This window comes from Melanotaenia boesemani, chromosome 15 (genome assembly GCF_017639745.1).
Source record: "Melanotaenia boesemani isolate fMelBoe1 chromosome 15, fMelBoe1.pri, whole genome shotgun sequence".
In the NCBI taxonomy this organism is placed as follows: domain Eukaryota; kingdom Metazoa; phylum Chordata; class Actinopteri; order Atheriniformes; family Melanotaeniidae; genus Melanotaenia; species Melanotaenia boesemani.
Genome location: NC_055696.1, coordinates 32,390,714 through 32,524,983, shown reverse-complemented (window position 1 = coordinate 32,524,983; position 134,270 = coordinate 32,390,714). Strand labels below are relative to the sequence as shown.

Genomic DNA, 134,270 nt, shown 5'->3' with positions numbered 1-134,270 from the left:
TAAAATTTTTTGGTTAGATTCGATCTGTTTGGTGTGTGATGTGCATGTGGAGGTTGGTAGTTTAAATCCTGCGTTCACTGCCAGGATTTTCACTCTTAAACTGAAGGATAAAGACCCTTTGGTTTAAAATAAGAACCGCGGTTGAAATAAAACAAAGCACTGTGGTTCCACCAACCCGCCACATGACAGCGCTGCTTCAAAAACTACAGTTAGCCCTGAGGAAAGAAAAAAATCTGATGTTGCTGCACCACCCGGCTGGCCGCCTCAACAATGGAAACATGGGACACAGCCCACTCGGACTCGATGTCCCCGCCTCACCCGGTACATGGTTGAAGCTCTGCCAGAGATGGGAGTAGAAACTCTTTTTGATGGGACGTTCCCAGCAGACCCTCACAACACATCTGGGTCTGCCAGGCCTGACCGGCATCCTCCCCCATCATCCGAGGATGAGCGGTTTGGTGATCCGGGATCGGCTCAGAGTCGCTGCTCCTCCACACCAAGAGGAGCCGGATGAGGTGGCTCGAGCATCTGGTCAAGATGTCTCCTGGACGCCTCCCTGGTGAGGTGTTCTGGGCACCCCGGGGAAGACCCAGGACATGCTGGAGGGACTAAATTAGTCGGCTGGCCTGTGAACGTCTCGGGATCCCCCCGGATGAGCTGGTGAATGTGTCCGGGGAGGGAGGTCTGGGTTTCCCTGCCCCCGCGACCTGACCCGGGATAATCAGTAGAAAATAGATGGAAATAAAAATTAAAATGAGGAATGCTTCATCCTTGCACCACCTCAAACTCATTCATTTATTATACGTCCCGCCCTCTCCATTCAGCAAACTTGGGTCTTACTTCGGAGAGCAGACAGCCAATCAGAAAGCTGGATTTGTTCCTATTTCTCTTGGAGACCCAACCACCCTGCTAGCGGCTCTTTACTCAGTGCTGCATCTGGACGGTGTGTAAGTACCTTTTCATTCATTCCTTCATGTTTTTAATAATTAATCAGGTGAAAGTCTGGCTGATACACCAGCTGCTGCTTTAATAGTGATGCTTTATTAACGTTATGGTGTAAAACCACTGGTTACATTCGTATATCAATGAATACAAACGTCATAAATTGCGTTTATTGGGGTTTTATAACGCGTCAGTCTTTTACTGCATTGTCACGTCAGTTTAACTTTAACACCGTGAAATGAATGAAAACAGTCTGTCACCGCTTTGTCAGAAACAACCAAATCTAATTTCTTTGTTGTTTTTTGGGCTCCTGGTTTTGATCCAACCTCACCGTGTCATTGTACAACAGTTTTCAGCTCCACCACCTTCTGATCTGGCTGCTTCTTCCACCGACTCCTTTCTCTGTTCAGACGGAGCATCCAACGTTTAAAAGGGTCCCTAACACCGGAGGAGGTGGAGGCAGAGGCCTGAGCCCACGCTGCCAGAGAGGGTGGTGATGTCACCAACGCCACCCTTGTCCTGAGCCGGAGGAGGGTCCAGCTTAGCCGGTACCAGGGCCAGACCTTCGGCTGGCTTCTGGAAAACGAGGTGTGATGCTTTAGCTGTAGCGGCAGCAGAACCATCGGCTCAGCCGCCTATTGACACAGCATCTGTCTCCGTCTCCAGCCAGGCTCGCAGGGCCTCTCAGTAAGTCTCCAGCTCTGATGTTGATGTCCTCACATGTCCCCTCATTATACTGCTTCACTGATCACAATGTCATATTTCAGATTTGCAGCTTTGGTCTCTGGGCGGCGTTCTCGCTCTGTGGTGAAAATACAGGCTAAAGTCTGGCATCTGGCATTTCCAGGTGAGGTGGAACTCATGATAAACGAAGAGTGCATCATTATCCTTGATGATCAGCAACAGTGTGAATGGGCTGTACAACACCCTGCAGGAGCAGCACTCAGACTCCTGGAGTCAGAGTCGGCGTCTACGAGCAGTTCCTTGACCTTTCACCATCTCCTCAGATGCCCCCCGAGCCGTCCCCCATCTGGCTGCTGGCCGTCTACAGCTACGACGTCCTGATGCGGCTGGACGAGAACCAGGATCATGTCCACTTTTTATCTTAAAGATGGACTCCACCAAGAAGGTTTGCACACTCCATCGCTGTGACGTTTTCTTACCGCTTGTGAACGTACTCACACTGAAATCTCTGTCCAGGTGACGTAGAAGCTCGCAGGCGCCACCTCTGATACGGCCGCCTGGATTACCAACGTTGGAAACGAGTGCGGGCAGGTCCTCACCAGCATCCTCCTTGTCAGGGCTTTGGGGGTCTGTCCGGGATGGTGGTTGGACTGATGAGGCATATTAGAAATTTTCTTCTCATTTCTTCTCATGAGAAGGTCCAGGGTCCCAACAGCCAGCCAGGATACCGGCACATCCTGACGCTGGCCAAGGCCCTGGTGGAAGTCTGGAGCCTTCAGGGTCTACCTGACAGCAGGGTAGACAAGCTTATCACGCTCTGGCTACGCCTGCCAGAGGGCGATAAACAGCGAGTCGTCTACCCTGCCAGACACCAGGAGAGGCAGACCAAGGGGCGGTCCAAGGCAGACAAGAGGAAGAACACCTCCTGGGAAGGAGAGTCTCCAATGGTAAGACTTGTTTCATAAATTCTTCCTGCTGGTCCTATCTGAACCAGAGGACTCTGTTGCAGTGGTGGGTGCTGACATGAAGGTGTTACCATGGTGATATCTTTAATCTGATGCATGTTCTGAAAGCTCAGAAGCCTAAAGTTGGCTTGTGTTCTTTTCAGCAGGTTCACAGGGCGACAGAGGAGGTGGGGAGGGCCGTTCTGGAGCATCGTCCCTGCTCCAGCCATCGCCAGCGAGCCCATACCTGCTGCAACAGGGCTGTCCTCGGTTCAGGTGGGACAAGGACAAGGGACAGCCCCTCATAACATCCCTGAAGAGGGGCCAGGTCCTTCCTCCCTCCCTCCTCTCCTGGCTCAACCCTATCAGGCTGTGCCGCCTCCTCCTCCCATACCGAGGACCACAGCCTACAGGAAGAGGAAGGTGGCTGCAGGAGAGGAGCCTGCACCCGGGGCCAGACCCCAGCGGTAGACCTGCAAAAAGGCTAGCCAGCTGAGGATGCTCGACTCCGGCCCGCAGTACGACACACTCGCACCAAAGGTGTTGTTCGCACGGCGGTCGGCAGAAGGACTGGACGAGTGGAGGGAAGACATGGAAAAAAGACTTAGTGTTTAATTATATACATATTTACATATTTTAAATATATTGTTTTATATATTTTCTGTGTTTGTTTATATAAATAATGTAAACACTTGTTTTTGTTTTATTTCATTAATGTTCACATTAATAAATAAATCTTGTCAAGTTCTTCGTCAGATGTTTATGATGTAGTTTTAGAATAAAGACTCATCATGAGTCATAAATGCAGCGTTTCCATCACACATCCAGATAAGATCTGCAGCCGTAAATTATTTGTAAATGATTTCAGAACTAATAAATAATTTCAGCATGGACGTTTTCCTGCTACAATACTGGACACAGAAAGGTCTCCTGAGGTCAAAACCAAGATAAAAAAAGAAATTTAGCAAACAGCTTTTATTTAATCGAAGATGTAAAAATAAAAAACTGAACAGAAACAATATAAATGGTAAGAAGAAATACTGGATATGACTGTAAACAGCACTTATTGACATTTAGAACGTGTTATTTAATCGTTGTACATGGGAATTAATGATGCTTTTACTTTCAGGCTGTCAGTCCTGCTTCTGCTGCTCCTGACGTCCCATCAGAAAGCAGCCGGTGGCCAGAGACACCAGCCGGGGATGGAGCATGTCAGGAAGCTCTGGATGGTGGAGCAGCGCCTCCTCCAGTCTGTTCCAGTCGGAGTTGAGCTTCCGTGCAATGTAGGGAAACAGTATCAGCTGTTATGCATCATTCAACACCAATAACCTGCTTCTGACCCGCTGACATGATGCACATGCCGGGCTTTAGGAGTTCAGGTACTCTTCACGTGCCCACGGCACTGTAACGGCATTTCAGGCCACCTGAAAGATTTTTGCCTCTGGTCATCTCTGGGATTCGAACCAGCGTCTCCGAGGCCTCTTTCCCTCCTCGAGTAAACACTCCGGTCTTCAGTGTTCCATGTTTAGTACGTGTGCACATATACTAAACATGGAATATGATAGGAATGTAAACTCGGGTCAGGCTGCACATTTAATCGTATTAGAACATGGCAGAAGGAGACGTATACGTCACGATGTAAACATTAAGAATCTGGCGTGGGAAGAATTAGAATTAATTAGAGGCTTTTTAATGAATTAATCTTGATTAGTTGTATTTAATCTCATATTTGCCCAGAAATGGTTCTCCTCGCTACCTGAGGATGCATTCGTCCTTGGGTTGATGACTTCATGCGCGCCAGTAGTTCAACCTGCGCAGGACTATGTTTGTATTGCTCTTCCTGGTTTTGACATAAATATAATGCAGTGGTTTACACACTGACGTTAACTCCGTACCACAGTTATGCTGATGACACACACATCTACATAACCATCTCACCAGGAGGCTACAGTCCGATCCAGACTCTGATCACCAGCATGGATCAGATTAAAGATCAGATGTTCCAGAACTTCCTTCAGTTACATGAAGACTAAACTGAAATAATACCTTTTGGAGCCAAAAAAGAAAAATTAAAAGTCAGTTTTCAGCTTCAAACAGCAAAGTTCAAAACCACCAACCAAGCCAAAGACCTGGAAGTAGTCCTAGACTCAGAACCTAGGAGCAGTCCTGGACACAGACCTAGGAGCAGTCCTGGACTCAGACCTGGGAGCAGTCCTGGATTCAGACCTGGGAGCAGTCCTGGACTCAGAACCTGGAGCAGTCCTGGACTCAGACCTGGGAGCAGTCCTGGACTCAGAACCTGGAGCAGTCCTGGACTCAGACCTGGGAGCAGTCCTGGACTCAGACCTGGGAGCAGTCCTGGACTCAGACCTGGGAGTAGTCCTGGACTCAGACCTGGGAGTAGTCCTAGACTCAGACCTGGAAGTTGTCCTAGACTCAGACCTGGGAGCAGTCCTGGACTCAGAACCTGGAGCAGTCCTGGACTCAGACCTGGGAGCAGTCCTGAACTCAGACCTGGGAGTAGTCCTGGACTCAGACCTGGGAGTAGTCCTAGACTCAGACCTGGAAGTTGTCCTAGACTCAGACCTGGGAGTAGTCCTAGACTCAGAACCTGGGAGCAGTCCTGGACTCAGACCTGGGAGTAGTCCTGGACTCAGACCTGGGAGCAGTCCTGGACTCAGAACCTAGGAGCAGTCCTGGACTCAGACCTGGGAGTAGTCCTAGACTCAGACCTGGGAATAGTCCTAGACTCAGACCTGGGAATAGTCCTAGACTCAGACCTGGAAGTTGTCCTAGACTCAGACCTGGGAGCAGTCCTAGACTCAGAACCTGGGAGCAGTCCTGGACTCAGACCTGAGAGCAGTCCTGGACTCATACCTGGGAGAAGTCCTGGACTCATACCTGGGAGAAGTCCTGGACTCATACCTGGGAGAAGTCCTGGACTCAGACCTGGGAGCAGTCCTGGACTCAGACCTGGGAGCAGTCTTGGACTCAGACCAGGGAGTAGTCCTGGACTCAGACCTAGGAGTAGTCCTGGACTCAGACCTGGGAGCAGTCCTGGACTCAGACCTAGGAGCAGTCCTGGACTCAGACCTGGGAGCAGTCCTGGACTCAGACCTGGGAGCAGTCCTGGATTCAGACCTCGGAGCAGTCCTGGACTTAGACCTGGGAGCAGTCCTGGACTCAGACCTGGGAGCAGTCCTGGATTCAGACCTGGGAGCAGTCCTGGACTTAGACCTGGGAGCAGTCCTGGACTCAGACCTCGGAGTAGTCCTAGACTCAGACCTGGGAGCAGTCCTGGACTTAGACCTGGGCGCAGTCCTGGATTCAGACTTAGGAGTAGTCCTGGACTCAGATCTGGGAGTAGTCCTGGACTTAGACCTGGGAGTAGTCCTAGACTCAGACCTGGGCGCAGTCCTGGACTTAGACCTGGGCGCAGTCCTGGACTCAGACCTGGGAGCAGTCCTGGATTCAGACCTCGGAGCAGTCCTGGACTTAGACCTCGGAGCAGTCCTGGACTCAGACCTGGGAGTAGTCCTAGACTCAGACCTGGAAGTTGTCCTAGACTCAGACCTGGGAGCAGTCCTGGACTCAGAACCTGGAGCAGTCCTGGACTCAGACCTGGGAGCAGTCCTGAACTCAGACCTGGGAGTAGTCCTGGACTCAGACCTGGGAGTAGTCCTAGACTCAGACCTGGAAGTTGTCCTAGACTCAGACCTGGGAGTAGTCCTAGACTCAGAACCTGGGAGCAGTCCTGGACTCAGACCTGGGAGTAGTCCTGGACTCAGACCTAGGAGCAGTCCTGGACTCAGACCTGGGAGTAGTCCTAGACTCAGACCTGGGAATAGTCCTGGACTCAGACCTGGGAATAGTCCTAGACTCAGACCTGGAAGTTGTCCTAGACTCAGACCTGGGAGCAGTCCTAGACTCAGAACCTGGGAGCAGTCCTGGACTCAGACCTGAGAGCAGTCCTGGACTCATACCTGGGAGAAGTCCTGGACTCAGACCTGGGAGCAGTCCTGGACTCAGACCTGGGAGCAGTCTTGGACTTAGACCTGGGAGCAGTCATGGACTCAGACCAGGGAGTAGTCCTGGACTCAGACCTGGGAGTAGTCCTGGATTCAGACCTGGGAGCAGTCCTGGACTTAGACCTGGGAGCAGTCCTGGACTTAGACCTGGGAGCAGTCCTGGATTCAGACCTGGGAGCAGTCCTGGACTTAGACCTGGGAGCAGTCCTGGACTCAGACCTGGGAGTAGTCCTAGACTCAGACCTGGGAGCAGTCCTGGACTTAGACCTGGGCGCAGTCCTGGATTCAGACTTAGGAGTAGTCCTGGACTCAGATCTGGGAGTAGTCCTGGACTTAGACCTGGGAGTAGTCCTAGACTCAGACCTGGGAGCAGTCCTGGACTTAGACCTGGGCGCAGTCCTGGACTCAGACCTGGGAGCAGTCCTGGATTCAGACCTCGGAGCAGTCCTGGACTCAGACCTAGGAGCAGTCCTGGACTCAGACCTAGGAGCAGTCCTGGATTCAGACCTGGGAGCAGTCCTGGACTTAGACCTGGGAGCAGTCCTGGACTCAGACCTGGGCGCAGTCCTGGACTCAGACCTGGGAGTAGTCCTGGATTCAGACCTCGGAGCAGTCCTGGACTTAGACCTGGGAGCAGTCCTGGACTCAGACCTGGGAGCAGTCCTGGACTCAGAACCTAGGAGCAGTCCTGGACTCAGACCTGGGAGTAGTCCTAGACTCAGACCTGGGAATAGTCCTAGACTCAGACCTGGGAATAGTCCTAGACTCAGACCTGGAAGTTGTCCTAGACTCAGACCTGGGAGCAGACCTAGACTCAGAACCTGGGAGCAGTCCTGGACTCAGACCTGAGAGCAGTCCTGGACTCATACCTGGGAGAAGTCCTGGACTCAGACCTGGGAGCAGTCCTGGACGCAGACCTGGGAGCAGTCTTGGACTTATACCTGGGAGTAGTCCTGGACTCAGACCTAGGAGTAGTCCTGGACTCAGATCTGGGAGTAGTCCTGGACTCAGACCTGGGAGCAGTCCTGGATTCAGACCTGGGAGCAGTCCTGGACTCAGACCTGGGAGTAGTCCTAGACTCAGACCTGGGAGCAGTCCTGGACTTAGACCTGGGCGCAGTCCTGGATTCAGACTTAGGAGTAGTCCTGGACTCAGATCTGGGAGTAGTCCTGGACTTAGACCTGGGAGTAGTCCTAGACTCAGACCTGGGAGCAGTCCTGGACTTAGACCTGGGCGCAGTCCTGGATTCAGACCTAGGAGTAGTCCTGGACTCAGATCTGGGAGTAGTCCTGGACTTAGACCTGGGAGTAGTCCTAGACTCAGACCTGGGAGCAGTCCTGGACTTAGACCTGGGCGCAGTCCTGGATTCAGACCTAGGAGTAGTCCTGGATTCAGACCTAGGAGTAGTCCTGGACTCAGATCTGGGAGTAGTCCTGGACTTAGACCTGGGAGTAGTCCTAGACACAGACCTGGAAGCAGTCCTGGATTCAGACCTGGATTTTAGCAGGCTTACTCTCTCATGTGATCTGGGCTGTGATTGGCTGGAACTTGCTGATGCCTGGCCAATGAGCTGCTCTGATGAGCCTCGCTGTGCCTTCTGATGGAGAACACCACTATGCTGCACGTTTACGTTGTTTTTACAGACAAAAGATGCAGTTTCACCATGTTCAAGTATCCAGAGTTACAGCCACGTTCATAACTTCAGTATGAAACCAAACCGTTTGTAAATACGACAAGATTTCAGCCAAATAAGAGTATTGATGTTGGTGCAGATCACTCACCTTCACTCAGATACCACACACCCTGCGAGAGCAAACCTGAGGCAAGATGGCTGCCATAAAGCATCTGGTCTATTGTAGATATCTGTGGTTTGCACATGTAGGTTATTGGAGAGGCGGGGCTATGACATCATTAATTCAGCACAGCTGTAAACACAGAATAAAAACTGTTTTTCAGATTAATTCACTTTTGGACCCGCATTGAAAAAGAAGTGTTTGCAGGCAGTCAGAAAGCTGGTTGTATGAGGACAAAATGTCCAAACGCTGAAACCCGTCCCCATGTGGACACGGCCCAACTTGTTTGTGGTGCTGTCTCTCAGTGCTTTTAATGTCAGTCCTTGACATTGTAAATAAAGTTTCAGTAATTAGGCAGCCAGTTGCAGGAGAGGAGGCTCTCACTGCAGAGGGACCAGCAGGTAACGGGGTCCTACTCTGCTGTCTGAGCTTTCTGAGCTTTCCACAGCATTATAGTGCTGAATCCTCATCAGAGAAGTGACTTTTTTTTTCTGATCACATAACATAATAAAAGCTAAATCTGGTCAGTTTAACTGACTTAACCGTCCAGGTTTTGCTGTGAGACTGTAGAGACAAGCCAGTTTCACCCTCAAACCTCTAAAACCAACACATTCCCCTACATTTAGTTTAGATTAGATTAGATTAGATTAGACTTTATTAATCTCACAGTGGAGAAATTTACTTGTTACAGAATAAAGTGCAGAAAGCAGACAGAATAACATGCATCACAACAAGAAGGTGCAATATAAATTATTTACAAGAAAAGTCTAAGAAAAGCAAAGAATATGTAGTATTATAAATATAAAAAAAAAATATATATATACTATATATATATATATAAAATATATACATATATATATAATTGACAGTGCAAAAGAAAACAGCCTTACAGACTTTATACATATTTACATGGTGATGGTGGGATATGAAGAATATGATGATATTGATAATGGGGAGTATTACACAGTAAAATATAAATAAATATTGCACAGTATTATGACTATACAGATAAGTTGTACAGTCTGACAGCAGTGGGAATGAAGGAGCTGCGGTAGCTCCTTCCTACACTGAGGGTGTCTCAGTCTGCTGCTGAAGGAGCTGCTCAGCCTCTCCACAGTCTGGTGCAGCGGGTGCTGCAGACTACCACCTCAGACACACAGTTCTGTAGACGCACGTACTGTGGCCGGTTGGTGAGGTAGTCGATGGTCCACGCAGCTAACTTTCCATCCACTCCAGTTCCTTCCAGCTTCCCCCGCAGCAGCACCGGCTGGATGGTGTTGAACTCACTGGTGAAGTAAAAAAACATGACTCTCACGACGCTCCCAGCGGCCTCCAGGTGAGCCAGCGCCCTGTGCAGTAGGTAGATGACAGCATCATCCACCCCGACGTTTGGCCTGTAGGGAAACTGCAGCGGGTCCATCGCGGTGCACACCACAGAGCGGAGGTGGCCAAGGATGAGCCTCTCCATGGTCTTCATCAGGTGGGAGGTCAAGGCGACGGGTCTGTAATGGTTCGGCGCCTTCGCTTGTGATATCTTAGGAACCGGAACCAAACAGGAGGTCTTCCACAGGACAGGGACCTTCTCCAGGCTGAGGCTCAGGTTAAAGATGTACCTGAGCACCTCACAGAGCTGGTCTGCACAGGTCCTGAGCAGCCTGGGGCTGATGCCGTCTGGTCCTGCAGCTTTCCTGTTCTTCAGCCGCCTCAGTTCTCTCCTCACCTGGGCCGATGTAAAGGAGAGGGGGGAGGTGGGGGGCAGTGGGGGGCTGGAGGTGGAGTCCATTGGTGTGGAGTGGAGATGGGGGGTAGGTGAAAGTGGAGGTGAAGATGAAGGTGGTCGGGGGAAGGGGATGGTAGACGCTGGACTGAGAATGTGTGAAGAGGAGGGAGGGGGGGCAGAGACAGTGGGGTTAGAATCAAATCTGTTAAATAACAGATTTAAATCATTGGCCCAGCGCTGGTCTCCATCAGCTGTCCCTCTGGCACCACTCTGTCCAAATCCAGAGATCTCCTTCAGCCCTCTCCACACGTCCCGTGTGTTATTCTGCTCCAGCCGCTCCTCCAGCTTCTTCCTGTAGCTGTCCTCGGCCCGCCTGATCTTGTCCTGGAGTTCATGGTGAACTCTCCTCTGCTCCTCTCTGTCCCCTGAAATGAAAGCCCTCTTCTTCTGGTTCAGAAGGACTTTAAGCTCAGGGGTCACCCAGGGTTTGTTGTTGGAGAAACACCGCACCCTCTGGGTTGGCACAGTGTTCTCCACACAGAAGTTGATGTAGTCCGTGATGCAGTGAGTCAGACCATCAATGTCCTCTCCATGAGGGCTGCAGAGTGTCTCCCAGTCTGTGGTTTGGAAACAGTCTCTCAGTCTCTCATTGGCCTCATCGGTCCACACTTTCACAGACTTCTTCTGTACCAGCTGTCTTCTTGACCGCCGTAAACACCGTGATGAGGTTAAAGTGGGACCAGACGCGCCGTAAACACCGTGATGAGGTTAAAGTGGGACCAGACCCGCCGTAAACACCGTGATGAGGTTAATCTGGGACCAGACCCGCCGTAAACACCGTGATGAGGTTAAAGTGGGACCAGACCCGCCATAAACACCGTGATGAGGTTAAAGTGGGACCAGACCCGCCGTAAACACCGTGATGAGGTTAAGCTGGGACCAGACCCGCCATAAACACCGTGATGAGGTTAAAGTGGGACCAGACCCGCTGTAAAGACCCCAAAGATTACTTCTGTCAGAATCTGTGTTTAGCCCAAGTCCCCAAAGTTTTGCTAAATGAGATTTGTCCCCAAAGGTCAGGTTAAAAGTCAGTTGGGGAAAAAACTTGCTTTAATCCAAAATATCAAGTGATTTTGGTAATGAGGGCATCCTTGCACATCTGAAAATGGTGGCAGCTTCTCTCTAACCCACTCAGAAAGTGGTGTCCCCAAAAGTAGGGAGTTCTGTCATATGACCACAAAAGTGGCCTAAGTAGGTATGTGTGTGTGTGTGTGTGTGTGTATATATATATATATATATCAGAGAGGGAGCTGACTGGGGAGCAAGGAAGGATATAAAGTCCGCGTTCATGTTGTCTCCTGTCTTATTTTTTTCAGTTCTGGATTTTTCTGTTACCAGTAGTCCCAGAACCACCATCTTTCCCTCATCCTATATATCCTCTACTGGGTGTTGTGTTTCCAGTTGTTGCTATGTTTCTTCTTCTTTGTTTTTGTTAGATCACGTTTGATCTTGCGAGATTTCTTGCTCGGAAGACTAGATTCTTGATCTGTTGCGGGACAGCATCTTTATGTGTGTTGTTCTGTGCTGAAATTATTGGAGCACACCACACACAGTATAATCAAACAGTTAAATACCTGATTTTTTTATGTGTGTGGGGCCTCTAACAGATAAAAAATATTTTCCAATTTAGAAAATCCTTCTGGTTGTACCAGCCTTATAAAAACAACAACAACAAAATCCTGATAAAGTACGGGTGTGAAACCATCTCATCGGGAAAAGAGGGTGTTAAAACACCTTCATTCCCCACGGGGCTGATGTCCATGGGTTTACTTTACCCATTCGGTTTTAATAATAAACACACACACACACAACACACATATGTGTGTGTGTGTTTGTTTTAAAACAAAATGACAAACTATATTAATTTATATTTATATTAATCTATTAATTGTTATACACTGTATTTATTATAGGTTAATCTATTTGTACACGAAGATCTATGACATAGGTTACATCAACGACGTATGGGGCTTATCATAAAAATATTAAGGCATTTAATTACATAAATTACCACCGTTAACTTGTTATTTTTGACAGCCCATATTTATAGATTAGCGCTGTCAAAAATAACGCATTAATGGCGGTTTATATATGCTATATGATATATCATATTATGATCTCCAAATGTTTTTCAACGCGGTGAAGTTGGTTTTAGGTTGGATATTCGACAGACATTCATCGTTTCCGTGTTCAATAGCTTCCGTTTCACGTGACCAAAACACACAAAACCTGACCTGTATTATAGCACAAGATGAGACAAACAAGACACACCCCTTTCAATTCATTTTGAAAGCTCCTTCTGTTTTTTACAATTTTTTTACAGTAAAAATATCAATATTTCTTCAATAGCTTCCACATCATGTGACCGAAGGGCCCCAAACCTCAACTAAAATATTCTACGATGACACACAAATAAGACACAGCCCTTTTGATTCATTTTGAAAGCTCCTTTTGTTTCCTAAAATTCTTTTACAGTAATAAAATCAAAACTTCTGCATTATGTGACTGAGGTGCCTAAAGCCTAATATATTCTTCTAAGAAAGACCAAAGGTAGATACACTTGGTTTATTTGGTATTTTGAATATAGAACTTTATTACATGAATAATATTGCAGCAAAACAACTATACGTATTAGTATTTAGCACAATGCCTATCACTCTATCAAAACAAACCTTTAAACACACATGGGACACTTCCAAGCTTCTGTCTTGGCCTTCTCATATGCTGCTTAGTCCATTGACACACACTGAACCTGTTGATAAAAAATAATTTAATCTATCATTTTTAAATAGTATAGTAAAGTTTGTGTCATCAGCCTCATGTATTCATATTCATGACTTTAGTGTAATATTTTTTGTGTACTACTGTCTTTACATTTAATGCTATAACACAAGTTTCTGTCAGGCTAATAAAGTCTTGTCTTACACTACGAATGATTCTTTTGTATTTCATACTTTAACACAACTCACCCAGTGTGTAATTGAAGGTCCAGATCCTGGAGGCTTTGAGGGTTACATTGCACAGTATGTCTGCTCATCAAAGACTGAAATAAAATGCGGTATAGTATTAGTACTTGATCACATTATACAGTGTATATTTACTATACTTACGATTGACGGCATATTCACCTGAAGCATCTAAGATTTGGAGAGCCATTTTTTTCCTCTGCTTTGTCATCTCTTTTTTGGAAGTGTCAAATGTTTGGTAACTGGGGGAAGGCCTCCATCACTACTGTTGCCATCTAAAAAAACATTCCTGTTACATAGGTAGTTTCTCGTTCTTTAGATATAATACAGACACTGAAAAGAAAATGTGTTACACAAAGAGGACAAGCTCTGCGAATTTCATTACCAAAACCCTCAGCATATTTGGAGTTTCTCTTCTTGTTGTAATTTATTTTACCTAAGTCTAAATTGGTTGAAATCACATAATGACAGCACTATCTTATCAGCTAACCTTGACAACAACAACAACACCGCAACTGCTTCCATCCTGCTGAAATGGGTGGCACATAACTCCTCCTTTCCACTTCACATCCACCCACTGAGTCTTGCCATGGTGTGTTCTCCTCATGCTGAAGTACTCCCTAAATTAAGTTTATGTAATACATTTATGTTTACTGTATGTAGATGTTGTCAAAGTGATGTTAAATAACTGATCATGTGGATTAGATTTTGTAACTTGAATGTGGATTTACGGTATTCTGCGAGCAGCCTGTTTAGAGTTTTCCATCTCTGATGATGTTGGTGCTGGATCCATCAGATATACCACGCTTGTTGCTGCATGAATATACTTTTAAAAAACAAATACCAATGCAAAAAATGTGTTATATTTCACAATTCAAGTTGGGGTATGATTAGAAGTCATTAAAAATAATGAAATATAAAACGAACCAGCAATTTCCAGTGATTGCCATTGACAAGTACAAATGACAGAACAGCTTCATAGTTGTCAAAGTTTACCTACAAAAGCATAAAGTAAAATTGATGTTAAAAAATGCAATCTAAAAAAATACAAAGGAGGATAAACACCATGTACTAGTATTTATTTTTTACAGTGAAGACTCTATGGGGCTATGCTCCTGTGCAGACATTTTATGTATGTAGACATGATACTCCATCATCATGCACCACAATGTACACACACACATTACCTTTGGTAGACTATGACGAGGTAGCTCAGTTCTACCAAACAAGATTACACCTGCTGTGTAATGATTCATCAAGTAGATGGTGTCCACCACATTGAATGTATGGGCAGCAACATGAAACAGACCCTCAATAATCTGTTGAAAATATGTAATTACTGACTGCACATTTTGAAATTTACAGTACGTTCCAGCAAGTTATACATATAACAAACATTTATTTATATAATATCTGAAATGATAGATAAATATCACAGTGCCAAATTAAACTTAATGAAAATATTTGATTTATGTAGTCACTTACCTCCCCTGTCAGCCACGGGTGTGGTTGAAGTGAGCGTAGCTCTGAGTGGTGGAGGATGATGCTGCGACCCTTAACCTGTGATGGGAGCACTGCAACAACCTCCTCTGTGTCTGCTTTATTCCACATTAGTGTTAACTGCAAATTGGAATGACAAAAAAAATACATGATGTTATTGAATATTTATGCTTGGAATTCCACACTGCCAAACCTTATATATTTCTTTAACACATCCATCAAGTATATTCAACTTCCCTCTCATTTCATATGTGCACAGTTACCCTCCCTGATTCCATTACACCCACCACCAAATCCTTTGTGGCCTGACGCTTAGTGCTCTTTTCTAATACACCTTTATCTTCACTAATCAGGATGTCCTTTACTACATCATAGTACCATAGGACAGTATACACATATTGTGATAAAAATCACACTTACCTGAGCGTCTTTATGCAGCTCATCCTTATCCACTTGTGTGACCTTTGGCTTGGGTATTTTTTTTGGTGGACTGAAGTATTTTGGCTTCAGTTTGGAGCTGCCAACAGAGCTGTCCCGCTTGTTCCATTTTTCCTGATGATCATCATCTGGCCTGGTAGAGGTTGTAAATGGTTCTTGAAGAATCTCCATTGGCAGATTATGCTGCATAATATGCTCCACATATCTCCCTTGGATTGAGGAGAACATTTTTGAAATGAACTCTGCTGGTCTCAGGTACTTTTTTTTACACAGGATCAAGTGTTTCACGAAACCAAACCAGAGCTCAACATGGCAGCTGGTATCTCTGGTTTTCTGTCTCCCGTCTGTTTCACATGTTTGAGCACTTTTCTGATGGAGTGACAGATCCCCCAACAGCACTCCACTCCACAACGGAAAGATCCCCATATAGTTTTTAAACATCACATCAGTGATACCAGGGCAGAAATACTGATTTCTTATGCCAACTGCATCTTCCGATAGACTGTCACACTGTGCCTGGTCTCGTCTGATTTGGAAGAAATGTGCAAATGGAGATTTTCTGAGTATGCTGTTTGTTTTTTGCTCACTGTGGTTTTGCTCATCCCCCACGATAAGTTGACTTTCCTCTGGCTTCATACTCTTGCTTTGACACACACACTTGTCAAGGTACAGGTTGCTCTGTTTTACTAATGTGCTACACTCCTCTGCATCAAAAAGCACACACATGTGATAGAAGACCTCAAGGGCTACCTGCATACTTGTGCAGTTGAGGAGGTAGGCAAAACAGAAAGTTGCATATTCCTGTATGCCCTTGTCTTTAGTTTTCTTGCCAAATGCTTGAGACACAGCTTTCAGGACATGGGCAGAGCAAAGGTGCAACACAGTGAACTTTGGGATAAGTTGGGTTTTACCAGACAGAATTTCAAATGCTCTGTCAAGGTACACTGACATATTCTCCTTGTTGAATGCTATGAGAACACTATGCACCAGTGCTCAACTGTAATCTGTCTCCACTTGTGCTACTTGTTTTTTGGTTGCGTATGTCAACCTTCTTTTGAATTCCATCAGCCAACTGGAAATTGATGAAATGGAATGACTGTTTGAAATCATTTCCGTAACAGGCAAGGGAGGCTTATCCTTGCCCATACCTGGCAAAACTAAAGCATAATATAGGACCTTTTTGTTTTGCTCTGGTATTTTTTGGACCACACCACCTGTAGCATCCAGATAGAGGGTGATGGGGGATGACCTTCTCATTTGTTCTGCTAGAATTTTAATTCCAGCCTCTGTATGTAAATGTGCAGCGAAAGCATCAATTTGGAGGTGCTGCAAATATGATGCATGACTGCTACTCTCCCTAATTACCTTTTGCGTCAACATCAGTTCTAGTACAATGTCGTTGTGGAGCCTTGTGCTCCTCTTTAATTCTGAAGATATTTTTTTAAAACATCTTTTGTGAGGCTCCTTGTTATGTTGCCAGCCATTATTTCTTCAGCTGGTGTCGTTTTCAGCATACTATAGAAGTAATTGCTGATACCACTGCTTATGGCTTTGGCAATCTTCCCCCTTCGTAAGTATTTGGCTGGCCTGAATTTCTTTAGATGTTTTTTTGTGTATAATGTCACCAGAGCGCATTACAATAATAGATATTTTTTCATCTCCTCGTTTTGGTCTATTTTTTTTGTAGAAGCTGTAAACCGCCTTGCAACTGTCAAATTTACACTTTGCTTTGGCACAGAAAAATTGGGAATTTTTTCCTGCTGTCATTCAGCTTTACATGCTGGTATTTGAAAGCGAGAGTACAGCAAGGATTATTTTTCAAGAATTATTTATATAATGTGTCAGTCCATGAGGGACTGAGTTTTTTCTCATCGCGTTTAGGTTTAATTCTTTTCCATTGTTTTTTTGTTAAGAAAAGTTTGAACATTTTTGGGCCTTCTTTAACTTGTCTGTTGTTATTTAGTTGTTGACCACATGTTTTTCATTTTTGGGACTGTTGCCCTTTTCCTTTCTTCTTCTTAGGGACCTCCCTCTGTCTTTGTCGCCCAGGCCTCTTATCTTTGTCCTCCTCTTCCATATCTGACTGTGGCTGAGAGCAAAATTCCTCTCCATCATGTGTGCTTTCCATATCCTCCTCACCTAATATTGTCTGTGTTGTTCCTTCACAGAAAACCTGTTCTACATCCTCTCTGCCTTCATATCCATTACTTTCCATACCATCTAGATGGCTCGCTCTCTCACTGACTTCTGATCCTACACAGAAACATGGAAATCCCAAACATGAGAGATAGATAGAGAGATAGATAGATAGATAGATAGATAGATAGATAGATAGATAGATAGATAGATAGATAGATACTTTATTAATCCCTAAATATAAAATAAAATGTACTTATATACCATATTTGTAAGAATATTCTGTTCTAATCTAATCTAATCTAATATATTCTAATCTAATATATTCTGTTCTGTTCTATTCTATTCTATTCTATTCTGTCCTAATACATTCTATTCCCTTCTATTCCGTCCTAATCTATTCTGTTTCGTTCCGTTCTATTTAATTACGTTCTATTCTAATCTAATGTAATCAAATCAATGATAATAATCAATAATCTAATCTGTTCGGTTTCTGTTCTATTCTATTGTAATCTGGTCTAAATTAATCGAATCTAATCTGTTCGATAGATAGATTAATAGATACACAGACAGACAGACAAAAATACCCAAATTATGAATGAATATTTTACATTACCTCCATGAAGTAGGCGTACTTCTGTCTGGACTCCATGCCTGTTTTCCAACCAAATGACTTTTTACCACTTTAAATACTTTTGGTTGGAGCTTTGGAACAAAGCTAATGAAGGAGCAGACCACTGGTCAGGTGTAACTTCTGAAACGGGTGTAGCCCCAAAGCCATGCAAAATGAAAGACTTGACGATAAAATCACGTCCTCCAGCTGTTTCCCAGACGTCCCTCGTCTTTTCACGATGGCCTTTCTTGTAGCGCCCATTTTCAGACAATAGGCTGCTAAAATGTCTTCTATTGTCGCCTTTGTTTTACAATGAACGATAGTAACGTTCTCGAGTCAGACACCTACTAATGAAGAATAATGCGCATGTACAAAAACTCGCCCGTTATGCACATGTTAGAATTTGGAATAAATTTTACTAATTAATTATTTTGTCTTTTGTCTTAAGACTAAAACATTTACATAACTATAAAATGTGTAAATAAAATATATTACTGTAAAACCTAAAAAGGGATATGTAAAAAAAAAAAGGACTCTATCAGTTATTCTCCAACTATGGTGAAATTTAGTCTGGAGAAGTTTTTTAAAATCAGATACATATTTTTAGAAATATTTTTGATGTTTTATTTGTCCTAATGTGTGTTGTAATTACATTATTTATTATATAATTTCTTTTCATTTTAGTCCAACATTCAGAGGAAAAAATATTTTTTATCAAACCACAAAAACATGATTTTCATACAAAAATGACGTACATAGCCTACGTTTTGAAACATTTAATTAAATTTCACACGTAGATATAACTGAGTGTATAGTATTTACACTCAGTTTTGATACGATCATGAGTTTTTCTATTCAGGAAATGGATTGTAACCATAACAACATTTGTTACTGTGACGGTTATTATTATGAATTTTATGTGATGGAGATGACATGGCAGAAAAGACAGCATGTGTTGGAATGAAATGTGACAAATATCATTGCTGAACAATGTTCACTTTTATTGTAATTAACTCAAAGTAACATCATTATTGAAACATAATATTGTTTACAAATAAAAAATAAATTCACATTTAATCTTATGGTACAAAATTCCTCATCTGCTCTCTATGTGCTGAAACCTACAAGCAAGTTGCAACAGGTTTGACTGGTAAGCAAACTCAAATATTGATTTTTTTTTTTACTGTAAAAAATTGTTAAAAAACAAAAGGAGCTTTCAAAATGAATCAAAAGGGGTGTGTCTTGTTTGTGTGTCTTAGTAGAATAATTTAGTTGAGGTTTGGGGCCCCTCGGTCTCATAATAAGGAAGCTACTGGAGAAATATTGATATTTCTACTGTAAAATAAATTGTAAAAAGCAGAAGGAGCTTTCAAAATGAATCAAAAGGGGTGTGTCTTGTTTGTGTGTCTTAGTAGAATATTTTAGTTGAGGTTTGGGGCCCCTCGGTCTCATGATGTGGAAGCTATTGAAGAAATATTGATATTTTTACTGTAAAAAAAATTGTAAAAAACAGGAGCTTTCAAAATGATGTTGATGTAATTACGGATTTAACAACACCACTTGAATGCAGCACCAGAAAAAAAGAAGAAAGAGGAGGAGACTATTGCCACGCATGCGCAGTGCACTATTAGTGAGAGCTTTCTTTAGCAGTGAAAACTACGTGGCAAAAGCTTTCGACATGGAGGTAGTTGCTCTCATTATCTTGACTTTATTATTAGGTGCACTGGTTGTTCTTGTTGCATTAGCGGTGGGTAGGCGGAAAGAAGAAATAAAAGAAGAAACACAACAGGCAGCGGAGTGTACAGGTAAGAGATGTGCCAGCTCGTAACTAGCTAACGAAGCGGTGACTGAAGGAAAGGCTGCGAGTCACTAACGCTGTCACAAAGTCCGCGGGACACGACACGAGCGTAGTCATTCATTTTGTTATTCATTCAGCGTGTAAATACATGAATTGTGACTACTATATTCACCGCTAACCTGCATAAACACTAACCCGATAAGCCATAAACTAAAGCAACTTTGGAGACTGTCACATGTCTTTGGCCAATCAGCAATTGTTATGTTGAAGGACCAATGGGATCACTGCTCTCTGCTGAGGAACTAGATATTTTCATTGATGACAAAGTGCAAGTAAGTATATGTGGAGCACGTGATAAGGTCGTTACAACACTGAGAACATACAAGTTAAAATAAAACATCTTTTTCAGTCATAATTTTAGCTTTTTCTGTTGTGTAAGCTCAGTTTTCTACACAGATCTGACTTAAACTGGTCATCATTTATTCAGCAGGTGTCATTGTGAACTGAAAACGCAGCTTTACAGCCATTACGAGCCAATGTGGGTCTGTAGGTATAGGACAAATTATAGTAGACAAGTGGAGATAGTCAGAAATTTAACGAATAAGATATGAATATATGTGGCTTTATAGATGACTTCTAAAAATACAGTTATTATTGTACTATACTGTACCTGTTCTATTAAAATTAATTGTTTCTGTGAATGAGTGAAAAATCCTAATTACTTTAAAAATGTTATTTATTTACTACGTTTCTGAACTACTGAGGTCGTCATTGTTTTTCTTGGGCAATGCATTCTGGGAGATTACGTGTAAGGGTTGCGCTCTAGACTAGAATACATGGAGGCAAATGCGACTTGTTTGTAGCAAGTTTTTCTTCCTAAACCGTGGATCCACGTAAACAATGCTACACTGAGTTATTCTTGGTTTCAGTTACCAGTCAAAAGAAAAAATAAACAACAGCAAGAAGAGGAGAGCTGAATGGGATAAAGTCTGTAGAGAGAGCACAAAGACCCACGTTTACATTCTCCACACTTATCTCCTCCTTTGAGACACTTTATTGCCCACAGACGCTTATGGAGATGATGAGGCTGGTGGGTAAAAATGACTGAAACCAACAACAGAACAGTAACATGATGCCGGACTGCAGTTCGGGCTCTCAGTGGAAAAACACGGAGAGAAATGTCAAGAGACGCTGAATGTCCTGCTGTCAGCCTCTGAACCTTCAAACTTGACCCTAAACCATCCATCCAGCCCTGAGCCATCAGACTGACCCTGGACACAGAGGAACCTGACAAACCACCGCTTCATTTAGTCCTGCAATCCGGAAGTTTCCAGTTTTTCTTCAGCTTCGACCGATGCTGCAACTCAAGGAGACATCAGTCTGCCTCGAAGTTTTCATGTGCCGTTATGTACACGAATATACACTGTTAACTGTTAACGTAGTTAAACATAATCAGCCTGTGTGCTTTACCATGTTCATTTTTCATTATAATGTGTAAGGCTCTACTGAGAAGGTTTGATCCTGAAGCTTGCTGTGAAAGCAGAGGGCTTGCATGGCAGCTTCTGCCATCAGTGCGTGAATGTGTGTGTGAATGAGTAAATGTGATCTATGATGTAAAGCCCTTTGGGTATAATCCCAGGTACAGTAAAGCTCTATATAAATACAGACCATTTACCATCTTTACCATCTTTATAGTGCCAAGACCGTTACAGCCCTTATACGTCATTACCCAGAAGATATGGAATGTAAACAATGGTGGCGTACGAGTGAAATTAGTTGTTCAAAATTATTAAAAACTAAAGAGAGTAGAGTTTTTCTAATATTGTGTTTTTACAGCTGAAGCCAGTGTTTATCAAACGAGGTTTATTGTCACTAGAAGTCAGAGTTCCTTTTAACTAGAAATACAAAGACTGATTACAGATTCATCCCAAAAATAACTTGTGCTCTGTGCATGGCACTGGCGGAGTGTGTTAACCTGTGTGTATGTGTGTGTGGTAGCATCAGAGTGAAGCTCTGGGCTCGACACATGGGGGGGTCAGCATTAAGCCCCAAGGCCGATCCTTATAAATCCTGAATCTAAGTGCAGACAGATTCACCCTGGCGCCACGCGGCTGCCTTTTATTTACATCTCTATAGTGTTTGCGTGAAGTATCGTAAAGTATGAGAAAGTCGGACACAGCTAAACTGACCTGATCCTCCATGTTGAGTGTTTGTAGACGGCGTTGTATAGCCTGCTCTCATTGGTCAGTCCATGAAGCCTCTAGCTGGTTGGTTGTAGTGCCATGCGACAGCATCAAAAATTTAACATATTTCTATTTTCTTGTAAATGGTAAACCGTCTGTACTTACATAACGCTTTTATCCAAAGCGCTTTACATGTCCGTCACATTCTCTCTCACACACACACACACACACACACACTGATGGCAGAAGCTGCCATGCAAGGTGCTCAACCACGACCCATCAGGAGCAAGTAGGGGTTCGGTGTCTTGCTCAGGGACACCTTGACATGAGCTCTCTGGGCCGGGATTGAACCGGCAACCCTTGGGCTGCAGGACGACCGCTCTACCCACTGAGACATGTCGCCCCACAAGCCATGTGCAAGTCTACGAGCACAACATTTCACATGCACGTATGTCACCTGACGCTTGGCTGGAGGAAAACTCTGTAGGAAATGATGGAGAAGGAGCGACGCCGCCTCCCGTGTGTCGAGCCCATAAATCAGATAACAAACATCAGACTGTTTTATTTTTAATAAAAGGACAAAGTATAAACCCATTCTAGAGGAAATGGAACCTGAAATGATTCTGCTGAGACTTGGCGCAGTTTAGAAAAGCAGGTCAAACAAGCTTGATCTTGTATGCGGGGCGGTGTGGTGCTGGTAGGGAGGGCGGTGTGGTGCTGGTAGGGGGGGCGGGGCGGTGGTTCTGGTAGGGAGGGTGGGGCTGTTCTCGTAGGGAGGGCGGTGTGGTGCTGGTAGGGAGGGGGGGGCGGTGGTTCTGGTAGGGAGGGCAGGGCTGTTCTCGTAGGGAGGGCGGTGTGGTGCTGGTAGGGAGGGGGGGCGGTGGTTCTGGTAGGGAGGGCAGGGCTGTTCTCGTAGGGAGGGCGGTGTGGTGCTGGTAGGGAGGGGGGGCGGTGGTTCTGGTAGGGAGGGCAGGGCTGTTCTCGTAGGGAGGGCGGTGTGGTGCTGGTAGGGAGGGGCAGTGGTGCTGGTAGGGGGGCGGTGGTGCTAGTAGGGAGGGGGGCGGTTCTGGTAGGGAGGGCGGGGCGGTTCTGGTAGGGAGGGCGGTGGTGCTGGTAGGGAGGGCGGTGGTGCTGCTAGGGAGGGCGGGGCGGTTCTGGTAGGGACGGCGGTGGTGCTGGTAGGGAGGGCGGGGCGGTTCTGGTAGGGAGGGCGGTGGTGCTGGTAGGGAGGGCGGGGCGGTTCTGGTAGGGAGGGCGGTGGTGCTGCTAGGGAGGGCGGGGCGGTTCTGGTAGGGAGGGCGGTGGTGCTGGTAGGGAGGGCGGGGTGCCCCGTTAATATCATTTGCAAGATCAGCGAGACTCCACTTTGAGGAGATTTCTGATTCTTTGTAAAACTGCATTTCGTTCTTGTTTGCTATCAAGTTATATTTTTAAAGTTTAACTTTATTTGTCATTACATATTTTGCGAAACACTTCCAAAATTTGTCCTCTGCTTTTAACCCATCACTAGTTACACTAGGAGTGTGTAACTAGTGCACCCAGGGAGCAGTCAGGGGCTAAGGGCCCTGCTCAGGGACCCACAGTGGTTTTTACCTGAGGTGCCGGCACAGGGACTCCAGGTTCTCCAGACCCAAACCCACCTCTGTAACCACTAGGCTCCCACTTTCTTTAGTTGTTTGTAGAAAGATTTCACCCTCCTCCTGCATCTACTCATACCCCGCCATCTTGAAATGAACTGGTCATGTGACCCCCAACGTCGTGCCCGGGGATGCGTAAATGCAAACTTTTCATTCCACTTTTGTGATATATTTCTATATCAAATGTCTGAAAAACCACCTCATCAGAGGGTAAAAACTTTTTAGCCATATTTGAGTTTTTGTTTTTATTATTACCAGTTTTTATTGCAATATTTAGGTTCTGTGCAGTTCTTGGGGTAATGGGAACGCAGCTAGTGTCTCATCTGACTTCATTGCTTATTGAAATGTGTTTTTTTTGTACATATGTTTGTCTTTCAGCTGAAGGCCATGCAGTAAAGGGCCCCACATCCAAGAAGCAGAAGCAGGAGAAGCAGCGTAGCCGTAAAGACAAACCTGCCCATCACAGTTTCTGCCATCCGCTGCTGGCTGCCTCTCTCAAGGTAAAGTGAGGAAAATAACTACAACCAAACAACACTAATTGTAGGAGCCTTTCGTTTATGGACATTTCTGTAGGTATAAACTGCTTAAAAGGTCCAAAAGGGTCCAGTTTCTGTTTAATGGCTCTACTTAATTTGATGGACCAAGTGCTTTATTACATCAATGATAGATCATCATCATCCGTTTATCAAGTGTTTTAACACCAGCCAGAGCTGAAACAAAGAGCTTTACATTTAAGACAGAAGAAATATAAACACAAAAACAACATAAAACAATAAAACTTCAGTATAAGGAATGAAAGTTATAATAGAGGGAAATATATTCCAAACAATACAAATGAAATAAAAAAAATAAGGTCAAGTCTCAAACTGGGATTTTAAAAATGGACATTGTATATAATGTATACGATAACCACATACTGTACTGTCATTAATTACTACAAAACCAAATATTTACTATGAACAGCCAAAAGTAAATCAGTAACTTCCAATAACACATGAAGCCACTAGACCAGGATTAATCCTTCACCAATAAAAGACCTTTAGCTGTTTACTCTTCTACAAAATGCTTCTGTGTTCCTTTTTAACAACAACGAAGGAATTATCTGAACTTATACAGTTCATGAGAATAATAATCTGGTTCTGGATACGTGATTCTTCTCCCTCATTCATCGGTGTGGTTGTAGTAATTTGTGCTGTCATGTATTTCAGGGCCACAGTGGGAACGTGACGTGTGTGGATTTCAGCAGTAATGGGAAATATCTGGCTTCCTGTGCTGACGACCGCACTGTCCGGATCTGGAGTACCAAGGACTTCCTAGAACGTGAACACAAGTGTCTCAGAGCTAATGTAGAGCTGGACCATGCCACGCTGGTCCGCTTCAGCCCAGATTCCAGGTCTGTCCCTCTTCACTGATGTTAAAGCAACATCACGATGAAAAGCAAAACATAAACTGCATGTTCTTAAAAAACAGCAACTTAATTTGACGGCTTATTCTCAGAGTAATGTGTGTGTTTTTTAGCAGGATGAAAGCTGTATTTAAAGTGTTATCATGTAAATAAAATCAGTAATTTAATGACCTTCCTAACTGTAAGAAGCCGGAGTGGAAGAAATGTAAATATTATCTTCATATTAACCCATTTTCACTTCTGTTCAATAAGTTGTCATAAAGGCCAAGATATTTAAATAGTGATATGTAATCAGAAGGATGTGAATATATTTTATTTGTGTACAGCCACAACATTTAGTCTTTGTGTCTGCTGATCTTGAGCCCACCACCGTCTTCACTGACTCGCTGCTTTTCATGTGCAGGGCGTTTATCATCTGGCTGGCCAATGGAGACGCTATCCGCATATTCAAAATGATCAAGAAAGATGATGGCACGTTTGCCTTCAAAGCTTCCTCTGAGGATTTTCCACAGAAACACAAGGCTGCTATACTTAACATTGGCATTGCAGAAACAGGTAAAGACCACACGATCCTGAAACAGCTCGAGTTGTAGCAGCCTTTAGGTCTGTGTTTTTGTTCTGTTCAAACCTTAATACCAGTATTTACTCACGAGTAAAATGGCTTTTAAAAACCAGAATATGTGTAAAATAACTGAGATGACATGATTTCATGGGCTGGGCGATATGGCCTAAAACTCTTATCCCCATATTTTTTGGGCTTTATCCCGATACACGATATACATCCTGATGTTTGTAATCTCCTCTAAAACACTTTGTAAATACTTAATTCAACCTTATCATGCATAAAAAGGCACCAGTAGGAACTCGGTTAGCTCAGCTAAATTGATCATTATTGTGATTTTTCCCTTTTTTGCAAACTTTTAATTTTGAACCAGAGACCTGCACTCAAAACATTTAATCAAACCCAGTGTTCATTAGGTGGGCGCCCCAACCCCACAACAGCAACTCCCACCAGCCCTAGATCAACTTTATTTTCTATAATTGCTCATTTATTATCTCGTATTTTTCAGTTATTTTATATTAAGATATTTTCTTATTTAGGTTATTTTAATTTTGCTCCAGGTCACAACGGAAATAATCTTTAAACCTTTACTCTGGAACAGGTTTATATTTTGTTATTTTATAGTAAAAACTAAGCAGTCTGTTTTATTTATCTTATTCTTATATTGACATGTAATTACGTGACGTCATGTGTGTACATGCACACACAGGTGAGCTCCACTCCCATCAGCAGAGAGACCACCTGTAAATAAAAAAAAAACATCTGGTTTAAGATCAGCTCTGATTTAATAATAAAAGCAGCAGGTGGAGGAGTTTCCTGCTGCAATGTACTAAGAACTTTATATCCACTGGGAAACAGGCACAGCTGAACCATCCGTCTCCTCGTCATTGTCGTCTTTTCTCAGGTGTGTTACTGCTTTACATGGACGTCTTGCATTCAGCTTCCATCTCTTAACAATCATAAACTAGCCTGCTAGCTAGCTAGCTGCATACTCCATTCTTCTTTCCTGTCTCCCCTGAAACGTTTTTAAAAATGTCTGAAACTGCGAGGGCTGGGCTGGGGTGGGAGGTGTGGGGCGATCAGGGGGCGGAGAGTGGGCGGGGCGGGACACGCATGCAGAAATGATTGACAGACAGCAGCTCAGTGACCGCTGGCAAGATGGAAAGCAATTTCACGCCAGGGGTGCCCAAGCTCAGTCCTCGAGATCTACTATCCTGGAACTTTTAGATGCAACCCTTCTCCAATACACCCGCATCAAATGGCTCAATTCTCTCCTCCACATGTCATTCAGCTCTGCAGCCGCCTGGTAACGAGCCGTTCATTTGATTCAGGTGTGTTGGGGAAGGGTTGCATCTAAATGTTGCAGGATAGTAGATCTCAAGGACTGGACTGGGGCACCCCTGACCTACGCCATAGAGCATCTTTGAGGTGGAAGACTTTTCCCCACCTGAACCTCCTCAGCTACACATGAACCAGGTGGTCCTGAACGTATAACTGTGAGCCATTAGCAATGTTAGCTGCCTGCTAGCAGCTCCAGCAGCTCTGGAAAGCTGTGGAGACTCGCGGCAGGTCGTAGCAGCTGCAGGAAGAGCTGCTGGAAGTTGCTGCTGCTACGATTTGAGCTGCTGTCTGTCACCAGATGAGGATCAGCAGGTAAAGAAAAAAGTCCGGCGTTACCTTTACACCCCTCAAGATAAGTTCACATCCCTTCATATTGGTGGGCATGATTTTCTATGCCTGCATGGCGAGGACCCGCCTGCCGGCATCTGGAGGGAGGGGCTGTGGGGTTTTTATAATTTTGTCTTGACGGAGAGAAGAACCAAATACAGCTCAAGTACGGTTCTACATCACAAAAAACCTGCTTTAACCCTGTAGGGGGCATTATGAGACATTTTTACCAACAAAATTCCATTTTTTTAAAGAAATTTAAAAACAAATACTAATTTTATCAACAGTATGTGTGATTTTCATCACAGTTAAGTAAGACTGTTGTTTACAGCTCAACACATTTCAGGGGCCACTACCACTTTAAACGCTGCCGAGTCAGTTTGTACTCGATGTTCACAATATAGACATTTTATATATCCCATGTAAAACTTTATAAGCGATATATCGCCCAGCCCTAATTTCAGTATGAAAAGTACAGCTAAAGTTCTCTAATCTTTTCTTTCTTCTCAGGTAAATTCATAATGAGTGCTTCCACAGACACCAGCATCCTCATCTGGGATCTGAAAGGGGAGCTACTGGCCTCCATTAACACAAACCAGATGACCAATTCTTATGCTGCCATCTCCCCATGTGGAAGGTCAGTCCCACTTCTCCATCTAAAAACAAAGATTTACTTCCATATAAAAGACTGACTTGGATATTTAGACTGTCTCAAAAAGTGCAGTTTGATCAGTAGCTTTGATTATTTGAAGGTTTTTTTCCTCTTGGCTGACTCACTGATGTGAGCTTACCTTCTGTAGCTTTCAAGTGTTATTCTCTGCAGTGCATTTGGTTCACTCAGGTTTTCACAGCAGTTTTTATAGTGTGTAAGCATGATGTTTACATTTGTTTCATCTCAACATAAAAGCTCTGATAGAGGTTTAACATCCATGTCTACTCAACACTTTTAGATGCTCATATTGCACGAGTGCTTTACGTTGCATAAGTGTCTTGGTTGTCTGTCTGATGGCCTGCAGACATGTTATTATGGACCCTTTTAAAGAAGCAGAATTCCCAGATTAACATAAGTCTTCGTGCTTAATGGAGTTTTTGAATTTACATTGTGTTAATGTGCAATAATCTATGCTGCATTCTTGATCATTCCTGATTGATTAGCATTAAAATATTTGTGGACTCTTTGGTTTGATGGCTGCATGTAATCTGTCTTTCTGTTCAGGTTTGTAGCGTCCTGTGGCTTCACTCCTGACGTGAAGGTGTGGGAGGTTTGCTTCGGGAAGGGAGGAGAGTTTAAAGAGGTGGCTCGAGCATTTGAGCTGAAGGGCCACTCTGCAGGAGTTCATGCGTTTGCTTTTTCCAACGACTCTCACAGGTAAATATTACTAAGAACTGATAACTTAAGCTGGTTTGATTTTAAATCAATAATTTAGTGTGTTTTGAATCGTTAATGATTTTGAGATAAATATGAAGCATTCTGTCTGATGAACAGTCTCATTCTGTTCATTCACCAACACCTTTAGAACTCCTTGGTGTGTTTTTCTTTAACCAACTTCACAGAAAGAAAGTTAATTTTCTAGTCCAGCACACACGAAACCAGATATCGCATATTTTAGACTTTTGTTTTTTTTAACTTTTTTTATTTTTCTGATCAGGATGGTGACGGTCTCCAAAGACGGTACGTGGAAGTTATGGAACACAAATGTTGAGTACAAAAAGCAGCAGGATCCTTACCTCTTGAGGACAGTTCCCGCCTCCTCATCTGAGGGGAGCCGGGTGGCCTTGTCTCCAGACGGGCGGGTGGTCGCCATTAGTGACGGCTGTAATGTGGCCATGTACGATGCAGCCAGTGGAAAGTTGGAGGAGGAGCTGCATGGCATCCACAGTGAGGAGATCAGTGACCTTAGGTTTGATATTAACGGCCGCTTCTTGGTGTGTAGCGGTGACAAAGCTATTCGGGTGTTTCACAACACACCGGGTTACCGGGCAGCAATCAGGGACATGCAGGACATGCTGAAAAAGGCCCAGAATGAGGCCATGAAGCAGAGACTGCAGCAACAGATCAAAGAGGCTCAGAGCGCTCTGGACACTGTCCTTGCTGCTCCTGTTGATAAAAAAACCCCTCTAGGACCCGCTCTGTGGTGACGGTTTTGACACAGACTGCCCATCGTTTCTTTTGCCAGAAAATGAGCTGGTCATTATGAAAATGTGCATGCGGTTTTAATAAAGAGTATCTTTTTATGAAAACGTGAAATGCTTTGTTTCTGGTGCTTCATGTGTTTTATTAGTTCAAATTCTTTAAACTTTTTCTTGAAAAGCTTTAAGTGTGATGATGAAAATGGCCCATGGTGCTGCACTGAAAGTTATCAGCATTACTAAGAATCACTGGGTAGAAGAAACAGATGAGATGCATACAGAGCCATACCCCACCTCGGCTTCTCCGACCACATCTCCATCATGCCGATTGTCCAACGCAGAGCACCGTCTCTGATTCGGCCGGTGATGCTGTTGCTTCTCTGCAGCACTGTTTCCAGTTCACAGGCTGGCAGGTCTTCATAGAGGCAACGGTCCATGAGGGAGTGATGAATATGGAGGACTACGCTGTCCTCGACTACATCCATAAGTGTGTAGAGGATGTCACCATCACTCAGATTAGCAAGGTGGCTATGAGCTTACTGCAAGAGTGAAGAGGGCCAAGGCCACGTGTGCTCATAGGATCCAGGGACACTTCGTGGGTCGTTGGACACAAAGTGTGTGGAGGGGCATAAAGTGCATCACAGGTTATAACACCGAGGATGCACACTGCCCCAGGGACACACTCAACAACTTCTATGCCCACATTGAGGACCCAGACACCTCCCTCCACCAGGAGACGAGCTCCTCAGTGTGACCTCAGCAGAAGTGAGGAGAACCCTCCAGAGGATTAGGAAACCTGCTGTGCCCGACAACATCCCCGGGCTGGTGCTGAGGAGCTGCTCTTTAACACTTACATCCAACAGGCGGGGGTCCCCACATGTCTGACAACCGCCACGACCCTCCCCATCCCCACAACATCCACAGTGACAAGCCTGAATGACTATCGGCCAGCATCCCTCTCCCCGATAGTCACAAAGTGCTTTGGGAGACTGGTCATGGTTCGCATCATGGACTGTATTGACGTCACTGTGGACCCGCACCAATACGAACATAGGAAGAATCGGTCCACAGAGGACACCATATACTCTGGTTCACACAGCCCTCACCCACTTAGAGAACAAAGACTCTTATGTGCGCCTGCTCTTCATGGATTTCACGTCAGCATTCAACACAATTATGCCACAGACCCTTATTCAAAAACTCCTCACCCTCAGACCGGCTCCCCCAGGGCTGTGTGCTGTTGAGCCCCCTGCTGTTCACCCTGCTCACATCTGGCTGCTCAGCTAAACATCCGAGCTGCCTGATGGTGAAGTTTGCGGATGACACAGCTGTGGTCGGACGCATCGTGAACAATTTCTTTACGACTTTACGGTTCTTCAAAGAAATCCACAGAGTTCTCTAAAGGCATGCATGCCTTTCTTTTAGAGAAGACATTTTGACTGATTACAGCAGGGAAAGAAAAGCAGATGTGAATAATAAAGATGGCTAAATAAATTTGAACAATAATGACATGAGATGTTTGAACAGAGCAGTTACACCTGGGCTCTCCTTACTTTAATAAATTCAATTTTTTGTGAAAAAAAAAAGACAGGAGAGGGTTAAAAATGGATGAAATGTAATTCTGTGTGTGGCAGGGAAAAAAATCTGTTATGTGATGAGCAGTAATTAATAATTTGCTTTTTAAGAGAATTAAAATTAATATCTTTATTATATGATTGAGGTTGATGCTGCAGAGAAAAAGCAGCCTCTAGGGACTATGAACATCTGCTGCAGTTTCCATAGAAACCACTCTGTTCGTGGTCAGATACCAAGGTGATTAATAGTCTGATCAGGCTAAAACTGGCTCCACTGGGGAAATTATCACACTGAACTGAAAAGAAAAAAGTCCTGGTACGCACAAGAAGTAAAAGTCAAAATTCTCTGCTCTTCTCTACATATAAAGTCTAATTGTCTCAATCAGTAAAGTTGTCCTGGTAAAATTAAAGCCGGAAAGTCTTTCACTCCTTTAATAAACCCAAAAAATCTGGATTCTTCTGAATATTTATACAGTGTAAAAAGTGTCTGATAACATGAGGCCTCAGTGAGAATTCATACAGTCGAGGCAGTTTCTCTTGAAAACTTCTGTTTCTGAAAAATGATATAATTGTGTTTATATGTCTCACCTATTAAAGAATTTGCACATTTTGAATAACACCTAGAAAATCTTTGTTCCATCAAATTCCCTGTCCCTTATTAACAGTCTTATTACATTATCAGTTCAGGTTATGTTTGTGGTAACTGCCAATCAACAATAGCTCCAGTTAGAAAGCAGAAATAAAATAATGTTTTATTTGATGATACTTTGGGAATGTTGTTTAATATCTGAAGGATTCACAGTGAAAGATGCCTCAGACACAAATGAAATCCATGTGGATGTAACTAGGCTGGAAGTGTCATAACTTAGCTTATATTCTGACAAACATGGGAAAATACACCAAAAACGCAATTTAGTTGTTAAAATATAAGCACATGCACATGACAAGATAAACTTGGCAAGAATAAAGTTAAAGAGATAACTTTTACATCTACCCTATCAGATGCATTTTGTTCTGAAACTTTGCCCCTAAACTTAAATGAAATGTAGGTACGTTTTTATTTTGGACTGCAGTACTTTCGCATGAATGAATAAACGGCCGTGTGTCAGAAAAGCACACGTGCAATTTTAAAAATAAAAAATAATTTGATTCTGTAGGACTGCAGATGTAGAGTGTTTACTGAAATTTCTCTGAACTTTGCACAATGTTCAGACATAGGTTGTTCAGTCATGGGAAGACTGGCAGCTGTATGTCTTCCACTAGTGAATAATCTTTTTTCCACTGTAGAAGGATTGGAAAGGACCTTATAACGCTTTTTCCCATTCTTTTTATTTTGATGGGCAGCAGCTGCTTCTCTAGAATTATTGCTGATATCTCTCCTCGTTAACTTTATAATAACATATTTAGTTATTATTATTATTATTATTATTATTATTATTATTATTATTATTATTATTATTATTATTATCATTATTGGTAGTAGGAGGTGTTTTTGTTGGTGCAAATAAAGTTTTTTTGTCGCTTAAAAAAAACGTCTGCGTTGACCCGGAAGTGCTTGGTGTTAGTGAGGCACGTGCAGCAGCAGTAGCATGACAGCAGTGTTACTTGGTGTGAGTTGAGATGTCTGTGAAGATGGTGGAGGTATCGTTTAAGTCATCGGAACCCCTGCGACCGGCCGGAGTCCCGCAGCAGAACCGGGTCTTCCTCGACTTCTTCTGGGATTTGGCCAAACCGGATCAGGAGATTCGGCTGAAGGCGGTGAAAAACCTCATCCTTTACCTAAAAACTGAAGACAAGGTGAGGCACACAGTGACTGTTCACTCATAAAAATCCCGTTCACTGGTGTTTTATTGGAGGTAAAATACAGAAATACCGTTGCCATGGTGGTTTTTGTTTTATAGGTGGAAATACTGGTACAGAACTGGACCTGCTGCTCACACATTACATTATTACCATCATTAACAGGTCGTAGAGAGGTGGACGAAATGCTCTTTATACCTTTAAAACACAAAACAGCAATGTCGTCTTATACTTATCTGAACATAAAAACATTCCTAAAGTTGAAAAGTTTCTTTTAATAAAGTATTAATAATGTATTAATGATGTGTTAATAATGCTGTGTTACATTATTACAGCTCACAAGTAAAATAAAAGCATAAACTCTCAGTTCATAATGTTTTATTAATAATTATTTAATAGCTCTGTGTGATAATAAAGTAAATGTGTGTTACTGTTGCCCAGCAGTGCTTGCAGCTTTTAAAATAGAAAATAATAACTGTGTGTGTGATAAATGATTTTTTTCTGTGCTGCAGGCAGATGAGTTGGAATACACGGTTAAGAGGCTGGTGGATGGCCTGGCACACACACGGGAGACGGCCAGACCTGGATTCAGCCTGGCTCTGGGGCAGGTGAGTCGACTGCAGGTCTCTGATTGGTTAAAAACATAATTGTAAATTAGAAAATCCACTACTTTTTCAGAGCTTTTACTTTCCACAGTCACCACCAGCTAACAGTGTGGACGTGGTAAATGTACAGCACAAACATTAAAGGATCTTTAGGCATCGTTTCGCTACCTGAGATTAGTCCAATATCAAAGAACTACATGATAACTAATTAATTCTAAAATGGAAGCTACTGCTAGAAATGAGGGTTTTTCTTCTTGGATCACTTTTGTAGGTCCTGAACAGTTCAGACATCCCACAAGATCAGCAGCTGAAAAGATGCTGTAACTCCAATAAACCGTCATAATTTGTCTGATTCACTGAATTTTTACCCAAATCTTTTCCTGCTTCAAGGACAAACTGTTTACTTCCTGTCTGAATATCCACCAAACACTGCCAAGTCTTTTTCGTTAACTTTTGCCTTTCAAAATCAAATCAAATCAAACTTTATTTATATAGCACCTTTCATACATAAAAATAGCAACTCAAGGTGCTTTACAGAGAGTAAAATCCCCCAGAACCCCAACCCAAGAGCAGCAAAAACCCACCCCCCACCCCTTCCCATCAAACACACACAACACAGAGGGTAAAAGCAAGTTAAAAGGACCCTTTGTGTGGGTTAATTAATGTTTATGGGGTGATCCGGGAGGGGCTCAGAGTAGAGTCGCTGCTCCTCCACATTGAGAGGAGCCAGATGAAGTGGCTCGGGCATCTGGTTAGGATGCCTCCTGGACGCCTCCCTGGTGAGGTGTTCCGGGCATGTCCCACCGGAAGGAGGCCCCGGGGAAAACCCAGGACACGCTGGACGGACTACATCTCTCGGCTGGCCTGGGAACGCCTTGGGATCCCTCCAGATGGTGAATGTGGCCGGGGAGAGGGAAGCCTGGGTTTCCCTGCTGAGGCAGCTGCCCCCGCGACCCGACCCCGGATAAGCAGAAGAAGATGGATGGATGGATGGGGTGGAAAAAAAATCTTGATTTCTTTTTTTCTTTTTTACTCATGAAGATTGTGACTGACAAGCGCGTAGCTGACAACACACGAGCAAATTTGAACCTGAGCTAATGTTTCTGCTGTATTCACCAGGATGTCCTAGTAATCGTTATGATGAGATGACGTATGACCTTTTCCCACTAGTACCTACTGGACTCTCACGCCACATGGCTCGGGTTGTTGGGTTTTCCGTTAGCGGTTTCCTGGGCTGAGTGGATACCACATAATTAAATAGTTGTTTACTAACTGTCGCTAAACAAGAGAAGAAGTAGAAGGTGAAATTTTATTTTGCCTGTTGTCATCAGTGTAGTAAATCCATCAGCCCATCATTGTGGACGAGATGTAAACAGTTTCTCTGCTTGATGCTTGTATGCAGACAGAGCTTGTTGGAGGGACCTGAAACTAGGTCTTCCAGGAGGTCTCCAAGCTGATGGCCCCTCACAAGTACCAACAGACTTCTAAACAAAACAGAGAGAAACGGACAAAAACTAAAAAGTGAATATCAAACTATTAAGAACTAAACTGGCTGGAGTGGATCCAACAGGAAGGACTAGAAGTGGTCCAGTCAAATGGACACGTATCTGGTGACTCGGCTACTGGACACGATAGACTGGACTCCTACGATGGATGTAGGCCATGATAGAGGGAAACAGCCGGTCACGGTTTGTTTACACCAAACATATGTATGACTGATGCTGTAAAAACATCATGCGTGTACTTCCAGGGCCAGAAATCCTGCAGGATTTGTCATGAAGGATCTTAATCCCATCCACTCATTAAGACGTTAACAGCTCCGAAGCGTTTTGTGCTTTCATCTGCTTCGACTCGTAGAAGCTCCTCTGAGACAGCAGGCACTTTTAAATACAGGAAACTATTTCTCCAATTTCAAAGCTTAAATTTTTCTTGGATAATGCCTAAGGATCTATGGCTCACATATCGCAATTTGTTTAAAGTATCTAGTGCACAAACTTTTATCTAAACAGTGATAATTCTCTCAGACGATATCACAGATCAAAAGAGAACTTTGGTTATTTTGGTTTGACCACCACTTTGTTTACTGGCAGCGCCTGAGTCTGCAGAAGTCACATGACTGAAAGCCAGCCATCTGCTCTACAGTAAAAATGGTTCGGTTTCTGCTTTCCTGCTAGGCAAGGCAAGGCAAGGCAGTTTATTTGTATAGCACATTTCATGTACAGGACAATTCAAAGTGCTTTACATAAAACAAAGACATTACAGATATTTAGAATAGTAAAAGGCATCAACACATAATCACAATAAAATAATAAATTACATTAAAATGATTAAAAGCAAGATAAGTTAAAAAAAAAAAAAAGTTACCGTGCAGATTTCATGCATAGGCACATGAGAAAAGAAAAGTTTTTAACCTGGATTTAAAAATGTCTACATTTGGGGAAAGTTTAATCTCCACTGGCAGTTTGTTCCATTTGTTTGCAGCATAACAGCTAAATGCTGCTTCTCCATGTTTAGTCTGGACTCTGGTCTGGACTAGTTGACCAGAGTCTTTGGATCTAAGAGCTCTGCTAGGTTTATATTCTCTGAACATATCACAGATGTATTCTGGGCCTAAACCATTCTGGGATTTGTAAATGATCAGAAGGGTTTTAAAATCTATTCTGTGACTAACTGGAAGCCAGTGTAAAGATTTCAAAACTGGTGTAATGTGTTCAGATCTCTTAGTCCTGGTTAAAACTCTAGCAGCAGCGTTCTGGATGAGCTGCAGATGTTTAATGCTCTTTTTAGGAAGTCCTGTTAAAAGACCATTACAGTAATCAAGTCTACTGGAGATGAACGCATGGATGAGTTTCTCTTGGTCTTTCTGGGAGACTAAACTTTTAATTCTGTTGATGTTTCTGAGCTGGTAAAAAGCTTCTTAGTGAAGCTTTGATGTGGCTGCTGAAAGTCAGATCTGAGTCTATCAACACTCCCAGGTTACAAACTTGGTTGGTGATTTTAAGAGCCCGAGTCTCCAGGTGTTTACCAATGCTGACTCTCTTCTCTTTGCTACCAAACAGAATAATCTCAGTTTTGTCTTCATTTAATTGTAGGAAATTCTCCCTCATCCAGGTGTTTATTTGCTCCAGACACTGACACAATAAGTCTATTGGACTGCAGTCGTCTGGTGACAGAGACACATAAAGTTGTGTATCATCTGCATAACTTTGATAACTAATGCTGTAGTTTTGTAATATTTTACCCAAAGGGAGCAGATACAAGTTGAACAGAAGAGGTCCAAGGACTGACCCCTGGGGGACTCCACAAGTCATGGCCACTCGCTCGGATTCATAGCTGCCGATCGTAACAAAATAACTCCGGCCTTCTAAATAGGACCTGAACCAGTTAAGGACCGCTCCAGAAAGTCCAACCCAGTTTTCCAGCCTGTGCAACAGGATTCTGTGATCTACAGTATCAAACGCAGCACTGAGATCCAACAGAACCAGGACTGATACTTGACCAGAATCGGTATTCAACCTAATGTCATTTAACACTTTGACCAGAGCTGTTTCAGTGCTGTGATGAGGTCGGAAGCCGGACTGAAATTTATCAAGATTTCCACTTTCATTTAAAAAGTCATGAAGCTGGTGAAATACAACTTTTTCAATAATTTTGGAAATAAAAGAGAGGTTAGAGACAGGTCTATAGTTGTTCATTACAGAGGCGTCTAGAGTCCTTTTCTTTAGGAGTGGCTTAATAGCAGCTATCTTTAGTGACTCGGGAAAAATGCCTGATGCCAGCGAGCTGTTAACTATCAGTAGGAGATCACTTTCTACTGAGGTAAAAACTGTTTTTAAAAAGTCGGATGGTATCATGTCCAGAGTGCATGTTGTTGATTTCAAATGCCAAACTGTTTCTTGTAGGACTTTTAAATTCACCATTTTAAATTGTGACATGACATCAGAATTATTTCCGGGTTTTAGACACAGACTAATTTTCTTGTTTGACTGTGTGGAATTAATATTTTGCCTAATTGTTTTAATTTTTTGGCTAAAAAAGTTTGCAAATTGGTTGCATTTCTCAGTGGAAAGGAGCTCTGGGCTTATCTGTTTAGGAGGATTTGTAAGTTTTTCAATCATAGCAAACAGAGTGCGAGAATTGTTGACATTCCTGTTAATCATTCCAGATAAATGCAGCTCTCTGGCCTTGCACAGCTCATTGTTATAGTTACGCAGGCTTTGTTTGTACAGCTCATAGTAAATTTGAAGTTTATTTTTCCGCCATTTCCGCTCAGTTTTTCTGCATTCTCTTTTTAGGCTGGTAACCACAGGGGTGTTTCTCCATGGTGTTTTCTGTTTGCTCAAGTTGCTCTTGATTCTTATCGGTGCAACAGCATCCATTACATTCAAGATTTTCAGATTGAAATTATCCAGGAGTCTATCAACTGACTCTGCACTGGTTGTTGGTAACATAGCCTCCACAAACTTAGCACTTGTTCTTTCATTAATGTACCTCTTCCTAACCGAGGAGCAGGTTGGTTGAACATTCTGAGTGATCAGTAAATCAAACAAAATACAAAAATGGTCAGACAAGGCCAAGTCAGTGACCGCAGCAGAAGAAATATCAACACCCTTTGAAATAACCAGGTCCAGAATGTGACCTTGAATGTGGGTCGGTTGTTTTATATGTTGCCACAAACCAAACATGTCCAATATGGAACAAAATTCCTTGACATTACCATCCGTCATGTTATCTATGTGAATGTTAAAATCCCCAGTTAAGATGAAATGGTTACAATCAGTAGAGATAACCGACAATAATTCAGAAAATTCATCAATAAAATTTACACAGTGTCCTGGACGTCTTTAGATGATTAGAAATAGGATTTTAGGAATGCCCCTTAAAATAAAACTAAGATATTCAAAAGAAGTAAAATCACCAAATGACATTTCTTTACACAGGAATGAATCTTTAAATAAGGCAGCTTCTCCTCCCCCTTTCCTCCCGTTTCGACATTTATTCATGAAACTAAAATGAGGGGGTGCTGTTTCATTAAGAACTGTAGCACTTGTGTCTTCTGTTAACCATGTTTCTGTCAGAAAAAGAAAATCTAAACTGTGAGAAATGATGAAGTCATTAACTAACAGTGATTGTTGGACAGAGATCTAACAGTTAGTACAGCTAGCTTTATGAAGTTTACACTGGTCTCTGTTGTATTCTGAGTTATACAAGGTACAGTTAACAGATTAGATCGATTCACCCCACAAACTGACCGTGTTCGATTCCTTTTTTTACTAACTAACACAGGAATCCTACTGGGTCCAGGCTTGATCTCAGAACAGCTGTCAGTAGTAGCAAAACTACAGCAAGGACCCTGAATGCATCATGGCATGTTATCTTTGTTGTGAATTCTGCTGCTCTGGGAACCTCCTCCCATGCCCTGCTCGGTCAGGACAGATGATCTAATAGGAGGATGAGGAGGGGGAGGGGGGGGAGCCCTGTATTTCTTGGTAGATGGTGGTCGCTGGGGTTCAGACCTGGATAGAGACATCCTTTTAAGACCTTGGGTGATGTGGAGAAGAGGGTCTGGTGAGGGGGGAGAGCTGGCAGTTGATCGCTTCTCTGCTGTGTCCTTCGCTCTTATCTGTACACTCATGTTTGGGTTTGCCGTCCCAACAGCATGACGCAAGTGTGCACCAAGTAATCTGCATCCAGTTAGATTTGGATGCACACCATCAGGTCTGAATCGCTCCTTACAGTTCCAAAAGATATTGAAGTTATCAATGAACTTTATCCCATGGGTGATACATGCGTTTGATAACCATGTGTTCAGGCCAAGAAGCCTACTGAAAAGTTCAATCCCTTTACCCGCTGTAGGAATGGGTCCTGAAATGTAAACATGGTGCTCCCAACTGACACAGTCTCTCCAACAGCAGAGAAAAGTCTTTTTTCAGGATCTCAGAGCCAATTTTCCTCCTCAGAATATCAAAAGACCCTGTGTGGACAATAATCTTCATACCATCTGGATGTGAAGACAGAATGGTCGGCAACATCTCTGTCAGTTCCCTGACTGATGTATCAAAAAGTGTTAAATTTTCCGTCTTTGCCATCCTCACATGCTGTGTTATAGAGTCCCCAATCAGAATTGTGTCTATTTGTTTTTGTGTGGAGGTGCCGATAGCTTCTCTAGTCCTCCTGTTTGTGGGATTTTGGCCTCTCCTCCTGGTCTGGTTAGCCCTGGGCTGAGTTTTAGGGCTATTTCTTGAATTTTGATAAATCCTTGCATTACATTCATCATCATTCATTTTAATATGACTCAACACATCATATTTATTATGCAGTGAGACTTCAGGTGGTGGAGTGAGTGCTGGAGCTTTAAATTTCCTGCTGGATTTACCTCTGCGACGAACAACATCAGACCAGGTTCTGGCCGGGGTTGATGACTTTGGTCTGGCACCAACAGTGTTCCAGAAGGAGAGATCAGTCTGATGGTCCGGTTTGGGATTTTCCTCAGCTATTCCAATGTCATTTGAACACATCCAGGGAAGTGTATCAGCCAGGTCTGTAGCGGGAGGCTCCACATTCGACATGCCTTCGCGTATGAAGATGTGACTCAATCCATTTGACAACTCAGTAGCTTGTACAGAAGCTACTACAGAGTCAATAAATTCTTCATTCACACGAATGTCTTGCAGTGTTTCAATCCTCTTCTCCAGCTGTGTTATCCTCAAAGAAAGTTGCTCACACTCAGTGCAGCTCACTGATACTGCAGGGTTAGGAGACATCGTTCCACTAGTTCTCCGATGGAAATCAACTAAATTTATCAAAAAATATATTCGTTCCAGTGATTTATAAGTGACTAGGAGTCCTTGTTCCTAAATTTCTTGCCGGTAAAGATAAGAAAAAAGAAGAAAAAAAGAAGAAAAATGCAAGCAGAAAGGAGAGCAGAGCAGGAAGCGTCCGCACGGCAGCAAAGCAGGAACCATGAATACTCAGTCAAACTTAAGTTGTACTGAACTTTTGTATATGTTAAAGTAACAGAGCAGGGACGCCCAAGTTCAGTCCTCGAGATCTACTATCCTGGAACTTTTAGATGCAACTCTTCTCCAATACACCTAAATCAAATGGCTCAGATCCTTCCTCCACATGTCACTCAGCTCTGCAGACGCCTGGTAATGAGCCAGTCATTTGATTCTCGTGTGTTGGGGAAGGGCTGCATCTGAAAGTAGCTGGACAGTAGATCTTGAGGACTGGACTTGGGACCACTGTAATAGAGCTTTCAGCTTCTGACAGACAAAGAATCCAAACACAGATTTTTAAGCCGGACTCTTTTTAACATCTCAGATGCTGTCATTTTACTTAATAGAACATTTTAAATAATTATTACTTCTGTTTCTTTTAGTTTTAAGATGTAGTTTGTGAAAAGGTTAAATGAAGATGTGTTTAATTTAAACAGAAGTATCATGTAGCGGGTTCTAAGTATAAAGAAAATGATCTTTTATTTAATTATCTGTGCTGGCTTATCATTTAAGTTTTCTTTTTCAGGTCTTGGGTGCCTTTGAAAACATCTCCCTGCAGAGTATGCTCGACAGAATAAAACAAAAGCACGACTTGCATGCAGTGAAAAAGGTGATTTGATGGTGTTGTTTCTTTTAGCTGGAAACCTTTTGTGAGCAAGTTTTTTTTTCATCAAGATCTTCTCTGCCTTTCAGAAACTTGCCAGAAATGCTATGTTTGGAAACCTGTTTGGAGTCCTTGCTCTTCATCAGTCTGGCCGCCTCAGTAAAGTGAGCATCCTCGCGTCCCTTCGTCACATTTACAGGATGTGTTCAGATGATTTGCGGAGTATCTTCCTTGGTTTCCAACAAGAATAAGAGGCTAGGCCAGTTTATTAGCATAGATAACTGTAGCTTGGCTTAGCTGTGAGGGCTGTTGTGTGTGAGCTGCAGTGCTATAATGTTTTGGTTCCTCAATTCTGTCTCTTGTCTCTGCAGGAGCCCCTGGTGGTGCTGGGATGTGTGGAGGTCCTCCAGAGTCTCAGCCAGCACAAACAGCACCTGAAGGACCTGCCCAGTAAGACCATGATGGACATTCTCACAGAGGTGAATCTAATGTTCGGTCACACTTCTAACAGAACATTGCTATAAACATTCAAGCACTAACACGATGCCGTCTTGTCTAAAAGATCCCAGAAGAGGTGTTCGAGGAGGTCCTTCTGGGTGCCTTGCAAGCTGATCTGGCTTCAGCCTTTAAGACTCCAGAGCAGCTGCAGCTGCTGTTGGTCGCGTTGCAGCGCTTCCCACAAACTCTCAAACCCAAGAAACTTAAGAAGCTGCTGGGCTCCTCCACCATCATCAACGCTGACAACATCCCCAGGTAAGAGCACAGAGCTCGACCGGCTCTAAAGGTTCTATGTTTTCCCTCCTCGGACACAGCTTGTCTGTGTTGGTGAGCTTCTGTCGGCTGCTTTTAATGTTTGCTGATTAGCAGCATCTGTGTAAAAATTCTGATCCAATACCTGTCAGGTTGACGGAGGTGTTGAAGATGGCAGCCCACTCTGTGAAGAAGGAGTTCCTCCTCCCACCGGTGGCGCTGGACCTCATGAAGCTCTCTCTGAAGGAAGACAGCTTCCAGCTTTTCTGGAACAAAGCCATCATCGACGGCATGTTTAAAGAGCCATATGGGCCAACTCAGTAAGTAACTCAGTAAGAGATGGCAATCTACACTGTAGATCTTAAAAAACACTATTTCAGTGTTTTGAAGTGGAGATTTGCGTTAAGCCTGATACAAACTCTGCAAGAATAGAGAAATTTGTTCCTTTTTTAAAGTTGGCAAAAGCCAGAACAAATTGTGTTCTGACCTGGTCATTTCACGCTACATGAGAAGCTTCATCCATGGTGACGGGGGGGGGTCTTTATCTTTGTGTACCTTGCATGTGTAGTATAGGTTTTTGTACCCAGCTGTTCTTTTGAAATATCTATTCCACCTTGTTGGCTAATTTAGATCAACGGAAAAGTGGAAATAACTTCTTTTGCATCCCGGCTTTTCTGCATTAACCTCGCCCCTGAGAGAACAAAGTGACGTCATTTTGTTAAAATATTTTTCTTAAAACTTTAAAAGTCAGCAAAAAAACCTTAAAATCAATTCAAAGCTGTTCAGGGAACCAGTGAAGGAATGCTAAGAGCAGAGTTTTGGCATCCCTTCACTGGATTTGCAAGCTATTTGTGTAGTGCTTTGTTTGGAGAATCAGATGGTTTCTAGATGGACAAGCTAAAACTAAAGTCGACCTAGAAAAGGGGGGGACCGGGTCGATCTGGGGCTGGTAGGACTTGGGTTTGGGCTCACTTGCCGTGCCTGCCGTGCCCCCCGGTGTGTGGCGGGTTGGTGTTTTTCTGGCAGGACGATGGGTGCAATCCCTGGGTCCTGGGCATGTACACACCTGTCCCCAGCTTGTCCTGCCCTGTGGGGAATGGGGGTGCTTACTGCCGCCGGTTGGTTGTCTCACTCTTTGGGGGAAGTTTCCTACAACTAACTGGAGGGTTTCCTTCCTTCCAGTCTGACATCCCCATACCTTTGGGCTGGGTATCAATAAAAAATTTGATACTGGTACCGATAGCAATACCTTCACTTCGATACCGGTTCCTTAACAATACTTTTTTCGATACCAGTTTTGTAAAATAAAATGTAGCGAAAAGAAAAATACTTTTCATGTTTTCAACAAATGTTGAGTTTTACTTTTCAGCTTTGGCATTTCTTCCACTTACAGCAGTTTTCTAACAAATTTAAATAAAACAGTTGCAAACAGGTGACAAGTCAGTGTGTCTAGAGCTCACTGCTGCGTATTAAGGACCTTAAAATTTTACAGAGGCTTCATTTAGCAGTTCTTCAAGACAATCAACGTGTCTGCTTTCTCAGGTAACAGACAAGCCCGCTCCTGGCTGATGGTGTTTCCAGCAGTAGAAAATGTACATTCTGAAGGTGTGGATGATGCACACACAGATACCTGGTTGCCAAGTTTGACACCAGTGTCCCTCACATTCCAGCCCCAGGTTACTGGATTCACTGAGGTTAGGATGGATGGCAGACCTCTGTACGGCTGCATCTCCCTGAATCTTCTCTGCGGTGCTGAGAGTCCTCTTGTCTTATTTCAACTGCCATGTCCTCAAGGGCAGAGAGCTTTGGCTTCTTCTGGAAATAACAAAGGAAAATAAAGAAAAAGACAGTCAGGATTGGTTATGTTAATTCTTTTGAAAATGAAAAAGGGGAAAAAAGCAGGATGTGTATATATGCAGTATTTTACCATTGTTGCTGCTGCAGCAGTATGCTCTTCATCAGAGGAGACATCAACATGGTCACCAGTGGTCTCTTCAAGGTTCTGCTCCATCTGCATTCAATAGATTATGGGAATCTCATGCACTGGTCTACAATGGAAGAGGAAAAACATTACCAATAACAATAAAAACCTTGTTGTGAGATCCGACTCATGAGCTCCTCCTCTAGTCTGGTCCACACTCCATCTGCCACTTTCGTCTTGAATCTCGGCTCTAAGGTTGTGCCCTCCTCCAGGAAGTGCCTGGTGCTCTCATCCCGCATGACAGTAGTGCAGGATAGTCATGTCTCTGAGTATACTTAATGAAAACTGAAAAATCGGGATCATACTACACACACTTCAGGTCCGTGTAAAAGAGGAGTCCTCATCAGTAACTGTGAAGTGGTGCTGGAGTTTCCCGAGGTTGGGTAGAATCTGGCCCAGAGTTGGACTCCGTGCAGCAGATGGTTGATGTAAAGAGGACCTTTATGACTTCCACAAACTGTTGCTTTTTTCTGCTTTTCTGTAATCCTCATTAGAAAGCCTCCCCAGTCTGAAAAATATACACACTGTTTTATTAGCTAGACTGCAGCCTTTTGAGCACATTAGCTCACACTGATAATGGAATAAGGTAATATCAATGTCCATCCTTATCTACAACAGCTGTCCTTCTCCATTGGGTTTTTTAACCGAGGGTCCATGGAGGCTGCCTGAATAGCAGGGAACTGTTCCAGAAATCGCTCCACCCTCAGGAACAGACTGTTCCACCTGTTCTTCACATCCAGAGTTACAGCATGTCCTGGAAGACCTAGGGAGAGTGTGTGTGGTTGTAAAATTTGTATTTGGTCTATTTATAGTAGTAGTTCAGTAACTGATTTAGCCATGGGATTTTGCTCTAAGTTTAGTCTATTTTGATTTCCATTTACGGAGAAGATGCTGCTTCTCTTTTAGGATTTAGGATTTTTTTTTTGTTCATGTTACGTCAACCTCTCCATTCTTGCCTCCATTGAATGGCATCCCGCTAACTTGTCTTCCTGCTGTTGTCCTGTCTCTGTCCAGTTACCTGAGCTTCCGTCTGCTGGGCAGTGCCCTGCCTCTGCTTTCGTTATCTCAGCTGAAGGAGGTTTTGTCTGGAGAGGTGATGAAGCACTATGGAGAGCATGTGGTGTCCACTCAGGTTAGTGAACCAAGGTTGCTGATAACGAGCAGGTTCTTCTCATCAGATGACTGAGTTAATTATTTTTTTCCCAAGTAGTGGCATGTATTTCTGATTTCTGATTCACAATGAAATTTGGTGTAAAATGTCTTTAAAATGCAACTTTGGTCTGATTTAAAATTTGATCGTCCATTTTCACATCATTTGACCCAACAAAGACATTGAATTCACTTTGACATGTCCCACATTTTTCCATCAATAAAGTACCAAAGCCCAGTAAATGAAATTCTCTGTGATATGTGAAACATGTCACTTTTTCAAAAGTAGTAATTAATTATTTATCTATAATTTACTGTCAAATCAGTCACTGATGACAAGTGACACCTTTTGGGTTGCCAGGTTCATCATGCGGTGATTCCTTATCTATGCCACTCGAAAATGTTAAACATGTTGGAAAAGTGGTGGAGATGCTAATTCAAAGGATGCTAATTCAATCACAGCACTCGTAAGAGGGCACCAGCTGTTGCCTGAGTCCCAAGGGAGGAGGAGTGAGAGACTCGATGGGAGGGACACAACGGTTATGGCTATGGAAAATACAAGGATAACGAGACTGCTCACCCAAACTTAACTTAACTCTACCTCATGCACCCTACCTATGAGACTTGAAGTGAAATGGCCCATAGCTAACAAAAGCACAACATTGTCACCTTGAAAAGGACCAGACTTCTAGGACTAGAGTTCTAGACTATGTTGGCTGGATCAGCCGAGAGTAAAATCGACTGTATGACAACCTTCACCATGGCCAGAAAACCCTTCGGCATTAACAAGAGGAAAGGCAGCAGTGGAGCCCCTGGCAGCTAGCTTAACAGGAGGGCAAAGAGATCCTGCGATTGAGAGGGGAGATCAAGACTCACAATAAGCAGTTCAAAAGAGCAAGTGCAGAGGAAAGGGAGGGCATAAAAGATATGATCACTGTACTCTGAGGGCCAGTCTGCAGACTAGAGCTGCAACTAATGACTATTCTGATAGTCGACTAGTCATCGAGTACACACCCTAGGATTGGCGGAACTGAAACTCCTGTAGAAGAGCTGGACACCAGCAAACCAACATGGAGGGAAGTCAAGGACATAGTGCACAAAGCTCGTTCAGCATCTGCCCTCTTACACGGTATCAGAGAGATGCCCAATGTTCCTCTGCAGGCTCTGGAAACTGCTGTGGAGGATATAGACAAAAGGCATTGTTCCATCGTCTTGGAAACGATTGGAGGGGTGTTTTGTACCCAAGGAAATGGACTCCAACATCAGCCAGATCAGAACCATTTCTCCTAAGTGTTGAGTGCAAGATATTGTAAGGCAGATCACAGCAGCTAAGTTTGACCCTCCCCTGTTCTGTGCGTTATCCAGTATAGCGTTTGGATTGGTTAGCAGAAGCAGCATTCATACGCATGAGAAGTTAGCGAGGTTCCCTCACGGAAGTAGTTTTTTTTTAGTTTTCTAGCTGGATGTAAAACGGTGCTCACGGCTTGGTGCATGGACAGCTCAGCTTGCTGTTCTGTGCCGATCTAGAGACCGCAATCCACCACAGCAGCAATACAGATGCTAATGTAGATACCAAATGTCTGTACTTACATCTGAGTTCAGTAAAGTTGCCAAAACGGACATTGTTGTTCTTGTTGTGTGAAGTCTTTCCCACGCACGCACGGTCAGAAAGAGGAGTATAGCTCCCGTCAGAGGTCCAAAAGCACAACAAAATTCTTCTCTGTCCTTCCCAAAAGGATGGACACCTACATAGTAAGGAACAGATAAGTCAACACATCAGTCTAGAAAGGTGGCATTACAGGCTTCTCTGGGTGTTTGGAACATACTGGAGTCCTGAACCAGGGAGGCCAAGGAGAGCAAAGGAAACCTAACAGTTGTCTAGCTTGACTTGGCCAATGCATACGCGTCTCTCATGGACAGGAGCTTATTAAAGCACATGAACTTGAATTTCAAGTACTCGTCAACCATTTGTTCAGGGCTCTTACTGCTGTCGGGTAAAAACTGTCCCTGAACCGGTTTGTCCTTGCAGTGATTGATCCGTACCGCCTGCCTGACGGTAACAGATCAAACATGTGGTGACCGGGGTGAGAGGAGTCCTGGATTATTTTACCTGCTTTCCAGAGGCAGTGGGAATGGTGTAGCTCTTCCAGTGTGAGGAGAGGGCAGCTGATTATCTTTTGGGCCGTGTTTATGACCCTGCATGTATCAGAGAAGGAAACTGTTTGAAGTAATGATAATTATTCCAAGCAGCCACTCTGATCTTCATCCATTATTTCTTTCTCCCAGAAACCAGACCGCTTCAAACTGGCCCCAGAGATGGACACCTACATTTCAGACTTCTTGCAGGGTTGTCAGGACTCTGACAAACAGCTGGCAGTCATGGTGGGCTTCACCTCACTGACCAACCACGGCTACCCGGTGGTGCCGTCAGTGTGGAGGGTGGTGCAGCACCTCCAGCCTGCTGCCCTACAGAACTATGTGGACTGGCTGAAGAACATGTTCCTGCAGCCTCAGATGGATAAGCTGCTGGACTTCAGCACCCGCAAACAGAAAGACAAACAGGAGGGACGAGAGCAGTAAGTGTGTCCACCTACTTCCACCTGACAGTCTCACCGTCCAGGTTGAACAGGTTGACATCTGGTATGAAAACAGGATGAGTATAACTGATGTTCTGTCTTCAGGAAGGACAGCTCCATATTCCGTCTGAGGAAGTGGATCATAGCTCGACTCTCCTCAATTATTGACAACCACCATGTAAAAAAGCAGGAGGATCTCATCATGGATGTCGCCAGGTAAGACAGTCTTCAGTTGGGGAACATAAAGGTTTAAGTAATGGATGGAGGAAATGCAACAAATCAGTGTGGTTTTGTTTCCTTTCCAGGTTTGTCTTTTTCCACGCGTTCTTCAGCACCAAGAAAGCCTCGTCTGACATTGCAGAGACAAATGGCAAGCTTGCTGTTCCCCTGGATGGTAACACCAGAGGAGTGCTTGTCAATTCGTTCTATGGGTGAGATTAAACCTTCTCTGTTGTTCCTCTTTAATTAAAGCCAGAATGCTTCATTTCAGTCCATCAGTCTTTATTTAAAAACGTTTGAGTGAGCCTTGTGGGAAAGTTCTGCTCTAAAATAATAAAATAAATAGTCTCACGACACATTATGCAAACAAACCACTGTTTTTAATCAACCTAATCAAACAAATTAGGTCAGAAAAGAAGAACTTCATTCCAATCAGAAAGTTCAAATTATCAGAAAAACTAAACATTTTTTATTTATTTATTTATTTTTTACCTCTATTGTCCTACTTAGTCCTGTCTGTTCCCCATCCAGGCTCCTCATGTCCATGCACAACATGCCGCCGCAAGGACAGGATGGCATGGCTGCCAATCAGAAGCGAGTTCTTGGGGTAAGGGCTGACGGCACCATGTGGATCTACCACCTTGTCCAGTATGCACAAGTCCTGCTTAACCAGCCAAAATATGTCCAGAGCAGCCAGCCCTTCAGCCCCGAACAGCGACAAGCCTGGGACAGGTAGGCGCAAATACAACTCTGTGAAGGTTGATCTCATACCAAGTTTGTAACTTTGAAGTGTTGATAGACGCCAGCTATGTTCACACTACAGGTTTAATTAGGGCCCGACCGATATGGATTTTTTTGAGGCCGATACCGATTCCGATGTTTGGCAATTAAAAAAAAAATCCTGATTACCGATTATTTGGACGATTTTTTAAAAATATATATATTGAATAAATTAACTTATTTTTGGGTTATTACACTTACACCAACAAAAATATGAATTATAGGCACAACATTTTATAGTTTCACAATATTTTGTCCTCATATGTTTAACTTTACAACAGAAGATTTTTTCAAAACATGCAACAAAGCATTAAATAACTGGAAAATTAAAATATATAACCTTAAAGTCAATCTATAAATGAATTGTATAAATGAATGATGAATGAATTAAATACATCTACTTCTTGCTGATGCAAATTAGAAGTAGGTTAAAGTACAGGTAGAAAAATATATATAAGGTGTATACCTTATATAACCAACATGAGTGAAGTTAGCTAAACATTATTTATGCAGCCTTCTGATGCTCTTTAATTATAATTTACATTTTCTTTACTCCAATATTTTCTTGGCATATCATATATGAACCAAAATTTAAAAGCAGATATGATTTTCTCAAATGTCAAAAAGATGTCATCTTTGATAGAGTTGTATTTTATATATGATGGTCACCATGGTCTGTAACACATAGTGAGTCTCTGTTACAGCCGGTCACGTTTTTCTGACAAAGTAAAACTAAGACATGACATCATGACGGTGGCTGAAGACAGACTGTAGTATTAATAAAGTTTTCCTCCCCTCTGCATTAACATCTCTCCTCCTAAAATACGCCTCAGCCTGCAGCTGACGGAGTGATGAATGCTCGTTCTGTACGCTCAGATATTTTGTACACTTACATTATTTCTGCAGTTACTAGCTACTTAGTTAACCCGGTTGAAAAGACAAGAGGATGATTGTGGGATTGAATGGAGTCACAGCTCTTCTAGTGGACAAACGCCGCAAGGACGTCATTCTGCACGACTCTGACACTTAACAGCATTTACTGTTTTATGAGAAAGTAAGAATATATCGGCGTATAAACAGCAAAACAATGGCCAATATTGGCCATATTGAAAAGGGCTTATATCGGCTGATTTAATCAGTCTGGCCCTAGTCTTAATGCTGAAATCCGATTTTTTTTTTTTTTTTTTTTGGGCGTGGTCGTTTACATTATCATTTCAATGCTACCTTAAATCTCATTGAAGTGTGAGCAGTGTGTGACCCTGAAGTGACACGCATGCGCAGAGGGTAAGACGAAGTCACATAGTGCGTAGCATTTACGGATGTAATGGATGCTTCATGTCTTTGAACTGATTTGGAAGTACTTGCCTACCTTGAACCAATAAAATTATGCCCAACTGATGAATGAAAGAAGGATACTAAGAAAAAGGAGAATACAAATGTTAACAATGGCCCTTTGTGGAGCGGTGCCTCCTACTTCTGTACAGAGGCATGTACAGACAATGCAGCCGAGTTCGTCTGTGCAGAGTCCTGCACGGGTCCAATCGTACCAATGTGCACTCGCCCCAACCCGTTCAAACGATTACCAAACCCGAACCGTGGATATGTTCTAGTGAAATCTGGACCTGACCCGATGATGCAAAACATGAGTCGACCCGCATATTAACACATGCTAAAATACACACCGTCCCTCCGTTCATTGCATTGCTTTGCTTAATTTGTTCATATATTAAAGTGATGCTGTAGAAAAGACGACACAGTAAATGTTGTGAAACTGCAGAAATGTGCTGTTTGTTTGACTTCTGTGACGTCAAAGTCGGATTAAATGCGACACGACTGTTGATGACGTCCTTTCAGATATGAATCTGAATGGACCTCACCCAGATACAGATATGTGTCTGATGTAGGACCACACATGCAAGTGGCCTGGGTCAGATTTAAAAAATTCAGATTTAAGCTGTTCAGACTTTCATTAAAAAATCCATTATGAGTCACCTATGGGCAAAATATTAGAAGTGAGCTGCAGTCTGAACGGGGCCTCAGACCAGACTGTCAGCAGCCACATCAAAGCTGCCACTAATAAGTTTTTTACCAGCTCAGAAACTTCAACATAATTAAAAGTCTAGTCTCCCAGAAAGACCAGGAGAAACTCCCCCATGCACTCATCTCCAGTAGGCTGGATTACTGTAAAGGTGAGGACTTTCTAAACAGCTTTAAACATCTGCAGCTCATCCAGAACGCTGCTGCTAGACCAGGACTGAACTCATCACACCAGTTTAAAATCTTTACACTGGTTTCCAGTCAGTCACGGAATAGATTTTAAAACCTTCTGATAGTTTTTTTTCCTCTAACTTGTCCTGTCCAGCATCATGGCAGCAGAATGTCTGGCTGGTGTGTTGCTCCCAACAAATGAGCTTTTCCTAGAGGAGCTTTATGGGTATAAGGTCCCTCTTGATAATCAGATTTTTTTATTTTTATATTATTTTTTTTATCTTAAGCGGAGTCTTTGCACCAGAAATTGTGTATTTTTGTTTATTATTTCATTAAGCTCATGCTCAGCTGTGTTCTTCTGGGGAGACATGGTAAGCATCCTTTAGCAATTTATTTCTAACTATGAAATCCTCGACGCCTCCTTCTTTTTCTTATGGCAAGAGAAGGAAAGATTTTCCCTCTCATTACTGCTTTTCCTGCTTCCCAAAGAACACGCTGACGTTTCTGGGATGTCATTGCTGTCAAGATATAAGGACCATTCTCTTTTAAAGTAGCTGATAAACTCAGGATCTTTAAGTAATGACGTATTAAACCTCCAGTTTCTAGTTGCTGGTTTGTTGTTCTTATTTTAAAAGTGAATGATACTGGTACGTGATCGCTGACGGAGATGGGATAGACTTTCAAAACCCTTCTGACCGTTTACATCCCAGAACGGTTTAGGCCCAGACTCCATCTGTGATATGTTCAGAGAATATAAACCTAGCAGAGTTTTTAAATCCAAAGACTCTGGTCCACTAGTCCAGGCCAGAGTCCAGACCAGAGACCAGAGTCCAGACCAGGGTCCAGAGTCCAGACTAAACATGGAGAAGCAGCATTTAGCTGTTCTGCTGCAAACAAGTGGAACAAACTGCCAGTGGAGATTAAACTTTCACCAAATGTCGACATTTTTAAATCCAGGTTAAAAACATTTCTTTTTTCATGCACCTATGCATGAAATCTGCAGCTAACTTATATTGTTTTTAATTTCAATGCAATTTATGATTTTACAGTGATTTTATTGTGATTTTTGCTGTTTGTTGATGCCTTTCCCTACTTTTAATGCTTTCTTTGTACAACCTGTAATGTGTTTAATGTTTTATTTAAAGCACTTTGAACTGTCTTGTACATGAAATGTGCTATACAGATAAACTTGCCTTGCCTTTTATATTGTGCCACAGTCCTAAATAAGATGGACGTAGGACGACATAAAACAGCTTTCTCTTTGTGTTCTTTCAGCATGATGGAGTCGGTGGCAAACCTAAGGAAGGCGGCACATAAAGGCTCGTCTGTAGAGAGTGACGGGTTTCAGCAGCTCTTCCTGCTGGTCGGCTTGCACCTCTTCAAGGTAAAACCTGGTGGTTGTTCATGGCTTTATGTAGCCTGTATCTTCTGAAGTATTTATTTAAAAAAACATCAGAATATGAGTGAGATTGTTGTCTCTTCTAAAGGCTCCTGAAGAGCTGCTGGACATCATGAAAGACTTGCAGAGCTGTATGGAAAAAGCTCAGCAAAAGAAGGCAAAGAAGAAGAAACAAGGTGATGATGCTAATTTTCTCAGTTTCATTTCACATAAATTCCTTGACTGAAAACCTTGAAAGGTCATGTTAACATTGAAACTAAATACTAGTGCTGGGTAACGATTAAATTATTCAGTCATGATTAATAGGACTAACATCTGCAATTAATCCCACTTAATCACATTAAGTGCAACATTCAGTAAGGACTTCAAAGTAGTGTATTGCGTATTTATATCTTAAAATGACTGCCACGTGAAGTGCAGTAAGTTTTAGTTTTCAAACACTTTAAAGGAATAAGCTGCCTGTTATGTAAGAATCTGGCATTCTGACGTATAGTAGTTTCTAGCATCTCACTTTCTCAAACACGTATTGCAGCAACAGTTTCTGCTGTGATTCAAAAAGCATCAACACAGATGAAAGCATGTCATCCGATAGTTCATGTAGTGTTCACTCAGGGATAGAGGTTCCTGCTTTCATAAATATTGCTAACTGCATCCCATCAAACTGTCAGATGTTGTGTGTTTAGAAGAAAGAAAGGTTCTCACAGGGGGAACGGATCTCGATGGGAAAACTAGCCTCAATGGATGGAAACAGCACCGGCTTTTTGTCGCAGTAAAAGCCAACTTACAAAGCCTTCCCACCGGCTTTTAGTCCGACTTTACCGCCACTGAGAGCCTGTGTTTACTGTGATTATGAAAGCGATTGAAACTACTTAAACACACACTTCTGTACAAAGTATTTCAGCAGAAGCTAGTGTTATGTAACAAGCAACGCTGTCTAACAAAACCAAATGAAAGACTTTAGCTTCAGGCTAATTTAGGCTGGACCGATTACGTCCTTGTCAAGGAGAAAGCTGACAACTTCAGCGTCCCTTTCTCCTTCTTAAGCTGCTTACCTGGGGAAGGCTAGCATGATGTTAATCCTCCTCTTTTTGTAACATCTGGTCACGCTGCCTTTTAAATGCCCTCTTTTGCTTTCTTGGTGATAGTAAAAACGGCTGCTGTGCTGCTGCTGGACATGCATGATCCTGCATTTTTGTAAATAACAATTTAACAGATTTTCCAACTTGCCAGGGCATTAAGCCCCTCTTGTTTATCTTTTCCTCCTGCGTCTCAATCTGCGCGCTAGCTTGCAGGGATTCTGCGTTGGTGCTATTTGGCTGTAGTTTCAAGATGGCAGACCACCATGACGCTCCCTCCTGGCTATCCATCACACGTATAAACATATCTAAAATTCTTTGCTTACGAGAAGGTGTAAGATCATTAGCAGAGGTGATAATCCGCCAATGATAACACGTATGTACACGCAGACATCGATTTTGGCCAGTAAACAACAGAAAATGTTACACATGCCTCTTTAACAGCATTTTTCACATCACACAATAGCTGTCCTTGTAAATCCCAGCTTCAATAGTAATATAATATAAAATGAAATGTACATGACAAAGAAGGATGCAAATTTTAGGATGTACTGAGATTACAATCTCAGGATGTGTATATTGTGACAGAACGTCTGTTTTTTAATAACTTTTAAAAACTTAAAAATAAACGCAGTTAAAAGAAAGAACATTTGGCCTTGAAACTTTCTGCAGTCATTTGTGGAACAAGCACCAGATTTTAGAGCACATGGCTTGTTTCCTGCTTTGAAAGGAGATTTGGCTGCGTTGAATCTGGCCCGTCTGAAGCTGTGGTTAAGACACAATGACAGCCGTCCCTCGCCAGGACCATGATTTGTCTGTATATGTATTCAGAACCAGTGAAAAACAGACTTTAAAGAAACTGCGTTAATGCACAAAATAATAATTATCGGTGTAAATGAATTAAAACATTAATGTGATAATAGAAATCTCCAGATTTTGATTCAGTTTCAGCAAAAATCTCATGACTAAGTTGTCATTTAATTTAAGCCATATTTAAGTAATCCGATTCGTGAGTTTTAGTTTAGTTTTAATCAACTATTTATAGTTGACTAGATCTATTGCAGAAGAATACACTACTCTAAAAATAAAAATGGAATGGAATTTATTTTGTTGGTAATCTTTGACCTATGCAAGTGTTTAATCCTTACCAAAGACCAAATTTGGCTTTTTTTATTATTATTTTATTTTGCAGTGAATGATGCAGTAATTCAGTTATTCACAGTTGAATGTAAACAGTGTTCAGGTGTTAAAGCTCTACTCGAGGCAGATGATTAGTTTATTTCACCACTTCAAAGCTCTGGTCTCAGTTCAGAAACATTCCTACAAGCATCTGAAATTCACAAACTGACTCATCTTTTCAGTCTGATTACAGAAGGGACATTATCTCCCAAACAGAAAATTTCAGCACAAACTATAAATTCACAATCAGCTACGTTAGTTTCTCAGTAGAAAACTTTCCTGGTTCTGTTTATTACACTTGGTTCTGTTACGCTTGGTGACTTAAACGTCTCTGAAACGTCTATAAAAATGAATAAATGGAACTTTCAGTGCAGGTTATTCTCTTACATGAAATATCTGGTGTGTTTCCTGATGCAGTCACTGAGCTGGAGGAGCCGCAGTGGGTGGAGGTGATGGTGGACATCTTGTTGTCTTTGCTGTCCCAGCAGAGCCGACATATCCGACAGGTCTGCAAAGCGGTCTTCTCCTCCATCTGCCCCCACGTTACTGCAGCCGCACTAAGTGCCATCTTGGACGTAAGTGGCACGAGATCGTCGCCCAGGTTGATGTCAGAAGTTTAAAGTAAATCGTCCTGTGAAGCTGTTTGTTTTTCTTTTTCATGTTTTACATGTGAAAAGATCATTCGCCTCCTTTGTTTCCTGCAACAGTCAATGAAGATTTTGATTTTATGGAGATAATTTGATCATTTGTGCAAATTAATTAAGGAATTAATTGTAAATAATGTAACATTTTTCAGAATATCTATTTAGCTATATTATCCAGTAAGGTAGCAGATTATACATATGTGCATGAAAATGAACTAACTAAATGTTATTAATTGTTAAATGTAAAATTATTAGTGTTTCATTAGTGTTGTCTACTTTTTATTTAATTACATTTTTTAGGTTTTAGATATTTAAAACGTAATTAGTAAGGCATTTTATTTCTATATTCAGCATGTTGGTCAGTGGTTCCTGCTGTTTTTAAAGTGCTTTATAAATAAAGTTGGCTTGGCTTTAGGATTTACCAGCTAAGGCTGGACTTACACCAGAAGACTTTTAAAAGATTTGCACAAGACTCTGAAAGACTACCAGCTCACATCTAAAGACCAGTGTTTAGTCTTAAGTCTCAGCCTAGTCTCAGACTGAGATTTGACAAAGACTGTGAATCTATAGGGTCACAAATTACAAGACTGCAACTAGATTCTTTTAGCATTTTTTGTGACATGTTGGACAGTTGATATGGAACAGGGCTGATCTGCACACAGTAAAGCAAACAAGGGGAGAGTTTCCCTCCAGGAGGGAATTCCACATCATCATTATTAAGTGTGGCTCTTCATCTCCACCAGGTGTTACACCGACTCACCAGAATCTGGAGGATGAATGAGTTTTTATTCTTCTCTCGTTTGTTAAATCATTATACTGTAACACATAAATGATCCACAGCAGACATTTACTTCTAATAACCACCCACTCCTCTTTCTGGACGCTCCACCGACGACGTTTCATCACCGCTACTTGTTCGTCTTTTTTTTTTTCCCCCCGTCCTTTTTTGTCGGTGGTCTGACTGTCTGGATTCTTGTTTCTGCTTTTGTCAGAGCTCATCTATTGGTTGTTGATCGTGTTTCGTCACTGCGACTTGCAATAATATCTAACATGTTAGAAATTGTCGCAGATCCAAGACTGGAGAAAGATTGACGTTAAACAGCCAGATTACCAGCTCACACCTAACGACCGAGATGACGGGAGCGCTGTGACTCCAGCAAAACTCCTAAGATTTCCTAAAGACTTCCGTTTTTAGTCTGCGACCATGAAAATCGTTTGGTGTGAGCCCAGCATAGACGAGACGTTTAGCTTTTTCTTCATCATTCATTTATTTATTTACATTTAGCAAAAATTTAAAAGAGACACTAAAGAAGAACTGATAAGACCAGTTAATGGAGCATTTACTAATAATATATCAGACAGACGGTTGGATGCTCAGACAGACGGTTGGATGCTCAGACAGATGGTTGGATGCTCAGACAGACGGTAGGATGCTCAGACAGACGGTCGGATGCTCAGACAGACGGTCGGATGCTCAGACAGACGGTCGGATGCTCAGACAGACGGTCGGATGCTCAGACAGACGGTCGGATGCTCAGACAGACGGTCGGATGCACAGATAGACGGTCGGATGCACAGACAGACGGTCGGATGCTCAGACAGACGGTCGGATGCTCAGACAGACGGTCGGATGCTCAGACAGACGGTCGGATGCTCAGACAGACGGTCGGATGCTCAGACAGACGGTCGGATGCTCAGACAGACGGTCGGATGCACAGACAGATGGTCGGATGCACAGACAGATGGTTGGATGCTCAGACAGATGGTTGGATGCACAGACAGATGGTCGGATGCTCAGACAGATGGTTGGATGCACAGACAGATGGTTGGATGCTCAGACAGATGGTTGGATGCACAGACAGATGGTTGGATGCACAGACAGATGGTCGGATGCACAGACAGATGGTTGGATGCTCAGACAGATGGTTGGATGCTCAGACAGATGGTTGGATGCACAGACAGATGGTCGGATGCTCAGACAGATGGTCGGATGCTCAGACAGATGGTCGGATGCTCAGACAGATGGTCGGATGCTCAGACAGATGGTCGGATGCACAGACAGATGGTTGGATGCACAGACAGATGGTTGGATGCTCAGACAGATGGTTGGATGCTCAGACAGATGGTTGGATGCACAGACAGATGGTCGGATGCTCAGATGCACAGACAGACGGTCGGATGCACAGACAGACGGTCGGATGCACAGACAGACGGTCGGATGCACAGACAGACGGTCGGATGCACAGACAGACGGTCGGATGCACAGACAGACGGTCGGATGCACAGACAGACGGTCGGATGCACAGACAGACGGTCGGATGCACAGACAGGAGGTCGGATGCACAGACAGACGGTCGGATGCTCAGACAGACGGTCGGATGCTCAGACAGACGGTCGGATGCTCAGACAGATGGTCGGATGCTCAGACAGACGGTCGGATGCTCAGACAGAAGGTCGGATGCTCAGACAGATGGTCGGATGCTCAGACAGACGGTCGGATGCTCAGACAGACGGTCGGATGCTCAGACAGATGGTCGGATGCACAGACAGATGGTCGGATGCTCAGACAGAAGGTCGGATGCACAGACAGATGGTCGGATGCTCAGACAGATGGTTGGATGCACAGACAGATGGTTGGATGCTCAGACAGATGGTCGGATGCTCAGACAGATGGTTGGATGCACAGACAGATGGTCGGATGCTCAGACAGATGGTCGGATGCACAGACAGATGGTCGGATGCTCAGACAGATGGTTGGATGCACAGACAGATGGTTGGATGCTCAGACAGATGGTTGGATGCTCAGACAGATGGTTGGATGCACAGACAGATGGTTGGATGCTCAGACAGATGGTCGGATGCTCAGACAGATGGTCGGATGCTCAGACAGACGGTCGGATGCTCAGACAGATGGTTGGATGCACAGACAGATGGTTGGATGCTCAGACAGATGGTTGGATGCTCAGACAGATGGTTGGATGCACAGACAGATGGTCGGATGCTCAGACAGACGGTCGGATGCTCAGACAGACGGTCGGATGCTCAGACAGACGGTCGGATGCTCAGACAGACGGTCGGATGCTCAGACAGACGGTCGGATGCTCAGACAGACGGTGGGATGCACAGACAGATGGTCGGATGCACAGACAGATGGTCGGATGCACAGACAGACGGTCGGATGCTCAGACAGACGGTCGGATGCTCAGACAGACGGTCGGATGCTCAGACAGACGGTCGGATGCTCAGACAGATGGTCGGATGCTCAGACAGATGGTCGGATGCACAGACAGATGGTCGGATGCTCAGACAGATGGTTGGATGCACAGACAGATGGTTGGATGCTCAGACAGATGGTTGGATGCACAGACAGACCTGTCTCTGTAAATAACTGTTAACTGATGTTTTGGACTCCATCCAGGTCTTGGACCCTGACAAGGACGAGGAGGACAGTGCTGTGGTCGTCACCGACGACTCGAACAGTACACAGAAGAAGAAATCAAAAGAGAACGATGATGAGGAAGACGATGAAGAAATGGAGGTCAGTTCTTTACTTCTGGAGGTTCTGCTTATTTCCTTTTTTAACCTTTCTGTCTTCTTCATATCTTCACTCATGCAGTTTGTTTACTGACAAAACACCTGGTGTTGTTATGTTAATGGTCTGTATTGTAATGGTCTGAGTTATAAAACACCTGTTTGGTTGCCAGGAGGATGAATCCGATGGATTGGATGAAGACTCTGATATGGATAAGGAGGATGAAGCAGTGGAGGATGATGAGGAAGAAGAGGAAATTGAGCAGGAAGTGGACCAAAATTTCCGCTTGGAACTGATGAAGGTCCTCCAGCAGCAGAGCGCTCTGGTGGGTGTTCAGGATATATAATTAATTTCTCTTTAAAGAGCTTCAGGGCTCATCACAGACACTTACTAATCCCAGAACACTAAATAAAGTTGAAGTGTTGTGCTAAGCTAAATCATTTTAAATAAAAAGATTTCTGGTGATCGTGTAGAGAAGTTGAAGTTAAACCTATCAGAACAACGTTTTAGGCTTGTGCTCTGTTGTGCTTCATATTCAGGCCACTGAGGAGGATGGCAGCAGTGATGAAGATCTGGACGATGAAGAAATGATGAAGATGGATAAGAGTCTGTCAGCACTGTTCTCAGAGCAGAAGAAAAAGATCCAGGCCAAGAAAGACGAGAAAGCAAAACTACAGAAAGAGAAGACTCTGGTTCGAGACTTTAAGATCAAGGTAGCTCGTTCTCAGTTTGTGAAGGTAACAGTTTGAGAAGAGAAAGCATCTTCCACCAATCACAAGCTCCCATCTTCCCTCTGCTTGGCTCGTAGGTGTTGGACCTGCTTGAAGTGTTCGTGGCCCGTCAGGCTGGCAGCCCTCTTGTTCTGGGTTTAGTGGAGCCTCTGCTCAACATTATCGACAGAGGAATGAGCTCAGGCAGCAACCAGCAGGAGCAGGACTTCCTCCGCCGAGCCGCAGACATCTTCAGGTGAAAACACGTCTGGTGTTCCTCCTTGCTCTGATTCAAGGTTTCTGATCTTTACTGGTTAAGTTTATCTCCACCTGAAATCATCTACTAATCACTGTGGATGTTGATGTGCTTTGTTATCCTCAATGACGTGTAGCAATCTGCACCCACACATTTTTATTTTACCAGACAAGCCTTTTTCTATACAGTTTTTTTTCTGTAGTTTTTATGAAGACCCATCCTGGCACATGACAGTAGCAGAAAGAAATATGACAATGAAGGGTGTGATCTTAAGCCTACATCATGATTACTGCAATGATTATTTAATAACAAACTGGAACAAATCTGGAAAGTTATATCAAGAAAAGAATGGCCAGCCAATTATAAACTACCAGAAGACAGTGGGACTTGCTGTTCTTCACCGGTGTGGACTGCGGTATAAGAAAGAGTGGCAAACATATGTCTGGACAAAGTAACATCCATCCAGCCATCCATTGAAACAGTAACTTCACTACATCTGCAGATGTTGAACCATAAAGTGATCGATCGCTGTCAGAAACTGATTAGACGGTAGTCTACTGGTTGGTCAGTAATCTGTACGATATAACTCTGGAATAAAATCAGACCACTTTAATATATAGCTATTATGCATTTTATTTAAAAGAAAAGCTGTAATCAGTTAAAAGGAATACGTCAGGATCATCAATGCAAATGAAACTATAAATCGATACAGAAATCATATAGCCTACTAACTGGACTGCATCCGACTGGATCCTGTTTGCATCTGTGTGCTGTGTCGGTTTTATACCGAGAGGAACAGCCGCGGACTAGAGAGAGAAACTGAGCAACACCGTGTTAAAGAAATGAGTAAATAAAAAAAAAAAAGTGCTACTCTCAAAGGCTACTTTATTTTGTATAGCACAAAAAAAATAAAGATTAAAAGAAATGCAATTAATGAAATAAAAGCAGAAGGAACATGCTAAAATAAAATAGATGCAAGAAATAAAGTTAAAGACAATATTAAAACATGATTCCAGCTTAAAAGAACCAGATGTAGATTTTGACTTCTAAATAAAAACTATTGAAATGCAGCAGAGAACAGGTGGGTCTTTAACCGGGATCTAAATAAACTGAGGGTTTCAGCTGATCTGGGAGTTTGTTCCAGACATGTGGAGCATAGAAGCTGAATGCAGCTTCTCCATGTCTGGTTCTGACTCTGGGAACTGATAAGAACCTGGATCCAGATGACCTGAGGGTTCTGGTAGGTTCATACTGGGTCAAGAGGTCTCTGATGTATGTTGGTCCTAAACCATTCAGATCTTTATAGACCAGCAGCAGAACTTTAAAGTCCATCCTCTGACTGACCGGCAGCCAGTGTAAAGACCTCAGAGCTGGACTGATATGGTCCACTTTCTTGGTCTTAGTGAGGACTGGAGCAGCAGAGTTCTGGATCAGCTGCAGGTGTTTGACTGATGTTTTAGGTAGAACCTGTAAAAACTCTGTTACAATAATCAAACCGACTAAAGATGGAAGCTGGACTAGTTTTTCCAGGTCCTGCTGACACATCACATCTTTTACCCTTCATATGTTCTTAAGCTGATAGTAGGCTGACTTTGTGGTTCCCTTAATGTGTTTCTCAAAGTATACATACATATATATATACATATATATATATAAATATATACTATATAAATGGCAAGTGTCATTCCTGCAACGGCAGCTACCGCTCCAGAAACGGGAAGCTGTTCTAGCGAGAGTGGTGCAGAGGCCACAGGAAACCACCCAGACCCAGGCAGACCCCACAGTCAGAGCAGGGGTAGCTCTTGATGTGGACAGCTGTCATGGGGAAAACACTGGAGTTAAGAAAAAAGAAAGCAGAGTTATAAAAGCTACATAAACAGGCAGCAGTTAGAGATTTAAGGGCCTCGGTAGGCCGTTCCACAGTAGAGGCCACAAATGGTAAAACGAAGCCCTGCTATAGATTTAGGTCTGAACATTGGGACGGACTTTTCAAATATAAATATTTAAAAGATTTATTTAATCCATTTTTTTTTTTTACATTGAATTGATTCATAAATTATTTTTGTTTTAATACAGACTGAAACGGGACTCCACAGTTAATAAAAAATGTTGAGGAAACAGAACGCAGCTGCTGGGAGTTTGCTTGTTTTAGCTCAGCAGAGTTGCAGATAACATAACTTGCCAATAATTTAAATAAATCTTGTATATCTGAGATTGTTTATCAACTGCAATTATTACATTTTCAAAGTTTTTTTTTCATGCTAAGTCAGTAACAAAAATAGCATAATAAATTATGACATTAACTCAAAAATGTTTTTACATAATTGGCGTAATTAAAGTGTGTACTATAGTCTTACATCAGGCTTCTCACTCAGTCCTCCAGCCTGTGCTGGTCTGGATCAGTATTCATACGTCAGTCTAGCTTTTAAAGCTTTAATGTCATCCAGTTGTAGGAGATGATACAAAGCTGTAAAATATTGACAGTGTGTGTGATGTTTCTTTTCTTTTAGGAACCAGCTGTGTAGGTCCAAAGTCTACTGCAGGACTGCTGGTGACAGGCAGGGGGAGCTCCATGACCTGCTGGAAAAACTGATGACTAAAGCCCAGAAGCTGTCCGACTCTTCGGTGTGCCTCTACTACTTCAGGTACCGTATCAATGTTTAAAGACAAAGCTGAACAGAAAATGATGCCGAGGCTCCCCACACACCAAACTCATGACAGAAGTAGAATCTGTACTTGAATAAGTGGATATGTGTTGCTGATGTTGTACTTTTTTCTAGTGCGTCTCTGTATGTGGTGAAAGTGCTGCGAGGGGCTCTTCCTGCTGAGACGATAGAGGAGCAGACAACTGATGGAGCTGCAGTAAACGACGTATGTTACCTTTAAATTAATTTGTGGTCAAGATGAGTTTGATGTACTCATCTTAACCTGAGCTCACTGAGTTGTCTTTGCTCTATTTTTACCCAAAACAAATCACATGAGTTAGGTTATGCATTGTTTTAGCTCAGAGGTCTCAAAGCTGTGTAGTACCCAGATGGCCATGAAATGTTAACGCGGCAGCAGGTGTAACTGTTGTTTCACCTTCATATCATGTCCAGCTTGGCAGCAGACGGGTTCCATGTCTGTTCTTGTATTTCTACTGGGTCACAAAGTGTCCTGGATAACCTGGCCTCCTTTGAGCTGTAAAGATTTACTAAGAAGACCCGATAATTCAGCCTCACACCAAAGTAAAGGTTTTAACAGAAACAGATTTTTTTCACAGGGGAGGCAGAGCAGGAAACAGAGGAGTAATCCTATGGACTGTGGTGGAAGGGTCCAGGCAGACTGTGGCATTCAGGGATCTGCAAAACTCCAAAACAACAAGGCTTAAATCCAAAATCCAAGATCCAAGGTCAAGAGGGAAGGCAGAGGTCAAAAACAGAGAGGCAGTTACTTATCCGGGCAGACAAGAATTCGTGGTGGTTTCAGGCAGGGTCACAAATCCAGAGAGATTTGTCCGTCGTGGGTCAGGCAAGGATAATCCGTGGGCAGAACAGGGTCGATGACAGGAGATCTGAAACATAAAGCAAGGCTGGATATCAGTAGATCAACTGAACATCTGGCAGGGAAGCAGAGACTGGAGAGGGTAGAGCAGAGCACAGGTGAGACGAGGGAGCAGTCGGGGAACTCCAGGTGAGCCGATGAGCCTGATCAATGGACTGGAGGCAACCGTGACATGAGCATACGCATATTTTGTAGAATCGCCTTTAACTTCTACACAAGGCTTTTTTTCTGCTTCCTGTCTGAAATACAGACACATAATAGATTAAGTATATTTTCACAACTACAAGGGCTGTATGTATGATCTTGGTCTCAAAAGAAAGCCGAGACATGTGAGATTACTACCGAACTGCCAGAATCAACATATAAGTAAATTCACCTGGAAGACACTTCAAAATGTAAATGGCTATCTCCTCCTGAAAGAAAACCACATTACTTTCAGTGAAAGCCAAAGGATCTAGGAATTTGTAAAATAATGTCTGAAGAGGAACTGTGTAAAAGTAAAAGCTAAAGAAAAGTTAACCTAAACAATTTTAGAGATGAATATCTCCGCAGCACAGCAGCCGATGTTGATGATGGACGGAGTTTCTGCTTTCATACAACACCTAGCTTGTGCGGTTTGCTTGAAGTGGGGAAACTAGCCGAAGCTCTAAAGTGGACAGTGCTCTTCTTATGTTTTTGTTACATTCCCATATAATTACTGGGGTTTGAATTGTGTTTCATTTGGATGGCAATGCTTGGTCGTCTTTTAGCTGAGTTTCTCTCTGTGATTTTGTATGCTACATGTTAAGACTGGTACTTCCTAGTGTGTGCACAGATATTCTGTATCGTACATATCAATCAAATCTGCATATTTTCTGGTTTATTATTCTTTTTTTTTTTTTTACCCAAAACAACATGAGAGCTCAAAAGCCTTCCTGTGCAAAGATATTTGCCTTGTATGACCAGGCTAAACACAACCACTCAGGGGCAGGTATGTTATATCTACAAAGGAATGCCTTTGGCCTCGTACTGGGTCACAGGCTTTGCTGTGTCAATTTTGGTCTGCCCCAGTGTGCAACAACACAAAAAATTCCCTAAAGCAAGTGTCCTACATGTTGCTTCATTGAAAATGAAAATAAGGTTAGTTTTCTTTATTGGGTACAGCCATATTGACTACATGAATGTTGTAAAGTGGGACAAACAAAACCAACTGACCTGAAAGGAAAATGGACAGAAGACGTCAGTTTAGTTTTAGTTTAGTATAATGTAATTATTCGTTTGTATCCACAAGTTTTGAACATTTTCTCTTTAGAAGCATCACCGGCTGATCACTCGTGATCATTGAGGAGTCCATGAAGAAGCAGATTTTTTCAGGGTGTGCGGTAGAGATCCTGATGAACCACTTTGACAAACATAAAAACATTTAGTTGGTGGGCACGGCGGGGGCGTGGCAGATGCTGTCATCGCAGTGTTGGAAGGCAAGACACGGCAGAGGTGTCAAAACATACGGCCAGATATCTCAGTCCTTGAATTAGGACCATAACTCCCTGCTTGAAAAGTTTTGTTGGCCACATCTGTCTTGACAGAAGCTGATGTCAGGCGTCACAGTGTCTGTTAGCTCATCCAGGTTGTCAGCTGCAGGCACCTTGTTGAAACTGTGGAAATTTTTCAATATCTTGGGACAATTCTTGACCACCAGCTGAGATTTTCTGAAAACACAACATATTTTCAAGAAATGATCACAGGGACTCTCAGACGCTTAAGCTGTCTTAAGGCTCTTTCCGACTGTAGGAACCTTTTGCAGTTCCTATAACCTTTTCAGGAACCAGGCCGTTTTTTCGCACATTCCTACATATAGGAACTAGGGACCAAAGCCCTCAGTTCCTATAACCATTTTAGCTCCTGCTCCGAGGCAGGGTCTGAACGGGGTTCTATAGGAACTCTCATGACGTAGGTGTTTGGTGACTGGTAGCTACGTCCCTTGTCAGATTTCCTTATTTTGTGTCCCCACCACATTTAAAAGACACGGTTGCACATACGGACAAAAACAACAACAGAGCAAGCGATAAATGGACCGACGAGGAGGTCGAAGCTCTTCTGACCGTCTACACCACAGAGGATTTTCAGAGAGGTTTTGAAGGTTCGCAGCGAAATATAAAAATATTCCTGACGATCAGCTCTCAGTCAGAGAACGCGGGATAACGCGAAGCAGCGCACGTAGAAAACTCACACAAGACTACAAATAAATTAAGGACCACGACAACCGGAGCGGGACGAACCGAACAAACAGTAAATTGGACAGCTTGTACCACCGACATATTTACTCGGGCAACGCCGCAACAAATGACTCCTGCGTGCGGCAGTAAAAGCCAGTGTGATACGCAGCATACACACACATGTAAATAGTTATTTTTGCTCCGCTGTATTCACTATAAAAAATAAATGACTTTGTAAAAAGTCTGAAGTTTTCAGTTTGTGTCTGTTAGATGTGCATTGGCCACATCTATAAAATATTAGCTAATAAAAATATTGAGTAGTTATTAACTTATCACAGCTATGAAATATTAAATAATCCATCTTTGGTCGCTACATTTTAAGTCTTATCCCTGGGTGTAAATTACATTAGTTTATCAACTTTATAATATGCTCCATATCACAGAACGAAGTTTATCATGTTTAACCAAGATCTGACACAAATTACACACCAGTAAACATTTCACCACCCTTTTTATATTTTTACCTTCATATACGCTAAATCTGTGTGACTATGTCCTCATAATTCTAAACCATAACTCAGTCACAACCAACCCTTCAGTCATGGATCACTCCTCCACCTTTCTACTGATGATTCCATAAAACACACAAAGCTTAAAGCAGATGATGAGATCTTTATTTTACACATAACAAAAAAAAAATGAACATATGATGCATTTTCTATGGAACATTTTCTCTTTAAATGTGTACATCATGTATACATGTATGTTCTGTCTGTCGAACTTCCAGAACATGATGCTTATTATGAAGAGGTGTGTAGTGATTAGCTGGAAGGCAGAAGGTAAAGCATCCTGGCTGTTCTCCATCTCCTTCAGTATCTGCAGCAGGTGGTTGTGTCCATCCTCTCCAGTGCAGCTTCAGGCGGCCACAGATGTATTGAAATGTCTCCCTGGACATACAGAAATGCTCTGTCCACTGCTCATCGGTAAAATTGAGAACAACCTTTTCCCACTAGTTATCAGCTTTGCTCCGGACCAGCCGGACGGTGAGGAGGTTCAATGAACTGCAGCAACGTCTGAAACAGAACACGAGTTACAATAAACCCGCCGTCTGAAGTATTTACTTATTGTAATCTGCTCAACACAGACAGTAGAAAACCGTCTGACATGTTTACTCATAAGACACGTACACAATCGGCGCATGTTTAATAAGTTAAACTTACACGTCGTCTCCTTTGTCTGCGGCGGATCTCCTGCCGCTGGATTCTTCATCTTCTGACTTTCAGGAGCCTTCCAGCCTCGACGTGAGACGCCTGGTTGTATCGTCCATCAGTAACATCTCCATCAAGCAGAGCATGAACCCTACGATCTCTTCGTTCTCCGTATTAGCTTGCCGTGTTGTTTTGTTTTTAGAGGGTTTTGTTTTGTTGTTATGTGGCGCTAAAGTCACACGTCACTGTCGCAGACGTGTGCGTCACATCGGTCCCGCTACCGCCTCCAACTCATGTACGAATGCAACATGAAACAGTTCCCCTGGAAAAGAGCCGTTCATAGAACTAGGACAGTTATTAGAACTGCGTTCTTAGAACTTCTCTGTCGGAATGCGCCTTTAGTGTCAGTCCTCAGATTTTTGAACTTGTGTATGTCTTACAAATCCAGATCCATTTCATCTCTCTGCTTGGTTTGGTCACTTAAGCTGTAAGTGCAAAAACAATTTAAACAGGATTTAAATAATTTAAAAACAGTTAAACAAAACCAATTTAAGCAACACATTGTGGTGATGGCAGGCAAGATTTGAATATCTGTACTGAAAGGACAAACGGGAAAGCTGAGAGAATCCTGGCAGATTGCGATCACCCTCCGTTCTGTCAGTTTCAGATTGTACTCGCGATCTTGTTATTTCGGTCACTACCCACATCTAGTGACCATAGGTGAGGGTAGGAACGTAGAGCGACGGGGAAATCGAGAGCTTTGCCTTTTGGCTCAGCTCCTTCTTCACCACGACAGACCGATGCAGAGTCCACATCACTGCAGATGCTGCACGATCCGCATGTCGATCTCCCGCTCCATCCTTCCCTTACTCGTGAACAAGACCCCGAGATATGTGAACTCCTCCATTTGGGGCAGGACCTCATTGCCGACCCGGAGAAAGCACTCCACCTTTTCCCCACTGAGGACCATGGTCTTGGATTTGAAGGTACTGATTCTCATCCCAGCTGCTTCACACTTGGCTGCGAATCGCTCCAGTGATTGATAAAATGTGTATTCAATTAAAACATATTTTCATGCTTTGTCGCATGTCTGAAAGAAGTGAAAACTTTCCTGAGCAGCAAAGGGCTCACACTTCCTGAGTTCGAACAGCCAGAGTGGCTGGAAAAGCTACACTTCATGGTAGACATGACCTGAACATGCTGAACACAGCTCTTCAGGGGAAAGGACACACAGCCCTGCACATGTTGGAGGTGGTTTCGGCTGTTAAGCACAAGCTGACTGTGCTTGCCAGAGATTTACAGAAAGGTAAACTGTCTCACTTCCCCAGTCTGAGAGAGTTCAAAGAAGCTCACATGATAAATTCAGAGTATTTACATTCTGCAATCACTGCAAATGTCGTTTGGGAAACAATTCTGTTCAGAGAGGGAAAAAAACTACATTATCCTTCCCTGTCACTCCCTTAAGCCTCCATCCATCCTAAATACAACTGCATTGGCAGGTGTGAGTCAACCTAATCTTGAGATGGAACTGGCCGACATAGCAGACAAAGACATATGGATGTCCAAGTTTAAACGCTTGGCAGCAGACCTTGAAGATGTTGCCCATTAGAGGGCTGCTCTTGCTCAGAGTCACAAATGGCGTGATATCGAAAACCTCTCCAAACTAGACAAACTTGTGTTTGAAACTTAGAATGCTTTCCCTGATGTTCATGTGAACATGAAACAGTATCCACTTGGAGAACTTTATTAAAAGCAAACATCACGCACACCTCACAGATGATGGCTTCCAGTCCTAAGTAAAAATGAAGGTGATATATTCATATATTTTCATTGTTCAGTGAAATAGTCATTTTATTTTTTGGGTAGACTGCTGACTGCATGCGCCAGACGGCACACAGAGAAAAGACGGCATTTTTGGTTTGCTGCCGGTGGATACTTTTAAGGTCGGTGCACGGAGGTACTCCCTTGTGATTGGTCAGTTGTTGCCGGATGCTGAATTTGTGTGGTAACCACCATTTTAAAAACAATAACCAGTGGGTCAAGTTTATGAGAGGCTGATCGAATCTCCCACAAGCTAATAAAGACACTGAACCATACTGAATGCCATTGTTGTTTTAAAACAGAAAATACCTACCGAACTGAAATGAACCATCAAAAGAATTTATACCTGGTGAGTTTACCAGCCGATACCACCCCTGCTGCCACCTTCAGATTAGGAGGAAAATCTGCAACACGGCACCACAATGACACGCACCTCCTATGCTCGAGTGCGAGAGCAAACTCTCCAGCGTCAGCTATGCTGTAAATGACCGCACTCAGACATTGCGTGACCACAAATCCGGCTTTATTTAATTTTAAATGTCAAAAGGGATTTGTGGCTCCCAGTGTTTTATTTACTGTGAGAAATGGGTCCAAATGGCTCTTTGAGTGGTAAAGGTTGCCGACCCCTGCTCTAGATGGTGAGCTGCTAGCAGCAGTAGCCACCCCAGTTCCCCAGGAGGCCCAGGGCCAGACAGTTGAGGAGCAGCCGTCCTCCAGCGATCGCAGCCAGTGAGCCGTCACTGACCCCAGAAGGCACCCACCCACCACATGACTATGTGGGAAGGAGAGAAGGGGGAGGAGGACAGTGGGAGAGCCCAGACCCACGGCACACCATCCCCAGGCTTCCCTGACAAATGTATGTGATCCCTCCCCATCCCACATACACACCTCTGTCCTTGCCCACTCCCACTCATCCTAGCACATTCACAGACACACACACAGCATACAAACCATCAAGTCTCACACCCCAGCACCTCCCCCTACCATCCCCTGAACCCCACTCAGCCCCCCTTCAAACACCTACACCCCTCCTATCCCTGGGCCATACCCAGGGTCCCAGGGCGGCAACCAGGCACCAGGGCATGCACCAACCCACACCTTGGCAGCACATCCGGGCAGGCCCAGACCCCTGGCACATACGGCACATACAAGAGAGGGGGGGTCACCCCCAGGCACCAGAGCCCAGAACCCCGACCCAGCCCCCCCCAAGAATAGCCTGGCCACACGGCCCCAGGGTCGACACCCACTGACCCGGGCACCACCAGTGACCTCACCCCACCACAACGAGGTGACCCCAAGCTGGACCCAGAGGCGCCCCCACCGCAGAGCAGCCAGGTTCCGCACCACGGGAAACCACCAAGAACCTGCCACCACTAGTCAATCCCCGCCATTATCCAATCCCCAAAGCGATGGGGTCCCAATCCTCCACCCACACTAAGTGATGGAGCTAATCACAGGGGACCAGAGGGAATGAGATTCAGCTAACTGGTTCTTTGAGGAGGCAGACATTGTCTCACTACTGCTGTGATTTAGTAAGAGATTCCTAAACTGCTGAATACACAGATTATTTTTGTTTTTCCAGTTCACAAGAATAGTTTTATTTGCGATGCATAATGCTGTGCGTATCATGTGTGCAGAGTTAATTGCCATATTAATGTCACCCAAGTCACCTAATAGACATAGTGCGGGGATTGTAGGAATATTACATTTAAACCATGTTGACATGTCCACACATACCTGAAGCCAGAACCTGCAGACAGGTGTGCAGGACCACAAGGTATGGAGATAGTTGTCAGGTGTGTTTTCTTTGCAGTGTGGGCAGATGTTTGGTTGTGACAGACCCATCCTGAACATCCTTTGTCCTGTATAATGAGTTCTATGCAGAATTTTGAATTGTATTAGTTGCATTTTTGAATTCTTAGTCATTTTAAAGGTGTTTAAGCATATTTGTGACCATTTATCTTTATTAAAGTTACTGGATAAGTCACCCTCCCATTTTGAAGTTGGAAGACAGATTAGGTCTTCTAGTTTAGATAATAGTCTGTATATTTTTAATAATAACTTTGGAGAATCAAGATTCAAGAATTTTGCGACCCTGATAGGTAGCTGCAAGTTATTCGGTTAATGGTTATATGTTTTTACATATAATAGATTTAAGCTGGTGATATTCTAAAAATGAAGTGCTACTGACTCCATAACAACATAACAACCTCATGCAAGATTAAAAGCTCAAAGTGAAATAAGAGCCATTTAATAATTATGAGACACATAATCCAATTGGTGGACTAGTCATTTTAATCCATCCATCCATCCATTTTCTTCCGCTTATCCGTCGGGTTGCGGGGGCAGCTGCCTAAGCAGGGAAACCCAGACTTCCCTCTCCTAGTCATTTTAATAGTCGATGACTAATCGACCATCTGAACAGTCATTAATTGCAGCCCTGATATTATGTGTCAGCATGTGCGCTTGTGCTGTTCCCTTATACATTGTGTGTGTCATGCAAAGTGCTGATGTGTGTCAGCAAGCTGGGCCTGATGTTCAAGCTTGTACGGACGGAGCCTCCGTGACGTTACCCGTAGGTTTCTGGAGAGCAAAAGTGGGCGATTCCTACCGTCGCCATCTTGGCTACGTCACGCCTGCCGTCACTCCCGGAAAATACAAAAATGGGCAAAGTGGTGGAGCTGAGAGGGGGGCTGTGAGCGTGGGGGTGGAGCTAACCAAGCCAACTCAGATCTAACGTGAGCTAACCGGCTAATGAAGGTAGGCGGACTAAAGCTAAGGTGCGCTGTGAGCCTGCTAGAAACCATGTTTGTACTGCACTCTTCCTTCTTGCAGCGGATATTGGATACCTGTCAATCAAAAGGACACGCCCGTAATTATGCCGAATTTCAAGATTAAATAACATCTAAATGGATAAGTTAAAAAAAAAATACACCCCCCCTCACAGTTGTCATGAAGGTGAACTTGACCTATTAATCCTAAAATGGATTTTTGTTCCAGGCTTTAACACTAGAAGTCCCAGAGAGGGGTCAATGGACCTTTCTACCTTTACAACCCAGAGATGGGTCGATTGACCAGTAGGATTTTAGCTAAAATCCTGTCTTAAGCTGCGAACAGCTTCTTTTGTTTGTAGACGAGTCAATTACTGGCACACCCCAGGAGGGCGCATACTTAGGGGAGACACTGTAGACTCTTGAAACCGGACTGTCAACTTTTGCCCAAAGCTTGGCTTGAGACACTGCTTGGTCCCCTGAGTATGAGATTGGAGTAGACCTCAAACAGATTCAGAAAGGTTTTCCTGCATTCTAGTATATTTCAAATAATTAAAAATATATTTGATATGATATATGATATATACCTCCTCGACACATTTGTGTGCTTTTAGAAGAAAAAAAAAAGATAATCATTGTGGGCCTTCAATAAAAAAGCAAACAATTTAGAATGATATGACAAAATGATGAATTCATATTTTTTTTAAAAATCACTTTAAAAGGTCCAGCTCTCCTCTTTTCATACAAATGAAAAAATACAAATTTTTCAGAATTTTTGACCAATTTTTCAAACTTTCTAACCCAGTGTTCATGTACCTTATCCAAAAAGCCCAAGCAATGAACAATTTTGAATATTTAAAATGAACATTTTTTGATTGTGGTGGTACAGGCAGGGTCTGTGAGTAAAATGTCCAGAAGCATTAGTGTCTAAGTCAAGAGGGCATAAATGTCAACATGACAAAGATATAAAAGAACAACTGTGAATTTTTTCCAATGCTTTTTATTTTTGTCATAAAAAAAACAACAAAACAGTTAAAATAATGCAAGTAATGAAACAATTTCACAAATATTTACACAAGGCTACAGTGGCATGCCCTTGTGTGAATGGCTTTTCTGCTCTTTCAGCAGTCCGTCTGTGCTAAGTCCAAACATGCTTGGCACTTCCATGGTATCTCCATCCTGCATTTGCCACATGTGTATTTGTAGCAGTCAACACATCTTACAGTTGCGCAATTGTTCTTGCATCGATGGTTGACCTGACATTTTGCCCTTTTCCCAGGGCTAGGTGTGGGAGGTTGCTGCTGAAGCAGTTGCTCCTTATGTGCCTTCTTCTGACTCACATGAGAGTTGGCCAACTCTTTCGCGAGCTCAACCAGGAAGTCCACTCTTCTCTCCTGCACTCCGGTGCATTCCTTATGAAGAACATGAGCGTTCAGTGCCGCCATGTCGATCATGTTGTAGAACACGGCGACTGGCCATCTCCGTGTTCCTGCACGCACGCTGTACTCCCGCACCATCTGGTCCATCACACCCACACCACACTTTGTGGTGTTGTATTGTGTGACAGTGTTTGGCTTCCTTTTGGTGGTATTCTCAGTCTCAACCACATTGTGCATGCTGCTGAGAAGATAGACAGTCTTTTTCCGTTTCGGCGCATATACTGTGAGTGTTGCACCAGTGGTGGAAAACACTCGAGTGGTGAATTTAGTGTGGTCCTTCTGTCTAGTTGACTGAGGAATTTCCCGGCGAATCTTGTTGACTGTGCCAAGGATGGTGGTTTTCCGGCTAAGCAGTCGTTGCGCAAGGGACAGCGATGTAAAAAAATTGTCTGTTGTTACAGTTCTGCCCTTATCCATGAACGGCTCCATCAGCCTCATCACTACACTCTCAGAGAGTCTCTCTCCACTGGGACGACTGGGGTCCTTGCCAAGATATGGCAGGATATTGCAAATGTACTTTGATTTCAAGTCACAAGCCAGCCAAAACTTAATGCCAAATTTGTCCGGTTTTGTTGCAATGTACTGCAGAAAACTGCAGCGAGTCTTTGTCGGGAAAAGCTGTTGATCAATAGTGATGTGTCGACCAGGGTTATAAGATCTGATGCAGTTATTGACAAAAGATTCCCACAGATTAGAAATTGCAGCAAACTTATTTGTCTCCACTCGCTCACTGCGTGTGAACATGTTATCAAAGCGTAGGTGTTGCATGATGTTTTGGAAGCCGTTTCGGGCCATAGTAGCAATGATTCGTGGGTTTCCCAGCTCTGCTGACCAATTGTCACGTAGTGATGGAACTTTCTTCACCCCCCGCAAGATAATAATTGCAATAAATGCCATTAGTTCTGGGAGGTTCATGAACCAATCTGCCTGCTCCTTTTGCCGTGCATGCTGAATGGTCCATTCTTGAATGCTACGAAGCATTTCAAGTGTTATAAAACAGAAGAAGCTTTGAAGACGAGTCCGGATACTTCTTCTGGCCTTAGCAGTTGGCTCTCCATCTGTGCCGTATGGTTCTATTGGGGTGAAATTGAGACATGTCCCCAGCTGTTCTTCATGCCACACTGTGCCATCTTTAGTCATCTCTGTCCTCTCACTTCCCAACCGAGCCCTCTTTTCTGGCAGTTGAGCAGTCTCATCATCTGCAAGGTAAACAATTTCACAATTTCAGAGGACGAAAATAGGATGTTTTGGAAATAAGATTAAAAAAATCCTTTATTTGTACCAAAATGGAGAAATTCCAGTGTTGCAACTCAGTACAGGACAAAGCAGAAAGAAAGAAATTTGTCATACCAAAAAGTTCAATAATAGTTTCAAATCTTACCTGAAGACTGCTCAGAGTCAGAGTCCGAATCCAGCTGAATTTGTATCTCTTCTCCATCTGAGTCACAAGGGTTTGTATCGCTGAGGATCAGGTCCAATGCCTGCTGAGTTGTAAGCCGCCTCTGCATTTTGCTTCCTTCTATTTGTTGGAGGTGAAGCTAGCTACTATTTATCCCCCTCAGCCCACCATCCCCCACTGCCACAGAATTTACCAGACGTTTCAAGGTAACAAGGAGGGGCTGGATGCAATGGGTGCATTCCTCAGGTAATGGCTGCATTTACAAATGAAGAGATGCTAATTTTTGCCAGCAGAGTCGTCAGTTTGGACTAAAGGTCTTTCGACCCTTCTCTGGGACTTTAGGGAGATATCAAAATTCCTGGGACTTCTAGCATGTTTAACTCTGCTGTGAAGTTGGTCTTTTGCACTTCACATAGGCTTCACATTTCACCGCCGGAGGTTACAAGTTGGCCGCGAGTCTCATTAATAGAATGACAGGTGGGATTACCGTTTACCGTGACAGGGTAGGAAAGAAGAAGAGTGCAACGTAAAACAAGCAACAGTACCAAAGGAAAAAAAACATCTAAAAATTGCATCCGTGTTGAAAGCAGTAATAGAGTAATAGAGACAGGCAGTGAATTTACTGTTAACTAAATGATCTTTTATGGCAATTTTATGCATTGACATGATTTAGTAAGAATATGGGAAGATTAAAGCACATACCAACAAGTCAGTAGAGCCATGGAGTGATGTTTGGGTCGCGGTAAAGCTGTCTGATAAATCACCGTTTCTTTGATCTTCTTATTTTCCTCAGAGAGTCGGGTCAACCCCTCGATGAGAGATTTTACCAACTCTGAGGCCGGCGTTCTCTGCAGCGAGGGTTTCTACCTGCTTCTGCTGAATTCCAGCAACGCACGTAGCGCTTTAAACTCTTTGAGGAGAATCTCCACCAGATTCAAACGCGTATCCAAATTACTAAGTTTCTTATCTGTGGAGATAAGAACGTCCGTTGAGTCATTTCCCGGAGATGAAATAGCTCCCGGTGAATCCTCGTTTCACTGCCTCTTGGCCTTAGATTGATTTGGCTTCCCCATCACATTTCTGTCGTAGTGCTGATCTAAAAAATATGTCAGGCTGGCCAAATCCTCCCTGCTGTGCTCCAGAGTGTACCTAAAGATATTATATTATATTTTCCTACTTTCAAGAGTATTTTGATTAGATTGGTGAAAACAATTAAATGAAATAAAATGTTTGAGTGTGCCTGGTTTGAATCTCCCATCTCACTGGAACTACATCATGTACAGCATCAGCGTCCCTTGCCAGCCCCTGCCCCCAACCTGTGTATTTCTGTGTTTTATAGTTAAATTATTACCAGAGGGGAGACTTCAACGCATTAATTACAGTGAATTAATTACAAAAAAATTAACGCATTTATTCGCAGTTTGCATTCCAAACGTCGTGGAACATTTGTCTGCGCACTATTTCTGGTACACCGATTAAATTGATAGACAGTTTTATTCTGTTTCCTCTTTAATTAACTACCATAGAATGTATGACAAAATTCCTCCTCCTCCTCTCTGTATGTGCATCACTTATATCCGTCCCCGTAACAACCCCATAAACACAGAACACGTCAGAGCTCTGCTAAATCAGTGTTGCCACTGATCAGTGTTTAACTACCATCCATCCATCCGTCCGTGCATCCACCCATCCGTCCATCCATCCATTTTCTACGCTGTTTAGTCCAATTCCAGGTAGTGGGGAAGCTGGAGCCTATCCCAGCATTTTAGCAAGTGAGAGGCAAGGTACACCCTGGACAGGTCACCAGGCCACCGCAGGGCCAACACAGAAAGACAAACAACCATTCACACTCGCACTCACTACTAGGGAGAATTTAAAGTGACCAGTTAACCTAACATGCATGTCTTTGGACAGTGGGAGGAAGCTGGAGTACCTGGAGAGAACCCACGCAAACAAGAACATGCAAACTCCACACAGAAAGGGCACAGTTCGAACCAGCGACCTTGATATGAGGCTGAGGCCCACAAATCTAGAGACTATTTCAAATAAGCGACTAGCAACAAATCTAGAGAATTTTTCTGGTGTTATTGGAGACTTTTAGAAACTGATGTGAAAGAGCGGGAGGGTTATAGATGGTCAGCGCTCAGAGATGTAAGCAGGGGCTTGACCATGTAAGGCTCCAAACATTACTAATTACCAGATTACTATTACCAGTGAGATCACAGTGACAGAAAAAAAAAACAAGATAATGAAGACAGGATAACTAGATGGTGTTTAATCACCGGTGAAGACATAAAGACTTCTTCACCGTCTTCATAAAAGACTCTCTGGCCATATAAAAAGACTATGTTTTCATATACTTTGTCCTTTATATAAGACTTTATGAAGAAAATAATTAAGTCTTCTTAAAGTTTGAGTTAAGTTTTTGAAAATTTGTGCTTAACCACAGTTTGATACTGGACAAACAGCTAACCAAAGAAGACTACATGCGGTGACAAGATGTCTTGCAGAGATGTTTTTCATGAACCTCAAAGCTTAGATCAGTGGTTCCTAGCTTGGGGTCTGGGACCACCCAAAGAGCACAATAGGTCTCTGAGGCTTTGACCGTTCAGATCCGTTATGATTAACGTCCACATAGAGATGAGTTTAAGTGTGTCCACTCAAATTTGTTTTAATCATCTGGACATTTTGTATACATGGAACTACCATTTTGGAGCCTGAAAACAAACTTTTTAAATCAGATCCCAAAACGAATAAATGGGGGACATTAAAATCTGCTGTAACACATTTTAACACATATATCCTTAGTCACACCCACAAAAAACACTTATAAGGCCACAAATTGTGCATCCAATCCACTTTCTTCCATGTACTGGGGTTTAGCGCTCCATGTCTATGCTGGTGACCTTGATCTTTCCTGCAATATTTAATCAATAAAATTTGTCTAAAAAACACCACAGAGCAGATGATTTTTCCCTATTTAAAAAATAAAAATTAAGGCTTTATCTAAGGACAGGACTCGGCCAGAATACGTTGTTTTTGGTGTGAATCTCACAAATGAAAGCACAAAATCAAGCATGGTTTCAGCACGGGATGAGAAAGGTTGGTCCTCGGCTTTTTAATATTTGCATTAAGGGGGCTCTCAAGGATAGGTTGGGAACCACTGGCTTAGATGAAGGTCAAACCATAACACCCACACAGGTCTGTGACTACTGATAAGGTGGGAATGTGGTGGCCAGAGAAAATTTTATGATTTTTGGGTTTGTTGAGGGTTGGAACTATTCAGCTGTAGGAAGTGATGATTTCTCCATATTAGGACAGAACAATTAATAATTTTAAAACTGAAATCACAGTTTAATTGCAATTAGCAAATCACAAGAAGCATTATTAATTTTCATGTTACAGGGCACCTGATCAGGTTTCAGACCTGCAGCATCCGTAGTTTTACAAATCCACTCGTTTCAGTTTCATGAGTGTCGGCAAAAACTAAGGACAGATAACAGTCCAGCTTCTAAAATTTCTTGTTAAAAAAAGAATAAAATAAAACTTTTCTTGTGATTTTTCAGGTGACTGAAGCAACATATTGTCTGACATGCGTAATCTGTTTGCTGCTGTGCTCACATTTGTGTGTGTGTGCACATGTCTTTGTGTATGTGGCATCAGGGTGGAATTCAGTGTGTGCAGTACAGAAAGTATGTAGAGAAATTAGGTGCTGTGGTGTAAATAAGATAACATCAGACTGTTAAGTTTTTACTTTCAAGAACAATGTTTTAACTTGTCCTAGAGGATATGTAACCTTCAGGTTTTTGAGTTTTGACTACACATATCTTGGAGTTGGTAAGTTAAGCTTAACATATCTCAAATTTGCATCTTTGCTAGAACAGAGCAGTTCATATTGTGATGTTATTTCATGTCAAAAATATATATTTTTGCTGGGGCTGGACGATCAATCGATAAAATCGATTAATCGAATTTTCCATTTTTTTCCATAGCGAGTCAGCAGCAGACTTAGTCCTCCCTCCACACCAGAACGGTGTGTGTCTGACAGATTTTCTTGCCTGGGATTTAGCTGTGCGTATAACTGCAATGAGAAATGCTGCTCTCTACGAGATGCAGAAGTCAACTTAACCCACAAACTCTAGTTAGGAGACAACCTTCATCAGGGGAATTATTTCTGCAGTGGATCCTGTACGATAAGGATCCAAATGGAAAAAGATCACGGATGCATTGTGTCACATATTTCTGTGTAAAATATGAAGTTGTTTATATGGTGGAAACATTATATGCTTTATTTTTGCTGGCATTCATTTATATAAATAAATGTTTTTAATAAGTTTATGTTTTGTAAAAGAAAATAAAAAAAAAATCTATTAAAATTGGAAATCGGATTTGGTTAGATTTTTGGTTAGATTTTATTTTTAGGCCATATCGCCCAGCCCTAATTAACACAGCTGGAATTCAGAAGATTCAGTCGGAAACCAAATTGTAGTCTTGTTCTGAAACATCACAATCAAAATCTTTCAGGCCTACTTCACACCTTTATTTCCTCAAGACAGGCAGTGAGTGTGGAGAGTAATACTGATGAACTGTTTTAAAGTATAGCTGTGTGTCATCAGCATATTAGTGGAATGACATTTGCAGGGGGAGCAGGTGCAGTTTGAACAAAATGGGTTCCTGAGGGACCTGACAAACAAGTGTCGACAGTCATTAACTGCTTTAAAGCTCTAGTTTTTATTTTCTTTATTGACCTTGTGATTTGTACTTACGATCAATGAATAAACTGATTATTAGTTAAAGTCCTAATTTGTCTTTTTGGATGGGTCTGAGAGAGCGGGGAATGACCTGCAGCAATGGGCCCCAGAACAGGACTTGAACCTGGGCCAGCTGCACCAAAGAGCTGTAGCCTCTGTACATGTGGCAGCTGCTCAACCAGTTGAGCTACACAACACAAAGCTACATAATTTAAGAATTTAAGTACATTTTCAAAACTGCGCCTTATTTTGTTTAGTATTAGTCAATGCTGGTGGTTATACCTGTCCAAGTTTTGCAGTATTTGAGGTTTTTACAGATGAATGAAAGTTGTTTACTGCTGAGCTGAAAGATGATTACTATTGTTCAGTTCAATTCCTTTATTGTCCCTCAAGGGGAAAATTGGTTTGCAGTGCAGTATAACAGACAAGGGACAATCAAGACAACAAAATCAACAATCGCAACAACAATATGGATGAGTACAGTGGGTAAAATCAAGTGGTGAATAGAAAAATAAATCTATAAAAGGAATAAAAACAATACTAATAATAATCTATGATAGTATTAATCATATAAGACTGCCTGTTCGTTTTAGTGTCCCAGTACGTTATAACTACATCATAATGTTTGACAGGTTTACTACATTTGCAGAATCTACAGAGATAGAAAATGTGAATGTCTGCTACTGTTCTTGAAAATAAGATGTCGCCTGCATTGAGATTTCAGGTTCAAGCATGTCTTTATTTCCTTTTTCAAAATGCCACAGAGTCCAGATCAGCCTATGAATTGAAAAGAGACCTAGAACAAGAACGTCCTAGAACGTCCATTGTCTTCAAAAATAGGCAAACAAAAAGATTTGAATAAAGTTTTACTCTAGAAATCAGTTGAATTGATATATTCTTGTTTTGACTGTGAATCAGCACTCTGACACTGACCAGGCTAAATGGGATTCAGCCATGACTCTTCATCTTTTTCACCTGTGTTTTTGTACCTGTCTGACATCTCTTGGCTCTTTCGTTTTTTATGCAGCTGAAGTTCATGGGAAACATGGACACGGATCGGGTCTCCGGAATCTTCAGAGAAGCTCTGAGCGCCTTCATGAGCAGGAGAAAGAGCCCCATGACCACTCAGATGTTCACAGACTTGTTTGCGAGATTTCCGGTGAGTTCAGTTACACATCTCAAACTGCACGTCCACCGGGTGCATGTGCTGCGCCGTGGCCTCCGCAGCTATTCATGGCTGTTTTAGCCAGTAGTTTAGTTTACACTGGGCGCACAGTGGTGCATGTCAGAAGCGCTCTGAACATAAGCTCTTTCTGCTAAACATACGCAGCAAGTCTATTTTTGAGCACACGTCCAGAACAAGTCAAGCTTAGCAATTCCAGTAGGGCCAGACAGGAAATTAGACACGGTAGCAATGTAAAAGCATCTAGTGAATTTCAAAATAAAAGCCCTTGTGTTGATTTGTGCTTGCTGAACTGAGTAAGCATTACATCGTTATCGGTCAGGGGGTCTCAGTGTTTTTTTTGTTTTTGTTTTTTCCCCCAACATGGACGACGAGACGTTTATTCTGGAAGTGGAGAATCACAAGATTCTCTCATTTTCGCGGGCGCACCATGTTTAACACAGTCCCCGTGTGAATTGACCCGCTATGGAGGTCGGAACGAAACCACAGCACAGCCGGAAAGCAGCGCACATGTACCTGGTGGGGGTTAGTTTAGGTCTTCTTGTAGGAAATGACTCTTGTGTTGTTTTTTTTCCAGGTTTTATGTGTGAACCTGTTGGATGCAGCAGTGCAGCACATCACATCTGGGGTCAGAGAGCATCAACAGGTAAAAGCCTTTTTTTCTTTTTCTTTTTTTTTTTAACTGCAGACAGATTTTAAAGCTCACGAGATATAGTGCCATATAACTTCATTTAATAATCGTCAGGAGTCAGCAGGGTTTTTTTTTTCATCAATGTTCATCAATAAAAACAGCTCTCGAATGGTTTTTGGAAATGTGGATAAATCTGTGTTTTCTCCAACAGCTAGCTTCTGTCATTTTTATCAGCTTCTGTTTTTTATTATTAAGAATTTACAACATCACAATAGCGCAGAGATACAGTCTCATACAGTGTTTGCATTCTGTTTGCTCACTGTGGTGCAAAAAAGACAAAACTAGAAAAAACTTTAATCACTAGTTAGTGTACTTAATTACATAAGTGTCCTTTATTTCCCAATACTAGATACGAGATCAAGTAAACAATAGAACAAACTAGTTAATAATATCTACCTTTCTAAACTAGAATAATTTCTAGGTTAGTCTATGTTAAAAATGCGTTATCTGACTGTAAGACAGTAGCAGCTTTGCGCAAATCATTTTCATGCTGGTTTTTATGCAGAAGAGAGCGTCTCCTGCTGCAGCCTCCTGTGCACGCCTCAGGACGGGTAGCATCTGAGTAGCATCTGCGACTCATTGAGAAGAGTAAAAGAGGTGTTTTCATCTCCGTCTCAAAGTCTTTATTAACACCAGAAAAAGTCGCTAAATGTGTTGATAGTTGCTTTAAAAGAAAAAAAAGTCACTAGAGAGGTCTAAAAACTCGCTAATTATAGCGACAACTTCCTAAGCTGACAACACCGTAAACAATGGGTCCCACGGGGAGATGCTGTAGGGGTGGAGCTCTCTGCTGTTTGAAATGGGTGGAGGCGGCTGTTTTTTTCTGTGAACCAGCAGACGCCAAAATGACCTTTAAGTATTGACACCAATGCTAATTAATATTTAAGTAGATACTAAATTTTAGAATTGATTAACATCTGAGAATCTTTTTTTATTTTCCTTGTGTTATCCGTGACAACAGTGATTCCAAGTTTTGGTCATTCCAGCTTCCATTCCACTACATGCGCAATATTACACGCATTGTGTGTTTCAAAAAGAGAATGTGTCAGAAGCACAAAGCTAACCATCTCATTCTAGGCTCATACTCATACTTGCAAATCAGTTCATTTATTTTCTACATCAATTGACATTTTAACCAGTTTGGGATCACGGGATATATTGTACAAATCTTAGCTCTGTTGGACAAAACAGTGATATTTATGGATTTTTTTTTATTTGGAGGTGGGGCCATTGTAATTCGAACACAAGCCTTGCCCACTTTTCTCTGTCAGTAGTATATGGTAGGAAAAGTCTCAAAATGCAGAGAATATGTGTGTCAATTTAGTGCCAATTTGTCCATCCATTTTTGCGACATAAACTACTCACTGTTTTAGCGCCACCTAGATTTGAACATTTTCCAGAATGTGCACAGTTGTCTGGCACTGAGTTCTGCACTTAGTCGATGATTTTTAAGCCATTATCTTTTGTCATTGTCAAGATATGAACCATTATTTAGTTAGCTAGTTTTTGCGTTACATTTAGAAACATGTAACTTCACTAAAGAGCAAAAATTTAATAAAGCATTCCATCAATCTGTTCAGCTTGGACTCAAGTTACAGGAACCAACATTTCACAATGATCATTAGGGACAAGTTAACGAAAAAATGTTTAGGCATTTTGTCAAAATGACCTTAACTAAATTCACTGTGCATGTTTTTGGGCTGGACTGATTCATCCGTATTCAGGGTACAAGGCGATGTGACGTTTTTGTCACAGAGACATACAATTTGAGAAGTGAGACAAAATGTACTGACCATTGGTATAGCACCACCTTTTGGCTGACTAGGGTAACTTTTTCTATCTGAGGTGTCATCCAGGCACAGAATGCGCATGTCTATATATTTCTAAAGTTATGGTTTGGACTACCCAGTAACTCAAAGTTACAAATACAACTTGTACTGTACGGCAAGTCCTGCCTGTGTGTGTTAATTCTTTACAAAATCATAACTTTTAAACCGCGTCTCAAAAGTTCTGAAAATAATCAGACATAACCCAAAGTGTGTCTGGTATGTTCAAATAACATCGGAGTGTCTTCATTATTATTTGACCAAATTTAACATATTTTTGCAATTTATGCATTTCATTAAATATTTGTGAAAAATACAAAGTTTGTCTAAAATTCAGGACAAATTCTGAGAAAGAAAGTGTCAATTAGAACAACATTCGGATTCATGCAAGGAATGTGATAATGTGAGGTACTTGGATATGTTTTTTTATTGCTCAGGAGCAAGATGCTAAAACCTGCTACCCTCCTAATACTGCCACCTAGTGGCTGACGAGTGTTTTTTGTTAGCAACCATCAACAGAATGTAATAAAAGGTTAACACTATTGTCATGAATATACGACCTGAAATCAGTCCAGTTTTCAGCCTTTAAAAATAAACTAATAAAGTTCAAGTAATAAACATATTGTGTCTGTTTAGTAGAGTAAGAAACAGCTTTGGAATCATAAGGTATGTGTAAAGATAGAGTGGACATGTTCATGCAACTACCTGTTAATGTGTGCTTAGGGTCAAGCGTGTGTGTTGGTGTTGCGGGCGATGCAGAGTAAAGACGTCCAGCAGCTGCTGGGTGGCGCTCTGTGGACAGAGCTCTGTGAGAAGGTTTCAGGGCAGCTGGTGGAGGTAAGTTGGCAGTTTTGCATCAGAATCCTGAGATCAGGGCTCTAAATTTACTTTATTAATCAGCAGGTCATGACGTAGATTTTTGATTGTTTAAATGATGAGAGGAAAGTATCTGCATTCCAGATCTCAGTAGCTTTCTGAGATCCTTCACTGAACATCTGAATTTCACCACAGAAGGTTCACATTGCAACACCATGTAGGATGGCTTGTATTTAGTCACTGGCTGCTTTTAAGTGCAGGATCGTGGCTGATCATTCGACTTTACGAGTTGATGTCACGACGGTGACGCAGGGCTGCTTCCTTAAAACATTTCATTCAAGCATAGAGAAAATCTTCATTCATATATTTTATCCTGGTTGTTTTGGCCATCACAGCTAACCGCCTTCTCTCTCTGGTTTAAACTCTGCGAACCTCTCCTTGTGGAACTGATTGAAAGTCATATTTCTCTGTGTGTGTGTTTGGCTCTGCTGTTAGCAGAGATGTTCATACACAGGCATGCTTTAGGCCCTGTTAGCATTTTAATGATATTAATCTAGAAGGTTTATGAGATTGCATGCTGCTTTGATAAATAATGATTAGAGCCGCTGCTGCAGCACTCGCTGTCCTGTGTGTCCTCTGGAGAGCGGAGGGTGAAGACATGCCTAATTACATGCTTCCTTCCACCTCTTCTCTTTTCCCCATAAGACTAACAAGAACAAAACATTCCTGGTTTCACTCCTCGATACTTCATTTCTGAGACTTTCTTGCGCATTTCTTTTGAACATGTAAGAAAACAGATTTTTTTTTTATTCGCTAAAACTGAAGATTTAAACTTTTATGTTAAACTAACTTCTGCTGTTTGATATTAATAAGATTTATGGTCAACATTATATACTGATATACATCTAAAAAAAATAAGGAAATTTGTGTTTGGTTGTGTATTTCTCTCTGGTGTTGTATTATATTATAATATAATACATTATAATGAGCTAAACTTGTTAGTACGTCCTGAAAATGTGCCATAATCGGCTGAAATATTCTACTGTTGGTTTTCACTCCCGTTTTGGCTTTCTTGGTTAACTGGGTTCTCTCTCCCACAATAGCAAGTAAACAACATATATTGGCCATTTTTACACTTTATTCAATTTACACTGTCGGGTACCTCAGTAGAAGATCCATACACAGCTTGGTACACCCTCCTCATACTGATCACCAGTCTGGGCACATTTAGCTGTGGGGTGGCATCCCATCCATCCACCAGGAGTTGTTGAAGGTCAGCCACCGTGGTTGTGTTGGTTACTCTAGCATGAACAGCAGACCCAAGCTGATCCCACAAGTGTTAATTTGGTTTGAGGTCTGGACTCACAGCAGGTCATTTAATCCTCTCCACTCCCAAATTCATGGTGATCCTGGGTCTGTGGGGGAGAGTGTTGTCATCCTGGAGGATGGAGATTCCAGAATCTTATTCTGATGTCTGTCAGTCAGTTTCCAGTCATACGTCTGTGGCTGACACACCTGGCAGCATTTAATCTCAAAACAAGAGTGAAAATTCAGGGGATTTTGGCACAGTTTTGAAGGGCACTACCCACACCCTCATTCTACAGAAGCATAATCCTTAGAAGTTATACCTTGTTGTAGAGGGGACTAATCAGGCTTTCTAATGATGTATAATGCAAGACCAATTGGTTTTAATAATAGGCAGAAATGATTAACGGAACACAAGTTTCCTTATGTTTTGTGCTCAATTATTGTATTTCCTTGGAAGCACACAAACACACACATATGGAAGCTGCTGTACTAACAAATAAGTCTGTGATTATACAGTAAAACTCAATATCCATCCATCCATCCATTATCTGCTGCTTATCCAGAGTTGGGTCGCGGGGGCAGCTGCCTAAGCAGGGAAACCCAGACTTCCCTCTTCCCGGCCACATTCACCAGCTCATCCGGAGGGATCCCAAGGCGTTCCCAAGCCAGCCGAGAGATGTTGTCCATCCAGCATGTCCTGGGTCTTCCTCACGGCCTCTTTCCGGTAGGACGTGCCCGGAACACCTCACCAGGGAGGCGTCCAGGAGGCATCCTAACCAGATGCCCGAGCCACTTCATCTGGCTCCTCTCAATGTGGAGGAGCAGCGGCTCTACTCTGAGCCCCTCCCGGATCACCGAGCTTCTTACCCTATCTCTAAGTGAGAGCCCGGCCACCCTGCGGAGAAAACTCATTTCAGCCGCTTGTACTCGCGATCTTGGTCTTTCGGTCCTACCCACAGCTCATGACCATAGGTGAGGGTAGGAAGTTAGATCGACCGGTAAATCGAGAGCTTTGCCTTTTGGCTCAGCTCCTTCTTCACCACGACAGACCGATGCAGAGTCCACATCACTGCAGGCGCCGCATCGATCCGCCTGTCGATCTCCATCCTTCCCTCACTCATTAACAAGACCCCGAGATATGTGAACTCCTCCACTTGGGGCAGGACCCTATTGCAGACTCGGAGAGAGCACTCCACCCTTTTCCATCTGAGGACCATGGTTTTGGAATTGAAGGTGCTGATTCTCATCCCAGCCCCTTCACACTTGGCTGCGAATCGCTCCAGTGAGAGCTGAAGATCACAACCCAACAAAGCCAACAGAACCACATCATCCGCAAAGAGCAGAGACCCAATCCTGAGGCCACCAAACCAGATCCCCTCAACACCTCGGCTGCGCCTAGAAATTCTGTCCATAAAAGTTATGAACAGAATCGGTGACAAAGGGCAGCCTTGGCAACCCGCACTGGAAACTATTCTGATTTATTGCCGGCCATCCGGACCAAGCTCTGGTATCGGTTGTAAAAGGACCGGACAGTTCATACAAGGGGGTCCGGCACTCCATACTTCCGGAGTACCCCCCACAGGAGTCCCCGAGGGACACAGTTGAACACCTTCTCCAAGTCCACAAAGCACATGTAGACTGGTTCAGCAAACTCCCATGCCCCCTCAAAGATCCTGAAGAGAGTGTAGAGCTGGTCCACTGTTCCATGACTGGGACAAAAACCACAATACTCCTCTGCAATCCGAGGTTCGACTATCCGACGGACCCTCCTCTCCAGCACCCCTGAATAGACCTTATGGGGAGGCTGAGGAGTGTGATTCCCCTGTAGTTGGAGTTGGACTGGTCTGCCAGTCCAGGGGAACTGTCCCTGATGTCCACACAATGCTGCAAAGGCGTCAGCCAAGACAGCCCTACAGCATCCAGAGCCTTAAGGAACTCTGTAATTGAAGCACTGCTCAAAACACCTTTATGATGATGACAAATCATGGACCCAGCCAGATTCAATACTCAATGTTAAACTCAATATTAAAAAGTTAAAAATGTCCTCATTTTTGCTGACAACTCTTTCATAGTGTGTTCTAAACTAAGTGTCCAAGTCACATGGTTAAAATCGCTGCACAGAAATGTTATTGTCAGCATTTGTGTTTCAGAGTGAAGACCAGTCAATGCCTGCACATTAAAATTTTACTGTTTGTGACTATAAAGAAATAAAAGCTTCCCAGTCATACTTTGAAATGCAGTTACTGATAATTGTATATAATTAGACATGATCAGCCATGCATCATTACTCTAAACAGAACATAGTTTAACTCAGATCTTGTTGTCAGAGGGTTGTTTTGTTTAACAAAATAATATCTTAGTAGTTTAAGACAAGTAAAGGGTTGAGTTAGATTGGGATAATGAACATATTAAGTATTTAGGAATTCATCTGACTAGGGACCTCTCCAGGCTCTAACTATGAACCAGTATCTTCGAGCATAAAAAGCGATCTAAACAGATGGAACCTGGTTCCTTTTCGTGGGCATTAGCTCTAGGGTAAGTGCAGTAAAAATTAATTTACTCCCCAAACTACTCTATCTACTCAGAAATCTGCCCATTGAGGTGAACAAAGACCATTTTAGGGAGTGGGATGAATGGATCTCCAGATTTATTTGGCAAGGCCGGAAACTGAGGATTAAATATTCCACCCTTCAAGTCCCCAAGGAAAATGGTGGGGCTAGGCCTCCCATGCCTTAGAAATTATTATTATGCTGCTCAAATAGCCCCTCTCTTGAATTGGTGCAATGAAAGTTCAGTTTCAGTTCATCAAGCAAGTTCCCCGTTCCAGCTGCTATAGCGGATAAGGGCCTAATGGGTCGCTTGAAAAAGCTGGGAATCCTTGGTTGTCTCACACACTACAAGTGTGGAAGAAGGTTATTAACTCCTGCAAGCTGCATAAAGCATTAGGAATCTTCAGGTGGTTTGCAGATGACTCAGACTTCATTCCTAACAAACATGACTTTAATTTTAAATCATGGTCAGTGCAGGTTTTTCCAGCCTTTCTTTCACTCACTAAAAGAAATATTGTCCACAGTTTTGAGGCTCTGCAGGACAAATATGACCTGGCACGAATTCCACAGGTACCTGCAGCTACGTTCATATATTAACCGTGAATGTAAACTGACCGACCTCTCGGATGTTGAGTCGGATTTTTACCACATCCTGAAAAAAAATTTCGAAGCTATACAAAGCTCCTCCCTGTGCCAGAGCTGATAACACTCAGCGTATAAGGGCTAAATGGGAAAGGGAATCTTGGATTGGTATTACAGCGGAGGCGTGGAGCAACATCTGGTCTTTTCAGTGGTCGACATCCAGCTCCATGTCCTGCAGAGACTATAATTGGAAAAATATTATACGATATTTCAAAACACCGTTGGGTAATAGGTTTCCACTGTATACCTATTCTCACTCTATACTGCTGTGTAACATGCAATGGAGCTCCTAATATTGTCATTTCTTTGACTTGAAAATTCAATAAAAAGATCATTAATTAAAAAACATCAGTATCATTTTTTTTTTTTTTTTTTTTTGGTACCTGATTGGTGTGTCCCAACAATCAGCTTTAAAGTTTTCTGCAAATCAGTGTTTTTTTATCTGTCAAATTAAAATTGAATGATGGGACCAACACGGGGAAGTGTAACCTCTTTGTCTTCGTTCAGAGTCTCGGGCAGGTCGATCAACCAGGCGAGAGCAAGCTGACAAAAGAGAAGGTGGTGAAAGCTTTGGAGCTCTGCCAGTTCCTGGTCAAACACGTCCACCAGCAGGTAGGTGGGAATGGTCAGTATGGTCTCAGTCTTTTCTGTAGAAAAATAAATAAACATTTTTAAAAAACTCTGTTTCTAGAAGCTGTCTGTGGACCTGGAGCCCCTCCATAAGGTCCTGCTGTCTATGACCAGCAAGGTTTGTTTAAACAAGACCGGCAAGCTGGAGGACACCTACTGGGCTGTGATGAAACACTTTGGAGTGATGTGAGTTATTGTTTAGTTATTATTGTCTCTTAAAGCTAAAATCAGTGCTTTTAGGAAAGCAGTATAAAGTCCTCATATTGACCTTTTGTATCCTCATGTTCACATGAATAGGAAGCCCAAAGTTGATAAGGCAAAGCCTGACCAAGATACTGAGCAGGACCCAGCTCCCAAGAAGAAGAAAGGTTTTCTGCCAGAGTCCAAAAAACGGAAAAAGCGCAATAAACCTATTATGGAGTCAGCATCAGACAAGCCAGCCTCCACTGACCAGTCAGGGCCAGAGAAAGGACAAGCTAAAAAGAGAAATAAAAAGAAAGCTGAAAGGAAACGACCCGCTGATGGCGCCACGGCTTCACAGCCCGACACAGCCAAAAAAAGCAAAACACAGACTGACAGCAACCCTGCCAAGAAAAAGAAGAAGAAACCCAAGCAGAAGAAAGAAGGAGGAGGTCAGATGTAAAGGGGGACTCGGATATTTAAAGAAAGAAGCTTTTGAAATTTCTTTTAAAACTGGCTTTTTGTCTGGTAGTTTTTCTACTGTCTTGTGTACCGATTCTGTTTTGGCAAAACATCAACTTCAACATGATGTAATTGAAAAGTTTTGTTGTGCAGGAAGTAAACTGAGAGATTATATTTCTATTGTGTTGCTGTTGATTAAAAAATGTCTACAACAATAAATGTATTTCACTGCCTGGAAATCCATCTCCTCTGCTTTCACTTCAAGCCCTTCTTAGCTTTTTCAGTGCAGCTTGAATAAGAAAATCTGCATGTGAGACTGAGCCAACAGCTGGATGGACATTACAAAACTCATGAATCCTGTTTACACCTCAGTGTGGTCTGCGCATGCAGAAAGCTCTGCTTGTAAAAAAAACAAATCTGTTTATTAAAATATACAGAAAAAACCTACAATAAGTAGGTTGCATAAATGTGGACACTTGGTTGGTTGAAGAACATTTTAATTTGAAGTTTGTGGTCATGAGTTAATTATCCGTTGCCACATTGTAGTGATCAGTAGTATGTGATTTTCTTTTATTGGGTAGGGGTCAATATGTTTTATGTAGATGTCACCAAACGGGGTTTTGCACTTTTTCTGACCTTGCTGGAGAATGTGGGTTAAAGAGAGGTGGTCAGAGAAATTTGGAAGGACTGAGTAAAGTGTGCTGAGGTTTGAGCACGCTTCCTGGCAGAGTAAGGTTGGTATCAACTTCCTTTTCATCAAGGATGGTCCTGTGTGTCCAAAGTGTTCAGTTTACTGGTGTATCCAACTGTTCCCAGTCCAACAGCAGTTCCTATCAACTGGGTATAATTTAGACAAAATCCTGATATTATAGTTACTTTTCACTGTAGTTCATGATAAACTCCATATTTACCCCAAATTACTAAAGCATTTATGTTCTAACATTAAAATTGATGCTAGAACATAAAAAGCTAGTATATGTGGTATCATTATGTTAGTATATGTAGTTTTCACTAGCAGCAAGAGGTACATTCTCCAGCTGAATATTTTGTGTTGTGTAAGTTCCATGTGAGGTTAGCAGTGATCAGCATTACTGTGTCTTTGCCTTTGTAAACTGTAAAAAGACTTTTTAATAGGTTTCGTCCCATCATCCCTCATGAGACTATCTCCAACAGAGAGATAGTTTTGGTGAAGTGTATTGATTGATATTCTATTTAGTTGCTAATCACCCATGTAGCATATTCCAGGCCTTCATCAAAGAAAAAGATTGGCCACTTCAAGAACTTTGTTAATTCGCTATCAACTGAACATTTGATGGACCTTTCCTTACAGACTGGAGAATTTACCCTAAGGAGCAGTAAGGATCTGGCTTTTGGCTTGTGAGCCCAGCATGCGATTGTAGCAGTCGGCCTCTAGGAGGCTGCAGTGGCTGGAAATTAATCCACAAGGCTGGAGATCAGTCAGGAGGAACTGATTGGTGGCAGGTGTGACTGCAGATGGGGACTATTTAAACCCAGGGTGGGCAAGCTCTACTATGAGCTCTGATCCCCTGGCCTGCTGGTGAGATGGACCTTTTTTGTGTTCTTAAGAAGCTTACTTTTCTGTGTGTTGTTTTTAGGGACAGCACTGGCTGCCGTTTATTTTAGTTGGTTTTATATGGTTTGGTTTTACTTTTTATTTTAGCTTAGGTTAGTGTTTAAGTTGTTTAGCTTTTAATACTCTGTCTTGTTTTTCTAGTGCTGCTGCTGGTGTGTCCCTTCACTGGTGCCGTGCAGATGCTAGAAGTTTACTTAGATTGATTTGGTTTGTGGTTGCACGTAATTTGTAGCATGGTATTTTTATTTGGAATTAATTGGCTTAACGTTTTATTTATTGTGTGTAGTATAACCCCGGTCCCGTCACTGTGATTGCTTAGGTTCTCAGCCGTAGCACAACTGTCATCTTGCCTTTCATATCTGTATTTTTTAGTTTTTAGCCATGTACAATAAATAGCATATGTCTGACCCACACTGACCATTGTGGCCTCGTAACTGAAGCCCCTATGTGCTAGACGTGCCTTTGCACCCACAATTCTGATCTGCCAATATTAACGCTTTATCATCTGCCTGTTCTTATGTAAATTCATGACATGAAGAATTTACACAATTTGCATTTGGCTTGCTAAGCCACCCAGAAGAACCATCCCATCCAGGCTATGTCCACATGGCACCGAAGCCAGTTCAGGTGTGAAAACAGTGGCTAAAACTAGTAGAAAGGCTTCAATATCCCCACGACACCGCTGTAGTACATACTACAGGCTGTGGGGGCGCTAAAGAGTAACACTCCAAACCTAGAACAGAACAACGCATGTGCAGATAAAGACTCACAACGTGTTGCAGGAAGTTCACATCGGAAGCAGAGAAGAGAAGATAGCTGAGGATTCACTGCGAGGCAAAAGAGAAACATTTCTTTGGACTAATGAAGAAGTTGAGCTTCTTCAAAAAATGCTTGACTATAAAGCATAAAAAACTTGAGGAAGGATGGATTGGGAATCGGCGTGTGTTCGTCACATTGACGTCATATCCTTGAGTTGTGCGGCTTCGTTGTACGCACATTACGGTAGCAGACTCAAACCGATCCACCTTGATACCTGGTTTTAGACATGGTCGGTTTCCTGGCATCGTGGGGATGAAAGGGTGGTTTGCTGAAATACTTTTGCAGTTTTATTGCAATCTGGCATCGTGGGGAAGGCCCCCAGTTTCTAACTTTCAGATCAGTTGTTTGTTAAAGGAGCTTAAGGAATTCTGTGTGTAATAAAATATAATCTTGAACACTATCTGTGCAGTCAGATCGCTAGACCGGCATATGATGTCATTGCCAGCAATCAGCTGATAGACGGCAGTGAAAAATACCATCTGATTTTATTCATTCATTCATTATCTTGACCGCTTATTCCATTATGGGTCATGGGTGAGCTGGAGCCTGTCCCAGCATTTTAACAGGTGAGAGGCAGGTACACCATGGACAGGTCACCAGTCTGTTGCAGGGCCAAACAACCATTCACACACACACTCTCCTAGGGAGAATTTAGAATAACCAATTAACCTATCCTGCATGTCTTTGGATGGTGGGAGGAAGCAGTCGAGAACCCACGCATACATGGAAAGAACATGCAAACTCCACACAGAAAGGCCACCACCCCCCAGCCAAGGCTCGAATCGGCAACCTTCTTGCTGTGAGGCTCCGGTGCTAACCACCACAACACCATACAGCCCGTCTGATTTTACTGATCTGTAAAATCAAATAATTTTGGGTGGGGGTTGTATCTTTATAGGCTTATCTATAAAGTCTCGGGCTTGCATGTGTTGAGCGCAAAACATGCACTGCATGTGTTTATTTGAACCTTGAGTTTAGAGGTAGTGAACGCTAACAACATTTTAAAGTGAAAGTCAGCAGTAATATTTGACGTCACACATCCAGCCTACAAAATGTCCATTATCCAGATCTTGCTCTCTAGAATGGAATTGAATTCACTGCAGAAGTCAGGAAAATGATCATAGCTGTTAGTTTCAAGACCATTCCACATGTATGGGCAACAGGCTGTCTAGTGAAACTGCTCTGAACAGCAAACTCCACCTTGATTTGACCAGAAATCAACAAATCAGCCAGTACAAAACCTTAAAAATCTTCCCAGCTTTTCCTCATTAAGTTCCCTGATGCATCTTTTTAGGTGCTGGGATACCTCTGCTTCCTTCTGTGTCATCCCTGCAGGAAAGTTCAGTATTCCTACAACTTTCCTTGGAGATGGTTAGAGGTCACTGTACATTCAGATACAGATACATTCAGATACAAATGTGTCTTTGTGATCTCCCTCCAGCAGTAGACCACAAACATGGGTTTCTGCACAAGTTCCTTGTGAGAGATCTCATCCAAGATAACTGGCAGGGTAGCAGCAGAGAGCTTTTTTCTACACTCATAGGTGGTCAGCACTTTGAGAAGGTCGTCAACATCAACAGATGAAAAATCATTTAGAGCCTGTCTTAGGACATCCTGCTCTTGGCAGCTCACAAACTGGAGAAAACTTGTCTTCAAATCACTGTGAACTGCCCCAAAAAGCAATTCCTCTACAAAAGGTGGGGCTAGCTTGATGGGAAAGTATTGGTAATCTTAGAATCATTTCAAAAGAATTCTTCCCATTGCTCTCCTTATGTAGCAGCACTGAAATCATGCCTCAGAAAAGGCACTTTCACTTATTTTTTTTTTTTTTGGTAGAAGTTGTAGGAAATTTTCTGGTGTGTTCATGTGCAAGTGTAACAGTTTGTTGTCTGGTGATGGTGTGGATTGAAGGGTCGTTGCTTCTGTCTGTGATGTTTTTGTTTCCTTTCTTCTTTCCCTTTTGTTTCTTTTTGCTATTTTCCATCCTTTTCTGTCCCCTCCGGTCAGGTCCAGCAAGATTATAGATTCCGTGATTCAAAGTAAATAAATAAATTAATCAGATTATCAAGCCTTATACCCAATAACCTCCCCTTGGCAGAGCAAATTTGTTCAGGACGATACAGCAACCAGATTATCATTTTGCTTGCTATGATGCTGGACAGGACAAGTTTAAAAAACTAAATTACCAGCATCAGTACTGTCATTTAGCAGATGCTTTTCTTCAAAGCGGGTTCCCCCCTCTAGGATTCGAACTCCAATTTCCCACATGACAGATGGATGCCCTATTGACTAAGATATCCACGGTATGTTCTGATGCCTCTGGCGTGTCTTGTCTTCTGACACTGTGATGACAGCATCTGCCACCTGTTGCCATTATTCTGCCTTTCTGACACAAGTAATGCCCACAATTAAACAGTTTTACATTTGTCAATGTGTTCCATCAAGATCTCTACCTCACACCCTGAAAAATCTCACTTCTTTCCTGCTTTTCACTCCCAAGTCATCATGCAAATGATGTGATGAATATTTATTACGGGCATCCACCTGACCATTTATAGTCACCATGTGGGCGTGGCAAGGCGTTCTCTCATGTGCGCCTGCTTTAGAGCTGATTCTGATCAGGGGCCTTAGCAACTTGGCAATGCTCACATACCAAAATCCACTGTATTATGTCCGAAGACATTCCTGGCCAATAACAATGCTGCTGGACCAAATCAGTTGTTGTTCCTGGTGCAGTTGTTGTCTCCCCCCCACCCAAATCCAAAAGATCTGGCAGAAAATAACCCTATTTGTTTATTTATTTGTTTATTTTGTTTGGATCCCCATTAGCTTCCACAACTGTGGTTGCTAATCTTCCTTCACCAGGCAGTCCCATTGGTGTATAAGCGCTTTTGATTACTTTGAGTGTTTCTGCCCTTCAACAAAGGTAGGGGGAGCCTTCTTTTACCAAAATGGTAGCACCTCCTTCAGGAGGGGCTCATCCTCCTGTAAGCAACAGAGATTGGTGGCAGATTGGGAAGGAAGCCACAGATTGAGTAGCTGGCGCCATAGGGCATGAATGTGGGACTTGCTGAAGGCCAATGGGGACCAAAGTGCTGGGCAAGAAATCTGCTACCACCTGGGAAGCAGGCATACACTGCCATTAAAGGGCATCAGCACTGCAGTTGATACAGCCCGAACAACACTTATTAAAAGCAAAGGCAGCAAGCTGGGCAGCCCAACGCTCCTCAGTGGCACCCAGTTTAGCTGACTGCTGGTGGCTTAACAAGATGTTGTCAGTGAACACTGTACACTTATGCCCCAACAGGAATTCCTGGAACTTCTGTCATGGTCCACTTGAGCCCAAGAAATTCCAGTTCTACGGTGCTGTAATTCAACATGTTACGCTCCATGGGCCACAACCCTTTGCTGGCATAGGGCACCGGTCTCACACAGTTGTCAGTCTCCTGTGAAGGACAGCTCCAAGACCACTATGGCTTGTGTCAGTCTCCAAAATAAAAAGGCGTGAGAAGTGTGCATAGGTTTGCACTGGGGCAGATATCAATTTTAACTTCAAGGCCTCAAAGCTCTCCTCACACAGGCATCCACGCATCACCCAGAGCCTGACCTGGCCTCGTCTTGGCATTGGTACCTCCCAGCTGAGCAGCCAACTGATGCAGAGGACCTGCCAACTGAGAAAAAGGCCTCAATGAAGCTTCAATATTACATAGTGAAACTCAAAATGGAGAACAGCTCAGAGGTGCAACTGGGGCGTTGCCAGTTAGCCACAGCCTCAATTTTCTTGGCGTCAGTGGAGACTCTCCAGCTCAAAACTACATGCCCCAAATAGCCTCTTGTTGGAAAAATGTGCACGTTTCAAGCATCGCCTTTAAACCCTCTGCTTAGACTAGACCAAGCACCATTTCCAGCCGCTGCAGGTGTTGTTCAACAAAGGACGAGTAGACAACAATGTTGTAAAGATACAACAGCACATATTGATTTTGCTGGTCTCTAAACATCCTCTGCATCAGCCGCTGGACAGTGCTTGGAGCATTATACAATCCAAAAGGCATGCGATTAAACTCGAAAAGACTGAAAGGAGTACAGAAAGCAGTTTTGGGTCGGTCCTGCTCCGACACAGGAACCTGGCCAAATTGAGCGTTGAGAACCAACAGGCCCCAAAGAGTGCATCCAAGCTCTCCTCAATACAAGGCATGGGAAAGGTGTTTTACCTGGTTTTGCTGTTAAGGAGGTTGTGGTCGACACACAAGCGTAAACTCCCATCCTTCTTCAATATGCTAGGAGTTTGCACTTGTAGAGACTACTGCTCTTTGCAATGACCTGAGATTCAAGAAGTTGATGTGAGCCTTCACAGCTTCATATTCTGATGGAGGAATATGTTGATACCTCTGCCTGACTGGGACTTATCCAGCAAAGGTATGTCATGAGAGAGGAGCCCAGATCAAAGTCATAAAAGACAGTGTGGTACTGACATAACAAAGACTTCATTCCTGTCTGCTCCAGCTCAGTCAATGCTGACAGGTCAAGAGACTATCCTATCTAGCACTGAGGTGGCATCAGTTTGAGAGGAAACTGCTGCCAACTTGGACCCCATTGTGGTCATAACCGCAGGCAGGTGGACAACTTCAACAACCCCTTGGGTGCTACGGGTAACTAAGGGCCTCAGTTGTCCCAACGTCTACCACAGGAACATACATTGTGCCCTGGAAGACCTGCAAAAGACACAGGGATGATGTCAGCCCAGCTGGTAAGCCAGCTATGGAGGCCTCAAACAGTGCACTTTGACCAGAGAGCCATTCAGGGCAGGTACTGGCAACCAGCTTCATCACCCCTCCAGTTATGTGCACAGCTTGCTCCAGACCCTCACAGTATCCATGGGGCCCCCTGGAACCTGGCTGGCAGACTGGTGGCACCTCTGCAAGGCTGAAAAACCTGGACCTGGAGCCTGCAAAACACAAAAAGAGAATGTGCCAATGAGTTCTTGGCAACACCAGCAAATCATATTAATTGCCAGAACTCCTGGAACGGAAGGAACAGCATCATGGGGATCTTTAACTACAAGGATCCCACAGTGAGGCATTACTTTGCCACTCAGTTCAACGTCAAACTGTAAATGGCCGATATATAGAATGGCTAGGCCAGGGCTACTCAATTCGGTCCTACGAGGGCCACAATCCAGCAGGTTTTCCATGAATCCCTGTACCAACACACCTGAGTCAAATTAATGAGTCATTGTGTAGAACCTGATTGGCTGTTAGAGCCACCTAATTTGACACAGGTGTGTTGGTGCAGGGATACATGGAAAACCTGCTGGATTGCTGCCCTCGTAGGACCGAATTGAGTAGCCCTGGGCTAGGCCATTAGCAACTCGCAGCTGTAGCCAGTGACACGACTTAAGGTGATCATGGCCCCAAGGTGGAAACTGTTCCAAAAAGAAATTTTCAGTAACAGTGGACACCATAGAACCAGTGTCAATTAAGCAAGGAACAGTAGCTCCACCAATCGAGACATCAAAGGCTATCAAAAGGCTTTTGTTTGTTTCTTTTGTTTTTTTTGTTTTTTTTTAGATTGATTGTGTGGCAAAGTGGTATAGTATGATGGGTAGTATTGTCATTAATGAAGAGATTTAAGAAACTTATTAATGCTTTATTTAAAATGAGGGCCTACAGGGAGGAGTGCCCAGGTGTGCCACCACTCTCACCTTGTGAATACTACAAATCTCACTGCAAATTTAACCGTGGAGCCCCCGTGTACCCAGTGTGCCAAACCATGTACAAAGTGGGGATTCCCAACCATGAGTGCCTAGCCTATCCACCTTATGGCTCTCAGCAGTCTAAAAGAAAAGCACAAGTTAAAACCACAACGGATTGAAAAAAGCCAAATTAATTAGCTTATACAGAAAAAGAATAGGAAACTACAACCAAAGATAAGCTAAACATAATGGTAACAGAACAAAACACCACAAAACAGCAGTAGGTGATTTGCAAATGAAAAGCAAGAAAATACACGCTCCCAAGGTTGCTTTTATAAATATTGCCTGCCCCCCTACTCACCACTCTTAGGTTGAATGGGAAGAACTTAACACTCAGACACTTGACCAAGATTACAAGTGCAAGATGCACCTAACTTTCCTTTCAGTTCAGACTTGTTTTTGTGAGGTTTTTATTCTAACTTGCCTTTTAGTTAATTATTTATGTAGCTGTTGCACACTTGAATTTCCCTCTGGATTGATTTATCTACCTATCTGTTAAGCTTTAATGCCACTATTACAATAACTGTAAAGATCCCGTGTAAAGAGAAGTTACTGTGCCATTTTTCATTTTTTATTCATTGTTCTGCATTACAATGCACTGAAACATATCTGAATAAAACATTGAGTAAATAAGTTGTTAAATTTTTTATTTGACAGTTATAATGGATTACAATTTGTAATTTTGAGCGAGTTTAGAATATACACAAAGTGCTCAAACAAGAGAGGATGAGTTTTCTGATGATAACAGGGGCCTCATTTATAAAACTGTTTAGCAAAGCAAAGTACAGGTGGTGTCTGCAACGCAAAAAGGAAATGCTGCGCACTTCTACTTTCAGATTTTTTTAAAAGCGTGCAGATGTAAGTTGCTAAGGCCCCAAAGCATGGATCCCATAGTTTTATGGGCCTTTTGCTCGCTTCCCAACCCAATGACAGCCTTCTCTTACCTGCAGCTCTGAAGCAGAAGACATTACACCTGTTGCACCAGAAACATGGCCACCAAGGCATCGACCATACAATTGATTTGGTCCAGCAGCATTGTTATTGGCCAGGAATACCTTCAGACATAATACAGTGGATTTTGGAATGTGAGTGTTGCCAAGTTACAAAGAGCTCTGAGCATGGATCCCATAGTTTTATGGGCCATTTGCCCCCTTTTCCCAACCCAATGACAGCCTTCTCTAAATGGATATGAAAACGTCCTGCATGACTGACGTGTTCAGTAAATTAATTATAGCTGTCCCTGCACGAGATCAACAGGCCTCCACTGTGGCCCAGGTGTTGATAAATGAGTGGTTTTAAAAATTTGTTGCTCCAGGCTGCCTTCCCTCGGACCAAGGGAGGAGCTTTGAAAGTTCGCTGATTCACCAGTTCTGCCTCCTGTATGGGGTTGCGAAGTCCTGCACCACCCCATACCACCCTGCTGTTAACTGTCAGTGCGAGCTGTGCAACCAAACTATTAACAACCTCCTTCATACTATTCCATCATCACAATGTAACTGGGCTGCCTGGTTGCCCCAGGTGCTTTTCTGTTATAACAAGACCCCTTACCAGGGTACAGGCAAGTGCCCCTTCTATCTTATGTTTGGACAGGAGCCCCGGCTCCCGGCCGACTTTCTGCTGGATCAAGTACCTGATCCAGTGCCAGGCAAGGTACAAGACTGGGTGGCTGATGCGATATTGTTTCAACAATAATGATGTTCTTATAAAATTGTGAGATTGTTTCAAGAGTAATAATGTTCTTATATCGTTTTCAGTATATTCATGGTCGAAGAACACACAGTAAGAGTCAGCAATAGTAGTTTCCCATAGACAGTTTCTCATAGACAGGGTGTAGGGAGTTGATGTGGCTGGAGTTGGAAAACAAGAGATAACAGTCAAGCTGACACAGACGGGCTGTACATACACCCGTGGAAAGAGGAGGAGGGAGTAACACCTGAGCCCCTCTGCTTGCCCGTTATCTGACAATGGGGGGGAGGTTCAACTTGCAGAAAGAACAGCACATACACACAGTCTGAACTGGGCTGAACTGGCTTTAGGGAGAGGCATAGCGTATAAGAAACAGAGTTATGGAAAAATAGACTCAGACTCTTACTGATTTTCACAGTGCTTGCTTTCTGCCTAGTGGAGTCTCCAGATTTTTATCTGCGGGGAAATGCTCATGTAATCTCTTTGCTTTTAAATAAATATCCTGAAATTGGAATTGATCTCAAGTGGTTTTTCTCCATCAACGGACTTGGGGGAATCGGGGTGATTCCAACACTGAACACCAAGCCAGACTCTAAGATGTTTTTGAGGGGGCCCCTGAGTGGTTGTTGGTGGCTGCTGAGCAACGAAAAGAATGGCATGAACGATAGGTGCGAGATGCACCTTTGTCAGTGGGCCAGCAGGTGTACTTGAGAGATCACAGTGGAAGAGGGTGATGATCATCCAGTGATGATGATCTGCCTCTTCTGGTTACTGTGGCACCTGTTCCACAGCTGGCAGCTGTTCCAAGTGTCTCAGGCACCACACCTCCCTCAGTGCCACCACCTCTACAGCTGAGAACTGGCCAGCAGGTCAGACTCATCCCCAAGACGTCTTGACCAGTTTCACTGTTCCCGGCTGACCAGTCGAGTAACACTTTTCAAAGTTTGCGAAGAACAGCTCGTTCTACAGCTTGCCCCCAATGTCCATTATCTTTCTTGGTCTAATGGCCATCTGGGCAATGCTGCTGGTGAGGCTTATAATCTGCCCCGATTTTCTGTCCTCAGGCCTTGGTGTTAGTGCCAGTGGGGAGTAGATGTGGCCAGATGTTGTCTCTCTCCTGGCCACTACATGGCACTATGCCAGTCTTGACAACAACAGTGATTAGTGGGCCATGTGTCTCTTAAAAAGTAGATGTGTTTGGCCAGCCGGGCTGTCTTCCTTCCATCTCCTGTGGTGGCTTCGGTTTGGCAAGTCTTTTGTCTTGGCGTGTTGTCGGTAAAGTGCCAGCCTTCTCCAGCAGCGCAGCTTGCTGCTGTGGTGTAGAAACTGACTGCTCTGCTGGATGCTGTGTGCACTACTAAATGTCCGCATGGTAAGCCTCAGCCCAAATGCGATTTCCCCTTCTTTGTCCCATCGCCAACTTTATTTTTGGACCTATGTGTGTTTTGTTTTATTTTTTCACATTTTCACATTTTATTTTTTCACATCCATGGCAGCCCAAGTAGAAACTGGCCTGGATCTTTACATATCCTATTTTTAAATATTGCTGTACACATGACCTGAACTTTGATATTTTTGGACAGCTCCAATAGCAATGTATAAGTCCCAATTGTTAATTTACATTTAAGGCAAATTGGTGATCTACTAGAGTCAATTTTGTTCATAACATGAGGTGTCCTGTGCTGTCTATGAAGTATTTTATATTGTGACTCTTTACATATATTGCTGAGAACCAGAGAGTGGGTGGTCCGAATACATCCTTCCCAAGAATCTTCATCATATACACTTTGGAGGTCCTTCTCCAATCGCTTAAGAAGCCCATAAACATTGTGTTGGTTACAACTCTGAAGGCTATTATAAAAGTATGTAATATGACCTTTGTTCGATGTAAAATTAATTATGAACTTGTCAATTGGTCCCTTCAGTGTCTATGATTGCGTTGGCCTGAGATTTGTATTAATAAAGTGACGGACTTGAAGATAGGATAGGTAAAAAGTCTTTTTGAGGAAGTCCAAATCTGTTTTGTGGTTGTAGAAAAGACATGAGGATGTTGTTATCGTCAAACAAATCTCCCACAACTCTCATTCCCCTCTTCAGCCAATACCAGAATACAGAATTTTCAAGACCAGGTAAAAAGTCCCTGTTATCCATAAGTGGGGTCAGATAGGAAAGGGCATCTTTGTACCTACAAACCTATGCATGTCCTGCCAGATCTTAATGAAGCTGTAAAGTATTGGGTTGTCCCTTACTTTGGGAGGGGCAGATTAGTTTTAGTTTTTTTTTTTTTTTTACTAGTGAGTTCCCCTAGTAATCCAAATGGGACACAAGCCCAGGACTCAAGTGGGTCCTCCAACCCCTTTAGATAGCACTGAACCCATTTATATATAAATCTGCTATGACAGGCCCAATTGTATAATATATAGGAAGTGCTAGACATCTGTCTTTTGGGAGTTGTAAAGTTTTCATACTTAACCTGGGTTTCTTCTTTTGCCAAATGAACTTTGAGAAATCCCTTTCAACCTCTCTTACTAACTTTTTTAGAGATGTACAGAAGCAACATCTGCATGGGATAGAGCAGTCGAGATAGAACATTCAATTTTAACAAATTATTTCTGCCCATCGAAGAAACTGGCAAATTCATCCACCTGTTAAGACCACTTTTGATATCTTTATGTACATGGTTGAAATTTTGTCTCGATAAATTCTGGGATACAGAAATACCCAAATATGAGAATCCTGAGGTAGGTCGGTATGTTTGGCAAGTCACGACTGTATCCAATTGGCATGGCCATTGATTTACTAAAATTAATCTCCCAAAAACGATCCAAAGGTCTGAATGACAGACGTTAAAGCTGGTATAGAATCATCTGGACTGGTAAGAAAAAAAAGCACATCAGCGGCAGTGGCTCAGGCGGTAGAGCAGGTCGTCCAATGATCGGAAGGTCGGCGGTTCGATTCCCGCTCCCGCAGTCATCTGTTGTTGTGTCCTTGGGCAAGACACTTAACCCTCCTTGCCTCCAGTGTTGGCATCGCTGGTGTATGAATGTGTGGATGAATGTTCGGTGATGGTCGGAGAGGCCGTAGGCGCAGACTGGCAGCCACGTTTCCGTCAGCTTGCCCCAGGGCAGCTGTGGCTACACACGTAGCTTACCATCACCAGGTATGAGTGAGGAGTGGATGAATAATGGATTCACACAATGTAAAGCGCTTTGGGTGCCTTGAAAAGCGCTATATAAATCTAATCCATTATTATTATCATCAGCATATAACGCAATTTTGTATGATGTGGATTTAATTTTGAAACCTGTTATGATGTTTTGACTTCTAATAGCCTCTGCCGGTGGTTCAGTGGCCAATACAAAAATAAGAGGGTACAGAAGGTTCCCTTGCTGAGTGGATCTTCCCAATTTGAACTCTGGTGATTTTACACCATTTACAAGTACACTTGCTCTGGGTGAAAATATATAAGCCTAATGAACTTAATAAACTCCTCTCCAAGTCTGAATTTTTCCATGATGGAAAATAAATAAGGCCATTCCACACAATCCAATGCCTTTTTGGCATCAAGTGAGATGACCAGCCCCTGTGCCTGATTAGTGTTTGTGTGTTAAATAAAGTAATTTCCTCATATTGGTATATGGGTTTCTGTTTTGAATAAAGCCAGTCTGGTTAGATCTGATTATGAGTGGCAAGTAATTCTCAGGTCTTTTCGCTAATATTTTTGAAAAGATTTTACTGTCAACATTCATCAGACTGATAGGGCGGTATGAGCTGAACTCGTCAGGGGGTTTTCCATTTTTAAGAATGAAAGATATATTGGCAGCACATAAAGAATATGGTAGGGAGCCTTTGTCTGTTGAATGAAGGTATATCTTTAGCAGAGGTCCGTCTATTGAGTTTGATAATTTTGATAAAATTCTGGACCATTACCATCTGGTCCCGGGGATTTTCCTTTCTGTAGGGACTTGACTGCACTTTTTATCTCTTCACTGGCTATTGGTCATCCTAGTGCGGATTTATCTGCTTCTGATAAGAAGGGGAGCCTAAGCGTTCCTAAAAAACACTGTATACAATGTGATGATGTAGAGGATTCTGAGGTACAGAGTTTTTCATAAAAGTTCTTCATTATCTCCACCAATATTTTGGTCTCATAATGATTTTTCACAGTTTCGTCCTTTAAGGAGGAGATAGCCCAAATGTCATGCAGCTGCTAAGCGTACAAGTAGTCACCCTGATTTGTCACCCATTTCTAACAGTCTGTGTTTTGCATAGAAGATACTTGCTTCTGCCTTTTGCATCAAGAGATTGGTTTTTCTGACTGTAGCTGCTTATTTGGGCTGGTCCTTCTCCTGTTATGAAGCCCCCCTGATTCTCTCACAGCTGCCCACAATATCGGATATTATGTTAGAAGAGTCCAGACTATAACAGGAGTGATGTAGGTCACAATTTCTGATAGCCAACTTCACTTGACAGAGCAACAGTGACAATGTCCACAAATAAATAGAAAATGTGTAAAATATTTACAATAAAGAGTAAAAGGTGGCAAGAGACACCTACAGAAGGAAGGTGGAGGATAAACTGAGTGAGAGCCGTATGAAGGAGGTCTGGGATGGTGTCAACACCATCACAGGCTTCAGATCAAAGGCCATAACAGCGGGGGGGACAGTGGAAGAAGCAAACAGGCTGAACATCTTCTTTAACCGCTTTGACCAGCCCACTGTCCCCCCTCCCCCACTGCAGTACACAACCTCCCTGACTTCATCCCCTGTGCAGCCCCCTGTCAACCTTTACCCCTCCCCCCATCTCAACACCCTCCACACATAACAGCAGAACAGGTGAGGGGAGAACTGAGGAAGCTCCACCCATGGAAAGCAGCAGGCCCTGACGGAGTGCCTCCTCGTCTGCTTAGGACCTGTGCTGCTGAACTGGGGGAACCACTCCAGCATGTCTTCAACCACAGTCTATAGCTGGGGAAAGTGCCTACCCTGTGGAAAACATCCTGTATTGTTCCAGTTCCAAAGAAAAACAGCCCTGGTGACCTGAACGATTACAGACCGGTGGCACTTACATCCCAGCTGATGAAGATGATGGAGGGGCTCATCCTCAATCTCCTCAAGCCCCAAGTGCAACAGGCCCAGGACCCCCTACAGTTTGCCTATCGCGCAGGTGTGGGTGTGGAGGATGCTATTATCTACCTCCTACACCGTATCCAAGTACATCTGGATAAGGGGAGGGGCACAGTGAGGATCCTCTTCTTGGATTTTTCAAGTGCCTTCAATACAGTCCAGCCCCTGAAGCTTCTGGACAAACTGAGGGAGATGCAGGTGGACCCCTGCTTGGTGTCCTGGATTGGTAACTATCTCACAGAGAGACCGCAGTACGTCAGGCTAAAGGACATCACATCTGACACTGTTATTAGCAGCACAGGAGCACCCCAGGGGACGGTGCTGGCCCCCCTCCTCTTCACATTCTACACCTCTACCTCTACAGACTTCTGTTACAACTCAGAGCTGTGTCACATCCAGAAGTTTGCAGATGACACAGCCATCGTTGGGTGTATCAGGGATGATGGAGAGGACGAGTACAGGAATCTGGTCAGTGACTTTGTCACCTGGAGTCAGATCCAGTCCTTTATCATGCATCTCCTCAAAAAACCTTATTCATGAGGCACAAATCAGTTTCACTGTCATAACAACATGAGGAGGAGAAAGTTTTTATTTCTTGTAGGTCTTACCCCAGAACTTTTTGAGATGATAATGGACGTATCTTCATGGTCTGAAAGCAGACTGGTACCTATAGCCCATTCCTCCACTTTATCTAAAACCATCCTTGAGACAAAAAAAAAAAAAATCTATTCGGCAAAAACTTTGGTGTGGATGTTAGAACAAGGTGTAATGTGTCCCTCTAGGGTGGACAATTCTCTAAGCATCAAACAACTGTAAGCCAACACATAACTCTCTAGTGGGCTCCTTCATTTTAGACGTGACTTTAGTCAGGGGGCTTTGGTCCACCTCAATGTTCATAACACAGTTGAAGTCTCTTGCAAGTATACTGAATGTTGCAGACATCGCAGAGGCATTTCATTCTACCCAGTTAGATGACTGACTATAATTGTATCTAGTGTTGGAGCAAGGTACATAAAAGAAATAGTACAAGGGTGCAAACGTAGAAAAAAATAAAGAGAACTGAGATAAGGGAGATAAAAATAAAATAAAATTGAAAAAATGGGGCACAGACTTAACTCACTCTCATTAAAGTTATCTTTAAACAACACAAGTACTATTAACATGTACTTGTCATTGAACACACTCCACTGAAATGAACATGTCCCTTTGGACACAACATAAACAGTCCTCTTAGGGATATAAAGCAAAGGGTCCCTTGGAGCTGGAAAGAAACAACGCTCATTGTGAGCACACTTGACCATTGTCCACAGGTGTTCGATGTTAAACGCGGCCATCATGACGCCCACTCGCTCTCAACTCGAACCTCCACAATAAAGTCACCTTATGTGCAGCCATTACAACTCAAAGTCGTGTGTTGCAGCCCATAGGGTGCTGTACGCATGGGCTGGCATATAGATTCAACTTAACAGAACACCTCAACATTAAACACAACGTTATTTGGATTTACTTGTGCACCAAACCACCCCGATCAGCTTACACTGCTGTAACTCGTAACAGTACTCACAGAACCAAATCCATTCCACCGATAACATACGCAGCCTCCTCAGCTGAGTCGAAGGAGAAATCCTTGTTGTAGGTTGTAGGTGAAGCAGAAGGTCGCTGGGTATTGCATCCTGAACCTGATGTTCTTGGAAATCAGCTTCTGGCACACGTCATATTGGTGGCCCCTTCATACTCGAGCTTCTGTTTCACACCAAGCACTAATATCTTCATTTTATGCCATATGTGGAAGCTTCATGACGACTACACGGGGCATCCCGGATTTCAGTCGATTGAGACCCCTGTGGCACCTGTCCAGCCGGATTATGCCTTTCTTGGTTTCCATGAAGAAGTTTGGGCAGCCAGGTTTCAAAAAAGCTCAGCGCATTGCCTCCTTCAATCCCTTCTTTGACACCAAAGATCCTGATACTATGCGTCAATATTTCTCTTTATTCCTCTCCTTCTCCTTCTCTCATATTGTTCCATGAATCACGGCTGTTGGTGATCAGCTGATCGGCTTTTCTCTCTTGTTGCATTTGTTTATTGTTCAGCTGAGAAGGAAGAAACTAATGACTCATGGTTTACATGGCACATATTTAGCCCAAATTATTGTTTTTGGCAAGACCTTTCTCTAACACGGTAGTTGGCTGGTGCCAGCCAGGGTTTCTGCTTCAGTTATGCAGGGTTGAGTCTAGAAAAGTGACAAATGAGACCTTTTTTTAATTCTAGATTTTATGAAACACTGAACTAATTATTACAACTAAAGTGATCACCTAATGTAAAAAATTGAAGAAAAACTTGTAAAACAAACAACCAAAGATCTAGTTTATCAGCAGGTGTTACTTTGGGTGGTGCTGCTGTAGGACTTTTATCACTTCTGCACAAACACTCAAACTTCAATGATAAAAGGAAAAATGTGTTTTTATCCAGATCATCAGTTTTATCAGAGTTTTTTCTTCGATGTCGGCTGTTTAACTTCAGTCGTCACATCTGGTGGTTTTATGACAGAAATTATCACCATGGAGACGATTGGTGAGATGATGATGTATGAATTCTGAATTATGATCTAGAACATGGTAAAGATGGTTTAGAACAACATATACAAGTACATTACATGCTGCATTTTTTTTTTTTTTTTTTTTAATTTTTTATTTTATGTAATATTATTACATGCTGCATTTACTGACCCTTGGACATCTGACGTTTACCCAGGTGAAGGTCAGTTAACAGTAAATATTTGCAAGCATTGGCTCGTTCTTTTGATACAATACAGTAAAAATGGGCAAATTTCAGGCATAATCGTTTGAAATTTGATTAATGTTAACCATGATTAATTTGTAAGTTGTGATTAATCATGATTAATTCATTTGAAAGTTGTAAATAATCTGGTTAAATATGTGAATAATTTGACAGTCCTAATATTTTTATATATTAACATCTCTCCAGCCTGTGGTATGTTTTAAGAACCTGAGACCATCTTCATAGTGAATATGACTGCTTTTCAGGTTGAAATCCCTCGGTGGCATAGTTGGTTACCTTTTGTACTGTACACACCACCCCATACCACCATACAAACACACACACACACACACACACACACACACACACACACACACACACACACACACACACACACACACACACACACACACACACGCACACACACACACACACACACACACACTTTGTTTCACATTAAGTTGTGGGACATTGTCATAATTAAGAATGAAGAAAAATTAATTCATGGGGAGACATTAGTTCTCTGCATTTGCAACAGCCTCATTCATTCTTTCCTAAAGGCATTTCTGTTTTGCACAAAAGTTGGTTTTATGTCTGTTTGTATGCACGTGTGCATGCACGGATAGTAAACTGGCTTTTGTGCAATTCATTAAAAATTCTGCTGACTGAGAAGTCCAGGGAAAGCAGTTGTATGTGCGTGGAAGGAATATCAAAAAGATTGTTTCTGCTAGGAGATGGCCTGCAGCTTTAACAATATTAACTCATTCACATGAGGAAGTATTAGCCTCACACACACACACGCACAGTCTCTGTGTGTGTGTGTGTGTGTGTGTGTACATCAATATCAGTTTAGTATTCAAACCCACAAACCTTTTCATTACAGTTTGCCATCCTGATTATCACCAGCTGCAGAGAAGGAGAATAATCTGGTTCAAATGTGATACTGTGTCATTAAGAAAGAAGAAAAAAGGTTTCCATCAGCTGTGGTCTTCAAGTAAAAAAATGACTGTACAGACAGGGGATGGGCATTTTAGACGATTTTTCAAGTCAACTAGTCAGGCCAATCAAAATCGATTAATCGTGCCATCATGTCATCAGTAATGAAATGAAAAATACTTTATTTCCAAAGGGAACTTGTAAAACGTGTGTGAGATGTTATTGTATAATGTGCATTCCAAGCAAGAGTTTTTTTTATTTTGTTTTCTTTTATTTTTAACATTCTGTGGGCTCTAGTGTCCTTTATTGTGCAGTAGGCCTAGATCAGGGGTGTCCAACTTTAGTCCTTGGGGGCCACAATCATTCTGGTTTTAGATGTTTCTTGGCTCCAACACACATGATTCAAATCAAATGGCTTTCCTCAACAGCTTACTGTCAAATTCTACCAAAGCATGCTGATCCATTAATCTAGTTCAGGTGTTTTACAGCAAGAACCATCCAGAACAGAGGCCTATGAGGATCAATTCTGGGCACCCCTGGCCTAGAAAGATGAGAAAGTGGGTCAGGGAGATTGAACCTGAGCTGGCTGCATTTATACAGCAGCTGATATGCCAGGAGAAATAAATACAGGAGCGTTCAGTACAACAAAACCAGTTATTTTTCCTCATCGACTCCTGAGTAAACAGTGTTGTGCCTGAATGAGCTCACTGAACGATCGTTCATGAACTCGTTCGTATTTTGCCTAATGAACGCTTCTGTGAGCGCACTCATTCTGGCGTTTGTGAACGGCGTTCTCTCACAGCTGAACTTTGTTCAAGAGAAAGCCAGATTTCCATGGAGCCTTCAAGGCAAAATCCCAGCTAAAACACATTGTAAACAGGCCTTAATATATAGGTGAAAAACACCATATCTGGCAACACCAGCCACCACAGGGTCACACTGCATATGCGTCATCAAATTGTGAAACATGGTGGCAAAATCCAATGATGGCAGCAGCACCACCTCTGCCTCAATGATTACTACAGCATCTTCAGTTTACTTTTTGTGTAAACTCTGCCCTTTGGTGTCAAGAAGCAACTCCAGACATCAACAAGGCCAAGAGCAAACCTGAAGCAGCATGTTGAAATAAAGCACCTGGCTAGCCTTCCAAGGTTAGTCATTAAAAACAATCTAAAGACTTGGCAAAGGTGTGCTAAAGCAGATTCTTTACCACCCAAAACTAAATAACGGCGTTCAGTAGCAGCAGCTCCATTGGCTTCATCTCCAGCCGCTGATGGAAAACCTTTTGTAGTATGTTGTCGGAGACCTGCAGCCTTTGTGGAAAAGGAACCCTCAGCTGTCATAAACTTGACAGATGCAGACATATGGTCTTGCATGTCTTTTTTTTGTTTTGTTTTGTTTTTAAAAAAAGTATTCACAAAAAATTGAAAAGTGACTTATTGAAAAGATGAATAATGTTAAAATGTTTGCACTTTAAATGTTGCACTTTGAGGAACATCCTTTGTTTCCTACCTCAGCCTGGTTCCTACCTCAGATAGTTTATTAATTCCTCATTAAAAAATGCCATCCAAGTTGTAGGAGCCTAAATGCAAGTTTTAGTTAAGTTATGGTTAAAGTTATTATGTTAAAGATTTCATGCATGTTTTCAGATTATTTCATATATAGGTGTTTTGTAATTCAAGCTAAAAACAAGAAAAATGCTTTATTTAATTACGTGCATGGATAACTTTGTAACTTCGAAGAGGATATTGTGGCTCTAAGATGATTTGCATATTTGATTGGTTGGGCAGGCTAACAAGGGTGGGGCTGGGACCTCATCAAACAACACAGTCAGGCAAGCCTGGAGTAGAGCCACACAGTTTTTTGACCTCTCTTACTCTCATTTCATGGCATTATGTTTTATTTATTTTATTTTCCATACCATAGAGAACTAATGGACCTTTTTTTTTGTGAAGTTTTAAAGTAAACAAGTATTCAAGCAAGTTTTTCCTCATGTTTTTATACTGTAGGAGTGAAAGGACATGGACTGAATGGGTGGCAACAATAGGAAAATGCCAGTATTCTAAGGGTAATAGCTAGCAGCAACATATCGGGAACTATGAACAAGTTCATTTTTAGAATTGTGAACTTAGTTAAAAAAAATTGAATTATGAAATATGGACTGAACTAGTTCATTTTAAAATGTGTGAACTGAACTTTGAACTAGTTCATTTACAATTTGAACTTTCCCAACGCTGTGGGTAAAGCTGCAAGTTAACTCCCTCCTTACACAGCGGTGGTGAAGCAGACACGGGACTCTGCTGGCTCGACCGTATCAGAAGCAGCACTAAGAGCTAAAAGGACTAAAACAGTAGAGTCTCCAGAATCTGTAGCATATAAAAGATCATTATAAACCTTTAAAAGTGCAAATTGTGCTGTGTAGGGCTTTGAAATCAGACTAGTAAACACTGTTAAGACCATGATTATTTAAAAATGTCTGAAGCTGGATAAAAACAACTTTCTCTAGCATCTTGGAAAGAAAAGGCAATTTTGAGATCAGTCTAAAGTTTGACAGGACCGTAGGATCCAGATTTGACTTTTTTAAAGCCATGCGGGAGGACATGATGTCTAGACTACAAATTGTAGCCTTTAACTTATCAACCCGTTCAGAGCAGAGACACTGGTTCAAAGTGGTCAAAGACTGGAAAACGGATGGATTATGGGTTGGTGGAATAATTTGAGACCTGATATCGGCAACTTTGCCCACAAAAAATTTTTTTAAAAAACTTTCACAAGTTGCAGGAGAACCCACAAGACCAGAAGCATCAGGTGGAGCAATAACAGAATTTATAGTATTGAATAACTCCCGAGGTCTCTGACAATTTATCAGTATAATATTAACCAAATAATTGGTTTTAGCGGTCTTAACTTGATAAGATGACAAGGACTTCCTGTAACATAACACTTGGAGTAACTCCAGACACTACAGGGGCTACAGCGTTGAGAATATTTGAACAAGAACTATTAAAATGATCAAGTAGCTGGTCAGCAGACATTAAAGCCAGAAGTCTGTCCAGAAGTTTGCCTCGGCATAGGCAGCAGCAAATTAAAGGCTTAATTGGACAGCAGACATGAATATTAAAATCGCCCAGGATTAAATGTAGGATAATTAGGATTTTTTCTGTAAAAATAATTTAAAATGTTCTCATTTGTTGCGAGGGATAAAATAAAGCTTCCCTATAAACAATCTGTCTCCTACATCAACAATGTCTCAAGTTTTTATCCTTTTCAAAGTAAGAGTTACGTGACAGAATAACTTGGGTGTACTGTGTAGCTCTTTCCTACTTCCTGGTTCCTTCACCCAGGGCTGCAGACTAACTTTCTTTTACGAGGAGTTACGGTGGCCCCTAACTTAAATTTTTAGCCGCGCAAACAGAAAATTTAGGGGCGCACACTGAAATCATCTTGCAAAGCAAATATTCACATTTCCTCTCATTTTCACTGTATCTTGCTGGTCACACCACAACAAAACAAGTAGACATGGAACTTGTCAAATCAAATCAGATCAGATTTGATGATTTGATTTGATTTTCACTTTGTAGTCGAAGCAGAGCGGCAACGTTGTCCCCATCATCCCCCGCAGGACATGGTCTGACTGGTCCATGTAGTTCCTGGTAATAAACAGCTTCAGGGACTGATGCTCCTCTCCAGCCACTGTTCCCACTCCTCAGTAAGAAAAGTTGCTATTGGCTGTCCTAAAAGTCGTTAATTAGCATAATCAGCCTGGTACATATAGTTGTAATGGATGCTGCCATAAAGAGGGAGGTTGTGGGAAAGAAAAAAATGAATAAAAAGACAACCTAAAAATGTTTAGAACAGCAAAATTAATAAATAAATATGTTAATATTTTCTTTATTTTATAGTTCAGTTTTTAAGTGTATTTTGTTTTTTCTATAAGGAGCCTGCAACATGTCACAACACTTAACTTTTAAAATATTTTTGTCCACACTCTTCATTAACAGACATTACTCTGATGGTAAGCCAGCGCAGGATGATCCAGCAGCAGCTTTGTACGTTTCATTTTCAGCCTGGTCATGAAACAGAGGTGAACATCGTCTGCTATGAATGCAGCTGGAAGCTGCTGTGTGAGGACCAGGCCTCGTATAAGTGCTTTTAGACGGGGGAGGGGTCTGCACAGCACCCGCTCCTCATTGGGAAGAGTAATCGTTCATTCACGTCAGTCTCCAAAAGTCCCCAATAATACCAGAAAAAGTCACTAGATTTGTCGTTAGTCGCTTTTTAAAAAAAAGTCGATGAAAACTCGCTAAATATGGCGATAAAGTCCTAAGTTGGCAACACTGAGGAATAATAAATTCCTCCAAAACCCGCCTCTTTCCACACATAAGCCAATCACAGTGGTCGTTTGTCCCTGCTCACATGCACATTGGCTGTCGTCTTCTTCGTTGGTGTTCGTCTCCTTTTCTCGTATAAGTTAGTTTGAGTCGGCAAATCAGCAGCTAATATGCGTATTACTGTGATGTACTGGGCTGAAGAGGGGAGCAGAAGTTTGTCAGCGACAAAATAAATTCAGTTATAACTACTTCAAGAAAAAGACCCGCAAATGTATTGGTCGCCATTGCGCGAGTAGATGAAAAATTCACTCGTTACTGTCTCACATTTTAGTTGCAAAATGCGACCATTTCGTCGCAGTCTGGAGCCCTGTAACCAATCATATGTGACTCCCCATGACTGCCAAATAAGAAAGTAGGAAAGTGCAGCGTTTGGTATTTTATGTCGGCAAAAGAGCAGCAGTGTGCAGGTATGGAAGCTAGTAAAAGAAGCGGACCAGAAATAGTTTCAGAAAAACCCAAAAAGCCTCTGCATCCTGCTAAAAAAGCAAAACAACCAAAAACGGAATAAAACGAGGATCAATATTGGAGAATTTTTGAAAGGTGGAGAAGTCTGAGAGACCAAACTAATTTCAAGACGGATGCAGAGCTGGCAAAGTTTCTCCTCAACAGGTAAGCACAGGAATTTTGCTTAAATTGACCGAAAAGTTTATCTTTATTTATAAAGATTTTAGTCTAATTTATTTCTTGGCACTCATTAAATGACTTTTGGAATGGATAGAACTTTAATTCAAAACTAGAGAAGACATCAGTCTTTAGCTGGCAACAGTTAACAGTTTTTTTTTTTTTTTATTATTTATTTATTTATTTTTTTTAACTTGTCCTGTCCAGCATCATAGCAAGCAAAATGATAATCTGGTTGCTGTATCGTGCTGAACAAATTTGCTCTGCCAAGGGGAGGCCTATGGGTAAGGCTCCTCTTGATAATGGGATTAATTTATTTATTTATTTACTTTGAATCACGGAATCTATGTAATCTTGCTGGACCTGACCGGAGGGGACAGAAAAAGATGGAAAATAGCAAAAAGAGCAAAAGGGAAAGAAGAAAGGAGACAAAAAGATCACAGACAGAAGGAAACGACCCTTCAATCCACACCATCACCAGACAACAAACTGTTACACCTGTACATGAACACACCAGAACATTTCCTACAACTTTTACAAAAACAGAAACACACACACAGAAAAAAACAAAACAAAACAAAAATAAAAAAAACAGGGCTGTCAGTCATTAAGAGTTTTTAAATAATAACCAAATCAAAAAGACATAACAGCGACCAGGTACTAACTCACAGGAAAAATACAAAAAAAAAATTTGAATAATTATCGCTTATATTAAAAACCCACTAGACAACTCAGTGACTGTGTCAGCATGCAGAGCATGAGAAACAAGGAGTGATCAGTGATGAAGAGTGGTGAGTGAGATCATGCAAATGTGACCTCGCCTCCACGGAGGCCAGAGGCAGACCAGGGCCTGGGCCGGGCCCTCAGCAGCAGACCCGGAGCACCAACCCAAGCCACCCCACCACAAAGACGACTCCAGCCCCACCCGAAGGGCGGCAGAGGAGAGCCCCAGCAAGAGCCCCCCACGGTCCCGGGGCACAGGCCCCAGTGGGCCAAGATCAGCAGCCGCCGGCCCCGCCAGGGACCGGCCACCCAGGGCAGCCCAAGCGAAGGACCCAGGGCCCCAAGAGCCCAGAGGCGGCCGCCCCACCCCCCAAAGGCAGAGGGCCCGCAACATGCCTAGGAGGACCAGGCCCCCCCAGACAGCCACCCGGCGTAGGCCAGCACACTCCCCGATGTTCCAGCCGCACACCCCGGGAACCAGGGTGCTATCGGCCCCCTCCCCCCACTCCCCACCTACTTCAATCTGCACCCCATATAACCCCACAGGGCAAGACAGGCCAGGAGAGGCCGCCCCCCACGAACGGGCCATTCAGGGACTGCAGCCAGTGAGCAGCCACCCACCCAAGAAAATACCCACCCTCCCACACCCCTAACGGGTAATGAGAGGATGGGGACAGCGGCAGACCCACGGCCCACCACCCCCAGGCCCCAGGCCCCAGGCATGGAGGTAGTTGTCTGGTGTGTTTTCATTGCAGTGTGTGCAGATGTTTGATTGTGACAGACCCATCCTGAACATCCTTTGTCCTGTATAATGAGTTCTATGCAGAATTTTGAATTGTATTAGTTGCATATTTGAATTTTTAGTCATTTTAAAGGTGTTTAAACATATTTGTGACCATTTATCTTTATTAAAGTTACTGGATAAGTCACCCTCCCATTTTGAAGTTGGAAGGCAGATTGAGTCTTCTAGTTTAGATAATAGTCTATATGTTTTTGAAAATAGCTTTGGGGCATTGAGATTCATGAATTCTGCCACCCTAATAGGTAGCTGTAAGTTTAATTGATTAATTGTATATTTTTTACATATAATAGATTTAAGCTGGTGATATTCTAAAAATGTTTTGCTACTGATTCCATATTGTGAAGTGAAAATATTAAATGATAAGAAGTTTCCATTTTCTATTATATGTTCTAACTGTTTTATTCCTTTATTTTTCCATTGAGTAAAATTGATAAGTTTTTGTTTTGCAGGATGTCAGGGTTGTTCCAGAGGGGTGTAAACTTACATGGAAAAAGTGAGGATTTGGTTATTTTTAGAAAATCCCACCAAGCCACTAAGGAGGAACTGATATTGATGCTTTTAAAACACTTATGTGTTTTGATGGTTGAGCTGATGAATGGCAGGTCAGAGATAAACACATCCTAACACAATGCTTGCTCTACATCTAACCATGATTCATCCAGACTGCTAGGTTTAAGCCATTTGGAGATATACTGCAGCTTGTTAGCTAAGAAAACATGATTAAAGTCGGGTAGCTCCAATCCGCCTCTATCTTTAGTCTGTTGTAAAGTTTTTAGACTGATACGTGATAGCTTATTTTTCCATAAAAATTTAGATATGTGTGAGTCCAGTGACTTAAACCAACTGGAGGATGGTTTAGTGGGTATCATTGAAAACAGGTAGTTTACTTTAGATAGAACCATCATTTTAACTCTGGCAACCCTCCCCATGAGGATATGGGTAAGCGCCTCCACCGTGAGAGATCATCCTCTATTGCTTTAAGTAGCTGGACATAATTTAGCTTTGTTAGTTCTGATAACCTGGGGGAAATGTTTATGCCTAGATATCTAACGTTTCCAGACTGTATTGTAGTTTTGGGTATGTTTTGTAGGTCACAGTTGATGGGCATAATAATAGTCTTAGACCAGTTAATAGAGTAGTCAGATATTGATGAGAATGTGTTAATAAGTGTGATTGTCTGGGGGAGAGACATCGGTGAGTTCTGGAGAAAAAGTAATACGTGATCAGCATAAAGACTTATCTTATGTTCTATATTTTTGGCATGGATTCCTTTAATCTCTTTATTTTGTCTTATGGCAGCAGTTAGGGGTTCAATAAAAATAGCAAAGAGTGATGGAGAAAGCGGGCAGCCCTGTCTGGTGCCTCTTTGCAAACAGAAGCTTGGAGAGGTTTGATCATTGGTCTTCACACATGCATTTGGGTTGTTATATAATATCTTTATCCAATCTATGAAAGATGACCCAAACCCAAATTTGTTTAACGTTGCAAATAAAAATTTCCAGTTTAGTTAACAGTAAATCCACTGCCCGTCTCCACTACACTGCTCTCAGCACAGATGCGTTTTTTAAATGACTTTTTTTCTTTGGCACTGTCGCTCTTTTCACTCTTTACACTTCTTCTCTCCGACCCTTTAACGGTTAACGGTAACACTTGTCATTATATTATATACACATCAGCACTTTTCATGATTCACAGGAACACACACAGAACAGCACAAGTGCACATACATCCCTGTCACAACCAACAGGCACATACACGTGCACACAGAGAAGCAGTGGGATGCACGCACACACGCTTCAGTAATATGCATATAGCCTCATTTCTGTGGTTGGTTCATGAATGAACTCACATTTGTCACTTGGAATGTGCGTGGAGCTGGCACAGGGGAAAAGAGGTTAAAATTTTTTAATCGTTTGCAGGAAATGAAAGCAGATATAATATTACTCCAAGGGACTCATTTATCAAACTCAACAATAGATCTTCTCTCAACAACCCAGTTTCCACACGTGTATTCAGCTTGTTATAATTCTAGGCAGAGAGGAGTAGCAACTCTTATTAATAGAAGGTTAAATTTTGATATAGATAATACAATCATAGATCCAGAAGGCAGATTTATAATAATTACATTATCCATTAAAAATGTTAAGTTATGTATCGCAAATATATCTGGTCCAAATGTAGATGATCCCTCCTTCTTTCACTCCCTCTTCACCTCACTCTATGGTCACTCAGATAACACACTAATTGTAGGAGGTGATTTTAACATTATACTGGAGAAAAAAAGTACCACAGGAGCTCATCGAGTCTGGAAATCCTCAGAAACTGTAAAACAGTACATGAAGGATTTTGGTCTCTGTGATGCTTGGCACTCTCACCATCCCACACTAAGAGAATACACCTTCTTCTCTTCAGTTCACCATTCCTATTCTAGATTAGATTATTCCTTAACTAGCAGCTCGCTGATGAATGACATGTCAGAAATCAAAATCCATCCTATTAGCATTAGTGATCACGCACCAGTATCATTCACTCTGAGAAGTAAGAGCAATAAACCAGCAACTAGAAACTGGAGATTTAATACGTCATTACTTAAAAATCCTGAGTTTATCAGCTACTTTAAAAGAGAATGGTCCTTATATCTAGAAAATAAGGACTTGCCAGAAACTTCAGCGTGTGTTCTTTGGGAAGCAGGAAAAGCAGTAATGAGAGGGAAAATAATTTCCTTTTCTTCTCATAAGAAAAAGAAGGAAACTTTGAGAATTTCAGAGTTAGAACTCAGAATTAAATCCTTAGAGGACGCTTACCATGTCTCCCCAGAAGAACACACACTAAATGCTATAAGGAAAGCTAAACTTGAACTTAATGTAATAATAGATAAAAAGACGCAATTCTTGGTGCAAAGACTTCGTTTGGAGAATTTTGAGCATGGCAACAAATCCGGAAGGTTCCTGGCTTATCAGTTAAAAACAAACAAGGAGAAAACAACAATCTCCTCTGTCAGAGATCCAGAAGGAAACATCAGCCACGACCCTGACAAGATAAATAACACTTTCAAAGAATTCTATAAAACATTATATACATCACAACTAACTACAACAGATGACAATATTGATAAATTTCTTAGTAACATCAATCTTCCAAAATTAAAACATGAAAATAAAATGGTCTTGGATTCCCCCCTTTCAGTCTGCGAACTCCATGAAGCTCTCCAGCATATGCCCAACAATAAAGCTCCGGGTCCAGATGGTTACCCAGCAGAATTCTACAAAGAATTCTGGACAATGCTGGCACCCACTTTCTACAATATGATATTAGAAATAAAGGAAAAACAAAAAATACCTTCAAATATGAACCTAGCCAATATTACTCTACTATTAAAACCAGGTAAAGACCCGACACTTCCATCCAGTTACTGTCTAATTTCATTACTAAATGTAGATCTCAAAATAATTAGCAAAGCTTTGGCCAGAAGAAGAGAAAAAATAACCCCTCTAATAATACATCCTGACCAAACAGGCTTTATTAAAGGTAGACATTCCTCTACTAACATGCGTAGATTAATTAACATCATAGATTATTCTACTCTACATAATCTGGAATCCACAGTAATTTCTTTAGACGCAGAAAAAGCGTTTGACCGAGTAAACTGGAAATTTTTATTTGCAACGTTAAACAAATTTGGGTTTGGGTCATCTTTCATAGATTGGATAAAGATATTATATAACAACCCAAATGCATGTGTGAAGACCAATGATCAAACCTCTCCAAGCTTCTGTTTGCAGAGAGGAACCAGACAGGGCTGCCCGCTTTCTCCATCACTCTTTGCTATTTTTATTGAACCCCTAGCTGCTGCCATAAGACAAAATAAAGAGATTAAAGGAATCCATGCCAAAAATATAGAACACAAGATAAGTCTTTATGCTGATGACGTATTACTTTTTCTCCAGAACTCACCGACTTCTCTCCCCCAGAAAATCACACTTATTAAGACATTCTCATCAATATCTGACTACTCTATTAACTGGTCTAAGACTATTATTATGCCCATCAACGGTGACCTACAAAACATACACAATACTACAATACAGTCTGGAAACATTAGATATCTAGGCATAAACATTTACCCCAGGTTATCAGAACTAACAAAGCTAAATTATGTCCAGCTACTTAAAGCAATAGAGGAAGATCTCTCACGGTGGAGGCGCTTACCCATATCACTCATGGGGAGGGTTGCCAGAGTTAAAATGATGGTTCTATCTAAAGTAAACTACCTGTTTTCAATGATACCCACTAAACCATCCTCCAGTTGGTTTAAGTCACTGGACTCACATATATCTAAATTTTTATGGAAAAATAAGCCATCACGTATCAGTCTAAAAACTTTACAACAGACTAAAGATAGAGGCGGATTGGAGCTACCCGACTTTAATCATGTTTTCTTAGCTAACAAGCTGCAGTATATCTCCAAATGGCTTAAACCTAGCAGTCTGGATGAAACATGGTTAGATGTAGAGCACGCATTGTGTGAGGATGTGTTTATCTCTGACCTGCCATTCATCAGCTCAACCATCAAAACACATAAGTGTTTTAAAAGCATCAATATTAGTTCCTCCTTAGTGGCTTGGTGGGATTTTCTAAAAATAACCAAATCCTCACTTTTTCCATGTAAGTTTACACCCCTCTGGAACAACCCTGACATCCTGCAAAACAAAAAGCTTATCAATTTTACTCAATGGAAAAATAAAGGAATAAAACAGTTAGAACATATAATAGAAAATGGAAACTTCTTATCATTTAATATTCTCACTTCAGAATATGGAATCAGTAGCAAAACATTTTTAGAATATCACCAGCTTAAATCTATTATATGTAAAAAATATACCACTAATCAATTAAACTTACAGCTACCTATTAGGGTGGCAGAATTCATGAATCTCAATGCCCCAAAGCTATCAAAAACATATAGACTATTATCCAAACTAGAAGACTCAATCTGCCTTCCAACTTCAAAATGGGAGGGTGACTTATCCAGTAACTTTAATAAAGATAAATGGTCACAAATATGTTTAAACACCTTTAAAATGACTAAAAATTCAAATATGCAACTAATACAATTCAAAATTCTGCATAGAACTCATTATACAGGACAAAGGATGTTCAGGATGGGTCTGTCACAATCAAACATCTGCACACACTGCAATGAAAACACACCAGACAACTACCTCCATGCCTTGTAGTCCTGCACACCTGTCCGCAGGTTCTGGCTTCAGGTATGTGTGGACATGTCAACATGGTTTAAATGTAATATTCCTACAATCCCCGCACTATGTCTACTAGGTGACTTGGGTGACATTAATATGGCAATTAACTCTGCACACATGATACGCACAGCATTATGCATCGCAAAGAAAACTGTCCTTGTGAACTGGAAAAAAAAAAAAAATCTGTGTATTCAGCAGTTTAGGAATCTTTTAGTTGACCACATCAGTAATGAGACAATGTCTTCCTCCTTAAAGAACTATTCGGCTGAATCTCATTCCTTCTGGTCCCCTGTGCTTAGTTCCATCACTTAGTGTAGGTGGAGGACTGTGACCTCGTTGCTATGGGGGTTTGAGAAATGGCTGGGAGTGACTGGTGGTTGCGGGTTTTTTGTGGTTGCCCGTGATGCGGGACCGGGCTGCTCTGCGGTGGGGGTGGCTCTGAGTCTGGCCCCGTTGGGGGCTGAGGGGGCCAGCTGTTGGAGTCGCCTCGTGGCGGGGGGTGAGGCCACTGGTGGTGCCTGGGTTGGTGGGCGTCGGTCCTAAGCCGGGTGGCCGGGCTATTCTGGGGCGGGCTGGGCGGGGGTTCTGGGCTCTGGTGCCCGGGGGTGGTCCTCCTCCCTCCGGGGTGGTGGGTTCCGTATGTGCCTGGGGTCTGGGCCTGCCCGGATGTGCTGCCGTGGTGTGGGTTGGTGCATGCCCTGGTGTCTGGTTGACACCCTGGGACCCAGGGTATGGCCCGGGGGCAGGGGGGGTGTAGGGGTTTGAAGGAGGGCTGAGTGGGATTCGGGGGATTATAGTGGGAGGTGCTGGGGTGTGAGACAGGAATGCTTGTGTGTTGTGTGTGTGTGTCTATACTTTGGATGTTTGTGTGAATGGGGGGGTATGTTTGTGTGCGTGCGTATGCATGTGTTAGGATGAGTGGGGGTGTGTCTGGGGAGTGAGAGTGGGAGGGTTGGATGCTGTGCGAGTGTTTACATTTTTTGGGTGGGGCTGAGAGGGCATATGTGAGTTATGATGAGTGGGAGTGTGCAAGGAAATAGGTGTGTGCATGTGTTTCTGTGGGTGGTTGGGGCGGGGTTAAGTGCACTGGTGGGGGGGGGGGCCTAGGCGGGCCTGGGGGTGGTGGGCCGTGGGTCTGCCGCTGTCCCCATCCTCTCATTCCCCTTTAGGGGTGTGGGAGGGTGGGAACTTTCTGGGGTGGGTGGCGGCTCACTGGCTGCGGTCCCTGAATGGCACGGTCGTGGGGGGCGGCCTCTCCTGGCCTGTCTTGCCCTGGGGGGCCTCCTGGGGAGCAGGGGTGCCTAATGCCACTAAAGGCTCATCATCCAGAGGGAAGTTTGCTTCCCTCTGGACGTACATCCCCGGACCCCTCTTACTTCCCGCTCTCTCTGTCTCACACACACACACACACGTAGGGAGTTGGGAGGCGTGGAGCCATGCGGGGTGGAACGGAGGAGACCATTCAGTGGTCTCCTTGGATGCACCCCGTGGCTGCTCGCCTCTCAGATTTAATTGCACCGAGACACCAAAATACAAGAAACACAACACACAAACAAACACCTGGGGGGCATGGCATGCGGTGCATGGAGGGCGGGGCCACTTAGGTGGCCCGGCTCGCGGCTCATTGCAGTCACTGTCCCTCAGTTTTAATTGCACACAACACACACTACATAAACAGTCAGGAGCGGGGAGGGGGAGGGTATTGGGGACCTCTTACGCCCCTGCTCCTCCTGTGTGTGGCTGGGGGTGGGAAGGGGGGGTTGCCCCGGGGCCGGGTCCCGGGGTGGCTGCGCTGGTGGGCTGCTGGCTCTATGGGGGTTGGGGCTAGCTGTCCGCTGGTCCGCCTGGGGTGTCCCCCACGGGGCATGGTGGGAGGGTTGTGTGTGGCGTGATTGTGTGGTGGTGAGTGATTGTGGGTGCGGCACGGGGGAGGGTGTGAGTGTGGGGTTATATGGGGTGCAGGTTGAAGTAGATGGGGAGTGGGGGGAGGGGGCCGATAGCACCCTGGTTCCCGGGGTGTGCCGCTGGAACATCGGGGTGTGTGCTGGCCTACGCCGGGTGGCTGTCTGGGGGGGCCTGGTCCTCCTAGGCATGTTGCGGGCCCTCTGCCTTTGGGGGTGGCCTCTTCGCTTGGGCCCTTCGCTTGGGCTGCCCTGGGTGGGCCGGCGGCTGCTGATCTTGGCCCACTGGGGCCTGTGCCCCGGGACCGTGGGGGGCTCTTGCTGGGGCTCTCCTCTGCCGCCCTTCGGGTGGGGCTGGAGTCGTCTTTGTGGTGGGGTGGCATGGGTTGGTGCTCCGGGTCTGCTGCTGAGGGCCCGGCCCAGGCCCTGGTCTGCCTCTGGCCTCCGTGGAGGCGAGGTCACATTTGCATGATCTCACTCACCACACTTCATCACTGATCACTCCTTGTTTCTCATGCTCTGCATGCTGACACAGTCACTGAGTTGTCTAGTGGGTTTTTAGTACTAAGCGATCATTATAAAAAAAAAAAAAATAAAAAAATTTTGCATTTTTCCTGTGAGTTAGTATCTGGTCGCTGTTATGTCTTTTTGATTTGATTTGGTTATTATTTAAAAACTCTTAATGACTGGCAGCCCTGTTTTTTTTTTTTTTTTTTTTTTTTTTTGTTGTTTGTTTTTTTCTGTGTGTGTGTGTTTCTGCTTTTGTAAAAGTTGTAGGAAATTTTCTGGTGTGTTCATGTACAGGTGTAACAGTTTGTTGTCTGGTGATGGTGTGGATTGAAGGGTCGTTTTCCTTCTGTCTGTGATCTTTTTGTCTCCTTTCTTCTTTCCCTTTTGCTCTTTTTTGCTATTTTCCATCTTTTTCTGTCCCCTCCGGTCAGGTCCAGCAAGATTACATAGATTCCGTGATTCAAAGTAAATAAATAAATGAATGAATCACATTATCAAGAGGAGCCTTACCCATAGGCCTCCCCTTGGCAGAGCAAATTTGATCAGCACGATATAGCAACCAGATTATCATTTTGCTTGCTATGATGCTGGACAGGACAAGTTAAAAAAAAAAAAAAAAAAAAAAATTATCCAGTTTACTCGGTCAAATGCTTTTTCTGCGTCTAAAGAAATGACTGTGGATTCCAGATTATGTAGAGTAGAATAATCTATGATGTTAATTAATCTACGCATGTTAGTAGAGGAATGTCTACCTTTAATAAAGCCTGTTTGGTCAGGATGTATTATTAGAGGGGTTATTTTTTCTATTCTTCTGTCCAAAGCTTTGCTAATTATTTTGAGATCTACATTTATTAATGAAATTGGACGGTAACTGGATGGAAGTGTCGGGTCTTTACCTGGTTTAAATAGTAGAGTAATATTGGCTAGGTTCATATTTGAAGGTATTTTTTGTTTTTCCCTTATTTCTAATATCATATTGTAGAAAGTGGGTGCCAGCATTGTCCAGAATTCTTTGTAGAATTCTGCTGGGTAACCATCTGGACCTGGAGCTTTATTGTTGGGCATATGCTGGAGAGCTTCTTGGAGTTCCAAGACCATTTTATCTTCATGTTTTAATTGTGGAAGATTGATGTTACTAAGAAATTTATCAGTTAACAGTTTTTAAAACAGAAGCTAGCCCTCCACCTCCTCTCCCTGTCTGGGGAGAGTTAGAGAAACTACAGTCGGGAGGGAATAGCTCAGAAAATGGGCATAATTCACCAACGTTCATCCAAGTTTCAGTCACCAGCATGAATCAGGACATTAACCAGCGTTAACCTGATTTGTCTTTTTGGGCTGCTCGACTCAGCGGATGAAGGTTCTGGAGATTCACTCCACATCTCCAGATGCAAGGCGAGGGAAACTATCGATGCTGATTCTACGATGCAGAAGGACGGCACCAGGGAATGCCCAAAGCTGAAACAATGAGAATCCGGTCTGTCGGCAAAGAAAAGTGTAAAGATCCATCGCTGGGAAGGTTCTCAGGAACGCCTGAAACTTTACCGCCACACCTCTCCGTTTACCCCGTCTCCTATGTGGAAGAAGGAAGGGCAATCATCGGAGGCTTAGCGGTATCACGTTCAGGAAGGGAGGAAAAGTATTTCCCTGGCTATACAGGTCTTGTTGAAAAAATAGCTCAGCTGGGGATGTTTAAGAAGACTGATCATAAATCAGCAGAGTTGGTATTTTGCAGAAAAACTGACAAACACGAAAACAGCAAACAAGTCAAGAGCTGAAAGCAAGCCTGGACCACTGGTGCCATGGTGGAAAAGAAATGGGACCCGAAAGAGACAAACGGCATAGCCGACTGTGCAGTCGCAGCTTGTTTCTATTATATTTTTCAGCAATGGTGAGAGCTTGTGTTTTAAAGTGTCACAACCATTCTTATGACTGTAGTGACGAACCATTGTGACAGGGTATTGTTTTTTTTTCCATTTTTCAAATCGGGAAACAAAAACCCATTTCCAATGTTACCAGGTGGCACGGATTCAACATTTCAGCAGGTATGCTTATTTGTTCAAAGCATTTTCAGTAGAAAGTCAGCATTAATTGTATGTGAAGGTGGAGTGATTGATGACTTTAGTTTGCATTCTTTCTTTTTCCTGCAACGTCACTGTTTGCCTCACTGTTAGTTATGTTTTCCAGTAGTTCCATAGTGTGATCCGTGTCGACATTGTTTATTACATAGAACATGTAAGACTGTGGGTTTGACATTAAAGACTGTGTTAGTGTGTGCTGAAGTTTAAACACCTACTTTCACTGGAGGATGCTGTCAGCTGGATGAGGAGCTTGATGAGACCAGACGGCTAGCACACCTCAGGTTGAGAGGGTGGTTGGAGATGTACGCACCAAATACACTATTTTAAGCAGCACAGTACCAGTAAGCTTGGCAGTTCCTGTGAAGGAGAGAAAACTGTTACTTAATAAAATGTTTTGTGCATTTTGTGCATTGACCACCATGCAAGTTCATAAATATCCAACTTACAGGTACCACAGAATCAAGCCTTACTGGCTGCAGGTGCCTTACTGAGCCGTGGACATCCTACATTTTTGGGACTGTTCTTTTTTTTTTTTTTTTTTTTTTTTTACCCTGTCCTGTCCAGCATCCTAACATACAGAATATGTAAATATGTAAATAACAGTTGTCCAGGCTGCCTAAAACACACCACAAAAAAATAAAACAAAATAAAACAACAAAAAACAACAATATAAACAACCACAGTACTACATGATAAAAGAAAATAGGATAATGATGATTCTGGGACTGTTCTTCATGCTCGTATGAGCCAATTCTGCTTAATGTCTAGATTTTGTCTAGATAACGTTCCCTTGTCCGATTGTTCTTACGTTAGGTGACAAATCAAACTATCCAATCAGAGAGCAGACAGCTTCCCATTCTTCTGCACCGCCGCAGGCTCTTAAAGGGAAGTAGGTCCATTTTAAAGTCAGGTGATGGCACAACCAGAGGGGTTCATTTAATGACACTAGGTGTGACAATTTCTCACAAAATGAATATGATTAAGTTTGTAACGTTATCTGACAAAACGAAATGACTGAGTGTGGATCTGCAGAGTGAATGTGATAAACTGTTGGCTCTCTTTATTTTTCTCTCTCTCTCTCTTTTTTCATTCATGAGCTCCATCCTGATGCCTCTGCCGATGTAGACATCCCTCACACATATGTAGTCAACCTTGTGTAGTAACTTAAAGAACACACACAGGAGACATGTTGCTCAGAACTCGTGTGCTGCACCTACTCTGCTGCATCGGAGAGAAGGTGCTGTTCTTTTTATTTAACTCTGACAGGACACTCAAACAACGCAACGACACACATATGTGCAAAGATAGTCTATTAGTGACAGAAATTACACTCTAACAGAAACTGATATTATGGAGTCCGAGAGTCCAGCAGCAGGTAATTGGGACTGTTTTTCTCTCTGCAAACCATAACTTTTTTCTCCACCCAGTCGCTCTCTTCCAGTTGGCCTCCGTGTGCTGAAGCAACTATTTCAATGGTGCTTGGATTCTGGGGAGCCGCTGTTGCATTAGTAACAGATGTATCCGCTCCTTTGCCCATGTTGAAACTCTACTCCTCTTTAAGAGTCTGCATTGGTGTGGTATCTGCTCTCTGATTGGATAGTTTGATTTCTCACAATCCAATCAGAAGTGTTAAGATATGGACAAAATTCACAACTGTAACTGTAGAGTCTCGCACGCAGTTTTGTGCTTTGCATTTGTAAACAGGATTTTTGCAAAAGAACTGCCTGAAAGATTAGAAAACATCTGTGGATAATGAAAACTGCTCTTATCAGACCAAGAATTGAGGGTATTTCTGTCATGGATTCTGTTTTAAAATTATGCTGATGATTTTCACGTGCATGAATGAACTGATACGTGTGTGGTAGTAGGAAATAAAAAGACCATGCAATTAGGGTGATTGGCTTCAGAAAAGTTTAACATATGGTTCAAGAGGCAGCCATTGCTTGAGTGGCAAAGGAAGAATCAGCAGATATAAAAGAGGGGACTGAAATTCCTTTCTTGGCACCAACTCTGCAATTCAGCTCACCACCACAGAGTGTGTTGGCATCATTCAGCTCATGGTTGTGGTGTGATGGACAGCAACCTTCCTGTGGTAGCTCACTCTCTCATCAGCCTCATTTCCAGCCCCAGCAAGCAGTGAAAAAAAATCTACTGTTTTACCAGCTGCTGTTTGGTGCCAGGCAGACAGTGTGCAGAGGTGTGAAATTGGACAGGATTTTAAACTAGCTCCTTTTTTCATTCGTCACTCCAGCTCTTTTTGTGTGCAACACCATGAAAGGCTTGAAGAGGAGGGTGTGAGAATGTGTACACCCTAATCTTCGTTTGATTCATCGCATCATCACTACAAAGAAACACAGAAGATGCAATTCTTGATGGAGACTGGAGAGGGGGCATTCAATGCCAAGAGTTTTGAACCACCTCAGAGTGAGCTGATAAAAATATGCTTGCCTTGGGTGTGATTGGATAGCTTAATTTTTTGAAGAGGCCTTGAAAGATAGTTTTCTACACTTCTGCTACAGAGTTCCTTTATTATTTTGGGTCATCTTGACCTAGACAGCTGAGCAGACCTGTATGCATATTAAAATAAGTGCTTTAATCACTCCATTTGAGAGTCCTCAAACATATGCCATGCTTTAAACTGTGCATGAATAGTTGCATAAATCTTTCAGTATGCACTCATCTAGAGTGAGTTCATCATCCAGGGACCCTCACTCCCTAAACCAGCCATCCATTTTTCATGGAGGCCCGCTGGTGATGGAGCATGTCCACAAGTAGGACCAGGAAATTACTGTTAGAATATCAGACACTTTGTGGTCCGAATACTAAAAACTATCAAGGCTTTATCTAACTGTAGCTTCCTTTACTTTTATATGTTACTACTGCTCTACTCATGAAAGACTGACATAGATTTACTGATCTCAGTGAACTAAATCAACAATATATTTCTCCTATAAAAGCCAGAAACACAATTTCAAATAGATAAAAATATTTGTATGCAATTTGATCTACAACAGTCAAACAAAATCATTTCCCAAGTTTAACAATGCTTCATGCAGACACTGAACAAGATTTGAATTTTTAAAATGTTATAATGGATTTAAAAACAAGTTTGTATTGACTTAGAGTTTTGTAGGATCATTAAATAATGACTTCTTTCTCTGATGATAGGATTGATCATTTGGTTGTTGTCAGTGTGTTGTTATCTAACAGGTGGAAAGTCCAACTGGACCAACTGTTGGAGGTGTCAAAGAGGAGAAAAAGGCACAAATACAACTTTGGATGAACATGTAGACCTGTGAATATGATGTTGCTGATCTTTAACAGAATACATACACATAATCATTTAACATGACCAAAATAGGTTATGACCCCTCCAAATACATCATGACAGGACAGCCTCATGGGAAACAGCAGTCATTGCTACACAGTAAAAACGATTTCATTGCAGTAAAAGTTTATATTTTGTCCTATTAAATCAATCCATGTCAATAAAAACAGTTCATTTGTTTCTGGTCAAAACTTACTCAGCTTTATATGTTACAACAACTGTTTCTGAGGTTGGATCTATTTATCTAATTTATTTTATTTAAAGGGGGGGTTGGTGCCGGGGGTCTGGGCATGCCTGGATGGTGCAGGCTCTGGTGTCTGGTTGCTGCCCCGGGAACCTGGGTATGGGCCAGGGGCAGGAGTGTGTAGTTCAGGGGATGCCCTGGTCAATGGTGTCCTGGTTCCGGGGTGTGCGGCTGGAAAATCATGGTGGGTGCTGGCCCACGTGGGGTGGTTGTCTTGGGGTGGCCTGGTCCTTCTGGGCATGCTGTGGGCCCTCTGCCTTGGGGGGTGTGCCTCTGGGCTCTTTGGACCCTGGGCCCTTCGCTCTGGCTGCCCTGGATGGCCTGTGCATGGCGGGGTCGGCGGCTGCTGATTTTGGCCTGCTGGGACCTGTGCCCTGTGACAGTGGGGGGCTCTGGCTGGGGCTCTCCTCTGCCACCCTCTGGGTGGTTCCGGGGTCGATGGGGTTGCCTGGGTTCATGCTCCGGGATTGCTGCTGATGGCCTGGGTCTCTGGGCAGCCCTAGTCTGCCTCTAGTCTCCTCAGAGGCATGGTTACATTTGCACGACCACACTCATCTCTCATCACTCCTCATTCCTCATACTCTGCATGCTGACAGTCACTGAATTGTCCAGTGGGTTATACACCAAGCAATACTTTTGTTTTTTGCTTTTTTCTGTGAGTATCTGGTACTTTGGTTGTTGTTGTGATACTTTTTTGTGATATGTCTTTTGATTTGGTTATTATTTAGGAACTCTTGATTACTGTAAGCTCTGTTTTTTGTAAAAGCTGTAGGAAATTCTCTGGTGTGTTTCTATACAAGGGTAGCAGTGGGTTGTCTGGATTGAAGGGTCGTTGCCTTCAATCTGTTGTAATTTTGTCTCCTCTTTCTTCTTTCTGCTTTCCTTTTTGCTTCTTTTTGTTGTCTTCCTCCTTTTCTGTCCCCTCCAGTCTCTGTTTCTGCCAGGGTGGCAGAAGTGTGGGGTTTGCAGGAATATTACATTTAAGCAATGTTGACAGGTCTTCACATACCTGAAGCCAGAACCTCCGGACAGGTGTGCAGGACCACATGACATGGAAGTGGTTTCCAGTTGTGTTGTCACTGCAGTGTGAGCAGATATTTGATTGTGACTAATCATTTGTCCTGTATAATGAGTTCTATGTCAAATTTTGAAATGTATTAGTTGCATATTTGAATTCTTAGTCATTTTAAAGGTTTTTAAACATATTTGTGACCATTTGTTATGATTAAAGCTACTGAATAATTCGGCTTCCCATTTTGAAGTTGAAAGACAGATTGAATCTTCTAGCTTAAATGATAATGCTGCTATACCCTGATTGGTCAACGGTATATGTTTTACATATTATATTTAAGTTGGTGGTCTTTTAAAAAAAATTAGTGCTGCTGATTCCATATTAGGAAGTAAAAATATCAAATGGCAAGAATTTTCCATGGTCTCTATTTGTTCTGTTCCTTTATTTTTCCATTGAATGAATGCTCTAGATTTGTTGCCATGTTCAAAGTTCTCCAAGTGAAGTCTTTCCACCAAGAATTATGTTTTCTTATCTATTATTTCATTAAGTTCAAGTTTAGCTGTCCTTATATCGTTCAGTGTGTGTTCTTCTGGGGAGACATGGTAACTGCCCCTGTAGTGATTTAATTCTGAGTTCTAACTCTGAAATTCTCGAAGCCTCCTTCTTTTTGTAATGGGAGGAGAAGAAAATGATTTTTCCTGCTTTCCAGCGTACACACACTGAAGTTTCTGGCACGTCGTTGTTTTCTAGATATAAGGACCATTCTCTTTTAAAGTAGCTGATAAACTCAGGATCTTTAAGTAATGACGTATTAAACCTCCAGTTTCTAGTTGCTTGTTTATTGTTCTTATTTCTCAGAGTGAATGATATGCTGATGGTAATAGGATGGATTCTGATTTCTGACATGTCGCTCATCAGCGAGCTGCTAGTTAAAAAAATGATCTAATCTAGAATAGGAATGGTGAACTAAAGAGAAAGTGTATTCTCTAAGTGTGGGATGGTGTGAGCTCCAAGCATCACAAAGACCAAAATCTTTCATGTTTCTGAGGATTTCCAAATTCTATGACTTCCTGTAGTTCTGTATTTGTCCAATATAATGTCAAAGTCACTTCCTATAATTAGTGTTTTATCTGAGTGTGGTGAAGAGGGAGTGAAAACAAGAGGGGTTATCAACATTTGGACCATATGTTTGTATATTTGCATTTGCAATACATGATTTAACATTTTGAGTAGATATTATAACTATGATATATCTGCCTTCTGGATATTAAGAGTTGCTATGTCACACCACAGTGTGAGGTTCTTTGGATACCAGCACAATAATAATTTCCACTGTTAAGAACAAACTTGCTGTAGATGATAAAACAATTTATTGAAACAATTAAAGAACACAGTAAGATAACTAAAAAACAGTAATCTAAGAAAAACAATAAAACAAAGTCTATAATCCTAGAGGTCAGTTGGAATATAACCAGTTCTACAGGCGTGGTCTCCTCTCCGCCCGGTCTCTTGTTCTGGTCCTGCAGCTACAAGAGCAACAGTGCCAAAGGAAACTAATACTGAGAAAACACATCTGTGTTAAGAGCAGTGTAGTGGAGACGGGCAGCGACTGTGGGTTTAGGTTTCCTTGTCTTTGTTTGTGATTCTTTCGCTTGTGCATTCTGTTTTACTTTCTGCTTCCTGCCATTAGTGCACCTGGTTTAATTTCCTCATTCGCTTTGCCTATTCCTCATTAGTCTGTGTGTATATAGCCCTTAGTTTCCTTTTCACCTTGCCAGGTCATTTTAGTCTTTATGTACCTGCTGTGTTTCCTTTGTTCTCCAGTGCTTCTTTATTAAAACATTTAACTTTTGCACCAGTCTGCCTCCTGCCTCTTCGTCAGCCTGCATGTGGGTCCTCATCAATGCCTCAACCCTGACAAGTGGTGGTTTGCTCGGCCGCCTACGTAGCCTCGCTAGAACGCCTGCTCTGCTGCCTCGCTGCTGCTTCCTTTCCTTGCAACAACTGTGCCATCTCCCTGTGGAGATGGTAATCCACAGAGTGTCGGTGGGCCTCATGAGTTCCACAGGAAGCGAAGAAGATCAGACGGGACAGTCGGCACGCTGTATAATCCTATTTTTGGGAGTTGCTGCCAGCTGTAGATCTTATTAGCCCAACAGGATAATGTTGCGTTGTACAATACCTAAAACACACACAACCAGTCAAAGCACTGAAAGGGACAGCGCTGAGCCGCAGTTTATTTTTTCATGCTGTATTTGAGCATTTCATTGTGGCACATTCCTCCCTCCATATTAAACAACCACGAAATCACAATTATGCAATGTGAAGACTCTAAAGTGAAGATCTGAATGTCAGGAACAGCTAGAACCACAACCAGACAAATAAGAGAAGGCAAAGGCAATGCAAACAATATAATGGGTAAAGAGGGGGAAGAAAGTGAAACTGATAAATAAAAAAGTGCAAACCCAACAAGGTGTTTGTGATTGGTTGGAAAGATAGACGGCAGTGAGTGCAAAGCTCTTCTGTTTTAATGTTTTCCAGCTGTGCATGGCCTTCATTTCCTTTGTGCATTGCATCACGGGAGAGTAGCATCCATCAGCTACACATTAAAAATTTATCTACATTTCTTTTTAATTTATACAGTATCCTTAAATGTAAGTTTCAGAAGTAAGGCTGCAAATCATCTGCTGTTTATCTGTATTTGTATTAAACTGTTTTTGCATGGACTTATAGCATGTTTCACAAAGCATGAAAGCTTCTGTAGGCTGAGGTGTGGCCTCATTGTGGAAGCATTTCCTCACTGTTCTCCTTCACCCACACGTCTATATTTGGAGAACATGTCACACCGTCTGCAGCATTCGAGGAGGAGCTGAGCTCTGCTCAGTCATGGTTTAAGTGAGGAGATTTCTTTAAGCCTCTTATTTTATTAGTTTTTCACAAAATAAAAACACTCCAGGTCAAAGTATGGTTATAAACCAGATTCTGTCAACATTTATATGGTACTTTCTCCACTTATTTCATCTAGTATAGCATGACATAACACAGCGTCTCTCTGTGTGGATCTCCAGCCTCATGTTTACCCACCGGTCTGGCTGTGCCTTCATGTACGTTCATGTAAATCGCTGCCTACTCTCTCCTCTCCCTCGGCTCTTCCTCCCTATAAAAGTCTACAGCAAGCGAGCAATGGTCCAATTTAGTAAGACTTATTGTAAAATATTTGACCAGTTGTGTTAAGAAACATGAACTTCACACAGACTTTTAAACTTTTAAAATATGTTCAACCTTGACCCTCTTTGAACCAAAAAGATCATATATTAGAAATTAAAGTAATAAAAAGACCAAAAACATTTAAGTAAATTTTAAAAAAAGCAATTAGTTGCATTTGATATTAGCGTGCTTATAAATTTATCAATCCTTTAGATCTGTAAGATTAGAAACAGAGATTTCTGGTTACAATAATTACAACCTCACCTGTTTATTTTATACCTTTGGCATGAATGGTCTGATGCTGTCCTATGTAATGGTTTCTCCTGAAGACCCGGAAATTCAGCCTCACACAGGTTTTAAGGTTTGAACAGAATATGGTTTAGTGAAGCAAGAGGAGTGGCAGAGAGAACTTGGAGCAGTCCGATGGAGTGTGGTGGGAGGATCTGGATAGACTGTGTGGTGCAGGAACCTGCAAAAACTCCAGACATCAAAGTATGAAACCAACATACGAAAGCATGGTCATGAAGGCAGGTAATGGTCATACACAGAGAGGCAGAGATAGGACTAATTATCAGGGGCAGGCAAAACTCTGTGGTCGTTCCAAGCGGGGTCAATATCCAGATAGATACTTGACAAGAATAAATCCGGCATGGTCTGGCAAGAGAAATCCAAGGACATGATAGGGTTGATAACAGGAGGTCTGAAACACAAGAAAACGCTGGATCTCAACAAGGTTAGTATTGCTGACCATCTGGCAGGGAAGCAGAGACTGGAGAGAGTGTAAGTAGGGTGAGGCACAGGTGAGGAGAGGGAGCAATCAGGAAGGCCAGGTGGAGTACATGAGCCTGATTGAGGAACTGGAGGCCCAGCAGAGCAACAACCATGACAGTCCTAAACCTGCACAGAGTCAGGAGTGGAAGAAGATGGATCATTCAGAAGACAATTTGGTTTCAAGCATCCGTCGATTTGCAGATGGCAGTGATTTACAACGTTTGCTGAAAAGTGCAAAGTACAGAGTCTGTGATTATACAGTGATCCAAGCAATCTGACCTGCCTGTTTAAATGTATTAAGAAAAAGCCTTTGCCGCCTAAAAAGGACAGCAGAGTGTATCTACAGTTGTTCTGTGAATGAGTAAAACGGTATCGAGGTATGTTTACCTCAGACCAAAGATTTATCTTCACAAGAACCTCAAAATATGGTGGGAAATGCTGAAAGAGGTATTAGAATATATGGAAAACATCAAACCTTCTCACAACTAAAGGAATTGTAAATGGAAAAGTGTTGCAAAACAGGCCAAAGATTATAACCCCAATTCCAGAAAAGTTAGGGCACCGTATCAAACGAAAATCAAAACAGAATGTGATGATCTGCAAATCTCATAAACAAATATTTAATTCACATTGAAGAGAAACAGCATATCGGGCTGAACCTGAGACATTTTACCATTTCATGAAAAATATTAGCTCATTTTTAATTGATGGCAGCGAAACATGTCTAAAAAGTTGGAACAGGGCAGACTGCTGTCACAAAATGGTTTGTATTGTTTCTTATGATTGAACATGGTGATGTTTACCATTGTGTAGCATCTCCTCTTCTTTTAACAACTGCCCATAAATGTCTGGGAAGTACGGAGCCCATCTGGTGACACTGATAGGAAAAACAATTAACTTGTGGCTGTGCACGATCAAGTTGTGGCAATAGATTACAACAACTTGCACAATGTCTGCATTTTTCTCTTTTTTTTCATTTCAAACTGTCCGATTTCAGCACATGAATTAATTGTCTCTTACTTAAGGGAGCAAAAAGCAAAATGGTTTCACCGCAACGTTTGCTGTTATGCCTACAGACCAAAACAAAGCAAAACAAACAAAAGTGTCACTCGCCACACCTCCACCTCTTCCTCCACCCCGAACTTACCTCGTCTGCAAACGATTGTGCAAACACACTGAGCAAAACAACCATTTTGTCTTCATACAGGGATTTTTTACATTCTTACATTAAGCTAGAAATGATTCATTTCCACTTATTGCCCCTTTAAGGGTCCTGTTGTGATTAATCATGTGATAAATCAAATCAAATTGCATGATGTCGATTGCACGATACGCAATTTGGTCAGTTTTCAGGAAGCTTAGCTATGTGCTTTTCTTGCACCTTGTTGCCTCTATTTTGCTTTGTACCTGTATATACTGTGTCTTGTGCTTGTCCTGCTTTACTGTTGGTGTTGTATTGCTGCTGGTACCCAAATTTCCCTGAGGACTCTCCAAAGGGATTAATAAAGTATTTCTATTCTATTCTATTCTATTCTATTCTATTCTATTCTATTCTATTCTATCTGTTGCTTGACGCAGAAGACTGAGGTTTATTACTGGAAATTGCAGGGCCAGTGCTGAGCAGAAGAGCTGACGTGTGACCAGGGAGAGAAACAAACCAGAGAAGAAGAAGAGAATCATTAGATCATTTTGGTATAAAATGTTTTTGGTTTTTGAGTAGGAAGTATGTCCTCCAAGGGTTACCATAGTGTAGGCAGATTTTTTATGGGATTTGTAGTTTTGGGGGGACAAACCAAGTTTGTTGTTTTATAGTAAACTATTCAGCTAGGTGAACCCAGTAACCTGAATTACAATACTGTAATTCAACTCAATAATAAATAGAATTAAATTAAATAATAATTGCCACATATGTGCATGTCCATTTCCTTTTCTTTTTTTTATGTTACCAGGGGGCTCTGTTGGGAAGTGATGAGAGAAAGAAATGTTGTCCCATTCTGGTCTGATGCAGGATTCTAGCTGCTCAACAGTCTTGATCTCTAAATCGTTTAATGATATTGTACAGTGTAGAT

The 134,270-nt window shown here is 42.6% G+C and overlaps 2 protein-coding genes and 1 long non-coding RNA gene across 10 annotated transcripts in view; all 3 read left to right on the top strand.

Annotated features, from left to right (window-relative positions):
• The window catches only part of LOC121654870, a 5,877-nt gene extending 2,300 nt beyond the window's left edge, over positions 1-3,577 (top strand). For 2 of the 8 annotated variants that reach the window (XR_006013036.1, XR_006013035.1), the window contains exons 2-6: positions 825-947; positions 1,353-1,629; positions 1,710-2,071; positions 2,143-2,573; positions 2,735-3,574. This is a non-coding gene — a long non-coding RNA (uncharacterized LOC121654870). Of the gene's footprint in view, positions 948-1,291; positions 1,630-1,709; positions 2,072-2,142; positions 2,574-2,734 lie in introns of all 8 variants that reach the window. The other 6 variants (XR_006013034.1, XR_006013033.1, XR_006013037.1 and 3 more) reach the window with 6 other exon arrangements.
• A 15,860-nt stretch (positions 3,578-19,437) lies between these two features.
• Positions 19,438-29,321, top strand: tbl2 (transducin beta like 2). The gene is made up of 7 exons (XM_042009052.1): positions 19,438-19,629; positions 23,821-23,942; positions 24,651-24,835; positions 25,251-25,402; positions 27,588-27,714; positions 28,294-28,446; positions 28,727-29,321. The coding sequence occupies exons 1-7, from the start codon at positions 19,503-19,505 to the stop codon at positions 29,214-29,216; spliced, it is 1,356 nt and encodes a 451-aa protein (XP_041864986.1). The 5' UTR covers positions 19,438-19,502; the 3' UTR covers positions 29,217-29,321.
• A 3,017-nt stretch (positions 29,322-32,338) lies between these two features.
• mybbp1a (MYB binding protein (P160) 1a) lies at positions 32,339-88,955 on the top strand. The gene is made up of 27 exons (XM_042008468.1): positions 32,339-32,578; positions 33,094-33,189; positions 40,711-40,794; positions 40,878-40,952; positions 41,160-41,267; positions 41,351-41,541; positions 41,691-41,858; positions 44,534-44,651; positions 46,955-47,244; positions 47,350-47,460; positions 47,550-47,675; positions 47,995-48,195; positions 51,727-51,835; positions 51,939-52,026; positions 54,523-54,680; positions 58,168-58,287; positions 58,454-58,606; positions 58,821-58,994; positions 59,090-59,247; positions 61,758-61,892; positions 62,028-62,118; positions 79,402-79,533; positions 80,135-80,203; positions 82,798-82,911; positions 87,897-88,001; positions 88,081-88,205; positions 88,317-88,955. Exons 1-27 carry the CDS (start codon positions 32,402-32,404, stop codon positions 88,660-88,662), a joined length of 3,822 nt encoding a protein of 1,273 aa, XP_041864402.1. The 5' UTR covers positions 32,339-32,401; the 3' UTR covers positions 88,663-88,955.
• The last annotated feature ends 45,315 nt before the right edge of the window (positions 88,956-134,270 follow it).

Coding starts and splice junctions, on each gene's coding strand:
- mybbp1a (XM_042008468.1), top strand. CDS start 32,402: ATGTCTGTGAAGATGGTGGAGGTATCGTTTAAGTCATCGGAACCCCTG. Junction 32,579..33,093: donor ACCTAAAAACTGAAGACAAG/GTGAGGCACACA, acceptor TCTGTGCTGCAG/GCAGATGAGTTGGAATACAC. Junction 47,461..47,549: donor CTCATCATGGATGTCGCCAG/GTAAGACAGTCT, acceptor TTTCCTTTCCAG/GTTTGTCTTTTTCCACGCGT.
- tbl2 (XM_042009052.1), top strand. CDS start 19,503: ATGGAGGTAGTTGCTCTCATTATCTTGACTTTATTATTAGGTGCACTG. Junction 24,836..25,250: donor CGCTTCAGCCCAGATTCCAG/GTCTGTCCCTCT, acceptor TTTCATGTGCAG/GGCGTTTATCATCTGGCTGG. Junction 27,715..28,293: donor GCCATCTCCCCATGTGGAAG/GTCAGTCCCACT, acceptor CTTTCTGTTCAG/GTTTGTAGCGTCCTGTGGCT.